The sequence below is a fragment of the Chiloscyllium plagiosum genome, chromosome 6 (assembly GCF_004010195.1).
Source record: "Chiloscyllium plagiosum isolate BGI_BamShark_2017 chromosome 6, ASM401019v2, whole genome shotgun sequence".
NCBI classification, from domain to species: domain Eukaryota; kingdom Metazoa; phylum Chordata; class Chondrichthyes; order Orectolobiformes; family Hemiscylliidae; genus Chiloscyllium; species Chiloscyllium plagiosum.
The window spans coordinates 63296317-63440495 of NC_057715.1; the positions used below are offsets into that span (position 1 = coordinate 63296317).

Sequence of the window (144179 nt, forward strand, 5' to 3'; positions counted from 1 at the left end):
CTTTCCCTCCCTGGACTTGCACGGGAAGAGACTATTTTCTATTCTCTCTTTCTGTGCAAGGAAAAATATTTTGGTAAACTGGGTGGCTGAGGACCCCCCTGGACTTTCAAATTGGCACAGATTAATTATGGAATGTATTCCCCTTGACTTCCTCACAAATATGGTGCACCGAAAGACCGAATTATTTTATAAAATATGGCAGCCCTTCTTGAATTACATAAACACAGATATTTCGGCTATCCTAACAAGGGCTTTTATATAATTGAGATTACGAACCTGGTTGGTCTGGGGCCCCTTAGGAGAGGAATCCCGCACGAATACGGGTTTTGTTACATTTGATGTTAACACATTCCGAGCATGTATCTCACTACTCAATTTCTATGTTATTTGTTGTTTTTCTGGAGGGTCTTTCTGGAACGCTGATAGGGGTGGGGACGGAAATATATCCCTGGTGGTGGGGTCTGTTTGGGATCTTCCGCAGCTACACTGGCACCACTCCCCCCCACCTTTTCCTCCACTACATCGATGATTGTATTGGCGCTACCTCGTGCTCCCACGAGGAGGTTGAACAGTTCATCCACTTTACTAACACCTTCCACCCCAAACACAAATTTACCTGGACCGTCTCAGACTCCTCCCGTTCCTAGGCCTCTCCATTTCTATCTCGGGTGATCGACTCAACACAGACATTTACTACAAATCGACCGACTCCCACAGCTACCTAGATTACACCTCCTTCCACCCTGCCCCCTGTAAAAACGCCATCCCATTCTCCCAATTCCTTCGCCTCCGCCGCATGCTCCCAGGAGGACCAATTCCACTACCGAACAACACAAATGGCCTCCTTCTTCAAAGACTGCAATTTCCCCTCCGATGTGGTCGACGATGCTCTCCACTGTATCTCCTCCACTTCCCGCACCTTCGCCCTTGAACCCTGCCCCTCCAGTCGCCACCAGGACAGAATCCCACTGTCCTCACCTTCCACCCCACCAACCTCCTGATACATCGTATCATCCTCCGCGACTCCCTTGTCAGGTCCACACACCCCCACCAACCCAACCTCCACTCAGCACCTTCCCCTGCAACCGCAAGAAGTGCAAAACCTGCGCCCACACCTCCCCCCTCACCTCCTTCCAAGGCCCCAGTAGATCCTTCCATATCCGTCACAAATTCACCTGCACCTCCAAACACATCATTTACTGTATCCGTTGCACCCGATGTGGTCTCCTCTACATTGGGGAGACAGGCTGCCTACTTGCGGAATGTTTCAGGGAACACCTCTGGGACACCCGCACCAACCAACCCAACCGCCCCGTGGCTGAACACTTTAACTCCCCCACCCACTCTGCCAAGGACATGCAGGTCCTTGGCCTCTCCATCACCAAACCCTGACCACACGACGTCTGGAGGAAGAGCGCCTCATCTTCCGCCTAGGAACCCTCCAACCACACGGGATGAATGTAGATTTCTCCAATGCCCGAAACGTCGATTCTCCTGCTCCTCGGATGCTGCCTGGCCTGCAGTGTTTTTCCAGCACCACATTTTTCAACTCTGGTCTCCAGCATCTGCAGTCCTCACTTTCTCTAGAGCATTATGCCCGGTTCTGGGCATCACATTTTACGAAGAATGTGAGGGTTCTTGAAGAACTGTACAACAGAATTCTTGGTTTAGTTCCAAGGAGTTGTTAGGGTTGTTCTCCTTGATGCAAAGTAGGCCGAAGAGATGTATAACATTATGTCAGGTGTAGATAAAATAGACAATGAAAAGCTATTGATTATCAGATGGTTAAAGAACTAGCAGACACATGTTTAAGATTTTGGGCAAAAGGCACAAGGGCATGTCAGGAAGAATGTTTTAATTCAGTGAGGGTTAATGACACATAGCACATTGCGTATAGAGGTGATTGAAGTGGAGACATAAATGTTTCATAATGAAATTGGACAGACACTGAAATATACATGCAGAGTTGCAGAGCTGGGGGATAAATGGAGGAAAGAGACTCCCTGGATTTTGTTTTCCCAGAGAGCTGATGATCTTGCTGGAATGAATGGTCCTCTTCTGTGACATAACAATGCTAAGTGATATTCTGGCACAATGAGACAGCTAAGAATGGAGCAAATGGTGGAAGTATCAGAGAGAGTTGAGGAGAAATCTTTGCACCCAGAGAATTATCGGGACTTGGAATTTATTGTCTGCAAGGTTGGTCAAACCAGAAACCCTTATTGTATAGACAATTCTTTTGGATATACAGCTGAAGTCTCATAACCCACAGGGCTATAGTCCAACAGCTGGACAATGACATTATCATTGAAATTATCATAGAATCATACAGCATAAAAATGCATTCAGCCATCATGCCATATGGGCTCTTTGTAAGGATTATCCAAAAGACTCACTACCCCTCCCTCACCTGGATCTTATCCTTTTCAACAATCTTTCCAATTCCCATTGAAAGTTACTAAGAGGACTATTTTATTTGCTAAATGCAGATTGTTTGCTGATTTTGCATGTCATTGGTGGCAGTCTTGGAAATAAATGTTGTTTGTAAGCTCATTGGTTATGTGTCAATCTTGGTACTAAAGCATTTCTCCTCAAGCCAAGGAAGATTATTCTGGACTTTCAACTGCAGCTCTTAATAAATATAATATCTGAGATACAGTATGTTACAACTACCTTTCGTGACCACTCCAGAACAGTTATTTCTCTATTATGGTAAGCAATGCTATTAGAAACCCCCAACAATTCTAATCTAAGGTACTCTAGTTGTTCAAGCAAAGTAAAAGTTGGAAACAGAATTATTGTAAATGGAAATTTTGTGATTTGATATCAGATTAAACAATGATGATTACTAAGCTACATGAATCAACAACAACTGTAATCTCACCATCCTGAGTCTAAAATTTTTCCTCAGTATCACAAGGTCAAAATCTTAAAACTGTCTTTGTAAGGACATTGTGGGCGTACCTATACCAAATAGACTACAACTGTTCAAGTAGGCAGCTCATGGGTAACTAGGGATGGGCAATAAATGAATGTCCAGCCAGAGATGTCCACATCTCACAAGTGAATTTAAAAGAACACCAAAAATGCAGATGAAACAATGTATTAAATTTTAAAACATTTGAAAATATTAATTTAAAATAAATACTATTCATCTTTAAGAATCTTACTACCACAGATGAAGCCATCCACAGAGTGTCAGTTTCAAACCAGCAAACTGGGCTGTTGGCAAGGAATGGGAACCAAGTTGCAAGATCCACAGAGGAATGATTTATTAAGACACAAGCGATCATACTGCTATTCTCTTTATCACAAAATTGTGTCTCTGTGAATGAGATACACAGGTCTGTACACCTAACCTCAAACCTGTGCTCTTGATCAACAAATTCAGTCTGCATCTCTTGGAAAACTACAGAAGGCTTACCTTGATGGGTCAAATTACATGTATTCTGTGGATCTGATAAACGTACCTGAGCTGAAGTTACACGCATACAAAATACAGTATGTAGTCAATTTGGGATGCCTGAAATTCAGAGGAATGTCTGTTTCTCCAACAAATGCTTGACAGCTGGAAGTATTTGAGATTTTGTACACCAAACTTCACAATTTGGAGCTGCTCAGAAAGGTTTGTTCCTCAGTGGTTAAGGGCACGGTGTAGGGGGATCGTGAATGAGTTAATCAAAACAGGGAGGCTACCGAGTGAAAAGCTGTTTAGGGGTTTCCTGTAGAGAATGGACCAAGATAAAACTGCCATAGCTAAACTGGGAGTGATTAACAGAACTTTGGTATATTTGCAACTCTCAGGGGACAAGAAGACATACAGATCCACACCTGACAATCCATTTCAAAAGCAGGCAATCAGTCCTGTTGCTTGTGTGCCACTTTTTTTTATGATAAAGGTAGAAGCCATATGATTAGCAGATCATATATAGGTCCAGCCCTTACACAGGTAAATTTGATCAGCAAAGGATTGTTTAGGAAAATGAACATTTATTTCTGTTTACGGCATTTCTCTTTTTTTTATCTCAAACATATTTTCATTTCTTAGAGTAGTGCACTGATTGTTTGATAATATTGAATGTTTCATAAGGAAATTCCTGAGGCAGTATCAATGGGTAAAACTTAATGTTACATAGTTAATGTTCAGTGGAAGATGTGAAAGTGGATGCCATTTCTACATGGGATGGGGTGGGAGGAGGATGACATTTCCCCCATGATCATGCAGTTGGCTGTCTGTTACGTGTATACACTCAGCAAATTGTGTGGAAAGTGAACATCGTTGCCTCATGAGGTGAATTGTTTTAGGACGTTATTTAGGACAGCCAATCATTCACTGTCAGGCAAGAGTATCACATCAGCTTTTGAGTTTGCCCCCACCTCACTGTCATAACACCCTACCCACTCCCCTTCACACACCCCATCCATCCAAAGCCTGATGGAGATGTCTCAGTCCAGATGAGACATGTTCAACACCTTACTGTGAGTTCGCTTCCAACCATCTCTATATCTCAAACACTCTTGTGTTAGAGAGGTCCACACTCTATTCACTCTCAGAATATAGAGGACTTACACAAATTGGTTGTTGTATTTATTGATGGCTGTATTAGATTTGACGCCCTTAGTTTTTGACTCCTGCACGTGCAAAAAAAAAGGATTGAATCATCCCAGGCCATGAACAATGTGGGCAATGATGAGTCAGCCAGAAAATATGACAAAATTGACACAAATGAGATCAATACACTGAGAAAAAGGATTCCGATTCTGCAATCAAGTTTTGAATGGTGAGTTTAGAACCTCACGAGTGAGCATTTTCATGCATTACTATTTAACTTTAGTGCACTGACAAGCATTTTCCTATTCCTTCATACGCCATATAGAAACTAGACAGTGACAACTCCCGACAGGAAAATCAGAGTGGGTACTTAGGCAAGTTTGTCGCTTGCTCCTCTAGGCGTCCATTATTGAACAGCAATCCCCAACACCTCAGGCTATGCTTCATGGGCACTGACCATGACATGGTAAGTTGGGAAGCGACACACTTATTAGTCATGGGCCTGTTAATTCATCAGACAGGTCTGCCTCTTGAAGTTAGTCATTGGACGGGCCATGGTCAGTCTTGAACATCTGTCCACTGAAAGTCAAGAGAAGTTATTGGGCTGCTGTGGTAGGGAAGCTGACAAACTTAATTGTAGGGATTGGAGGCTGCAGAGGGGCTAATAATTGTGAAGGGGACAGCTCAACATATAAGGAGTGGAGGCGATAGAATGTGGCATGACAATGGGAATTATGGGAGGGGGAATCATTGATGATGACCACCTAGCCTTGATGGGGGTCAATGTACTACTGCGTCAGGTATGATTATTGCGGCCGAATGAGCTGCCCAAAATGATAAAGTTTATGATGGATTTGGTGAAAGGACTAAAGCATGCTGGGAAATGAAAACCAGCCTTGACCAAAGTGACTATGCTAATCAACAGGCTGCAGCTACCAACAGACAGTTTGCAACAAACCTGGTAGCTGCAGACTCTACAAAACACATCTGAATTTTGGTTTGAATGGAGTCAATGAAATGTCATCCTCAGGGCGATTGGAAACATCAAGGTGCATACGACACATGGGTGCACCTCACACCTTTATTTGGAGGAGGCAACACGTGCTCAGCTCCCCCAGGAATGGAGGCCTAAGGACCACCCTGTCATCAACATGCCAACGCCTAGTTGGGTCTGATCAGTCAGGGTGATCAAGCCTGATTGAACCATTGGTGAATAGTGAAGACCCTCCCAAAAGGGCACGAAGACTTTGGAGTATAAGAATCATCACAGCTCCATGCTCAACGCGGTAACTTGAGCCCGGTAACATGATAGCAGTAACTGGAGAATAGCCACCAAGAAGAGAAGGCACCTCTGAGATCATTGGGAAAAGGCCAGACACCATCACCATGTGGAGCAAAGTCATGTTTTAGTGTGGTGGTATATGATCATCCAGAGTTAAATTAAAGCACAGATGGATTTGTAGAGTAAATTGTTAGTTTTTAGTATATTTTATTGTTATAATATTAATTGTGTTACATGAATAAATATTCTTGTTTATTATTATTAAGAATTGACTCAGTTATTTTGCTGGTATAGGAGTTAAAACACTCTGTGTGGGCAGGTGTAACACTAACAGTACACCTAGGGTTCAGAGGGTAAATTGGAGAAATGTACAATTAAATAAATGGATGGGAAGAAAGGGAAGATCAAAGCCGATGGGGTTGACAGTGAGGGCTTGTAAGAACAGCTTATGAAGATTTGGGGATCATCTCCTTAGTTGGTAGGATTAGGGAAAACCCTAAGGCTTTCTATAGGGCACGAAGACTTTGGAGTATAAGAATCATCACAGCTCCATGCTCAACGCGGTAACTTGAGCCCGGTAACATGATAGCAGTAACTGGAGAATGTCAGGAATGTCAGGAATAAAAGAATGACTAGGGTAGGAATAGGTCCAGTCAAGGATAGTAGTGGGAAGTTGCGTGTGGAGGCTGAAGAGATTGGGGAGACACTGAATGAATACTTTTCATCAGTATTCACTCAGGAACAGGACATTGTTGTCGATGTGAGTACCGAGTCACAATTAAGTAGAATGAATGGCTTTGAGGTATGTAGGGAAGAGGTGTTGAAAATTCTGGAAAGGGTGAAAATAGATAAGTCCCCTGGGCCTGATGGCATTTATCCTAGGATTCTCTGAGAAGCAAGGGAGGAGATTGCAGAGCCATTGGCCTTAATTTTTATGTCCTCGTTGTCTACAGGAATAGTGCCAGAAGACTGGAGGATAGCAAATGTCAGGAATAAAAGAATGACTAGGGTAGGAATAGGTCCAGTCAAGGATAGTAGTGGGAAGTTGCGTGTGGAGGCGGAAGAGATTGGGGAGACACTGAATGAATACTTTTCTTCAGTATTTACTCAGGAACAGGGCATTGTCGTCGATGTGAATACTGAGTCACAAATAAGTAGAATGGATGGCTGTGAGGTATGTAGAGAAGAGGTGTTGGAAATCCTGGAAAAGGTGAAAATAGATAAGTCCCCTGGGCCTGATGGCATTTATCCTAGGATTCTCTGGGAAGCAAGGGAGGAGATTGCAGAGCCATTGGCCTTGATATTTATGTCCTCTTTGTCTACAGGAGTAGTCCCAGAAGACTGGAGGATAGCAAATGTGGTACCCTTGTTCAAAAAGGGGAGTAGGGATAACCCTAGCAACTGAGTTTGCACATTCTCCCTGTGTCTGCATGGGTTTCCTCCCACAGTCCAAAGGTCAGGTGAATGGCCATGCTAAATTGCCCATAGTGATAGATGCATTCGTAGGGAGTAGGGGAATGGGTCTGGGTGGGTTGGAAAATTTGGTGTGGACTTGTTGGGCTGAAGGGCCTGTTTCCACACTGTAGGGAATCTAATCTAATCACACTGGCTTAAAATATCTACATTTTGGTCTGGAAGCCATAAACTTTCCAAGTTGTCAAGACTCCATAAACTAACAGATTTTCTCCTTCAAGTTCAAACCTGACTGAGAATAAACATTGATATCTTGTGATTTACAGGCTTGGAATGATGCTGCCGAAACACCCTGGCTGTGGAGGTGAGATGAGTCCATTGCTAACACATGCATGCTGTATTGTGCCCAATAAAAAAAAAATTGCATTTATGTAAAACCTTTCATGATCCCAGGAAATTCCAAAGCAATAGTGAATAAGGTGAAGTCATGGTAGTGTGGGAAATATGGTGGACAGATGTTAGGGGTAGATTCTTTACTCAGCGAGTCGTGAGTTCATGGAATGCCCTGCCAGTAGCAGTGGTGGACTCTCCTTCATTATGGGCATTTAAACGTGCATTGGATAGGCATATGGAGGATAGTGGGCTAGTGTAGGTTAGGTGGGCTTGGATCGGCGCAACATCGAGGGCCAAAGGGCCTGTACTGCGCTGTATTATTCTATGTTCTATCAATGTTCTATCTCGACTGACAGGCTAAGCATGCAATTCACTCCGTGAAGTATGACCTCTGATTCCTTCCAACTTCATCCAAATTGCAAGTCCTCAATGGAAGTGAAAATGGTTGCCAGTGCACCCAGAGGGGATGGAATAAGTGTTTTATTTTATGTGTGAGGGGTCTTTACTTTTTGCATGATGAGCTATAGCATTAAACAGACGCCCACACATTAGAGGTGAAAGACACCTGTTTTCACAAAATGCTGTGTGTTGACCTTGACCAACTAAATAACACGGCCCAAGTACCCTTGACCATATCATTTATTATTATTAATCAATCCTTCTAATGGCTGTGAGGCATAAGCAATGGTCTTGTGGCCTGGAAAGATCCACCCTAGTTGCCAAAATAGCAAGCATCTTCCAAGGTCTTCTAGGCCATTCTAGATGCAGGAACTGCTCACTTCACACCTTGGACTACAAAATGCCCATAGCTTTATTGGATATGCAGTGTTGTCTCTCTGGATACTGTGGGGATAGGGAGTAGCAATAGAAGTTTTCACTATGCCAATATATGTGTGCCAAAAGGTACATGTTTGAATCTGGGCAATAGTGTGCTGAATCAATGTCGAGGCATCCCTCTGTCTTCCTTGTTTGGGGCCTCCATGTTCTGAGAATGCTGTTAAAATATTATTTGTATGTAGTGCAATGATGGAATGATCACAATTGCTTTATTTCTGATGTTGTTCCCATGAATTGTCCTCAATGGATACAGGCACAGAAGCTGTGGTGGTCATTCCTGCAGCTGTTGCACTAAGAGCTGCTACCCAAATGGATGAGAAGTGTGATTCTATAGCCCACAACCATCATTACCCTCCAGCTAGTGTGGAACAAACACCTTCTACACAGCTTCCAGCTATAGACACTTTAATGGTGCAGTGAAATTGCAAGAAAGCCACACTCACTCATCATCCATAGAATGTTGTGCAGATAAGAGTGGGGCAGTGGCATTATACTCCATCCAGGGGTAGAGGTCAGAACACTGTGTAACTCTGTCCAGTGTTTCCTTTTCTATTGGAGTCATTGAAAGTCATAGGATAGTCCCTCCTCATCAAGTTTCCATGTAGCTCATGCTTGCACCTTTATACCAATACTATCCACGCAGAGGATGCAGCTTGATCAGCCAAATCTCTGCTCCCAACAACTGGAAGACGCAAGGGTATGGGATGGACACTAATGATTCGTGAGAGCTGCAATATTGTTCTGGGTAAGAAGATAAAGATGTTGTTCAGAGGGAACAGCACCTTCAGTATCCTACAGCACAGCAGAGCCAGCCAAAGCAGCACAGACAGCATTTCCTTGTGTACTTCATTCAATGGTACTGATATTTGTGAACTCATCTTTCAATAGCTACAAATGTTTGACGCCGCTGAGGCCAGCATCACCTGTTTAATCACGACTAAAGGTAAGCTTAATGCATTGATTTTTACACATATTCCTTGCTGTTTAATAAAAGTTAAGGTTGTAAAAGGATGGAAGGCTTCCCAACAGCTAATGCTCCCTCATTCAATCGTAACAAAGTTTCCTGTTGGTATGTGTACTATTGAAAGGATAACTGTCATTCAGACAGGGTTATAACACCAGCTAGTACTAACATTCACTCACATGGTTGATGATCAAAGGTGAATGTGTATTTTAAAATGTGATAATGTACTTACAATGCCATGCCACTTATATGCTCGCTTGTGCTTTGCCCTTTCCATCCTATAGGTGCCACCATGGCGTCCACCTATTGGCCCTGCTGACAAATGATTCAGGGGACAGATATGGAGAGAGAGCCCAAACGTGCTGAGTCCGTCCTCCCCAGGTGCAGGATCACACCCCCACTGCTCCAAACCCACACCTCTGCTTTAACTCCGAAAGGGTTGAGTGTGGCAGGCAGAGTGGAGATAGAGGGTCTGGTCACATCTGGACTGTCCTGAGAGGCGACCTCCAGTGCATCTGTATGTGACTACTCCTCCAGTTGGCTGCTTACTAGCACCACCCTCTCACCTTCTGAGGAACGGGCACCTGGGAGTGAGGTCAAGGACCCTGCCTCCCCAAGCAGAGCACCAATGACCACAGTGATGGAGTTCAGGTCTGTGCATATATCCAGCAGACACTGAATATGCTATACGCTAGCTCTCTAGGGCAGCTACCAATCTGAAACTTTATTGCTGGAACAGCACAGCAGGTCAGGCAGCATCCAGGGAACAGGAGATTCGACGTTTCGGGCACAGGCCCTTCCTGAAGAAGGGCCTGTGCCCGAAACGTCGAATCTCCTGTTCCCTGGATGCTGCCTGACCTGCTGTGCTGTTCCAGCAATAAAGTTTCAACTTTGATCTCCAGCATCTGCAGACCTCACTTTCTCCAGCTACCAATCTGGCCGTGGAGGCACCCAAGTAGTCACATGTTAAATACAGTATGGTACAAATACTTGGTGGAATCCTTCAATCATCAAGTCAACTTGCCCAGTGCCTTCCATAAATCTGCTTGCTGCTCCTGTGTCAGCTTGTGCATTATGAATTCACGATGAGGTCTCCTGAGGAAAGAGGATGGCCCCTCCTCTGTACCATCCTGTCTACCAAGACCTCTAGATATCTGCTGCTGTAGATTATTGTGTGCTGTAGATAAAGAGTAACCAGTGGATGTATTTTATTTAGATTTCCAGAAGGCATTTGATAAAGTGCCACAGCAAAGATTATTGTAGACAATAACAGCTCATGCTACAACGTGTTCAAATGTTCGGGGGGATAGCATATTGTTAGAGCTAGAACATTGGCTGGCTAACAGGAAGAAGAGAATAATAATAAATGGGTCTTTTCCAGGCTGGCAGGATGTTATGAGTGGTATACCACAGGGGTCAGTGCAGGAGTTTCAATTCTTTACAGTTTATATAAATGACCTGCATTAAGGGATTGAAAACGTCACAGCCAAATTTGCTCACACTACAAATTAGATAGGAAAGTGATCTGTGAAGAGAGCTTAAGCAGCCAATAAAAGGATATTGATAAGTGAAGTAAGTGAGTAAAGATCTCATAAAGGAGTAAGATGTTGGTAAATGTGTAATTGCCCATTTTGGCAATAAAAAATGTTATCTAAATGATGTGAGGTTACAGAGTTCTGAGAATGCAGAGAGATCTATGTGCCCTAGTGCCTGAATCACAGCTGGTTAGTATGCAGGTACAGCAAGTAATCAGGAAAGCTCATAGAATATTATGTTATATGGGGATCAGGCATTCTTCAATTATGCAGGGCATTGGTGAGACCACATCTGGAGTACTGTGTACAGTACTGGTCAGCGGACTTGTGGATGTTAATGCTTTGAAAGCTGTTCAGAGAAGGTTTACTAGACTAAGACCTCAAATCTTTGGATCACCTTTGGACAAAAGGCTAGAAATGAGTTTAGAAGAGTTGACAGTGACTTAATTATAACATATATGATTGAGGATACTTAATCAAGTCGATGTTGAAAGGATGTTCCCTCTGTGGAAGAATCTAGCACTAGGGGTCACAGTTTAAAAATAAGGGTGCGTCCACTTAGACAGAGATGAAGAAACATTTTTTTCTGTCAGAGGGTTATAAGTCTTTAGAATTCCTTTCCTAAAAGGACAGTAGCTGCAGAATTTTTAACTATTTTAAGGCAGAGGTAGATAGATTCTTGATTACCAAGCAGATAAAAGATCATTGAGAAATGTGCATGAATGTAGATTTGAGGTTAAAATTGGATCAGCCATGATCTTATTGAAGTGCGGAGCACGCTTGAAGGATCCAATGACCTACTCTTGTTCCTTGTTCATATATTCGTGAAACAGGGAGCTAACTTGCCTCTGTCAGCCACTTCTAGGGCAATTCTACACACAGGGAACTCCAGACTGATAGCATTCATTCTGGTGCATTAATATGTTTTAAATATGGTGCCAGTTCCAGGAATCCAGGAGGTCTTAGCAGTGACGAATGCTTTAATCTGTGGTGAGACGGAAGATATGACGAGCAGGATTCTGTAGAGGCATGGTGTGAAGGTAATAAGGCGAGTTTTGAAAAACAGCTCAAAAAGTTTTGTTAGGACAGAGAGAAACTCTCCTCAAAAACTCTCCAAAAATTGAAAATGAGCTTATTTCAAGTAAAATTCAGCTGTTTTCTCTAAATCTACCTGCCAACCCCTTTTATGATTCTAATGATCTCTATCAAAGTACAGGAAAAAGAGTGCTTAGCAGCTCAAATAAAACAATTTTATGCAATTTATTTAATTATATGAATAACTGGCAGTTGGTTGGAACTGAGCTGAAAATTAGATAAATGCATCAAATCCTAACATTTTTGGTGGGTCCCTAAACATTGTTTGTATCGAAATAAGCGTATCTCACCTTGTGAATCTATGATGCGCAATAAGCCTATTTTCTGACCAGTGTTCATCATTTATTCCTCTCCGTAATTGATGCAATAAAGTTGAATTTTTAAGTTAAATTTTTGCCACATGTTCAGATATGTAAAGAAAAAAAACAAGTAAATAAAGGATAACACTGAAATATATAGATACATTTTGATCAAAAATAGAGAAAATGTTATTCTCACTGTGCACAGAGGAAATTGTAGCAATTTGAAAATCCTATGTCCTTTCACTTTAAGTGTGGTTTTATCTCTCAGACTTATTGGTGAATGAGACTTCATGCATTCTCAGTGTGCGGCTAGCCACAAGCAGAAATCAGGTGGCTGCCATGAATACCAATCAGTTGTATTTGGACAGATGCATGTGGCCATTGTTCTAAGGTTGCCAATCTTCCAGAATTAGGCTGGAGTCTCCTAGAATTGAAGATGGATCTCTAATCTGCTGCGAGCAATTGTGAAAATGAATAAATTTAAGAACATCAAAAAGATTAAACTCTTCTGTATAGTCATAAAAATATTGAAGATGGAAAAGAGGCTGTTTGACCTACAGTCAGCATTCACCCAATTTGGACAATGGTGAGTATTGTTGCTTTCCATCTGGTGTGGGAAGGCAATGTGTCATAGGGATGGATCTTCTGGATAATCAATGGCAGCAATAACAATGATTGTTGGGGATATGGTGGGGAAAAGGTTGAGAGTTGTTAGGAAAAGGACTTTAACCTCACACCTTCAATGCATTTTCTGAGCTGACAAGGCACCTATTGTTAAAGTTCACTGGAGAATGTAACTTTAGAAAAAGTTCTGGGATTTATACATGAAAGAACTGAAACCAACATGGTCATTCTAAACGATGAGAGACTTAACAAACAATCCAGGTATTTTTCAATATATAATTTGAGTTGCATCACACTGATAACATTTGCTATAAATTCTGTGTCTTACGATCTTATACTCCATAACCACCTGATGAAGGAGCAGTGCTCCAAAAGCTCGTGCTTCCAATTAAACCTGTTGGACTATAACCTGATGTTGTGTGATATTTAACTTTGTACACCCCAGTCCAACACCGGCACCTCCAAATCATTCTGACAAAAGACAGACATTGGAACTCTCCAATTAGTATTTACTTTTTCATTTAAAGTGCTGTCATTAAAAGTTTTAAAAAACATCCAATTGAGCTCCATTAACATTAATGTGAACAAATCAAAAAGCAAGAATCTGCAAAAATTAAACTTGAAATGAAAATGCATTTTTTAAATTAATAATTGTAATTGTTTTGATCAGGCTATTGTAATATCTACATATTCATGTTCATGGTACTGTAAACTGATAATGAATTCCATTTAGTACACCTAAGAATTTACCTAAGAATTTGTATGATTCCTGAGAATTCATTCACATCTCCATGCCTGTCTATTATATTAATTATAGTAATTTAATTGACTTCATATATCTGCACATTTCATCTAGAAATATAAAATCACTGACAGAAGTGGTGAAAATATTAGATATGTATGCTAGACTGAAAAGTAAAATACTTTTATAAACAAGTTGAATGCACTACCATTAAACAACTTTATACTATATTCAATATTATTGTTTAAACAAATGATGAGCTCTGTAAGAAACAAATGCACTTAGGCTATGAAATATTTTTGATGAATGAGTAACAGTTCACTAGTAGATCACAAACATAAAGCAGAATAGGTGAAGCTTATTAACAAAGGAATAAAATGAATATTTTGTGTTGGGACAAAATAATACTGGATTAATAGTTACATTCTGGTTGAAAATAAATGTTCAGACCATTTTTTTACTGCAGATGCTAAAGATGTGAGAGCAGTTTACTAATTAATTTAATCCCATAAAGTCTATATTGGTAAGATATGATAAAATATCTTGGCATGGCATTAAGACAGAGAGGAAAAATAATCTTCAGATCAAATTTGAACAAATAATATTCTAAATGATAATTAGTTGTTATTGATATTTTTAAACTGTTGAAAACCTGTCCCAAAACCTGATCCACATTATCTTCTAGTTTAGATTAGATTACTTAATGTAGAAACAGGCCCTTCGGCCCAACAAGTCCACACCGACCCGCCGAAGCGCAACCCACCCAGACCCATTCCCCTACATTTACTCTTTCACCTAACACTACGGGCAATTTAGCATGGCCAATTCACCCAACCTGCACATTTTTGGACTGTGGGAGGAAACCGGAGCACCCGGAGGAAACCCATGCAGACATGGGGAGAATGTGCAAACTCCACACAGGCCTAAGGCGTCTCTGGCTCTGTGAGGCAGCAGTGCTAACCACTGTGCCACCGTGCCGCCCATAATTTACATAGTTTGCTGAAACTATTTTTTTTATCTGATGACATTTCATTTTGATCATGTAGAAAGATGATAGACAAACAAGTCACCAATGCAATATTACCATGTATTGTTATTCATTAAATTGGTGTTGAACTTAAAAAAGTAAATTGGAATGAGGAAACTTAGTATGAAAAGTATTTAGGAAACAAAATGAAGCAAACACTTTGTTTCTCTCTTAGAATTATCCTTTCTCACCGATGTTTTTGAGGTTAACTGTACAATAGAGACTTTCCTCCCTTATCCTAAACTGACAAGTTATTTCAATTTGCAGAAAAGATATTTCCTGTATACTCCTTCTTGAACAAAATACTGCTGGACTCAAGGGACACAATTCCCATAAGGATTCCTCAGTCACAGGTATGGCTTTTGCAGAAGGTCAGCGAAAATCCTGGCTTCCGTTAGGATTTCTGCTGACTTTTCCTTGAAGTCATAACACAAGTTCAGCCAAACCGCCACAGAAATCCCACATTCTGGTCAGCTGCAACTGCATTGAAAACTGAAAAATGGATCTTTTAGAATATTTCCATAATTCAGCTTGCCTATGGGGCATGTTCTTGCGATATGAAGTTTGTGGGAGACAAATATGGTTCTGAAAATAATTTCCAGAAGTTTTCACCTTACCCACAGAATGTCATCTTTCATTTTCTTTTTGAAATAGCACAATGTTACCAATAAAATGTTATAGCATGTAATGAAGCAGAATTTTAAATCAAAAATGACCATTTAAAATCTGCACCTTAGAAAACCCTTTTAACCATCATGAAGTAATCGTAACACACATTCATAATTACAACACATGCTCTGAGCAATATTTCTTAGACAGCTTTTATTTTTTCTAAGCAGGAATTTCATCTCTGTCATTATTGACACCATCAACAATCTTAACCTAAATGGTTGTCTGCTTCTGATTAACAGATACTTGTTATTTGTTATCATAAATTGCACTTACCCTTTTTACTTTTTCTTATAAAATATGAATACATAATATGATATTATTTCAGATTTTCTTTATAAGGTATCTTAAAAGGTAGAAACCTAAATGAGAAAGCAAATAAGGTTTGAAATACATGAGCAGTTGGCAGTGAAGACATATGAACAAGCAGGGTGAAAATAGATTCTTTTGTTGCACAAGTTTGTAATATTCAGAAGCTGGCAATTGGTACTTCTTGATGTGACAGCAGTGTCTGCTGAAAAGGGAAAACAAAAGGAAATAATGCTGAAAAAAATTGCACCAATGTTTCTTCAATCTCCTGACAAATTCATAGACTGAAGCCTTTAACATCAAAGAAGTATCGAATTTAAGATTTGAAATTCTGTGGCAAAAATTTCCTTCGATGTGTTCAGGAAACTTTCTGCATTAACTAGCAATTCAGCACTTTACAATTGAACGTACATGGAATGTGATCATTCAAAAAGAGCACTACAACATGTGATTACTGATTCGGATCCAATGCAGTCCTTGTTGAGTGTAACGAACAAGCTGTGTCATACTACTTTGTAGTGTTATAGGTCCCATCTGTGCATCAAGATCATGAAAGAATTCTAAGAAGAAAAAAAGTAAAGTTACTTTCTAAAACTTAAATTTAAAAGAAACACCATGTTAAATGTGTGAAGGTAAATAATAACACACATTTTACTCTTTTCAGTGGGTAAGCACAAATATTATAGCAGCAACATTGACTGGCAGGGTACTTGTGTGATATGTCATTTGTGTGTCATAAGTATGTGGAGTCAGTGAATCATGATGCCAAAGAGCCTCTAACGAATCTGTGACAGTTCAATTTGTGGCTAATGTGTAGCTCAATTTGTAGAACTTTTACCTATGCATCATAAGGTTCCAGATTCAAGATCCACTCCATACTTTCAGTATAGAATCAAAGCTGACACTCCAGTGTGGGAGAGAGGGAGTTGTTGTCTTTCAAATGAGATGCTGAACCAAGGCCCCGCTGGAACACCTAATATGGGGCTTTCAGAGCACATGCAAGTGTTTGATTATACTTTACATTATTGTGAATTCCGGTAACCTGATAAGACCATGTGCTGACCATGATGAAAACAATGAATTCTGTCCCTCTATACGAGGCCCCATTGATTTCTCAGTCACTGTAATGGAAAGGAAACTGTAGGATGTCACTGTGGGAAGGATCCATTGGGTTCAAAATTTAGATGCACGGCAATCTTGGCAGTCACCGACAGCACAGTCCACTCCACTTGTGTGGCTTCAGATTAGCTTGCAAGTTGAGCAACCAGCTTTGTTGAAACAGAGGTGCCTCTGACACTTCTGAAATGGAATTATGAGAAGTATTCCTGAGAAATCATTGGTGAGTAAGGAGAGCCCTTCTGCTCCCTCTGTACAAGGCACAAAAAATGCCAATATAAAGGGAAAACAACATTCATACTATTTAAGAGGACAGTGCAGATTGCTTGGTAGGCGGACTCTGATTAACAAAGGCATTGCACTAAGAAATTAACCTGAAAATGACCATCACCTACTTTGATGAGTTCAATAAGCACAGTGTGTAATCAAGTTATTTCCAGCTGTAAGATATCAAGCCTTGTGTATTAATATTTGTATGCAACTATAACACACTGTGGGCTTGACTGAAAATTCTAAATTAGTCATACTAAGAGGTTATTTAGCAAATTGGCTCATTTGCAGAAACACATCTAATGTTGCACACCGTGTTTTGAGTTTTGCAAGCAGGGGCTAACTGTATATGGAAAGTATTTTGCCTATTGTGAAGGGATATGCTATTGGATAAGGTCTTCCTGTCTTTGCATGTATACCCTCTGTATCAACACTGAAATTCAGATAACACATTACTCAGTGGTATTTTAGTTTTGGCCTAACTAAAGCACAGTAATTGGCGAACATCATTCACGTTGCTACTGAAAGATAATAGCATGAAATATCTAGCTTCTCCTGCTGCCAGGACAGAGGATATTTGTGGGAATGGCTCCGGGGATGAGAAGCTTCATTCATATAGTAAGATTGGAGGAATTGGTACTGATGTCCTTAGTGAAGAAAAGTTGAGTAGAGATTTGATAGAAGGATCAAAATTAAGGTTAAGATCTGAAATGTTGTACCTGAGAATATGGTGAAAGCTGCATCAATAGAGGCTTTCAAAAGGAAAAAGAATAACTATCTGTAATGGAATAATTTGACTCACATTTGCTGGTCCTCAGCAGCAAAGCAAGAGTACATTCTCCTGCTCTCTTCCCTTGTACCAAAAAGCTAAACAATAAATCATTTTTCCTTTAAGCCTTACGGAACTGGAAAAAACCTGCTGCACATCACTTTTAAATAATCGTGCATGAGGTGCTACAAGATTGTTTTGCAACACTGACTTTATTTTGAAGGTAGGACTTTACTGAAGCCTATTTCACTTTAATAAATATTGATGGATGGAAATGTGTTACAAGCTGTCATAATTTTCAATATACCATTGAGTTTATTGCTACATCACAACTTGCAAACAGTATATCACAATCTTCAATTTCACCTAATTACATCACTTTGCGTGCTTCCTGCTATTATTGGCTCCATAAAAATACTCCCCCCAACCCCACCCCCCCCCCTCCCCCCCCCCCCCACATTCCACCAATGATTTTATTAAGCAAGCATAAAACAGTCTTGAATTGTTATTTTGAGTCTGGATGAAGTTACTAGGAATTATCACCAGCATCTCCAGGTTGCAATCTGTAAGATGAGAAAGGGTGCATTACATATAGACTGCTTGGCAAATCTGTCTGAATTACTAGCAAATACATACATTTCACTCTGGAAATGGAGCTTGCTTAAAGTGCACTTTTGAAACAACTCCCAGAATAATGATGATACAAAACAGATATTAGTGGATTTGAGGGAAGCAAAAGTTCTTCACCATTCTGATGTTTTCATGTTTGACATTCACACTGTCTCTGAACCTCATTTTGTGCTCTTGTCAATTGTATCTCATTTTTACACATCAGACAGGCAAACAAAAAAGCAATTCATTACAGCAGTCAAACTATTATGTCTTATCTCCTGATTGAGCCAAAAGATATACCTTTGTTCTCCTTGGTCAACTTATCAGCCATTTCCCAGTAGTCATAGCTGTAGAGAATGCTGTTGGTGATGTTAACATGGTTAGCAGCCAACTGATGGATACGCTGTGGAATGTTAATGGTTGAAGAGGGGGATGATCCACGGTTACTGGAACTGCTCTCAAGCAATCCAGCTGAACTAACAAGGGAGGATGTAGATACCATTGGTGTAGATGTTCTTATAAACCTAAAATGGAAAATACAAATGTAACTGAAAAATATCCACCTGACTGATTCTCACCCATTCATTAACAAATCCCACCCACAATCAATGGATTCACTTACAATCATCTCCCCATCTGAAATGTCATCTTGCCTGTCAGACATTCACAACCCACATGGACTTTCACTCCTCACTTATTGGCCCCAGATGCATGAACTTTATTTCTGTCCTAGACGAAAGTGAGGACTGCAGATGCTGGAGATCAGAGTCAAGATTAGAGTGGTGCTGGAAGAGCACAGCAGGTCAGGTGGCATCTGAGGAGCAGGAAAGTCGACGTTTCGGGCAAAAGCCTTTTTCTGTCCTCCCCAAGGAAATGTCTTTGTGGAAGCCCAGTCTGGGTTGTACAGACTCACCAACATAGTTCTAAGCCTCAGGCTAAGTGAAACCAGTCATGGTTTGCTGTTTGCTGCTCCTTCACTCATAAACTGTTACTCTCCGCATTTGCAGATGATAAACTCACTATGTATGTTTTAGGATAATTTTCACACTGTTTCATTTTAGGTCAGAAGAAAGGAAAGTGTTCTTACTTGTCACTGGTTCCCCAAAGGTTTGAACTTTTAGCAGTTTCACCAGAGTCCTGCAATATTAAAATACAGGTATATCAGTTTTAGACAGATATTTTAAAACTTGTTGCATGTATGAAGTTTTTTATCAAATATTCTTACTTGTTCCCATACTTGTTAATATTCATTTTTCAAGTAGTTAATACCCAATTAAAATAACTAATGGACTAAATAAATTGTTTGTGATGGAGAATTCCACATTCCAACTACCCATTGTGTAAATTATGTGATGAGAGACACCAACTTGGTAAACTTTTCTGACGGGAACTAATGAGTAATCCCAGAATGTTATCAATTTAACTAAAAGCAATATCCTGATACAAATTACCTGAAATTCCTTCTAGGTCAAATTGTCAAAAATCCTAAACTGTGAAATAAGAAACAAAATTTGAACTAAATTTTAAATTGCAAGAAATATGGACATCATGTGCTCATGTTTTTTCCTTGATAATTTTATTTTGTTTTCGTTTTGTCCATTCTGGTCTTTTTCAAACTTTGTGACTTTTGATTTTTGATGTCTGAACAGAGATTTTCAGCAGTTTAGTGATGATCTACTTAAAATGATTCTGCGTGAACTACTGTTGTAATGTCATGTAGAAATACAGAACTTGTATATTGCTGGAAAAAGTCACATTTTATCAAAACCTTTCATCTGGCATTCATGATAACTTTTTTGCAAGAATACAGATTCAGGGGAAAAATTAACACTATAATGCATGAGGGGGGATGGTGACATTTTGGCAAGTGGACTCAAATTGTTAGAAGTATTGCCATGGAGGATGTAACTGTTAATGCTGATTGACAATTAACTGCCAGCCTTTGGTTAAATTTTGAACTAGGCAATTTGACTTTGATTCATCAAGGTAGTGCCCTGAGAAATGAACTAGTCAATGGCTATCACAAATTTTGTTGCATTGAAACAGGTGCAGTGCGTATACATGTTCTTTCCATCTGCAAAGAAACAGGGCCATATACATTATTATACATAGCTTCTAGTACATGCACATGTGTCATTCTGTGAGCCCAATTTATATTTGTAAATTTGTTGTCATTATCCAGTAAACATTGTCCAATTGCAGAATCACATCTTTACTTATATTAGAGTGTTGCAGGCTTTTCAAGTGTGAACTTGTTGGGTTCACAGCCAATGGGACATGCTGTTTGACATGAGGCACCAATTTTTGGGAAATATAACATTTATACCTGGCATCACTGCTACAATGAAGTTCATCTACCACATTACTCATTTATGTGATCGAAGAAATATCTTCTTGGCTCCACGGTGACATCCTGTTAGTGGTGAATATTGGTTTTCCCCTTGAAGTTGTATTCTTGCAAAATGACTTAATCAGTGCCAGATGAAAAGCTTCTAAAAGCGCAGTGATATTGTTCAATGATTAAGCGGCAACTGAATAATGCACAGGAAACAAAAGCCCCAGTGTTTGATACTATTTAGTTTTGAATAGATTCATTGCTCCCAAGTAGCTCACTCTCGTCAATAACATGACATCATCAATGACGGGCCAAATGATTTCCTTCCAATGGCTCTATGGGACGTATTTTACAATGGAGGCTGTGCTTGTCCTCCTGGTTGAAAGGTTGTGTGGAGCAGGCCAATTTTAAAAACAACTACTCAGTAGCCATAATATGCTGGAGTCTTAATAAGCCTTAAGTGGAATGTCTATACCTCAGGAACAGGCAGTCCCATTCCTGAAAGCTGCCAGCCAATTCAGTTGGAGTCTCAGCTGCACCAGAATTCAGCAATTCAGGCAGCAACCGAGGACAGGCAAAATCCGAAGACATCTCGTTTCCAGTATCTGCAGTCATTGTTTTTACCTCGTTGAAAAGATTTTGCCTGTCCTCGGATGCTGCCTGAATTGCTGTGCTCTTCCAGCACCACTAATCCAGAATCTGGTCTCCAGCATCTGCAGTCATTGTTTTTACCACTTTTCTACCAGAATTCAGTAGTGGCCAGTGCCATGATGAAAAGCATTCCTGAGGAGAAGTACCATGGATGCCATGCAAATTAAAGTTTTTATTCAGCAAGGGATCAGAGGTGTAAAGGGGATCAAGGAGTAAATGATAGAGGTTTTGGTGTAGATGAACATGGGATAGGTGCTCTAATATGCCCACAAATTAGGTATGCCATTTCCTTTCCACTTTTAGAACAGGTAAGAAAAGTAGCAGTTGGACTTCCTCCGTTCCACTTTCCGTCGTCATGTATTTTGCTGGTCGAGGTAGTAAAAGGGCCACAGTTAGTCAACAATTGGCTGGGGCCCGGGGGCGGGGAACGTGTGTGGAGGTTGTCTGCTGATTGTAGTATAGCTAGCTGAACTAACTCTACTTGCACAGTGAAATCGTGCCTAATTGACATCTTTCTTTGGAAGTTTGGTAACACCTAATAAAAACACACTGATTCAATGGCACAAAATTCTACAACTCAATTGCTGAAAAATCTACTTTAAATTTTATTTGTCGTAGAAATTAGTTTTGCTAAACATCAGTTAACAATGTAGCTTACAAAATCAATACCTGTTTTTTCCCAAAATTGCAGCAATGATGAGTACATTTGAGTTTAAGTGGACGACTGCAGTACTGATGTGCGCTCAATTCCTTCTGATGCACATTAGTATGTGCAATACCACTGGTTAGCACTTCTTTTCTGTTACACTAGAACAGAGAGCAAAGAAGAATAGTAAGCTTGGTTAAAGAGTCTTCTGTTAATGACTAAACAAAAAGATAATGAAATTTGCAGGCAACCCACAATTTTCAAATGAGCATGTTTGTGGGTAAAGCTAAGCTAACCTGTATTTGTGAAAAAAAATTCCTGCATATGAGATGTAAGTTAGGGGATAGAATCACACTTTTTTAATACCGAGTATGGGTATAAGTCCACTTTGGGCATGTCATGTTTTCTTGAGAAGTTGCATTCTTCTCAGATCATTGCATTTTCATATACGTAAAAAATGCCAAATTTTAAGGGTAGGTGAACGAGATGTTCTGCCCCTACCAAACTTTGCCATCTCCAAAACTTGGGAGCCATATTTAAGAGACATTCAGTGTGCACTTCATTCTCTGGAACCCAGGAGCAAATCTTAACCTTCACTGTCAACCACTCGTAGAAATGACACATACCAAAATTCAATGTTTTTTTTTCATGTCTCCCTAGAAGTTTCCCAGTTGTCCATTCAGGAGAGAAGGGAATTGACTTTCCAAAGGGATGGCAATGGTAGACCATAACGACAGACAAAGGCAGCCTGGACAGAGATTAATGCAGAGGTCAATATCCATGGCTGCCTCAGGAGAATCCAGGCTCCTGTGCTACAAGAAGGTGAATGAACTGCTGCGTTCCACCAAGGTATGTATCTTTGTCTACTCAATGCCTCATGCCCCTGTGAATGTGAGTTAACATTGTCAGGTTGCTGTCTTTGCACAGGAAGTTGGATGCCAAGTATCTCCATCAAGTGACTAGTGACAACTCTGTCACTTCATTGCAGCTACCAATGGAGCACTACTGGCACCACGGCAGTACAGCCTCACACACATCTGCCCAGGTTCACACTTAAAACATAAAAGGACCTACAACACTCAGTAGTTCATTCACTTCAGCTCACTGACCTTACTTCACAACTAGGAAAACAAGCACATCTGAGAGCTTCTAAACAAAGGCTTGCAGAGAACGAGGATATAACCATAAAAGATGGCATCAGGATGAACACTTCACGGCTCCTGACCCCCTTTGAAAAGGAGGTACTAAGCTGATAAGAGAGGAAGGGATGTTCAAAGACAGTTTACATATGTCGAGATGTCTAGTGAGAAGCCTCCAATCTGTTACTCCTATTTGCACATCAAGTCCCAACATCTTAATGAAATCTTGGGCCACTTGTTTGTATTTTTTGATGCACTCTCTGAAACCCAATCCTAAGCCATGATAATAAAAAAGAAGAACCTCATTACCACAGACCCATCTCCATCCACCCCTCGAACTACATCTCTAAGAAGAAATAGCCTCAGAGGATGCACCTTCAATACCTTCCTCCCATCCTCCATCAGTGCAGAGAATAACATTCATCTCAGTGGGTAATCTATCTAGGGTGTGCTCAGCTTCACATTCTGGAGATCACAGCTAGTAAAGGAAGCAATGACCAAAATCTCTGACACTCAGAAGATAGCTGGAGAACAGGGTACTGCTGCTTCCAGTACAGATGATGAGTCTCTGGACTTGGCCATTAATGATCTAACAGAGATGCACAAACAAGCAGGGGAATGTCTGGCAGAGGTGCCAGAGATAATGTGCAGACTGGAGCAAAATATGTCCACGTTGTGTCATAGCTCAACATGTGAGTTCAAGATGATCTCCATGGAATGGGTGGTTGTCATCATGGAGTGCCAGATCCTGCAGAAGAGTCAGTGTTTGCCAGAAATGTGCGGGGACCTTCACTCCATCACTGGGGCCATAGATGTGTTCATTCAGTGACTAGGCAAAGGAGGTTGGGGGTGGGGGGAGGTGGGGGGTGGGGGGAGTGGTGGTCTCCAAGGCATCTGGAATCTCTCTAGGTAATCCATTCCCTCAGAGGCTGTGGATGTCCAACTGCACACTGACAGCATCAGACAGGCACCCAGGGATTGCCATCTCAGGCCACTGAGGAGGTGCCCTCTTATACCACCTCCCTTTTGCCAGAGACCCAATCTCTCATCAGGTCAGACTGAGGAGATTGCACCTGCCCCTGTTCAGATTTCCCGTGCAATCTAGAGCCCTTTATGCCCTGGAACACCAGAGGACACCTGCCAAAGTCATTGAGGCAAGTCAGCAGGCTTCGTCAACTTCAACTGCAACCGCCAAGGTGGCACCAAGATGTAATAATAGGAAAAGAAACATTAATGGTGAAGTCACTTCGGGTACACACGTATCAACACTCTGTACATCCTGCCATAAGTATGGCACTTTGTACAAGAGTCGTGCAGTATCTTTCAATCTGTTAAGACTGCTGAATATTTATGTTTCCCCTGCAGACCACCTAGAGGGTTCCTAATGTCCATACACATTCACCAACACTTCATGGGACGCTATGCAAAGAGTGCGGACGCTGTTACACAGATTGTTCACACGTGCGTAAATCTTGCACCTTCTCAGCAAGATAATCTTGAGTTGGGGATTCCTCGTGTCACCATAGCAACCATCTTCCTGCACCTTTCCACCAGATTTCAGAGCAGATCACATGACCTCTTCGTTCTTCCATTTTATATTCAAGAGACAGTCTCAAAAAATAATAATGATATAAACTTTATTTTTGTAACCACTACAAACATATCTGTGACCCACCTCTCACTGTTTACTTGTTGAAAACATTCAGAATCACTAACAATCATATGAATAACTGCTTAATTTACAGAGCTTGAAAAGCGAGACATGCTTTGAAGCTTCATGTCTTACAGTCATCAGGATGGAAACTGTTTGTAGAGCTCATTAAGAAATTAATTTATTTCTATATCTGGAGAAATATCACATCTGAATTGAAATACAATTTAATAAAGTTGAAAACAAAATTGTCATTCAAGCTACATTCAATAACTCTGATTATATTTTCACAGTGGAGAGTCAGTTGGAGTTTATGAAGTGACACAAAACTTAGAAAATGTATCAAATGTTTACCTTGAAATAGTCGATCAGGGCTTTCGAATATTTAACTGCACTGTCCCTCTTAAGTCTGAACATCCTCCAGTAAAGAAGTGCCAAACAGCGGTAACTGCAGTGATCAAAAAGAAAAATCTTTGTAAACTGGACTCAGACTTAAAATCAGAATGTTCAACAGGATCAAACTAACACATCTATAAAAGGAAACACTTATATGAATTCAAAGCATCTCATCTCTAATCCAAAGCATTTTAAAATCATGACTATAGGTTCCTAAAGCTTGCATCTGTTGGACCAACAGTTGAATTTAAAAACTGTAATGTTTGCCTTTTGCTGTAACAATAACAGTGAGGCAATGAGCATTATTGACACTACAGGATAAACATAGCAACCATAGAACATAGAACATTACAGCGCAGTACAGGCCCTTCAGCCCTTAATGTTGCGCTGCCCTGTGAAACCAATCTGAAGCCCATCTAACCTACGCTATTCCATTCTCGTCCATATGTGTATCGAATGATGATTTAAATGACTGTAAAGCTGGTGAGTCTACAACTGTTGCAGGCAGTACGTTCCACCCGCCTACTACTCTCTGAGTAAAGAAACTACGTCTGATATCTGTCCTATATCTATCACCCCTCAATTTGAAGCTACGCCCCCTCATGCTAGCCATCAATATCTGAGACAAAAGGCTCTCCCTGTCTATCTGACCTAACTCTCTGATTATCTTATCTGCCTCAATTAAGTCACCTCTCAACCTTCTTCTTTCTAATGAAAACAGCCTCAAGTCCCTCAACCTTTCCTTGTAAGACCTTCCCTCTATACCAGGCAAAATCCTAGTAAATCTCCTCTCAACCCTTTCTAAAGCTTCCACATCCTCCCGATAATGTGGGTGACCAGAAGTGCACACAATACTCTGAAGTGTGGCCGCAACAGAGTTTTGTACAGCTGCAGCATGACCTCATGGTTCTGAAACCCGATCTCTCTACTAATAAAAGCTAACACACCATATGCCGCCTTAACAGCCCTATCAATCTAGATTAGATTGCCCACTGTGTGGAAATAGGCCCTTCGGCCCAACAAGTCAACACCGACCCTCCGAAGAGTAACCCACCCAGACCCTCTGACTAATGCACCTCTGACTATGGGCAATTTAGCATGGCCAATTCACCTGACCTGCAAAGTTTTGGACTGTGGGAGGAAACCGGAACACCCGGAGGAGATCTGCACAGACACGGGGAAAATGTGCAAACTCCACGCAGACAGTTGCCCGAGGCTGGAATTGAACCTGGGACCCTGCAGCAGTGTTAACCAATGAGCCACCATGTCACCCTCTGTAGAATTAAAAACTAGGTGGCAACTTTGAGGGATCAATGTACATGGACACCGAGATCTCTCTGCTCATCTCACTACCAAGAATCTTACCATTTGCCCAGTACTCTGCATTCCTGTTACTCCTTCCAAAGTGTATCACCTCACACTTTCCTCATTAAACTCCATTTGCCACCTCTCAGCTCAGGTCAACCCAGCCCATCCATGTCCCTCTGTAACTTACAACATCCTTTGGCATTAACCACAACTGTACTGACCTTAGTGTCATCCATAAATTTACTAACCCATCCTCCTACGCAGTCATCCAGATCATTTATAAAAATGACAAACGGCAGTGGACCCAAAACAGACCCTGCAGTACACCACTAGTAACTGTGAACTCCAGGATGAACATTTCCTGTCAACCAACACCCTCTATCTTCTTTCAGCTAATCAATTTCTAATCCAAACCGCTAAATTGCCCTCAATCCCATGCCTCCGTATTTTGAGTAGTAGCCTACCATGGGGAACCTTATCAAACGTCTTACTGAAATCCATATACATCACATCAACAGCTTTACCCTCATCCACCTGTTTGGTCACCTTCTCAAAGAACTCAATAAGGTTTGTGAGGCACGAACCCTTCACAAAACCATGTGGACTATCTCTCATCAACTTATTCCTTTCGAGATGATTTCAATCCTATCTCTTATAACCTTTTCCAACACTTTACCTACAACCAAAGTAAGGCTCACTGGTCTATAATTACCAGGGTTGTCTATACTCCCCTTCTTGAACAAGGGAACAACATTTGCTATCCTCCAGTCTTCTGGTACTATTCCTGCAGACACTGATGACATAAAGATGAAAGCCTCAGGCTTGTAATCTCCTCCCTGGCATCAAACATGGAAATACATGGAACACCAAATGCTTCTAACAGAGATATCCTGCTCTTCCACATGGGTATGTTATTGCAGTCCTTGATTATAGACTCAACAATAAAGTTATTGAAGCTAGTGTATTGATGTCATGGTGCTTCTGTCATAGTACTAGTAGCAAAAAATATTACCAAACAGAAGGAGGCCATTCAGCCAATTGCTGTTTATGCCAGGTGAATAAACTAGGTATGAAGTCATAGAGTTTTATACTTTGGAAAGAGGCCCTTTGGCCCATCTTTTCAGTGTTGGTCATAAAGCACATATCTATTCTAGTCCCATTTCTAGTACTTGGCCAGTAGCCTTGTATGCATTTCAAATGTTCAGCTAATACTTCTTAAATGTTGTGATGGTTCTCACCTCTACCTCTCTTTTCGACAGATTTCCAGATCCCCATCACTCTCTGAGTGAAAACAAATGTTTCTTAAATCTCCTTTAAACCTTTTGTCACTGACCTTAAATCTATCCCCTCGGTTATTGAACCCATTACCATGTGGAAAATTTTCTATATATCCACCTATGCCCCTTATAATTCTGTACAACTCAATCATGTCCCCTGTCAGCCTTCTCTGCTCTTAAGAAAACAACCTCAGTTTATCTAGTCTCTTTTCAGAGTTGAAATGCTCCAGCTCAGGCAACATCCATTGAATCTCCTCTGTACCGTCTTGAGGAAAATCATCCATTAAGTTCCCATTCCAAACCTACTAACCCGCAACTGGTCCTTAGCTTTGTGAGTTATAATGATTCAAGTGTAGATCCAAATACCTCTAAAATATGTTGAGGACTTCTCTTTCAAACTCCCAACTGTCAGTGAATTCCAGAATGAAAAATAAAATTGCCTCACTTCCCTTCTAATCCTTCTATCTCGCCATTCGGAGAAACAGGTCTTTGCTGTCCAATCTATTCAAGCTTTTCATTATTTTGTATTCTTCAATTAAGTCATCCCTGTGCCTCTTCTGTACTAAAGAGGATAACTGTAGTCTATTGAATCTTGCCTCATTTCCGCAATAACATGTAAATCATCTTGTCATTCATGTCAAGAATTGACACTTGTGAGGAAAGGGGTCATGGATAGTGGTTGAGAGTTGGCAATTTTAGTGACCGACCTGGAATAATGGAATTCAGAATCACTCCATGTGATTCAGATTGAAAAAAAAACTGCCAGAAAAGAACTTTTGAAGGTCAATTAGCTAGTTCTGTGAAGGCAGTGCTGTCCAGCAAGAGAAAACTCATTGAACATATTTTGACCTTGTCAAATCCAGAAAAATGATCAAAATCAGTTAAGTTGGTCCACTATCATAGATTAATGTGGTTTATTTATTTTTCTAAAGGAAGCGAAGTGAGTGCATTTTGATTATAACTTTCATGCTGTGCCTCTACTTGTTCTCTGCTTTGTTTCAATCTGCTACCGAAGAATTGGAGAAATACATCTGAAAGCACAGGATAAGGTTTGATTTTCAGTTCCGGTCATCAGGTGGTGCTTCTGTTTTGGAACAAGATTACACCATTGTATAATTAGATATTGGCCAGTAAAGGCTTAACCTTGAATGTAAAATACAAAGACTGCTTACAGGAGCAACCAGTATCCCTGAACTGGAGAGAAACTGTAACATATACTTAGCATCACAAAAGTCAAATAAACCAAAGCAAAATGCTAAATACGCAAAAGCATAAGAAAGACACTTTCAAGTACTTCCCCTTCTGCAAATAATTGCTTTATAATTTTGTTAGTTCTATTTCTGCACACTGAAAGATTTTTCATGTATTTTATTAACCTTATATATGTATACTATGTTAAAAATTAAGAACAGAAAGGACCTTAACTACTTATCGCAGACTCATCAAACAGCTAGCTCCTTTGTAGAAGAGAAAGAACCAATTCCAATCAGCTTCAATAAATCTCCCTCTGTCTCAGAATGCTTGTCTTAGGGATCTTTTATACCTCACTCCACTAGGTGATGCTGACAGTCTGTCTCAGGGTCCTCTAGCAAGGCTGGAGACAAGGAGTTCTACTGTAGCTTCCAGAGGGAGCAGATTTATCTGTGCATATGGCTATCATGCAAATAATCCTTCTTTTAGATATAGCATAGTGGCTAATGCTCTACCACTTCCCTACCACTGGTGGTGGTGGTGCGTGGGGTGGGGGTAGGGGAGCTTGGTGGTGGGTGATTCAAGTAGGACAATTGAAGCCATTCAGTATTTAATAACTCTCTATGCCCTAAAATGTTGTCTTGCTAAGCTACTTATTGAAAGGCAAACATATACAAAATAGAAACAACTGAATTTGGATTTTAAACAAAATACTTCTATACTTGCAGTAAGACACAAAATGCACATCCTCTAATCTCCAATACTTTATACTATCAAAACAATTTTATGTAATCGGATTTAATTTTTATCTCATAATTAAGAAACTCACCACAAAGCAGCTAGCTGCTTATCTGCTTGAGTGGCTGTTACATCTGAATGATTCTTCAGTCTCATGGCATATCTTTAAACAAAATCCAAATTAAAGCGATGGTATAAATAAAACATCAAAGTAAAATTATTTACATTTTACCAGATTCACTCCCAAGCTGAGGCAGTTGTTTAACTTACCTCCATTAACATGTTTTAATCCAATGTTAAATTAGACAATAACAGCAAATAAGCACTAAAGTATTAATCAGTTTTACTTCAATTATAGAGTCATAGAATCACAGAATTAAGCTGCAGTATTTCTAAATATGCTGAACAATCTGTCCTCTTAGTAATATTGTGTTATCCATGTAAAGGGACTTTGTGACATCTAAGCATGACTGAAAAGAATTCAACCAATTCCATTCTCTTTTCCTTTCCCTAGAGTTCCGAATATTTTCTGTTCAAGTATTTATCATTTTCCTTTTGAAAGTTACAGTTTGATCTGTTTCTACCATGTTCACAGGCTCTGCATTTCTGATCTTGAGAATTTTAAAATATTTTCTCACAACACCTCTGTTTCTTTTGCCAAACATCTTTAATCTATGTTCTCAAGTTAGCAATGCTTCTGTACTGGGGATTGTTCCTCCTTACTTTATCAACAATGGAAATCTCAGATGCAATGTGCATAACTCGAATGTTTATTCTAGGAGTTTGGTACTTGGCTCCTTAATTTTATGTGGCTAACCTCACTCAACCCAGAAGCACAATTTTAAATGTATTTTCAGAATATCAAATAGTTGAGATTCTGGTTTTATAATCATGGTATTATTTTCTTTAAATAATGCTGACCAATTGTAAAGAAATGAGTGATGTTCATTTCTCATGCTGCATTTTTTGTTTTACTTCATTTGTCAGCGCACCTGCCTGGATGACAGTTGCAATTCGGAAAATCATTTAGATCAGAAATGAAGTAAACTTGGATTTAGCCAGTGCAGATTAAGTACATCTTAGTTTCCTTGATTCAGGCGTTGACTCCAGGTTTCCAGTGCAAGTTTAATGTAATACTTATCCTAAATTGCTGAATTGCAATGCAAATTCATTCTAAATAAGTTCAAAGAAACTCTGAGTGGGGTGGAATGACAAAGTGAATTTTAAAGGGATCTGTTATATTCTGCTAATCAGATCATATTTGAAGGGTAGATGATCTCTGATAATATATAGTCAAATATGGCAACCTAAAAAGTTAGTCATTTGTCCTGGGATAGAATTTAAGTTGGAGATTATGCTGTACAATTCAAAGCCTTGCAGATAAGTGAGCTGAGAAAGTAGCTCTGCGATATCAAGGAAATGGGCAACATTCAACAAATAACTGAACTGTGAACCGTGAAATGCAAAATGTATTTTAACAATTCACAAGAGACCATCTGCCATTTGACTTAAACTTTATTCAAACTATCTGCTTTGGTCTTTAAGCCTCCAGGTTCAGATCTTCTATATTGGAGTCTTAAATATCCATATGGCTAGAATTTTACTGAATCAGAATGACTCATATTATGGACTAGGCCATACCCCCTCAAAACATTTCAAGAAAGTAGCCCAGACCCTAACTTTGCTCATTGCTTTAAGCAGGTGTAACATGGATATTCCAGGAGGCATGCAGCTGCTCAAACCATTTAGTTTTAAACAAAACAGAATTTATTTACAAGATTACCAAATGAAACACAAACAAAAGAGAACAGAATACAGAATAACGTAATCTATCTGAAAGCCCAACACATCATCCCAACTTAATGACACCGTTCCCAGTACTTGCAACTATCCCCATGAACATGTCTTGTGTTTGATTTTACCTTTTTCACAAGGTAGAGAAAGATGTCAGAGAGAGAGTATGAGCATGGGCCTACTTCTTTGGGTCCAGCAGCTTCAAAAATGCCTGACTGCTTTCCGTGAATAGCCAGTCTGGCAAAAAAAGCAAATTAAACCAGAGAAAAGCTGAGCCGGGAGAACCAGCCATTTCCCTTTCATTGTACAAGTGTTTTTTTTTAACTTAAAAGCCTTTTGCCTGAGGCAATATCAGTTAGCTTTAAAGAAATTGACCCTGAAACCCTTCAACTGAGACTTTTTGGAGTCTGTGTCTTTAACTACCTCCCTGAAAAAAAAGGATAACATAACCATGTTAAAGGGACAGCTTCGTCATACTCTGAACATTTTCAAATTGAGGGCATAATTCAATTCTGACATTCCTGACTGTTTGTGGATATCTTTTTAGAGTGCAGGCTGGTTCAGGTATCAAGCCCAATACCTGCCTCCATTGTGTTTTGCATGCTCTATACCTCCATAATTTTCATGGAGTCAGGTCAGCTCCTTTAAGATTCATGGTTCACAGCACCTCGGATGTGTTGCAAAACATTTTCTGCAAGAGGAAACTATTTGAAAGTTAAGTTCAAAAAGTCGTCTTCATAATCCCCATAACAAGTGATGTCCTCCACCCACCACCTATGGCCACTCACATCCGATGCCCGATTCTTTGAAGTATGAATAGCTGAAATTGCAATTACTGGAAACATCAACCTTGCGTAAACAAACATTATGAAATTGGCAGCAGAAACCAGAAAGCTAAAGCTGTCAATTGAGCAGTGGCACAGTTCCTTCAACTGAGTAATGAATGTCCTGACTCTCAGTCAAAGATACATAATGAGGCCAGACAAACATCTCAGCCCCTCCTTGATTGATATCTCTGGTTTTCTGATAAGTGCTTTCTTTTTTACAATGTTTATTTACACAAAGTTAAGAGATTCCACGTTCTTGCAGTTTCAGCTTTTTAGATTTTAAATGGACTGAATGAATGACACTTTTTTTGAAATTTATGAAATTAATCCTCTTTCATGAAGTGGAAATTTATCAATGAATGAGTGTTTCAAGGTTATCTAAGATTATAAAGGAATCTTGATCATTGGATCAATGGGCTGAGGAGTGGCAGATGGAATTTAATTTGGATAAATGTGAGGTATTGCATTGAGTGGCAGATGGAATTTAATTTGGATAAATGTGAGGTATTGCATTTTGGTAAAATAAACAAGGGCAGGACTTAAATAATTAATAGTAGGGCCCTAGGTAGCGTTATAGTCCAGAGAGACCTGGGGTTCAGGTATATAGTTCTTTGACATTTACATAACAGGTGGTAAGAAGACATTACGCATGCTCAGACCATTTAGTATATAAGTTGGGACGTCATGTTGAGGTTACACAGGATGATGGTGAGGCCTCTTCTGGAGTACTATGTACAATTCTGATCATCCTGCTGTAGTGATTGTAATGAGGTCAGCCAGGTGGATCTCATAGAATATGACCTTCCTGACTGGGGCTGTTAATCTGGTCCAATCAGGGAGCCCCGTCTGACAGATATAAACAGGAGTGTCACAGTTTCTGCTCAGCTGGCTCTGAGAGAGCTGAGTCAAGATTAGAGTGGTGCTGGCATGGCATGGCATGGCACGGCACGGAGCAGGAAAATTGATGTTTTGAGCAAAAGCCCTTCAGGAGAGGACTTGCCACATATAAATGAAGGGTGAGTTGGTGATGGAATACTGGCCTATGTGGAGTCATTTAAGGAAGGAAATTATTAAACTGGAGAGGGTTCAGAAATGATTTACCATAATGTTGCCAGGAATGGAGGCTTTGAGTTTTAAAAATCAGCTTGATAGGCTGGGACATTTTTCACTGGAGTGTTGCAAGTTGAGTGGTGGCCTTATAAAGGTTTCTAAAAATTATTAGGGGCAAAAAAGATGATTAGCAATTTCCAAAGTTGAGATTAGAGTGGTGCTAGAAAAGCCCAGCAGGTCAGGCAGCAACTGAGGAGCAGGAAAAGTGATATCTTGGGCAGGGGCCCTTCATCAGTTAGATTGTTCAAAACTGGGGAACATATTTTTAAGGTAAGAGGAAAAAGATTTAAAGAGGACATGAGGGACAACCTCTTTACACAGAGTGGTTTGTTTGTGGAATGAACTGCCAGAGGGAGTGGTGGATGGAGGTACAGTTCAACATTTAAAAGACATTTTGATAAATACAAGAATAGGACAGGTTTGGAGGGACATGGAGCAAACGCAGGCAAGTGGGACTAGTTTGGCTTGGAACATGGTCCACATGGACTAGTTGGACTGAAGGGTCTGTATCCATGCTGTATGACTTTATGATCTCTGACTGTCATTATGATGTTTTCTATAAATGCATGCTTGGTGAATTGGTGGGGAAATAACACAGCCTGGAATGGTGATATGAGACCATAATGTGTAGTTGGGGCTGCAGACTGGCTAATAGAGCATGAGTGGCTTTTGGGGTTGGGTGCATAACATGGCATGAGCAAATATGTATACATATAAGAAATACATAGGTGTGAAGGAGTATAAGCATTGAAACAGGCCTTTCGAACAACCTGCCTTCACATCCAGCACTCCATGGCCACCTCTAAACATTTCCCAAGTTGGCTGGCCAGACTACAACTTTCATCCATCTCCCAGTTGTGAAAATCCTCTCATCACAAGCACTTTCTCCTTCGATAAGTGGGCTGAGCAAGGAATTTAACTTTCCATAATTGCCTCAAGTACGAAAATCCAGACCTAAATCAGGAAACTGCATACCATTAATCTCTTATTTTCCATCCTTTACAATGAACAGTCAGAACCGTAGACTAAAGTTGTACAATTTGGTTCCTATGAAGCACTTAACTGGAAAATCCTGAACTAATATTTAATTATCAATTATATTTCTGACCACTAGATGGCAACATATAACTTGACACACCTGATTACAACTCTGCTTTTTTGATAATAAATTCAAAATCCAAATAAATTTGCAACTTTGGCACATATTATGTTATCTATCACATGGTGCCAAATAGAGTAATCGAGATGTACAGCATCTTAGGTATTTTTGAAAATTTCAAGATAGCTTGTTGTTACTTTGCTCTGTTGTATGGGCAGATACCAGCCTAGCCCACTGTGAGATCTCTCTCATTCATTCTTAAAGCTGTAGAAGAAATGCCTTAATAGCTGCCTTAAACAGCTCTCAAAATGTAATCAATATGACTAAATGACAGTAAAATTAGTATAACTTGTACCTGTGAAGGCTTAATACAAACAAAACATGCCTTTGAGGCAAGCTTACAAGAATGCAAGTCAGTAGATGGGTCATTCAGCATGCCCTGCCAGTTATGGACCTATGTGAGATTGTGACTTCTTCCCAGGTAGCTGAACAGCCTGGGCCTGAGAACAAGATACAGAGAAGGTATCAGACCTCCAGCAAAGAAGCTCTCTCTGTTCTTTGCAGTAAAAGTCAAAGCTAAGCCTGAAGAAAAATAAGTTATCTTTCCTTGAGCAGTTGCTATAGACTGACTTTTAATTGATAAGCCAGACATTTTCTAACTGAAAAAGCCACCTTGTCCCTCTTGCAAACCAATGGAAGCATCCAGAGAAGGATGACTAAGAAGCAGCAAAAGAACTGTAAGAATCATCTCAGTAACCATTTTGAACAGGAATCACTGACCTCCCTTCCCAGTCTTTCCCTCTGTCCATAAGCATCACTGTTTTTCCCTGTCTGTTAGTCTGTGTGTGCATAAGGGGAACATATTCAGGGATATAGTCCTAATTAGTAGAGATATATGCTGATGGTTCATAGTTATTTACCTGTACCTAGATCTAATTACCTGTGATAAATAGTAATCATTGTTAGTAAAGAAATCTGTTCCATGTTTTCTGCCAATCTGGGTTTGAAAGTCTTGTAAAATTGGAGAATAGTGTGTACTTTTTAGTATCTTTTACCTTTGTGACAACTCTGGGAATAGTCGGCTTGATTTTCAGATTGTTACTCCAGTGAAGTTTAATGAAATCTGTTAGTTCTGCCACAATCTGCTCAAAATGTGAAGTAATTGATCAATTCAGGCTGGGGAAGTAATAAGGGAGATCCAGGAAATGACAGACAAACTGAGTAAATAGGTTGCATCTGTCTTCATAGAAAATATGAATAACATTTCCAAAATACTAAATTATCAAGGAGCAAAGAGAAAGAGGAAATAAACGCAATAAATATCACCAACGAAAGAAATACTGGGGTATAAATGGGGCTAAAGGCTAATCAGTCCCTGGACCTGAGGAGTTGAATCTTAGGATATTAAAGTGAGTAGCTATAGAAATAGTGGATGCACTGATATTAAGCATGGCTTAATAAAAGCTTGAACAGGAATCCATACCTGACAAATTCATTAGAATTATTTGAGACGGTAACATGCAGGATATATAAATGAGAACTAATAGATACAATATATTTGGATTTTCAAATAAGTCTCACATAAAAGGCAACTGCTAAGTGGGGGTAGTATTTTCACATACATTGAGGCATGGCTAACCAAAAGAACACAATCGGTTCAGATAAGAAGGTCATTTTGTGTGTGTGTTGGGACCACAATTATTTACAATTTTATTAACGGAAGTGAATATACTATTGCCAAGTTTGTCGATGTTGCAAAAATAGGAAAGAAGATAGGAAGATGAGTGAGGATGTAACAAAGGCTACAGAGAGATGTAGACAAGTGACTAGGCAAAATCTGGGCAGATGTAACTTCATTTTCCCAAATTATGTTATGTCCTTGGAGCAAGAAAGGAGGAGCTGAATATTATTTAGATGGAGAATTATTGTGGAAAGCTGCAGCACAGTGGGAATTGAGGAATGTCATGCACCAAAAGCTAGCATAGGACTTCAGCAGTTATAAGAAAGGCAAATAGAATGCTGGCCTTGATTTCAAAGAATGGAATATAAAAATAGGGATGTCTTGCTTAAACTATACAATGCTAAACCATGCAATTAGTTGGATCACTAATATGAACAGTTTTGGTGTTCTTATCGCTATTGTAACCCCCTTGTCCAAGAAAGGATCAAGACAAAAGATGGAAAATTAAAGGTCAATTAGCCTAACCTCAGTGTAGGTAAAATTCTGGAATTCATCGTTAAGGATGAAATTTCTAAATTCTTGGAAGTGCCGGGTCGGATTAGAACAAGTCAGCATGGATTCAGTAAGGGGAGGTCGTGCCTGACAAACTTGTTAGAATTCTTTTGAAGAGGAAACAAGTAGGTTAGACCAGGGAAACCCAGTGGATTTCATCTATCTAGACTTCCAAAAGGCCTTTGACAAGATGCTGAGTAAGGTGAAGGCCCTGACATGGATTAGGGATTGGCTATCTGACAGAAGGCAGAAACTTGGGATAAAAAGTTCTTTTTCAAATGGCAGCTAGTGACCAGTGGGGTCCCGCAGGATTCAGTTTTGGGGCCACAGCTGTTCATATTATATATTAATGGTCTGGATGAAGGGACGGGGGCATTCTGGAAAAGTTCACCAAAGATACGAAGTTAGGCAGACAGGCAGGTAGTACTGAGGAGGATGCAGAAAAATTTCGACAGTTTAGGAGAGTGGTCCAAGAAATGGCTGAAATTCAATGTGAGCAAGTGTGACGTCTTGCCCTTTGAAAAAAAGAATACAGGCATGGACTATCTTTTAAATGGTGAGATAATTTATGAAGCCAAAGTACAAAGGGATCTGGATTGATTTGCAGGTTGAGTCCATGATTAAGAAAGCAAATCTAAGGTTGTCATTTATCTCAAGAGGGTTGGAATATAAAAACAGCTTTGTGCTCCTGAGATTTTATAAAGCTCTAGGTGGGCCCCATTTTAGAATACGGTGTCCAATTGTGGGCCTCACACCTCAGGAAGGACATACTGACACCGGAGTGTGTCCAGCGGAGATTCACACGGTTGATCCCTGGAGTGGTAGGCCTAACATATGATGATTGGCTGAGGATCCTAGGATTGTATTCATTACAGTTTAGAAGGTTGAGGGGAGATCTAATAGAAACTTACAAGAGAATGCATGGCTTAGAAAGGGTAGACACTGTGACGTTGCTCCCATTAGGCGGGGAGACTAGGACCCGTGGGCATGGCCTTAAAATTAGAGGGGGTCAATTTAGAACGGAAATGAGGAGACATTTCTTTAGCCAGAGAGTGGTGGGCCTGTGGAATTCACTACCATGGAGCGCAGTGGAGGCTGGGTGTCTTCAAGGTAGAGATTGATAAATTCTTGATCTTGCAAGGAATTAAGGGCTATGGGGAGAGTGTGGGTAAGTGGAATTGAAACATCCATTAGCTATGATTAAATGGTGGAGTGGACTCAATGGGCCGAATGGCCTTGCTTCCACTCCTGTGTCTTATGGTCTAATCTGAGGAAAGAAGTATTGGCACTGAGGGTAGTCCAGAAGTGTTTCACTGGAGTGATATGGAGAGATTTTCTTATGAGGAGAGGTTGAGTCAACTGGACCTATACTCATTGGAGTTTAGAAGAGTCAGTGGTGACCTTACTGAAACATAGAAGATTCATATGGGGATGACTGGGTAGATGCTAAGAGGTTGTTTCCCTTTGTGGGAAAGTCTGGAACCTGGCAGTATTATCTCAGAAAAAAAAAATGCCCATTAAAGCAGAGATAAAGATGAAATTATTCTCTGAGGGCAGTGAATCTGTGGAGTTCTTTACCAGAGACATCTACAGAGGCTGGAATATTAAATATATTCAAGGCTGTCTAGACAGATTTTTAATCATTAAGTGAATCAAGAAGTTTTGACAGAAGGCAGAAAGTGAAATTGAGGATTATCCGATTAGCCAATCTCATTGAATGATGGAGCAAATTCATTGGGCCAAATGGTCGACATCTGCTCCTACATTTTATGGGTCCAGCTGGCATTGCAGTGAAGTGGTCATATCGATAAGGTCAAATTCCAAATTCAGCTTCTACCTTAAAATTCATTAAAACTGAATTCAATAAATCTGTTAATTTGTCGCTGGCACCAAATTAAAGGAAAGTTATGGCTGTGAAAACCAGCCTGTGGTTGACTTTTACATTCTTTGAAATGGTTGAGTAAGCCTCTCAATTATACAAACAATCATTTAAGTGGGCTTACTGTTTTCACAGGAATGCGTATGATCAATAAATATATTGCCATTCCTGAAACCAAATAAGAAAATAGGGTACAAGAACATGGTAATTTCAGGATTCTTTTTCAGTTAATCTAGGAAATTCCAATAATTTTGTATCTCGGGATCAATTTCAAAGGCTGGATTTCATGGCCTCAGTCAGGAGCTGGTTTTGGCAAGGGGTGCACATAAAATATATAAATAGCTTGCACAATACCACCTCTTCAGTATCGACCAACATGTTGAGGAAATCAGCAGCCTGCCTGCCATCTGAAAAAAAATGGGCAACTGACTCTATTAAGAAGCTAATTCAGCCAAATAACACACTGTTCTTGCCTTAAAACAATTTATGTGGGCAGGCAAGAAATGGATGTGCATTTTTTGGCAGGAACCTATGTGCACACTGGGGACAATTCCCAATGTTATTCCCCACTTAGTTCCTCCCTGCATCAAATTCACCCATGCTCCCTTAAACCTCTATCTTGATTCACAGATATCTTGCAACCCTAACTGCCTGGGCATAGTCCTGATTCTACAAGAATCATTACTCTTCCCTCTGGTCCTCCATCCACATTCAGCTGCTGTTTCTGGTCAATCAGTTTAGCTCGCAGCTTGAGGATGAGTCATCCTCCCACTGAGGAATGGCAAGTCCTACCTCATTCCTTAAAGCCACCCCAGTGTTATCGCTGCAGGCCAGACATTTTATGTAGTGGACAATCTCGACCCTACTTTTCCTTTTGGTGGTTGTGTAGGTGGAAGGCAAAACAATGTGCATCTCACCACAATATTAAAATTCAACCCTGGGATCCTTGAAACATTGGATATCTCTACTTTTGTAATGATTGGTCCCTCCTAGCTTCTGTTACTATTTTAACTATCCTTATTTTTGAATTCAAGAAACAAGACAGCAGCCTTCATTATTTGATTACCTTTATTAACAGTTTCACATAGGTAATCTCAACTCAGTCCTTTTCTCTTGGAATCTATGTTTTATGTTACTGGCTTCTTTAAATTTGAATTAATCTTGTGTTTCTTGTTGCTGGATTTTTCCCAGCGTTTGACCAGATTTCCATTTGTTTCTTCCTCAACTGATTATATCATACAGAATAAGTGCCACCCTTCAAAGTCATCCAGGATTTGTGACATCAAAGTTGAAAGGTCAATAGAGTTGAAGTGATTGTAAAATGCATTCAAATACACCGGTATCTACTAAAAGGACTATCAATTAACCATAACTTTAATTTAATCCCATTTAATTGTAATCGTTAGTTTCCACAATTCACATTTGAAATTCCTGACATCATTTTCTTTATTGGTCTGTATTGGATAAAATTCTTTCTACAGGTTAATTTTAGAGAGGAAGATTGGAGTCTTGTGAAGTTAAGATCCAATTGAAAATGATGGGTGATTCCAGGATTCCCATCCCTGATTTCTTGCGCCCCCACCTTTCACTGGAATGGAACGAGGGTACGGGTTAGCCTGCCCTGTCAACCTGACTAACTTCACTTTGAGCTGGGGCTTCTGCTAACACACAGCACTTTTTGTGGAGTTACCACATGTACTCGTGTAAAAGTTGAATTTTTTAGACTATTTTTAAAGGTTCAATTTATAGAGTTGACTATTACACGGGCACGAGTTTTGAGGGGCTGAAATTCAAAATACCGGATTATTAGCAGAAGTCAATTTGATTGTTCAACTAATCCCAGGTAAAGAAGAAAAACACAATGAATTACAGTAAAGGTACCAGATAAAAGCAAGAGAAACAAGAATGAATTACTGGTAGTAAATTTTATTTATACGTACCAGTATAAAAATTTAACATGTCAATGATTCAATACAATCCTGCAAAATCGGTGTTCAACATTGTCCTGGCCTGGTATAATGGCACACTTAAAATTAAACATTTATTAAATTCTGAATGTGTAAGCAAGTTGAACTTTCCTGCCAAATTTTTCCATTTCCCTTCCATTTACTCTTGTTTGTAATGAACCTCAGCAACATTAACACATGTCAAAGAATTAAAGATATATGTAGATAATATATCTCTTTTATTCATATATAATAGCACAATTAAAATTATTAACTTTAACGGTATTAACTTTTGAATGTATAGTGAACAAAGTGTGATAAGTACCAATAGACTTAGTACCGGTCTGAATGAATGAATCAAAACGTGCTGTAATAAACCAAGTGGCTAAGTAGAGTAATGAATGGAGACGCAATATAATTAACAAAGAGCGATGAGTAGAGTTACCAGTATGAATGAATGTGATTTTGTTTAAGTGGGTTAATGGGAACATACAGTTTCCTTTGTAAGAGGTTTATAATGCGATATAGTAGTATGGAAAATACAAGATTTTTGGCCAAAATCAGGGGTCAACTTTTACATGAGATCAACTTTTACATTAGTATATACAGTAGTTGAGTTTTCAGTGACTTGTGGTTCATAAATCTCAGGAGTTGAGTATTTGCCTGGATTTGAAGGACAAGTTCAAAAGTTAATGCTCATGCACCTTGCCCTCAGCAGTACAACCACCACCCCCCCATACCTCACTAACTGCCCCATCAGTACTAACACATCCACATCCAACCTCCTTCATGATCACTTACAGCCCCATTCCAACTCCTTATTCCACTAATCCCAGAAGTCTCTCATACCCTCCAAACTCAACCTACTCTGTTACACGATCAATTAATTAGAACTGCTTTGGAAAAAACACATTCATAATTAAAAGTATTGTTCCTCCTACAATGCTATAGAAGTGTTAATCTATGAACTGACAGCCCATAGACATAAAAGGATTGAGTGGAAGGTTACTTAAACAGCTTGAGAGAACTGTGAATTTTATTCATTGACATCTTTATGTGATTAGAATAAATTATTTTTACTGTTATCTTTTTTGTCATTATCTCAATGTTTATTTGCTCTGGATTATGAGATCTGAAGTGCTTAAAGATTTTGTTACTGATAGTTTAAATGTCCATTTGATGGACACTTTGTTAGGGCTGTGGGAACACCATTTTTTAAAGAAATATGAATGGGTGTTTTCTTTTTCTAAGTAGTTTCATATATGCCATTGTTATCATAGGGTTAGTGTAGTATTCTGGCTGAATGGACATTTAAGGACTGCGACGTGGCATGGAGAGTATAAGGGTCATGGATGGGGTTGGGATAGTATGGAGACCATAGTTATGACACTGGAAATGTGTGGGGAAGGGGCTGATGGGGTGTGAGGGATAAATATAGCCATGTCCCAGAGAAGTGAGATGGTATTTTTATGCAGCCCACCTTGGGCTTCAGTGGCCTTTGTGGCTGCTTCTGATCTTATCAGAGTGGCAGGTGCCAATACTTTCCTGCACCTACTATGACCCCAAAACCCCCTCCCCTACCTCCAATGCCAAGAGAAGATCAGTTCACTTAGACTTTCCATCAAAATGGTGGTTGCGAATGGGAAATTTCCCAACTCGAACTACCTACTATGGTAGTGAAAATCCAAGCCAGATATATTCAGAGTTGTTCACTGCTTGGTTTAATGACTCATACTGCTGATGAATAAATTCAGTTCTTTAATTTTATTACCTCAAGTTTGTCCATTCTCTCCAGCTCATCACATATTATCTCAGATTTCAACTGGAACTTTCCCTGCTAGATGTCTGGCTGTGGAAATATGCTGTGCCTTTCTGCCACAAAATCTAAATGATTGCATAAGTGAGCAAACTTCTCTAACACTGCATTTACTGTTAGTGTTTATATCTACTGTTTTTATGTATTCTAAATGGTAGAATACTTGTGGTCTATTTGATGTTCCTGTGTTTAGTCTTTAGTATTTGTTTTTGGATCCACCTACCACATCATAGTTTCCTACGCCTGGATGTTCTGGACAGAGTACATCGCTACCTTTGATTCAACTTGCTCAATTTTCTACTTAAAAGTCTGTAAAATGACTGACGTGATGCTAAATTGAGTTTTCTAGCAAAACTTCTAATTCTCGGTCTACCATTTTTCTTGAAGTTGTACATTTAACACTATCTCCTGTCTGTGTTTCATCCATAAAACAAATCGTTCTCACTCTATCTTAGATTATTCTTCCTTTTGTGAAATTTCCTTCTTTATATGATCAAGATGCTCTTGCTTTGGTTTTGAACACTTTTTTTTCAAAATGGTTTTGTTTTTCATTCTGCACTGACACTTGGTCAACACTGGGTATCTCTTTTTCATTTTGGAATTTACCACTAATTATCAAGATAAGCTACATATTCTTTTCTTCTCAAGCTGTTCAAAGCAATATCTCAGCTCCATTTGCATTATTTCTACAAGTGTGATTACTACAAAAATGTTTTAACTACATTTTTGCTGACTGCTCCTGCTGTATAAATATCAACAACTATTTAATTCTAAACCTTTACTTTAGTTACCTGGCTCCTACTTGATCATCTTTAATGGCTAGAAAACAGTTTCCAATGAAGGATCCAGAGTGACAAGATGTATATTCATATGTAAAGATTGTTCAATCTCTCTCCATAACATCAGAAGATCAGCAGGAAATGGTGTAAATGCTATGTATAGTGTTCCTCTGGGATTTGTACTAACCTTCCATTTGGCATCCTGAGTACCTCTGTAGAAACTAATGGCATACTGACCAAAGATTTCTTCATGCACTTGAAGATCATATTAAAGGTGCTTTACATGAATAAGATTCTTGAGGTGTGAAATATTCCTCAACTTTAGCTACTAGTAGATTTATTTTTCCCTTTCCATAAAGAGAATTAAGACCCCTCTTCTTTCTTAGGCATTACATACATTAAAATTCAAGTATGCATTTGTCTATTCTCTCTTGTATATTAATTACAGTTGCAATACTTCTAAAGCATTGTTTTAAATGGCCCCATTCTTCATGACTGCTGCTGAAAATGTGTTGCTGGAAAAGCGCAGCAGGTCAGACAGCATCCAAGGAGCAGGAGAATCGACGTTTCAGGCATGAGCCCTTCGCTCATGCCCAAAACATCGATTCTCCTGCTCCTTGGATGCTGCCTGACCTGCTGTGCTTTTCCAGCAACACATTTTCAGCTCTGATCTCCAGCATCTGCAGTCCTCACTTTTCCCCATTCTTCATGATGTTTTGTTCCAGTGTGATACAATATGGAATTTTAAAATTTTAATTTCTATCATAGTCTAAAACCATGTGTGCTAACTATTTGAATATCAGCTCTTAGGTGACTGAATAAAGTTTGATATTGTAGACAAAGCACCTCTTTACTTTAAGTATGATGTCATAGTTTCCACTTTATTGCAGCAAATGGCTGCACTGAAAAAAAATCATCTGCAATGTTTTCATCCTCATTCCAACTTCTCTTATGGGGTGTAATGATGCATCATCGATTTTTACGTATGAAGACAGATTTCACATTCCTACATTCCCAGCAGGAAGAGAAACTCACTTCAACTGTACCATGTGAAATCAAATGCATACACCCTGCAATTTTCTGTCCACTGTTGTGAATGCTTGTGATCTAGTTCTATTGTCAATTGTCATGAAACCTATCTGGCTCACTAATATCCTTAGGGGACGGAATTCTGCCATGCTTATCTGGCATACTCTACACATGATTCCAGATCCACAGTAATATGATTGGCTCTTAATTACCCTCTGAAATGACCTAGCAAGCCACTTGGTGCAAGGGCAATTGGAGATGGGTGACAAATGCTGGTCTTGCCAATACTACCCAGAATCCAGGGAAGCATAAAGGGTCCCTGTGTGTGCTACCTCTTGTTGTGAGGAAAACTGGAAAAAATGTTTGCATAGAATTGAAATAAATATTTTAAACATTTGGATAAGTTTATCAAGATGAAGAATGTTATTGATGAGGAGTGAAAGCATTTCCTATTTCAATATCAAACCAGTTGAGAATAGGATAGCAACTGTAAAATAAAACTCACTTAAATATAACCAAACATGAACCTTGGTCCAGTCTCTCAATAGTAATCTCTACTGGACTTGTGATATTTTAGTTTAGTTTCAGTAATTGCTTTCAGCCTTACATAAGGCTGTAAAATATCAGTAACGTCGTCAGTAAAATGGGTAAGTAGAGGTAGACAATTGAATTGAAATAGTTGGACAATCTGTCTTAAGTGGACTTATGATGTAATATGCTCTAAAAATAAGGAAAATCAGTTAAATAACATATTTCTCATTATTTGTACCACAGAACTAACTTTGGCTTTTGAAAGACAGGGATATTAAGTGCTTCAAGGAGAATTTTGAAGGCTGGCTTCCGGAAAGAATTGGGAGGAGGTGATGGAGTGGCAATGTCACTAGACTAATAATCCAAAATCACAGGCTAAGATTTTATGGACTAGGTTCAAATATTACCATGGCAGGAGGTAAAATTTGAAATCAATAAAGCCTGAATTTAGCCTAATGGCAGCCATGTAACCACACAACTGTTATTTTAAAACATTAGCTCATTAATGTCCTTTGTAGAAGGGAATCTAGCATCCTTCCTTAGTTCTGCCAACATGTTGTCCACATCAACAGAAATGTAATTAACACTCAAATGCCCGCTGAAATGTTCTAGCAGCCATTTGTTGTAACAAGAAACCAGGTGGACAATGGCATCCACCAGGTACACAAAGTAATAACGGCAAACCCAGCCCTGTTGAGACTGAAAAGTCCTCCTTACCAGCATCTGGGAACTTGTGCAAAAGCTGTTCCATAGATTAGTCAAGCAACAGCCTTACATAGTCACACTCATGGAATCATAGCTTGCAGACATCCCAACCCTGAGGTGGTAGCAGCCTCATATATAGTCAGTAAGGAATTGCACTGGAAATCCTCAACAATGACTCTGGATCACATGAAGTCTTATAGGATCAGGCCAAATATGGGTAAGAATAACTCTTCCTATGTATCATACTCCCTAAGCTAATAAATCCATTCTCCTCCATGCTGAGCACCATTTGGAGAAAGCACAAAGAGTGGCAAAGGCATCGAGTGTTTTCTAGTTCGCAATGGACTACAATTTCCATCACCAAGAATGGTTTAGCAGCGTTACTACTTTCTGAGCAGGCCAAGTCATAAAGGATATAACTTTACAGTCAGTCTGTGGCATGGAGTGAGGGAACTGGCAAAAGGGAAAAATCAACTTCCTCACCAATTTACCTGTCACAGTTGCATTTGTTCAGGTTGAAATCAGCATGAGTGACAACTGCACAGTCCTTAAGGACGTCATGCCCTGTCTTCACATACAGGATACATTCATCTATTTTTGTGGCACTATCACTGTGTTAAATAGATTAGATGTCAAATAGATCCAGCAACTTAAAATTGAGCATCCATGAGACACTGTATATCATCAGCCTCAGAATTGGACAATAATCTCAGAATTCCTATTGTATGGAAGCAGGCCATTCATCCCATTGAGTCCACAACAACCATCCAAAGAGCATCCCGCCCAGACCTACCCGCTATTCTATCTCATCATTTCCCATGGCTAAACCACCTAGCCTTCACATCCCTGCACACTATGGACAATTTAGCATAACCAATCCACCTAACCTGCACATCTTTGAACTTTGGGGGAAACTGGAGCACCCAGAGGAAACCCACGCAGACACCATGAGAATGTGCAAACTCCACACAGACAGTTGCCTGAGAGTGGAATCGAACCTGGGTCCCTGGTGCTGTGAGGCAGCAGTGCTAACCACTGAGCCGCCATGCTGCCTTTGTAACCTCATGGCCCAGCATTTCCCCATGGGGATCAATTATGATTCAATTAAGATTACAGGAGGTCATGGCAGAAGCAGCACCAGGGTGCAATTATGACACAGGACTATTTACATGCTAAACAGTAGGGTAAGTAAGCAACTGACAGAGCTAAGCAATCATATAGCCATTGGATCAGGCCTAAAATGTGCAGTCCTGCCACAACTGTGAAAAAGTGGCAGATAATTAACAACAGAAGATGAAGGGTCCATGAATATCCCTATCCTCAATGATGGGGGAACCCAGTACATTAGTGCAAAAGACAAAGATAAAGCATTTGCACCAATCTTCAGTCAGATCCATCTCAGTCTCCTCCAGAGGTCCGTAAAATCACAGATACTGGTGTTTAAACAATTTGATTCACTCCACGTGATATCAAGAAACAACTGAAGATACTGGATACTGCAGAGAAAATTATGCCCTGACAAGTTTCTGACAATACTTGTGCTCCAGAATTAGCCACACCCCCCCAGGCAAGCTGTTCAATTGGTGATACAACCTTGGCAGTACCTGACAATGTGGAAATTTGCCCAGGTAGTTGATACGCACACAAAGCAGGACAGATCCCACCTAGTCAATTGTCGCCCTGGATTATCATGCCAGACCATCAATAAAGTGATAGAAGAGGTCATTGACAAAACTTTATGCAGCATTTGGAAAACAATAACCTGCTCACTGAGGCTCAGTTGGGTCCTGCCAGGGGCACTCATCTCATCACAATGTTGGTCCAAATGTGGACAAAAAGAGATGAATTCTAGAGAGTGCCTGCCCTTGATAATAAGGCTGCATTTAGCAGAGTGTAGTATCAAAGAACCCTAGCAAAACTGAAGTCAATGGAAATCGGGGAATACATTCCTCTGGTTGAAATCGTACGCGGTTCAAAGGAACATGGCTGTGGTTGTTGGAGACCAATCATCTCACCTCCAGGACATTTCTGCAGAGTTCATCTGGGTTGGGTCCTAGACAGCATTGACTTGAATTGCCTTACCTGCAAGACCCATTTGTGGCAGCGACTTCCGGAATGGGAAGTCAATGCCATGACTGGCATGCCGATGCCGATTGCTGCGTGTGGAACATAAGAGCAGTTACATGTCTGTGCATCCTCACAGATTAGAATGAATATTGGTCCTGGGCCCAACCATCTTCAGCTGCTTTAGCAATGACTATTTTTATATCAAAAGGTCAGAAGTGGGGATATTTACTGATGATTGCACAAACTTCAGATACTGAGGTAGTCCAGATCCAAATAAACAAGACCTGGATAATGTCCAGGCTGGGACTGACAAGCAGCAAGTAACATTTGCACCTCACAAATGCAGGAATGACCATCTCCAAGAATGGAGATGGCACGGTGGCTCAGTGGTTAGGGCACTGCTGCCTCATAATGCCAGGAACCCAGGTTCGATTCCAGCTTTGGTTGACTGTGTGGAGTTTGCACATTCGCTCTGTGTCTGTGTGGGTTTTCTCCCACAAATTGCCCCATAGTGTTCAGGGATGTGCAGGTTAGGTAAATTGGGCAAACTAAATTGTCAACAGTGTTCAGTGATGTGTAGGCTAGGTGCATTACTCAGGGTAAATGTAGAGGAATGGGTCTAGGTGGGTTTCTCTTCAGAGTGTCAGTGTGGACTCGTTGGGCCGAAAGACCTGTTTCCACACTGTAGGGATTCTGTAGAGATTTTTACCACTGTTCCTTGATATTTAATGACATTACCATCATTGAATTCCATATTTTTAATGGCTAACCATTGACTAGATACTGAACTGGACTGGCCCTACCTGTGGCTTCAAGAGCAGGTCCAAAGCTAGAAGTTTGCAGCACGCAATTCACATTCTGACTCCCTAAAACCTGCCTACATCTACAAGGCATCTCAACACCATCCAATACAAAACAGGCCTCTTGATTGCTACATTATCCACCACCTTCCACGTTCACTCCCTTTACCAGTGTGACAGCAGTGTGTACCATCAACCAAATGAACAGCGGTAACTCATTTTGGTTGCTTAAATAGCACCTTTCAAACCTGCAAACTATACCACCCAGGAGTACAAGGAGTAGATATTTGGGAACATCACCACCTGCAAATTCCACTCAAAGCCACAGACTGGTCCTGCCTTGGAACCATATTGCTGTTCCTTCAGCACACTGGGTCTAAATCCTGGAGCTCCTTGCCTTATATCACTGAGATTGTCCCTCCTTTCCAAGGACTGCAGCACTTTAAGAAGGAAACTCACCAGTATCTTCTCCAGGGCAGTTATATTGGGCAATAAATGCTGAAGTAGACAGAAATGACTACACCACATGAATGAATATATATTTTTTAATTTGCCTGGTTTTTAGATTAGATTACCTGCAGTGTGGAAACAGGCCCTTCGGCCCAACAAGTCCATACTGACCCTCTGAAGAGTAACCCACGCAGACCCATTTCCCTTTGACTAATGCACCTAACTCGATGGGCAATTTAGCATAGCCAATTCACCCGACCTGCACATGTTTGGATTGTGGGAGGAAACTGGAGCACCCGGAGGAAACCTACGCAGACATGGAGAGAATGTGCAAACTCCACACAGACAGTCACCTGAGGCTGGAATTGAACCTGGTATCCTGGTGCTGTGAGGCAACAGTGCTTAAAAAAATTGAAACAAAATTCAAAATATTGAAGGCATTTTAAACATGTTGAGCAAGGACTGCTGATCTTCATAGCTACAACAACTAAATTATTTCCCCTGTCCAAGACTGAAGCCTATTTAGCACTGTAAGTGACATAGATTTCTTGCCTGTGATATACAAATGACCCTTCTTTCAGTTAGGAGTTGGGCCAGGGATGCAGCAACTCCAAACAGGCTTTCCATGGAATCTCTGAGTCAATATCCTTGCTCATCTATATGCAGTGTTTTATTACACTTAATAGTCTTTTAATTGAGTCCTTGCATTAACTATGTAGACTATTATCTATTTAACTGGATCAATAATCTTACAATTTGTAACATACCTGATGAGTTCCACTGTTTCAGAATACATCATGTATGGAGATTTGGCTTCAAGTGGTCCACGTTCCATTTCATTGCCACATTCAATAAAAGATAATGCTGCATCTATATAATTCGCCGCCTTTCCAAACTTATCCACCTAAACCAAACAAAAATAGTCTCAAAATGAAATTTTCTGGCAAGGATATATTAAAATGTATAATTTTTCAAAAAGTTAATAGATTCAAATATAAACCTAAACATACCATGGCATCAGCTTTGTGCTTCTTTCTCTTTGCCTCCTGCATGTAGTAGTCAGCATTATGCTGCCTGCTTAAATATAAATTTAAAAATCCCAAAGTGGTGAATATTTTGAAGGCAGATTAACTACAAAAGTGATATGAATCAATCTAAAATGTCAGAAGTTACAACGGTGTATAGTGCTGATCTTTTTAAAGAGTTTAACTTAACACTAAATTTTCAGTGCCTTACTCACTTGTCATCAAAAACAAGCCGAGGTCTGCAGGACTCATTTTGCCATTTTGATGTCGCACGCCATGAATTTTCTTGAGGTGTTTGAAATAATTGACTATTGCAAAGTTGATTGCTGTTGGAGTTAATGTGGAGATCTTTCTGCAATACAAGTATAACTTTTTTTTTGCACAGACTATTCCAAAGTAGATCAGAATAACAAATGTGATAATAACATTAGTCACAAAGGCAGTTTTTAAAGGTTTGGTACTATGACAGATCATAGTTACACTGTGCTCATTAGCAATAGTCGAACATTGCAGTATAATAATTTCATTGAATCGTGTCAACTCTTTTGGTTCATTGTTAAACTATTTTGTCCACCTAAGAGGCTACTTCCAACCATGCTAATGACTTCTACAAGTTTGATTATATATGTGCCTTCCAATATCATTATCCGGAAAACATAATTATTAATGGCATTTGACTAGAGGTGAGTTCAAGTACAATAATGAGTACTGGCAGAATTCCTGACAGTTGTGAGTCAGAACCAGAAAGAGTGTTAAGAAGGAACAAGTCACTGAAGAAATGAGTGACATTAGCTTTGAATCAGAATGAATCACTTAATACACAAGAAAAACTGCCAACCAGCCGCTGTTACATGTATGATTTAATTTATGCAGATACTAAAGGAAAAAAATGTACCATCATACTCTCCCAGTTGATGGAAAATGGCTGGTACAGAATAGTCTGCCAAGTAAGAAAATGTAATAGAACTAGAAAGGAGCAAATGCATTCTTTATCTTCTAAAATAAAATATAATATTATCCTTGCTTTCTGAAAATAGCACAACCTGTGCTTCTTCGCAAAATCAGAGTCATTCACTGTACAGAAGGAGGCCATTTAGCCCATTGTATCCAAAACAAACCAGTCAGCCCCGCCACTTTACTCAATCTCCATTGCACTACAGGCTAATTTCTTTCAAGTGCCCATCCAATGTATTTTTGAATTTTGGATTAGTGGTGCTGGAAGACCACAGCAGCTCAGCACCACTAATTCAAAATCTGGTTTCCAGCATCTGCAGTCATTGTTTTTACCTAATGTATTTTTGAAATCTGTTTCTACCTCCACTACATTGATTTCTGCCTTCATTCGCTGCAGTGAGTTCCATGTCATTATCAGTTGCTGTGCAATTCTTCCTCACATTCCCCTTACCCAAGATCTTAAGTTGGATCCTAAATTGTGCTGGCTTATCCATGTCCTGTTGCATGTTATAGATCATTTCACAATTGATCAGACAACAGTTTTAAGTTTAGACATTAAATCCCAGCCAATGAGTAGTCATTAAATGATTCAGCTGATATTAGTAGCATGTCCCTGAGTGATTCAAACCAACTGAGTGAATGCACAACTCTTTGTGTCACAACTGGTGTGAAATTTGCTGACCTCAGAGTGAGAGGAAAAAAAATCAAATAATCCTGTTGCTGCTATATACTGTGGTAGTACTGCTGTGTGGGCATGTCAAAGTGGTTGATCTATATTGCCTCTGACTGTTGGCCAACATTTTGTTTGAATTCCATATGAAAAACAGCTTCTTGAACAAGATCATGGAAACTGCTTAACTTGCACAAAATGAAACCACAGTAAAAGTCAGTGCCTTCAGAAGAGCAGGGAAAGCTTAACTTTTAAAGTTACATATGGTCAACCTTTTAATCTATTGATAAATTAACAATATGCATGTACTGAGAATAAAACAAAAGAGTAAAACACTATGCTAGATACTGTGGGTACTGAAATTATTGAAGTGAGTGAGCTTTGTTTATCACAATACATTTAAATGTGCTCTCATTCTATAATCTTTGAGGAGAAAGTGAGGTCTGCAGATGCTGGAGATCAGAGCTGAAAATGTGTTGCTGGAAAAGCGCAGCAGGTCAGGCAGCATCCAGGGAACAGGAGAATCGACGTTTCGGGCATAAGCCCGAAGAAGGCTGAAGAAGGGCTTATGCCCGAAACGTCGATTCTCCTGTTCCCTGGATGCTGCCTGACCTGCTGCGCTTTTCCAGCAACACATTTTCAGCTCTCATTCTATAATGCCACTTGTAGTTTTTTTGTGCTGGAAAGGCTGAAAGAATTATAGCAAATATGAAGCAGCTAAAATTGTAGACTAAATTCTTTGTTCAGTTACATCAATTCCAAGGTGTGCCTTGCAATCCTGAAGCATGAAAATTATTTAAATCAACCTGTTGTGACATAGCTTCATGATAGGTGGACTTGAATGCAGACTTTCTACCCAGAATTAGGAACACTCCCACTGTACCACACAGCTGTTGCCTTGAAGTGTGTAACTGTACAAATTGGCCGAGACTAATTCTGGGCTCCGGAACAAAAGAACAAGTTGGCAATTTTACTTGCTTCTCAGTTGCCAACAGATCTGGGACTGCAAGAATTGTACACACTTGCAGCATAACACTCAGCCGATACACAGCTGTAGAAGACTCTGGAGCTGGATTTTCCAGGCATGTTGTCAGCAGGGCAGGGATCACTTAAAATACAAGAGATGCCCCACCTACCACATTGTTGCACCTTTCCCCATCCTGCCAAGCTGTCTCTATACTGTAATAAGGTAGATGGGTGGGTGCCAAAATTGTAAACAAACAATTGAAGTCAAATGAGTTTCTTACCAAGCTGATTGACTGGGATAATAGACTAAGAGAAAGTGAGGACTGCAGGTGCTGGAGATCAGAGTCGAAAAATGTGGTGCTGGAAAAGCACAGCCAGTCAGGCAGCATCCGAGGAACAGGAGAATTGATGTTTTAAGCATAAGCTGTTTATCAGGAATCACATATGATTCTCACCCTGAAGAAGTTGAGGGGTTTGGATATGGCAGAGTCAAAGATGTTGACAGGTCAGAGGTGAGAAGACTGTGGACTTAATTAAAAGGTTGGAGACATTGAGGGGCCAGAGATGTTGGGGGGTGGCGCTTTTAGGTTCACATGGTCAAAGGTCATGGCAGATAGGAAGTTTATTGGATCAGCAGGTAAATGCCTTTCCACCTGCATCTTGGATTCAGCAATCCTCACCTTCATAGAAGCATGGGGTTTTGTGATGCCAAGAATGTCCAGCATTACATTTGAAATGGAGATTAAAACCTGAACATGAAGTCTGAAAATATTTACGTGACCTGCCTATCTCTTAAGAATGGTTCTCTGCTTCCTCTTTCTCTTCCATTCTAACTGTCAGAGGCCAGGTTAGTGGCAGCTTGAGGCTGGGTATGAGATTTCTAACATTTTATGTTTCATCTGATGCAAATCTATATCCTGTTTGGGGGTTTAAATTTCACCCATTGTTCTCTTCATTTATTGGCTCTGAGTCTGCAGCAAAAAAAAGATCTGTATTTGTACAGCAACGTTTCAGGTACATCAGATATCACAAAGCACTTAATAGTCAACTAAGTGCTTTTGAAATGGAGTCATTGTTATATAGATAACACAGCAGTCAATTTCCACACAGCAAGCTCCAACAAACTGCGGTGATAATGATCAGATAATCTATTGAGCAACAAATATTAACCAGAGGTAACTCCCCTCCTCTCTTTTGAAACAGTGCCATGGATTATGTTATGTCCATCTAAGATGGTAGACAATGTTTAATGTCATACCATGGGACTAAAATAACAACCTTCTGACTCAGATTACCTACCCAGGACCAACACCTACAAAACCATCCCCATAAGTAAACAAAACTGCCTGTGTACCTACAGCAATAAACCAGTTCTTGGCTTTCAGAAAATCAAATCTCCAAGGATCTACAGATTTTATAATCAAAGGAAGCAGCCCTTCCTCCCACTGCCAATCAGGCTCGAAACAATGAAGAGTCAGGTTCTGGGCCTTCAAAGTTATATTTGGAATGAACTGAACAATACAAATGGAATGAACATAGCTAGGAACATTCAGAATGAATACAGCCCGGTGTCATTTGTTCATTAAATGTAAGGCAGAGTGAGATCTGAGTGTCAGCTACAAATATCTGAAAGATCATAACACTTGATGACTGACCATTTGATAACTGAAGTTATAGGAAGGTAGTTAAACCAAACAGGACCTTCATAGGAAATGATAAGGTTAGCTCCCATAGTCAGAAAATATTATTGTAAAGAAAAGAACTTTCTTTAGATGCATCTAAAAATGAATAATAAGCATTAATGTAGATCCTGACAATAATTTGTAACAGTCAAAAAGTGTGGTGCTGGAAAAGCACAACCAGTCAGCCAGCATCTGAGGAACAGGACAGTTGACGTTTCGGGCATAAGCCCTTCATCAAGAATGCCCGAAATGTCAACTCTCCTGCTCCTCAGATGCTGCCTAACCTGCTGTGTTTTTCCAGTGCCTCACGTTTTGACTCTGACTCTCCAGCATTTGCAGTCCTACTTTTTCCTAATCATTTGTAACATGCTTTCCTCTGCTGCAAATGCTGCCTGACCCGCTAAGTAGTGACAGCATTTTCTGTTTCCCTCTTAGATTTCTTTCATCCCCAGGATGAAACAAATCAGCCAGGCTCCAACTTTGATCATCTGTTTCCTTCTTACATGATATAAATGACCAAAGGCAGTCAATGGATAATAGAATAACAAGACCAAATATACCCATTCACAGGAAAAGGATCATAAACAAAATCAGCATTGTTCTCACTGCATGTTCTATAGTACAAATCATATGAGGGTAAAATGTTATCATGCTTCTTTTGTTTATTATGCCCACTCAATTTGCTATTGAAAGAAAGCAATTAACTTGTTTCATCAAGTTGTCAGTGCCTGGAATTTTGAGGTATAATGTTACAAGTGCCAATATTTCTCTCCATATCTGCTAACCAGATAATAATTACAGTGTATTTATAGAATGCACTGGATTAGTCTGTAACCCAAACATTGAAAATTTAATAAATGAAGTTTTTTGTTACAGACTAACCTAATTTAATCTTATTTATTCTCATGATCTCACATCAATCATGTCATTGTGGTTTTGAATCTCACCACTGCTTGTGCACAGCTGCTGATTGCAATGAAATTGAAATTTACCAGTTCTGCAAATAAATATTTTACTGAGCAAATTCAGATTAAAAATGCTTCATTCTGTAAACATGAAAAAGAACATCAGAATAAAATATTAACCAGGATATTTTTTGAAGGCTGCTGTAACCTCAGTGGAAGCTTGGCAAAAATGCATATAGTCCATCTGCAATTTCCACCAAAGTTAGAACACCGATTGGTAGAATCCTTGTGGAACCTGCTTATGTTTGTCTCTGCAGTTGGCAGAAAGTTAGTACCTTACAGCATGCATTATGTTCAGGCTGATAAATGCAAATAGACTAAAGCATAATAGATTCAAATAACTGTTATATTTCTGGACCAATAAACTCAACTTAAGTAACAATGTTAAAAATAATTTTGTTACGATAAAGGTAGCGCACGAATACCAGGAGTAGGATTACTTCAGTGATATTAACCCTAAATTAATTAAATAAATCAGCACGTCAAAAGTTAGTTTTAATATCAATTGAATTCAATAATGGGTCCCTGATAGTAAGGCAGGGAATGTAGCTAGAAATTCTTCTGCAGCTCAGTGTATCATCTATTGCCAGGTGCATGTGTTTTTAAGGGCTCTTAAAGAGTGAGCACACTTTCTGGTGTTTTAGGTATCTGCATTTAGAGAAGAGAGTTGCATTGTGTACTACTATGCCATTAAACTACAATCTAAATTTCACTTCTCTATAATATCATTTCACTTAAAACATCAGATCTTTTTCTATTTTACTTTGCCTGCAGTTCATAGTATAATAGCGGTATGCTGGGGAATGTTATGGAATTTTTCATATCTTTTAAATGTCGTAAATTCTGTGCCTCCAGAATGCACAGCTCATCTAACGCTCTCACTCCTTCATTCTTTTTCATTGTGGTTAGTATGGATGTACTTTAACAGAACAGCCAGTAAAATTCTCGAAGATTACTCCTTTTCTGTCAGAGAATATTTGCAATCAGTTTCATGGCCTGCAATGAGTATGAGGAATTCTGTGATTAAATTACTTAGAGTTAAATTAACTTTACAGTGGAGAAGCAGGCCATTTGGCTGGGCAAGTGCATTTTTCCACGTGAGCCTCTTCCTATTGAAGCTAACCCAATCAACATTTCTTTCTACTGTTCTTGCACTCATGCGCTTGTCTTTCTGGAATATACCTATGAATGAATTCCTTCATGTATGATTATCCTGATTCTAAAGAGCTTCTGTAGATATGATAGCAATATCTATTTTATATTCCCACAGTATAATCTACACAGTCTCTTGCGCCACATCAGATATTAGTTTGGTGTGTTAGATCTCGAATACATCAATAGAAAAGGGACTATTTTTGTTACTTCAATAAGTTTCACGTGCTGTGGTACTACATTTTTAGCTAATCAGAACCATTCAACTCTCCCATCACTATACAGATAGTTGGGTAATTTGAACTGGTAAACTAAAAGGACTCAGCGATCTTCACAATGATGAAGCAAAATGCAAAATGCGCAGTATGTTACACAATTATATGTTATGCAGAGTTTGGATTTTTTGTTTACTTACATTGGAGGCTTGAGTGCAACTCTGTAGTTTAGACTCAGATTTCCAATTTAAGGAAGGTAAGGGTAACGAGGATTTGCTCGGTGAAACAGTATCATTGCCTCCTCTAGCAGTGATGTTGTTTTCATCAGGGTACTTCTGATTAGAGATGCCAGGTAATGGTGAAATAAAGGGATGAATTATTTTTTCTGTCCCATTTGTTTGTTTGGATAACCTATATTAGGATAATAACAAAAGGAAAAAGTGAATCACAATACCGGCGTATAAGACAACAATAATATTAAAGAACTATTTGTTGTTTTTCCTATCTACCTAGTTTTTGCTTTTTGTGAACTAGATATTAAGGGTAAGAATTCCATTGAGTTTGGAGTGCAAAAGTGCTGCACTTGTATACACTTAGCGTGTATTGGGCCATTTTCTGACAGTTTCTGAGGAGGAAAGAGTGGGAAATCTATTGCAAGCGCTTAAACCTATTGGTACAGCTTATGAAAGTATATTTTGTTCTTCTCTTTACGAAAATGTTAGTATTTTTTATTTCTGCACATTTCATACAAGGAGTGAGGACACGCTGGGAGGAGAGAGGCGATTATGCTTCTTCAGAAACAATACTGAAAATTATTCTCAGAGAAGTGTTGTCAGGGGCAGATAACATTTTTAGTTTGAGGAGCACTGCTTCCTCACTCTATAAAGAACTCATCAGTCAGGGTTGCATTGAGAGATGGGAGAGATGAAGTTTCTATTGGTTGAGGTCTTCCTCTCAAATGAATGGAAATAACAATGAGAATATTTACTGGAATATAATAAAGGTATTGCAGAAACCTCCAAGATAGCTTGCATGGGACCCATAGGGGTTGGAACGACATGGGCTATGGATAGAATTGCAGGAGAAATGCACAAGGCGGCTAGCAAGGCCTATTTTGACATCTGGAGCAACCACTGCATCTTTTATACATTTGCCAGTTATGTAAAGAGTATCTCACTAGGCAGCAGGGAGTTGCCAATTCAGGGAGATTATTCATGAAACATCCTGTTAATACCACAATTTACCTTATTAGTATTCAGAATATTAATATTAGAATTGGATGTGAGGGCCCCGTAGGGTGGGATAGATGGTTAATGATGCATGTTTGGTAAGAGACGATAAGAAAATTTGCTGAGCCTTGTGAGGATTTTAAGAACTTGATGCAATTTGTACATAGCCATAAAATTGTATGGTTCAGACCTTAGAATGTAATATCATATTGTAGTTATGATGACCACCAAAAAAACTGTAAGCTGAAGGAATGCTGTCCAATTCTGTTCATAAATCTATCGCTGTGATCTCGTTATAGACCAGTTTCATTTTGTCTTAAATTCGAGATCTCAGATATTTACTAATGGATTGAGGCTCCAAAGTTCATGAATTAAATGAAAATAATTTTACTATTCAAACATCAAATATCATGAACACTAATAACTACCAATTTTATTGGTAGTTGTGTAAAAGATATTAAAAATACCACTTCAACGAATGGAGATACTTAGACTGTAAGCTGAATGTCCTCGCTCAATTTTCATTCCACACCCATTTCGACAATATTCATTGCTGACTGGGAAATGAACAATAGATTTGGGCCATCAAGAAGTTAATTGTACGGGGATGTAGATTGTATGTCTGATTCGATTTCAAAAGCTTTTTAAAATTTAGAATATCCTGGTTGCAAAATCAAGAACAATGCTTTCAACCAGAGCTTGTTTGAAATTCTGTGGGTTGACAAAAGAAAATTTAAATCTCTTCTTAACTGCAGGAATCCAAGTGAGCTGAACTTCTCAGGATTTGGAGATGCCGGTGTTGGACTAGGGGTGTACAAAGTTAAAAATCACACAACACCAGTTTATAGTCCAACAGATTTGCCTAGCTGATAGCCTAGCTGAGAATATCTGACCATATTTGACTCACTGCCCCAGCAGGTTTAGAATGTGTCAGAAATTTGACGATTAACCAATTGGTCTGAGTACTGAGTCAAAGATTTATGTAAGGGTCGAGAACTCTTGGGCCTTCTGCTTATTTCTGGCAAGATTCTCCCTTAAAATCTTCTCTAACATTCCATGGTTACAGACACGAAGAAGGGCTTATGCCCGAATCATCGATTCTCCTGTTCCCTGGATGCTGCCTGACCTGCTGCGCTTTTTCAGCAACACATTTTCAGCTCTGATCTCCAGCATCTGCAGACCTCACTTTCTCCTCGTGGTTACAGACATCTCACTTAACATAGGCATCATTAGTGTTTAAGTGTAGCCACTTTAAGTGAAAACACTCCTAGCTCTCGTATTCTTTATCTCTGGAATTTTGTGTCTAAAACTCTCTCTCTTTTTCTTCTCACCTTGTCTATCCATAGAAGTTCTGTTTACTGTTAGGAGTCATTCAGTTAATATAGGTTTTAACTCTTGATGCCTTTACCCAGAATTTCAAATGAAATATGAAAGCGATTTTTCTTATTCTGCACCCAGATTATTCTAAACTCAATATTACCTGCTTGAAACAGATCACACACATTCAGTCTACCTCTCCCTTTGATTAACTTGCAGAGCCTTTTTCAATTGTTTATCTCCTAGGCAACAATGAATTGTTGATTGCTTTTCTGGGAGCATAGGTACACTGTATTTTAATTATTTCCACTGTGGATGTCCAACATTATTTCCTCAGAAAAGTCAAGGAATTTTAGTATGCAGGATTTTCCCTTAATCAAATATTACCTCTGTTGAGAATTAAGAATAGTTGGCTCCTGTTTAACAATATAAATGATGATAAGGTCACATAACAACACCTACTCATTGATAACAATAGCTTTTTGATTTGATGCAGAATAGTTGTCAGTAGAGGGTAGTCCCATAATAAAATGTTTGTTGTTAAAATGGTTCTTTTTACTTTTCTTGTCAGCATTTCTGTTTTCACACTGCAAAAATACACAATGGAAGAAGTTATTACAGAAGCTTGTAATTAAATACCAAATATTTCATTACTACTTCACAGAGAAAATACTGAAGTACCAAAATGGAGGACATAACCCATCCAGTCTCTTCAGGTTTTTATTTCCATTTGGACAATCTGGTCTAACTGATTGGCCTGATAATTCCATACATTTTAATATTCTGCACCTTTAAGAAACTTATTGAATGAATCACTAATAAAAAAAAGGATTCTCCTTTAACAAGCAATTTTGTGGTGGAAATAAATTATTTTGGTAATGTATGAGACATATATGCTTTGAAGCTCAGCTCTGCATCAAAAAGAACAGTTAAGGTTGGGCACAATCAAGTCAAACAAGAGCAAGTAGTCAGAGAGGGTGAGAGAATTAATGGCATGATGTGCAACATTTTGACAGAGGTTGCAAAACATTATTTAGATCTTCTTAATCCTCAGGTGGAGGAAATGTTAACTCATCCAACACTTGATAACAGGCAGATAGCTTAACAGTCTGGATGTCAAATGCAGTTCTATCTAATCACTTATCACCTCATTCTCAGATATTTGTCCTTTTCTCAGCTCCATTGCCACAGTTGTCCCCAATCCTTCCTTTAATTCCAATTGACCTGAAGACCATATTTGGTCTCAACTCTGTATGCAATACTATGGGCAATGGACTGGTAATATAAATTGAAACTGAAGACAACTGTCAGGTAAATGGTGCAGAAGAAGGAGTTGGGAATGCCATTCTTGGGGGAGACCATTAATGCATGCAGAGCACCAGCCCAGGAGCCCCCCTTCACACCCCCCCCCTCCCCCAACTTCTGCCTTTGTTCAGGTAGATCCTTGAAAGTGGTCTGTCCATTTGTATCTAATTGTCCATGCCAGCCATTCTTTGGCATGGGCAATGAGCTATTGGGGTAAATTGAGGTTTTAACAATGAGCCTTTAAATGATGTACTTAGATGTTGGTTGCTAATTTCAACACCTGTCAACCCACTGGATCATGGGAGTTAGCTTGGAGGTGACTAGGAAAATGGTAGCCTAGTCAGCTATGTTATTCCATGTGCTCCCAGACTGGGAACATATCCATCGAGGGCATGAAATATCAGCCTTATATCTTACTTGAGTCTTTGTACTGTAGGAAAAAGTGAGGACTGCAGATACTGGAGAAACATCTCTGGAACACATGCTCAAACAACCCCACCACCCTGTGGCCAACCAACTACTTCAACTCCCTCTCCGCCAAAGACATGCAAGTCCTGGGCCTCCACCACCGCCAAATCCAAACCACCCGACGCCTGGAGGAAGAACTCCTCATCTTCTGCCTTGAGACCCTCCAACCACACAGCATCAATGTTGATTTCACCACTTTCCTCATGTCACTTCCCCCCACCTCATCCCATATCCAACTCTCCAACTCGGCACCACCCTCTTGAACTGTCCTACCTGTCCATCTTCCTTCCACCTATCTGCTCCACCCTCCCTTCTGATCTATCACTATCATCCCCCACCCAAATCTGCCTATTGCCTTCCCAGCTACCTCCCCCCAGCCCCACTCCCACCTCCCTATTTATCTCTTAGTGCCTCCCCACCATCCCCCACTTTCCTGATAAAGGACTTATGCTCGAAACATCGATTCTCCTTCTCCTTGGATGCTGCCTGACCTGCTGTGCTTTTCCAGCACCACACTTTTCGACTCCTTGTCGTATAGATATGGACAATGAGCAAATTTTGACCCAGTGGCTATTTCACGTACAGGTCCTTGGGGGTATGATGTCCAACATTCTGATGAACATGGTCAAACTTTTGCTGACATTGTTGGCTCATAGTGGTGAGTGTGCTGATAGAAGTAGCATACTTCAGGACATTGGAACTGACGACCTTATATTGCCAAGATATACCAAAGGTGTAACTGAGACACCAAAACTGGAAACTGTTCATCTTTTCTCCTGCCTTGAAAATGTTGTCCAGGTCTTGCTATCGCAGCAGACTGCACAAAGGTCCCAGACGTGGTAGAATCACGGTTTGGAGTCTTTGGTCAGGTTGTTGTTGTGCCACAGTCTCTGACTCAGCTTATACATGACTCTTGCAGCTTTTCAAATGCACTAATTGATTTCAGCATCAGATAATAGATTGCTGGTGATTGTGGAACCTAGATTTGTGAAGCTATCAATAACCAATGATATTATGTTGTCAATGCTGGTTGATGGGGTCCTAGCAACATCATGGATCAACGATGCATCTAAGACACCAAAGCTGGAAAATGTTCACCTTAAAATCAGTCTTACCACAATTAAGAACTCTTAATTACAGTCCATCTTGTCCCTATTGCCTTAAACCTTCCAGAATTATTGTAATTATTGTCAAAATGCTCCCCCTCTGTCACATTCTCCATTGCTTCATTAGCTTCATTCTCAAAAATTATGTCCAGTACCTGACCCTGTTTTCTAGGATGTATGGTGGGAGGTGATAGTTTAGTGGCATTATTGCTAGACTGTTAATCCAGGTAACATTCTGGGGATCTGAACTCAAATCCCACAATGGCAGATGGTAGAATTTGAATTCAGTAAAAATCTGGAATTAAGAATCTAGTGATGACCATAAATACATTGCTGATTGTCAGAAAAACCCATCTGGTTCATTAATGTCCTTCAGGGAAGGAAACTGCCATCCTTACCTGGTCTAGCCTACATTTGACTCCAGACCCAAAGCAATGTAGTTGATTCTTAACACCAGATTCTGGATCAGTGGTGCTGGAAGAGCACAGCAGTTCAGGCAGCATCTGAGGCCCACCCTCCTATAGCTTATCTCTCCACGCTTCAGGCTCTCTGCCTTTATTCCTGATGAAGGGCTTTTGCCCGAAACGTCGATTTTGCCTGTCCTCGGATTTTGCCTGTCCTCGGATGCTGCCTGAACTGCTGTGCTCTTCCAGCACCACTGATCCAGAATCTGGTTTCCAGCATCTGCAGTCATTGTTTTTACCTCGTTGATTCTTGACACCAGTCTAGGCAATTAGGGATGGGCAATAAATGCTACCTAGCCAGTGACACCCTCATCCCGTGAATGAATAAAGTAAAAAAAAATTATGAACCTGCTTAAAAAGCTGTCCTGGACACATTTGAATAATTCTGCTCCTTTTAAGACATTCACACATTGTCAAATTATCACACATTCATCTAGCACTCAAGAGGTATTGCCTGACATTCACAAACTGCACCTCACTTTCACACACCTTCCAAAGATGTCACCTGAAACCCAATGCTGCAACCTCTACATGTCTCCAGCTACTTGCCTATGGCAAGCATATCAGCCAAACAAAATGTAACATCGTCATTGGCATTCTGGCCTTTCCCCTGAAGAATGTAGTGACTCATCATGGTAGGGATCAAAATAAAACCAGATGGCGCAGTCACATTTTCATCCATTAAACCTGACAGAGAAGGTGATGCTCCAAATCATGGCGCTGTCAATGACAGAACTTGAAGCATCTTACAGAAATATTCAAACATTGTTCCTCATTTTGGTGCGTAATTGTTGGCAAAAGCCCTGTGCTTTATAACTCTCATCCCAAGAACTCTCTTTATAAATCTCCCCAAAACATATGTTTTCAACTAAGCTATAAGTCACCCCTCCTTAGCTTCTCCTTATATCTTGTTATATATAGACTTACTGGATTAGCCATTCAGAGGCTGGGACTAACGATCCAGTAGAACAATAGTTTAAATGCCACTGTGGCAAATTTTTTAAAAAATTAAAAATTGGTATTTGTAAAAATGACCATGAAACTGTCAAAATGTGAGAAATATATAAATGGTTTGCTGATGTCTTTCATCAGAAAATGTGATATTCTTACCTGCTCTACCCTCCGTTTGACTGTCATCTCACAATAAAAGTTGCACAATCATATCAAATCAACGTCTAAAGACAAGTGCCAACATTGCCAATGATAAAAAAGAACTCTTTATAAAAGTTTTAAAATAGATATATGATTTATTGTATTACCTGCTATCCTGACTCAAGAACTTTATTTTATTTAACGGCGCCCAGTACTCTGTCTGAATTAGGTAAACTATGTGGAAGTCAAAGTATATCCAGAGGGCTATGTTGATAAATGGAACTAAGGCAAGTAAACAATAGGACAATGATTGTTATATCAATTAAGAGGAAAACTGATTATATTATTTTCCTAAAATAAACACATCCTGCAAGTTTGCTGAGCACTCCGTCCAAATATAGTTCCATGCATCAGAGTGAGTTATTGGGGAAAGAAGCATTCTGGATAACTTACGATTTGCTGCATAGTTGGTTAATTGAGTGAAATGAGCCTCCTTGTTGTTGTAAGTAAATTACTTTGAAAGGGGGCTCATAGGAATTTCTGAAATTTTCTATTTTGACTGTTTTGTGTTGAGAAAGATGGGCTTCACACCATTTCTGCCTCCTTTATCCACTAGCAGATTACAAGCTACACATCAAATGATTTTTTTTTTCTCTCATTTATAAATAATTAGGCATGGACATACCTTGCGTTTTCTTACTGATCTTGTTGATAGTTTCTCCCTTGAAGAACTACTACCTTTATTGACACTGATGTTGCAAATTCCCTCAGCAACATTTTTTTGGGTTAGCGACTCTTTGGATAACTGTCCAGGAATTCTTGATAAAAGTTTCAAGTCTATTTTTACCCAGAGAGACTTGAGTTCCTCATTGTCTCCATTGTCTTTTAAAGATGAAAGTTGTTCATTTCGACCAAAAGGAACTAAAGCAAACAATTGCCCTTCTGAGTCATTGTTTGATTCATTAATAGTCCCAGTAACAGAGTTGACAGCACTACAGCTCCTGACTCGGCTGAGAGTGTTGCTGCAATCATGAACTTTGTGGTTGTCTTGTGAAGCAGGAGTTGGTGGATATTTGGTTTGAAGACACACTTTATTGTCAGAATCCAGTCTTGAGTCTGATGAGGTTGAGGATGATAAACATTCAGCGCCAACAAATTCTGTAGATTTAGATACATTTTTATCAAGTTCCCTGTGCTTCATTGTCTCCAGTTCTCTTTTTGACCCTGTTTTGTTGGAAGTGGGTTTGATTTTGTCCTGTTTAAATGTACTTAAGTCTTGGCTTCCTCCTTCATTACACATCATTCTTTGGTTCTCTGAGTTCAGCAAACTGAGATCATCTTCAATTGACATTTTCACTATCTTCTTGGACTGCTCTTTGCCCAATACCTTTCTTTCAGAGGCAGATTCATTATCAGTCAATAACATTTGTTCACCACGTACAGTTTTGTGAGCCATTCTAGGCCTTTGTTTTTTTCCATTAAGAGTTTGATTTTCTTGGTCTTTGAAATCTGTTTGACAGAGTAAAGGAGTTTTCACCCTGTTTTGGTTCTCATTCTGTTGCAACTGATAGTTGCTGAGCCCATACTTGCCATTTTTGCTCACAGTGGTGGTGTCATTTTTCTCTGTGTTCACTTTGTTTAACCATTTGTTAAGTTGCCACTTGCTATTTGAGGTCTGGCCCAACTGGAAACAAGAGCAAATTTAATACAATCTTTCAAAACAATAAATTCTTTATGTAAGTTAATTATTGTTGTGAGATTGAGCCTATAATTAACTGAAAGTATTACATAATAGTATTGGTTAGGAAAACTTGTATAAATGAATTGTTCGATCTTAACACTGTGATAATCAGCATAGTTAGGTAAAATCTCTAAAATTAGCTTGGAACAAATTCCCAATGGCAATGTACATTACGATAATTCAACTACAATACCAGTATGAAATAAATCATTTAATGCACTTTAGCCATTCTATAAGATTAGATCAACTGCCTGTTGTTATACACTATTGCTGAATGCAAGTTTGGTAAATAAAGATATGGGAATATATTGTAATGGTTAATTATAGAGTAATAGAGTCATACAGCATGGAAACAGACCCTTCAGTCCAAACCATGCTGACCATAATCCCAAACTAAGCTAGTCCCACCTACCTGCGCTTGTTCCATATTGCCCCAAACATTTTTTATTTATGCACTTATTTAAATGTCTTCATTTTTCTAACTGTACCTGCATTCACCACTTCCTCTGGAAGCTTGTTCCGCACATGAACCACTCTGTGTAAAAAAAATTGCCCCCACGACCTTTATAAATCTTTCTCTTCTCACCTTAAAAACATGCCCCCTCGTCTTGAAATCCTCTACCCTAGGGAAAAGACACCTGCCATCCACTTATCTAAACCCCTCATGATTTTATAAACCTCTGAAAGGTTAATTGGGTTTAAATATCTCATTGCATTGACAGTAACTGAAATATATTTTTAGTTTAAAGAAAAAAATGGTGTAGCACTTGTCACTCTTTTGATCCTATGGTATTATTTGTTGCCTTTCACACCATATGGTATTTAGAAATATTTTCCTACCTCAGAAGTAGTGACATGTGAAGGTATTGTGCTACTGGTGTCATTTGAGCAAATTCCAACCTCAGAGTCAGATTCTGAACTGCTTTCTGACTCACTGGAACTGTTTGCTTCATCACTGTAATGACCTAAAGCTGTGCCTTGAGTCTGTTGCATTGGATTACTGTAAGAAAGCATAGGTTACAAATTAAGCCTTATCTCCTTCCAACAGTTGTATCCAGCTGGGATTGTTATTACTTTTGTAATGCTGAGGATTAGTTTCAATTTCATAGAAACCATATAAGGTCAAAATTCTGATTCTAGTACTTCTGGAGGATACCATCTATTTGAGTTTGACACTTAGTCCAAGGGTGTTTAGAAGGTTATTGGAATGGGAATAGAATTTAATGAACTGCTTGAGTAGCAGAGCATTCTCATTGCAGGGTAGCACAATGGCACAGCGGTTAGCACTGCTACCTCACAGCACCAGGGCCCCAGGTTCAATTCCAGCCTCAGGTGACTATCTGTGTGGAGTTTGTACATTGTGGGTTTCTTCAGGTGCTCCGGTTTCCTCCCATACTTCAAAGATGTGCAGGCCAGGTGAATTGGCCATGTTAAATTGCTCACAGGGTTAGGTGCATTAATCAGAGGGAAATGGGTCTCTGTGGGTTACCCTTTGGAGGGTTGGTTTGGGCTGAAGGGCCTGTTTCCACACTGTAGGTAATCTAAGATAAAAGTTCTCAAAATATTTTATGGTTACAATCTGGGAATGGAATTCCACTGAAAGGTCTTAATACACAAGCAAACATCCAGCAGCCAGGCCCTCAAATGAAGTTTACTAGTTACTAGACACTATAAATTAATTCTGTTGACAATATAACTGAGGTTGGTAACGGTGAATGGCCTTTTTCCAAACAGTAGGGAGTCTATGAAAGTTAACATAAATCCTTGGTTTTGAAAAATATATCATATTTTTAAAAAGATAAAAAAACCTTCACAATTACATTAAATACATTAGAAATCGAAAATGAATCTTTTTGTAATTGCATTCAGATTTCAGAATGGTTCAGGATAGTTAAGAAGTAGAAGCAGAAAATGCTGGAAATACTCAACAGACCAGGCATCACTTCGGGACAGAGAAACAATATGAACCAAGTTAATGACAATCCATCAGATGAAACTCAAGGCAGAATTTTCCCAGTGTCTGAGCAATGTGGCATTCTTGCGGTCAAGAAAAAAAAAGTCAGATTCCCCCCTTAAGATTTCATGGGCTAGATGAGAATCTCACTAGTGAGCAGTGGGGAGCCAATTTGCAGCCATTAACACCTCATTATTACCAAACTCATCTTATTTATATGCAGATTGCTATTTTCCAAGATATTGGCAAGATATTTCCAAGATTCCAAGGGCGGCACGGTGGCACAGTGGTTAGCACTGCTGCCTCACAGCGCCTGAACTCGGGTTCAATTCCCACCTCAGGCGACTGACTGTGTGGAGTTTGCACATTCTCCCTGTGTCTGCGTGGGTTTCCTCCGGGTGCTCCGGTTTCCTCCCAAAGTCCAAAGATGTGCAGGTTAGGTGAATTGGCCATGCTAAATTGTCCGTAGTGTTAGGTAAGGGGTAATTGTAGGGGTATGGGTGGGTTGTGCTTCGGCGGGTCGGTGTGGACTTGTTGGGCTGAAGAGCCTGTTTCCACACTATAAAATAATCTAATCTAATTGGGTATACGCCACCAATTCCTGACTTGAATGTCAGAGAGGCTGCAGCTCGATGACATTTCCTATGGGTTTCATTCCTGATCAGCATTGCTCAGTATCTCAGGCACACTACATGGATAACAACCACCTGCCTCTCTATTCATAGAAGCTGGCACCAGCTTCAACAAGCATCATCATACATCTCAGATTAATTTGTAATACAGCTTAGAACTTCTTAGAAGTTCAGCACTTTGGTGTTCACCAACACCTTGCATTGCCATATTGCTATCAGGCAACTTTGCACAAAGGGACAGTCATACATCAGAATATGGTGCATTCCTAAGTTATTTCTTAAAGCTCACTCACTTTTGTGCGTACTTGAATGCTCGCAGCATCTCTGCCTTGTCTTTTAGTGCATTACTACTTCACTCAGAACTTGAAGGCTCACAGTAGATCTGTCTTGTCTTGCCTTGCCTTTCAGAACTGGGACACAGCCAGATAGAGTACAGTTTACCAGCATTGACCAGTCAAGGGAGTAGCGCTTTGATATGCAGCACCATAATATATCAGCATTTGGCTGCAAACACATTGTATATGCTTCAACCAAATGGCCAATTCTGCAAATCAAAGGGGAGTGGTTTTGAGTTCAATTAATAAAGATTATGGCCATTCAATGGGTCCTGCCATAGTTCACCATGTTCTGATCTCAATTAACACTAATCAGTCAGGAAGCTGTACAGATACCAATCAGGGATCTGGCCTATCCTCAGATGGGTTGTTCTTCTAAGTCAATTTGTATGTGGGCCATGGAGAGTCCTAAGAGCTTATCTTCTAAACATTAACAAGGGTTATCAAAGACAGTGCTGTGTTGGGGAAGTCAAGTGTGGGATTTTGAGCTAATATGCTGGATTACAGAGTGGTGGCACAGTCTCATTGGTTAGCACAGCTGCTTCACAGTGCCAACGATCTCGGTTTGAAACTACAGTCAGGCGACTGTCTCTGTGGAGTTTGCATATTCTCCCCATGTTTGTGTGGGCATCCTCTGGGTGCTTCAGTTTCTTTCCACAATCCAAAGATATGCAAGTTAAGTAGATTGGCCATGGTAAATTGCCCATAGTGTCCAGGCATCTGCAGTCTGGGTGGATTAGCCATGGGAAATCCTGTGTTACAGGGATTGGGAAGTAGGAATGGGACTGAGTGGGATGCCGTTGGTGTGGACTTGATGGATTAAATGGCCCGCTTCCACATTGTCGGGATTCTATATTAATCACCGAAAGCAGGGTCAATTCTAGATAAAGAAAGCCAATAAGGCATAGGGTAATTTAGGAAGGATATCATTCATATTCACCACCATCTTGGCTTCAATGGGGGAGACAGAAGATCACATTATTATACAGTAGGCCTGGGGCTCAGTGGGTAAATGAGGAGATGAATTGTTAAATAATAGAGTTGTGTTGGAGCATGGGAAGACACAAATCTGCTAGGGACACGTAGCTCATCTAGACTAACAGACAGAGTCTGCAAATCACTCTCCCAAACGCAAACTAGAAAGCCTTCCATTTTCACCTGATTCTTCACTGAACAAGAAGAGAGAAACGATAGTTGTTAGCAGAGCCAGAGTGGGCAGAGAAACTTTGTTTTGCTTTACCTATGGTGGCAGGCTGTAGTTGAGGGCAATATAAAGCCCTTGAAAGGATAATTGTATTAATCAGGCATGTACAGAGTTGAGAATACAGACATCCACAATCACAAAATTCTGCATGTGCAGCACATGCACTGATCAACAATATAGATTATAAAAACCTGGCCATCAGCAATCCTGACACTGTCATTGATCATGATAAATTAACCCTCATCATCTCTGTGAAGCAAAAGTGATCATGGGCAACTTTTAAATTTTCACCTGAGGTTGACAATTCCCAAACACATTCCAAGGTTTCAATGACTGTACAAAGGCACAACCTCTTACAATCAACTGTAAATTGATTAGAACATGCTGTTATAATCAAATAGCCTTTCTTGGACAATGTAGTGGTTGGGGGAAAGGTATCAATAATCCCACCACATTTATAATCTCATCCTATATTTATGCAAATTGGCTTGTGGTGCACACATCTCGACAATGTCCATTATGTACACGCTTTCCATGGCTCTCCTGTTGAGGGCCTCCAGGCCCTATTATGTTGAGAACTCTGATAAATGCTCATGTCTGTGAATGCTGTGACTGCTGCTTGTTTACATTACTTAGGATCTGTTTTGTTTCTAATATCCCCCACAGAGAGTCATTGAAGCCAACCCCAATGGAACCAACCACAGCAGATGGTCAGTGATTATCATCACTGTGGTCACAGTTCAGTAAAGGCCCACAGAAACTAAGGAGGAACAAAGGATTCAGCAAGCCCAGAACCAGCCGTAACTCCAGCCAAAAGGCTGTCACAGGAAGAAGTCCCAGCAGAAGGTTTCCTCAGGATGCAGAGTAGGTTCAGGAGGGAAGCAGAAGGAGGCTGTAGAGGGTGACAGTTTACAGAGGTACCTCCTCAAACATGGTTGTTGACTCTGTTAACCACCTCCTAATGGAGGCCAAGTGTAGATACAATGCAACACATTCTTACCCCATTTTGGACATGGCAATAGATCACCTCAGGATGATTTTCTGATGCTTTGATCTGTCTGGAGGGCCTTGCAGTACACTCCAGACATATAGAGTTTCCTGCATTATCCTTGCATGCAGTGCTCTGAACACAGGAGCAGGCAAAAGAGATGTGATGAATCCTGAAAGCTCAGAGATCAAGAAAAAGGATGAAGACATTGCTTGGAAGAAATATTGCCTTTGCCAATGATACAGTAGTGTAAAATTGACAGCCACTTACAATAAATCTGAATTGCTTAAAGGCATTAACTGACTATAAAGTTGTTGATGTTTAAACAGCCTCTGTTTCATCCCAAAATGATGTGCAATTTTGTAAGTTTGCTCTTTCTTTGTCTTTCCTCTTATTTAATAAAGGTTGACATGTTCTACTGATTGAAAGCTTGCAAATATCCGATGCTCCTACATTCAACAATGGCAACATGCAATATCAAAATGGACCTCAGGGAAAGAGTAGCAATTCTTCTGATAGGGTTGTAACCTTGTATGGTGCTTAGTAAAGGTAGCTTCTGAACTTTCTGTCTTGTAGCTCCAGATAAAATGACAGTCGATCAGACAGGTGATGATTGAAAGTGTCAATGTACTTGCAAGTGTAACCTTCTATGTGCAATGAAGTTTCATCTGTAACAGCTGTGTGCCTCTGAATGTTCCCTTTCACCTTTCCCTTCCCTTGGCATCTGCAGCTGGGGTGGAAGACATCTGTGCTATAGTAGGTAGGTAGGTGGACAACCCTAGGGATATTTGTAGCTAAAGGGCCCCAACAATCTGAGGACATCCTGGCCAGATGCAGGATCACCACAGAATTGGGGGTCACAGGCAAGATTGAGGGGCTGAGCACCTTTGTAACATCCTGACAGTAAACCTCTGGATGTATGTACGTGGGGATACCACATACTGGTCCTACTTTGTCTCCTTAAGAGGAAAGAGCTCCTGAAATTATGTTGAGGTCCTTAGTCCTCCTGCTGCCTCATGACTGATGCTGAGCACACAGTTAAAGGCTTGGAGTACATCTCTGGCAATGACATAATTCTGCTGCCAACCTGCCCCTGGAGACAGCCATACACACCAGGCTAGAGCCAGCATGGCATTAAGACTCCCAAGAGTCTTCGAGAAACCTGCCTACTGCTCCTGTGTCTCTTTGTACATTGTACTTTGTACATTGTCACAATATTGGCCAATACCATGTGGTCCTCATCAGCTTGGCATTGAGCAAATGCTTGGTCTCCAACAGTTTTCCTTGGCCAGCTGTGGAGATGTGGCAGTGGTGTACTCAGCTACATGTGCTACCAACTCTAAGGAAGATATGGATAGATTCTTGTTTAACAAAAGGATGAAAAGGTTTCAGGGGTTGACAGGAATGTCGGTTTAAGACTACAATCAGATCAGCTATGATTTTATTGAATGACAGAGCTGGCTCAAGGGCCTACTCCTGCCTACTCCTGCCCAGCACATGTTTACATGTTTGTGTGATAGTTATGGCCTTGTTTTTGAGACTTCATCTGGTCTACTTATAAAAGGATATTTCTGCTACACTTATTTAGTCCTGTAAGTTAAGGCTAAATTGAGCTAAATGCAACAATTTAAATATAATATATTTGCAGATTTAGGGGAATGAGATTTATTAGCCTGGCTTCAAATACAGGTCAGGATCCAAAATAACTCCTGATGTCACTTTGATCCTTATTTAGTTTCAGCTCATAAATCTTATATTGCAACTGAAAACTCAACAGCTCAGTTGTTGATACTACGAATATGAAAAGTATTGGTAAATGTGACAATAGTGTTGTATTTGGATGTAAAGAAAATTTGCAGAATGGTGCTTGGAATGGGGAATGTCAGCCCTCAGACAAGATTTCATGAGCTGGGTTGTTTTCAAAGAACAGAGGAGGCTGAGGGAATTGTACAGGGTAAAAGATTCTCAGCGTTTGGTCAGAATGGATATAAAGGACTTATTTCCATCAGCAGACAGATCAATAATCAAGGAAACAATACACTGCTTGTCAGAAAATGGTCATAATCATGGGAGATTTTAATCTATATAATTGATTTAAAAAGAAAAGAGGTGCATGGATAGCCTAGAACACAGGTTCATAGAAGCAAACTACTACGGGAATGAATAAAGTCAGGATAAGCACTGCCAAGGGAAGGAGGACGATGGGGAATGGACATGTAGCATGGTTGCACATCCATGGTGAGGAGAGGAGAAGGAAAATGAAAAGTGTGGAACCAAGGTTAAGCATCTGAAGAATAGTGCAAGTGGAAAGAGACTGGACAAGGGAAGAGAAAAATAGAGTCAGACCAGGAAGAAGTTAAGTTGAATGTGGCAGGAATGGGCTGAAATGCTGATTCTGTCAGGATAGTCCTGTTTGTGGATTTTGGGAAGGTAGAAGAGAGCAAAGTGGGATCAGGAGATTATGAGGAAGGAATCTGGGGAGGGAAGATCTCCACAAGAGAATATACAGTCATAATCCTGGAAATAACAGCTTGATCATTGGTGGGGCCATGGTACAGGAGAAGATAGAATGAAGTGTATGGAAGTCAGCCCTCAGACTTTGGAAGCAAGATACTCCTTGAGATTTTACGGATAGTTTCTTATAACAGCAGGCTCTGGACATGAGAAGCATATACTAGGCCTCATATCGTGCAACAAGATATAATTAATTAGTTGTCTCACAGGAAAGGTCCCTAGATAGCAGCAGTTCTAATAGGATTGAATATTGTATTCACTTCAAGGGAGAGAGGAATTAGTCCAAGATGTTTTTTTACATTTAATATGGGCAGTTATGAGGGCATGAAAGCAGAGCTGGCTAAAGTGAATTAGCAAATTAGGTTAAAGAAAAGGTCAGTGGAAATGGCAGACATTTAAGGAGATATTTCAAGATACATAGAGTAGATATCGTACATACTTGAATAATAGTTGAATTTTTTGTCTACTTTTTAAGGTTAAATTTATGGGGTCAACTGTTACATGGATACTATTTTTGAGAGGCTGAATTCATGCCCTTCAAAATTCGTACTGTATCATTAGCAGAAGCCCAATTTATCTCTAAATGAGTAAGGGAAAAAAAATGATGGTAATTCTGAAAACCCAGAGCAGAATACAACAACCAGTGGACTGGAAGACCAGGAGCAGAGCGGAACAATCAGCAGATGGGAAAGCTGGAGCAGCACGTGACCAACCAGCACACTGACTCATAAACGTTGATCTGTTATATGTGAAGAACTATTGTCGACTTTTACACAAGATATATGGAAAATTCCAGGTTATATAGTTAAAAATAGGGGGTTGACTTTTGCATGAGATTGACTATTGCTTGAGTATATACGGTACATGTCAAACAGCAAGAAAAATTCTAATGGAAAGAACCATTATCTAGATGTAGGTTTGCTTGCTGAGCTGGAAGGTTCATTTTCAAATGTTTCATCAGCATTATAGGTAACATCATCAGTGATCCTCCGGATGAAGCGTTGGCGGCATGGCCCGGAAGCTCAGCGAGCAAACCTACATTCAGAACCTCAACCTAAGCTACAAATCTTCTCAAAACTCACTAACACCCATTATCTGTGCTTAACTAGAAATGTTAAAGATGGTACCAAACTGAAAGACAAAGAATATACTTGTGTAAAGACAGGCTGCAAATCAGAAGATTGGATAGAAGATAAAAAAAAGTTTAAAAATTATCAAAATATTAATAAGGAGGGGAAATTCGAGTAGGAGAGAAAGCTAGCCAGAATCACAAACCAGATAATAGGAGTTCACATAAGTATTTAAAAAGTAAAAGCATTAATGAAGGTGTATGGTCATCCTATAGAAAATGAATTTGGAGAATTATTAATGAAAATATGAGGTAGCAGATGAATTTAACAGATATTTTGTATAGTCTTCACTATAAAGGATATTATTTGCATCCAAGAAGCAGGAGTTAGTCGGGTAGGGATGGAGAAACTCAGAAAAATCATCATTACTAGAGAAACAATGCAAAGTAAATGGTTGGAGTTGTAAGCTGACAAGCGCTTGGGTCCTGATGGATTTCATCCTGGGATCTTAAAAGAAATGGTGGTGAGGTACTTTTGTTTTGGTATTAATTTTTCAAATTTCCCTTGATTCAGGAAATGCCCAATTAGATCAGAAGATAGCAATGTAACACTTTTATTCCAAAACTAAGGGAAACAGAAAGCAAGAAACTATCGGCCAATTTTCTTAACATCTGTCATAGGGAAAATTTGATTATTAGATTAGATTGGGGTAATCAAGTATAGTCAACATTGGTTTATGAAGCACAACATGTTTGATCAATCTATTAAAGTTCTTTAAAGAGGTAACATATGATATGGATAAAGGGGAAACAGTGGATTGTACTGTTCTTTCCAGAAATCATTTAATAAAGTGAACTCTCTAAGATTACTGCAGCAAACAAAGCTCATTATGTAGAGGTAGCATATTGCCAACTATAGAGATTGGCTGTCTAACAGAAAGTAGGCATAAAGTAGGCTAGAAACTCAATTGTTTATAGTTGACTTAAATGACTTTGATAAAGGCAGTGAAAGGATGGTTACCAAATTTATTGACAACTGAAAGAAATGTAGAAAAATAGGTTCTCAAGAAGTTACAAGGAGGCTACAAGAAGGTACAATTTCTTAAGTAAGCAGGCAAAGGTCTGGCAAATTTATGAACGTATTATGGGAAAGTGTGAAATTGTTCATTTTTGGCAGGAAGAGCTGTGATATTATAATCTTCAGAACTTCAATAACTGTTTATGGATTTACTGAATTAACTAAAGATAAAGTGTTACACAGGGGGAAAGAATAGCAATAACTGTTTTGAATAAGTTAAAAAGACAAGGACAAACATAAACAGGAATTGAAAACAATTAACCATGTCTGGCAAAACAGGAGTGGAGATTACAATGACAGCTGCATGGTAAACTGGATGCTTTATTCCCACAAAGGACAAGGATTATCTTGCAGAATTTAAGGAGTTAATCGCAGGAAAGCTGTGCCTTCAAACAGATAGTTAAGGCCAAAAGTAACAGGGAACATAGAAAGGACTTTAAGAATCATCAATATATTTCCTCATAGACCTGAGAAATGAAAATTTGTGTAAGAATCAACACCAGAACTCCCTGTTTAGCAGAACTCTAGAGAACAACTTTGCATACTCTAGAGAACAACCCTGGATACATCAGAAGACAGATCACTGTTGGTGGAAGTTCCACCATTTATTGGGTAATAGCCAAATTGCTGTTTGCAATGGAAAATTAACAGAATTAACATTTACTGTGAAATCTGAAAGAGAATGCTTCGCTAAATCTAATGCTTTGCTGAATTCTGCAGTCGAGGAGACAGCTTGTCTTTGCTGAACTTTGTAAACAGGGAGAAAGTGAGGACTGCAGATGCTGGAGTACCAGAGTTGAAAAATGTGGTGCTGGAAAAACACAGCAGGCCAGGCAGCATCCGAGGAGCAGGAGATTCGACGTTTCGGGCATAAGCCCTTCTTCAGGAAATTCCTGAAGAAGGGCTTATGCCCGAAACGTCAATTCTCCTGCTCCTTGGATGCTGCCTGGCCTGCTGTGTTTTTCCAGCACCACATTTTTTAACTCTGAACTTTGTAAACATTCATCCTGGCCTTGCGAGCAGTCGAATTCAGCAAAGAAGCTAAGGAAAACATAAAGACAGTTATGTCCATGGCAAGGAAATGAAAAAATAAGAACTCTATTGTTTTCTAGCCCTTGTCCTTGAGGGTGTGATAAGAATGGTATAAAAGGAATATGTGAATTTTATTCATTGCCCTTACATGAGGCATTTTTGCCAAATGTATTGGTTCCTTATGCAACGGGTTAAATGTAAAATTTTTTCTTTGCTCTTGCTAGCAGTTGAATCGAGTCAATTTAATTTCCACGACAGTAAACTTGGGGGCTCATCCAGGATAGGTGAAGAACCAGTCAGCAAAGCAAAAGAGAGCAGAAGTGAATAGAAAGCACGGAAAGCAATGTCAAAACTAGGGCTTCTCCAGGTTACTGGGATAACCAGAGCCACAATAAGAAAATCTAAAAACATTTTGTTTGTCATCACAAACCAGATGTCTTCAAAAGTCCGGCATCAGATAACTATATTGTTTTTGGCGAAGTGAAGATTCATGATTTATCTCAGCAAGCTCAAATGGCTGCTGCAGAGAAATTCAAGGTACAGGTAAGCCTCTTTCCATTATGCTTGGCAACGAAGACTTGCTTATGCTAATCTCTTCTACTAACCTTACAGGCACTGAAAAAAGTCCCACCCCCATATTGAGCACTAAGATTGCGAAATGTGGACTATATATTCAATATAACAATGATGCATATAAGCCGATGCCTACCTCTATGTTATATGAAGGTACACCAGTTACCTTTTTGGTAGATACAGGGACAACATATTCAGCCCTTAAATTAAGCCAGTTTAGACAATCAACGCCAATAAAGATGAGTGGAAGGTTCCTGAACACAATGGGTGCATCAGGAGTCGTGGTATGAGAGAGATTTTCCGCACCCCTATTGTGTGAAACTAGTAATGGGGAGACATTCCAATTCTCATTCATGCTATCGGAATTCTGTTCTTTAAATCTGATGGGTCGGGATCTCATAGGGAGACTTGGGTTGGATTTGCTCAGTACCCCGACCAGCTTGCAGGTAATTCAAAGGGAAGATTTACCAGTGCAGGCTATAAAATACAACCCACAACCCCTAATGTATGTCTATGAGTGGCGATTAAGCCAGAGAGCGATAAGTTCAGTGTGCGATTCACTCACCCTGGAAGCAAGTAACCATTCAAAATTTGGGAGAAGATTTGTAGCTTGGGTGCTCATTGTTGTGGTTCTGTTCGCCGAGCTGGGAATTTGTGTTGCAGACGTTTCGTCCCCTGTCTAGGTGACATCCTCAGTGCTTGGGAGCCTCCTGTGAAGCGCTTCTGTGATGTTTCCTCCGGCATTTATAGTGATTTGTATCTGCCGCTTCCGGTTGTCAGTTCCAGCTGTCCACAAATTCAATCAATAAGCACATCGACCTGGACCCAATATACCGGCCACTGCAGCGGACAGCTGGAATTGACGACCAGAAGCGGCAGGTACAAATCACTATAAATGCCGGAGGAAAGATCACAGAAGCGCTTCACAGGAGGCTCCCAAGCACTGAGGATGTCACCTAGACAGGAGACGAAATGTCTGCAACACAAATTCCCAGCTCGGCGAACAGAACCACAACAGCAAGTAACCATGTTAATCCTATTAACACCGATTTTCTTGCTGTGGACATGCTGCACTGCACAGCACACATACACCGCGATGACCCTGACGAATCATATGAGAATGATTGGTTCAGGAGATTGGTTAAACCAGATCAGTTGTTATTGTGCGAATTCTATTGGAGTGATCACAGATGTGCAGTCAGTGTGAACTTATCTAAAGTATCTGTGGCGGCAAGTAGACCCTATCTTTTTGATGTGGAAAGCTCTTTTCCTCACATGTCACTGGCGAAGGTGTCCAGCGACAGGTTTCTCTGTTGTGGATTTAGCAAATGCCTTCCTTAGTGTACCGGTACACCCAGATATCAATTCTGGTTCGCTATTTCATTCAAAGGGAAACCATATACCTTCACACGACTTTGTCAAGGTTACTGTGTGTCCCCCACCATATATAATGAGGCTCTACGCAGGAGTCTGGAGCTTCTGCAGTATGTAGATGATTGCTTAATAGCAGCATTGACAGAGGAACAATGTGAGAATGATACCCTTGCGTTGCTCTGCCATTTAGTGAGGGAAGGGCACAAAGCTAGTCTCGCAAAGCTACAATTTGTGCAACAACAGGTGAAGTTCTTAGGACACTTAATAGTTGAACAAGGGAAGGCCATTGGTCAAAACAGAGTTCAAGTAATCCAGCAAATTCCAAAGCTTCACATGAAGAAACGAACACTATCCTTTTTTGGGCATGTGCTCTTACTGTAGAATTTTTATCCCACATAACGCAACCATTGAGGCGCCCCTAAGTGACATAGCCCATGGCAAAGGGTTGCAGAACCAGAGTCCTTTGCAGTGGATCCCAGAGGCCGAGAGTGCCTTTGATGAATTTAAAAAGGCGCTCCAAACTACACCTACACTGTGGATTCTGAATCCAAACAAGCCTTTTGTACAAATGGTAGATGAGAAGTGTGGCTGCATGACATCTGTGCTGTTACAGGATCATGGGGGAAAGTTGAGGCCAGTAGCATATTTTTCGGCTAAACTAGACCCCGTAGCGGCAGGATTGCCTAAAAGTCTGTGAGCCGTGGCTGCAGCTGAAAAGGCTGTTGTAGCATCCAGGGATATAGTTGGCTGTGGTGAATTAACCCTACTGGTCCCACATGCAGTATCCTTACTGCTTTCAGAGCAAAAGACCGCACACATGTCAGCAGGGTGTTGGCTCAGATATAATACTGTGCTCTTGGAGATGCCTAACATTACAATAAAGTGATGTAACGTCCTTAACCCTGCTAGCCTTCTCCCCACAGAAGGAGATGGAGACCCACATGACTGTGTTGCTGTAACTAATGAAATTTGCAGCCCTAGACCAGATTTGCAGGATTCACCACTTCAGCAATCCAGATATGGAGTTTTTTGTGGATGGTCAGCATTCAGGAGCAAGGAGACAGGCTAGAATTGTGTTGGGTATGCTGTAGTGACTACCGACGAGATAGTCAAAGTGGGATCACTCCCTTCTCATCTGTCAGCACAAGCAGCGGAGCTGATTGCCTTGACTGAGGCCTGTAAATTGGCTGAGGGAAAGACAGTGAATATTTACACCAATAGCAGATACGCATTCGGGGTTGTACATGATTTTGGAACCCTGTGGAAATGCAGGGGCTTCTTGACCTCCACCGGAAAGCCCATCCCACACCGTGGCTTGATTTCTGACCTCCTGGAAGCGGCCCTATTGCCTAAATCAATCGCTGTGTGTAAGTGTGAAGCCCACACAAAAAATAATGATTCTATTTCTCGAGGTAATGCAAGGGCAGACTCAGTGGCAAGGACGGCAGCTCAGCAGCCAATAAGTGATCAGTTTGACATGTACATGACAAAAAATTGTACTCCAACAGCAGATATACGGGAGTTACAGTCACAGACCACACAGGAAGAAAAGCGTGAGTGGATGAAAGCAGGATGCAGTGTGAGGGAAGGAGTATGGTGTGGCCCCAATGGTAAACCCTGTCTACCACCATCATTATTTCCATTCTATGCCAATTCTAAGGACTATGTGTCAAAAGGGGGATACATGACAGTAGTCCAGCACATTGGTACACTAAGGGATTTACTCATTACTCCCAGAAATATTGTGAACAATGTGTTATCTGTGCGACTAATAATGTGGAGAGGGGAATACAGATGAGTCAGGCAGCACATCCCCAACCCCAAAGACCCTTTGAACAATTACAAATGGATTTTATTGAACTAACGCCCAGCGAAGGGAAAAGGTATTATCTGGTAATAGTTGATATGTTTTCCAAATGGGTGGAAGCGTTCCCCACATCTAAACAAGATGCCAGTGCAGTAGCCAAGGCTTTGCTAACTGAAATAATTCCGAGATGGGGCATCCCTGAAAGGCTTAGTGGTGACAATGGGACACCATTTATTAATAATGCCTTACAGCAGATCAGTGATTATTTGGGAATAAACATGAGACAACACTGTGCCTACCACCCAGCGAGCGGTGGGGCAGTGGAGAGAGAAAATGCTCTGCTAAAAAATAAATTGACAAAGTGTTGTGAGGAATTAGGGGTGACATGGACAAAGGCACTTGCGATTGTGCTAATGTATATGAGATCTTGGAGGAGAGGAAGAAGTAATCTTAGCCCATTTGAAATTTTGTTCGGTAAGTCGCCCAACACAGGAATTAGACCAAGACCTAAGGTAAGACAGATAAGAGGCCATTGTGAGCATGAAATGTTGTGTTACTGTATAAAACTCTCTACACTTTTATCTCAAATACAGAATCAAGTGAAAGCAGCACTACCCCAACCAGCCGAAGGGAAGCTGCACGATCTAGAACCTAGAGACTGGATGGTGGTGAAAAACTTCAGGAGGAAAAACTGGAAGGCGAAGAGGTGGCTGGGACCATTTCAAGTGCTCCTTACAACACAGACAGCTGTTAAGATCTCTGAAAGAGCCACATGGATACACGTCAGTCATTGCAAACGTGTATCTGGGCCTAAGGAGACATCAGACAACACTGGAACCAATTAAGTGCAAGTAGTTGTTAGAAGCCACATACAAATATGGGGCTGCCCCAGCCCACACTGATAGCAAGCACCCTGGTAGGACTATTCATAAGGGCAGGGGCGTCTGGGATACAGCCCCAGACGGTAATCTTAACAGTGGGTGCTAAGGGGACCATCACATGCAACCCATGGCTGTTTAGAAACCAGGATGACTATAAATGGGATAATAAATATTCATGCAGGGATCCTTGCAGTGCCGGTGACTGGCACTTAGTAGTAGCCACCACTGCTAAAGGGACACCTGACACGGGAAATAGATATTCTATGATCAAGGTAGGAGGTACAAGGGCATGGGTGATAATATCCAAGACTTAGAAGAGCGATGAGGGAGTCTGGTGGTGTGGAATAGATAGACCCTTCTCCGACATCTATAGGCAGGTGAATATAGTAGTACAGTCGCCCCCCCCCCCGCCCACCCCCCCCCCACCCCCCACCCCGAGATGCAGTGCAGAACGTCTTACAGAAGATAGTAGCACCGGGGACTGGCAACCAACCAAACCAGATCATGGACCTAACCCCAAGCAGAGCAGAGGGCATTAATGTCACGCCCGAACCCAAAGGAAGTCAGCCGGGGCTAGACAGTGAGTCTAACTCGGTAGTGGAATTGGCCACTATCGGGAGATAAATGGCGTAAATGCGATTCCTGTAGGTTGGGAGGTGCGAAGGGCCATTGCTAGATGTGAAGGGAACAGAGCATGTGCTTTGGCCCTAATACAACACCGGAGATTAGACGTTGGTTACCCTTTGCACACAGCCCAACAGTGGACTACCGAACCAATTAGAGAGAGCCTGGCGAGAAATGCTAGCTTTTGGATTAGTGGTGCTGGAAGAGCGCAGCAGTTCAGGCAGCATCCGAGGAGCAGCAAAATCGACGTTTCGGGCAAAAGCCCTTCATCAGGAATGCTAGCTGCTTGCTTCCGCGGGTGGCGACTACCCTGACCCTGATAGGGGGAGCAATTAGGGCAAATCTCGCGCCACCACCCGAACTCAAGGATAACTGCAGTCCCAAGGCTGACACGCTCCCGACCACAGCCTTCCACATAATGGAAGGCAGGGTAGAACCGTGTATTTGTAACAATTGGGAAAACTCCATTTGGGGATCTCCCAGTGTACTACGACGCTGTACTTGAACAATGACTCTTGCTCAGCAATCTATGCAAATGGTACGATCATAAACATTGCTTGTTCCTTTATCAATAATCAGACCATGATGGCGGGTATAATATGGGCCTGTGGAGAGAAAGGGTACCACCACCTTCCCCTGGGATGGAAGGGGTGCTGTTACCCCGCGATACTGTCCACTGGCACAACAGTGTTTGTCCCAAGGGCCGATAACAGACACACCCGAAGGGACATCTCACGGCACTGGAATGGGTACACACTCGCAGTCCCCTAGACTACACCAGGAGTGAACATTGGGTGGTCTATTCTCTTGGGAGCAGGGACAACAGTAGCAATAAACAAGATTAATGGCCTCACATACAGTGTATTACTGTTAGCAAATGAGACGGAGGAAGGCCTAGCATTCATTAACACTGAGTTAACGGTGGTAAGGGAAGCAGTGATACAAAATCGATTAGTACTTGACGTACGGACGGTTGAAAGAGGGGGTGTCTGCAAAATGTTAGGTACCTCATGCTGTTTTAATATTCCTGATGAGTCCCAAAATATCACTAGTGTAATAAATCATATGAAGGCAGCGATACGATCGCTTCCCCCAGCAGATGACTCCTGGTTCCAATGGCTCACCTCCCTTTGGGGAGAATGGGGGTATTGGATCCTACATGTTCTACTAGTTGTAGGACTGCTCTTACTCATAGTGCTTTGTATAGGACCCTGCTTGTGTACCTGCGTATGCCGCTTCCGTATGAGTGCAGTAGGATACCAAATGGTAAAACTATTAGTGGCCCCACGGCAGGAAGATCTGATTGCATGGACCCCATCCTACCATGACATTGACGAGTGAGACGTGTGAACATGGGATGTGTACACGGCATACCAGAGCAAGTGACGATACCACCACAAAGCTGTGTCACAGGTAGGTGATGTCTGAGGAAAGGCCTGGTGTTCCCTAAGCATTTTTGATATATAGCTTTTCTGGCTCTGCATATTTTTTGGTTGTTGTCTTTGCAGTCATAAAATGACAAAAAGGGGAGAAATGTAATGGAAAATTAACAGAATTAACATTTACTGTGAAATCTGAAAGAGAATGCTTTGCTAAATCTAATACTTTTCTGAACTTTGTAAACACTTTGCTGAATTCTGCAGTCAAGGAGACAGATTGTCTTTGCTGAACTTTGTAAACGTTCAACCTGGCCTTGTGAGCAGTCAAATTCAGCAAAGAAGCTAAGGAAAACATAAAGACAGTTATGTCCACGACAAGGGGATAAGAAAATAAGAACTCTGTTTTTCAGCCCTTGTCCTTGAGAGTGTGATAAGAATGGTATAAAGGAATATGTGAATTTTGTTCATCATCCTTACATGAGGCATTTTTGCCAAGTGTACTGGTCCTGCGTGCAGAGGGTTAAAAATAAAGCTTTTACTTTGCTCTTGCTAGCAGTTGAGTCGAGTCAATTTAATTTCCATGACACTGTTGTGAGACCTAACTTGCTTACTTGAGGGGTTTTATTTGGTTGCTCCATGCAATAATGTTTAAATCATTGTTTCAGTACTTGATTGTCTATGAGATTTCTTAATGTAGTAAAGTCAATCATAGAATCCCTGCAACGTGGAAACAGGCCATTTGGCCCGACAAGTCCACACTGACCCTCCGAGGAGTAACCCACCCAGACCCATTCCCCTATTACTCTACATTTACCCCTGACTAATGCACCTAACCTACACATCCCTACACATTTAACATGGCCAATTCACCTAGCCTGCACATCTTCGGATTGTGGGAGGAAACTGAAGCTGTCGGAGGAAACCCACGCAGACACAGGAAAAATGTGTAAACTCCACGTAGACAGTCATCCGAGGCTGGAATCGAACCCAGGTCCCTGGTGCTGTGAGGCAGCAGTGCTAATCACTGAGTCACTGTGCTACCCCAAAGATGACGTGTGCTGATTTACTACCTACGAGCAAAAAAGAAGCATGTTATCTAAATGGCGAGAGACTGCAGAGCTCGGAGTTGCAGATAGCTAAGTGCTCCCCCGCCCCAACCTTCTACCTTAAGTTTCCCCACTTCCCAATTTTCGTCCCCTCTGCTGCATGCTGCCTTCAATTCCCAGAATTGTGTTACCCAAATTTCCGATCAGTACTGTCACCCATGAAAACCCCACTTAACTTTTATTGATCTGGCCACTGGAACTGTCTGTCGCCTATCATACTGACCATTTAGACTGAGAGCTATGATTGATGTGTGACTGGACCCGTCACTGATCTGTTTCCAGATCCCAAATTGACTTAGCTAAAACTGCTCAGACTGATTGCAGAACCTACCATGGCCCACTCCTCAGACTATAGAGATACAGACTCCTGACCCTCCCTGTCCCAAGTGGCCAACTAACATCATAAGATGTAAGAGCAGGCGTAAGCCATTCAGCCCGTTGAGTCTGCTCCACCATTCAATGAGATCATGACTGATCTGATAATCTTCAACTCCATTTTCACGCATTTTTCCCCTTTAACTCTTTGATTCCCTTACTGATTAAAAATTTATGTTAATATACTTTCTCATCTAGCCACATCAGCTTTTTGGTATTCCTGAAGAAGGGCTCATGCCCGAAACGTTGATTCTCCTGCTCCTTGGATGCTGCCTGACCTGCTGCGCTTTTCCAGCAACACATTTTCAGCTCTGATCTCCAGCATCTGCAGTCCTCGCTTTCTCCTCTATGATTGAATATTGTCCACTTAGCTGCATGGGTTCAGCTGTAATAACACTCATGGAGCTTGACACCATCCAGGACAATGCAGCTTACCTCATTCCAAACCTACTTTTCATCTTAACCATTTACTCCCTTCATCACTGGTGAAAGTGGAAACTAGTGTGTACCAGAAACAAGATACCCTACAGCCAATGAGTCCTTCAATTGTCAAACATGTGGCCTCTATCAAATAAAAGGACTAGGGCAACACCATCAGCTGGAACTTTCCCTCCCAGCCACACACTTCCCTGAGTTAGAACTTTATCACCAATTCTTCACAATCACTGGGTTTTTCTTCCAAGCAGCACAACAGGTGAACCTACACAAAATGGAATGTGGTGGTTCAAAAAGGCATCTCACTGTCACCTTTCCAAGGACATTTAGGTATGAGCAATAAGTTCTGACCTCGCTAATAATGCTCACAACCATGAAAGAATTCTTAGCCCCTTGTCTCTGATGTTTCTATTTCATTACTTTTGTGCCGATCCATGTGACTTTGTAGAGATCAGGAAGTATAACTGTTATAACATATCTTCTTCTGTTCTATGTTGTAGTGGTTGTGCACCACGAGAGCCAACTTATACATTTAATGAGTCAAACATCTCAGGCACCTGTATTCTCTAACTAAAAAAAATTATCAACTCTTTTTCCCTTGTGGATTAATAGATTTGCTAACTTTAGGCTACACTTGGTTAGCATATTAGTACTATTAGGAGGTGAAGAAATCCAAACAAAATACCTCTTGGAATTAGTCCTAGGAACAAACTTCTGTGGTACCTGCTGGAAGAGAAAGAGATGATCTTTATTGCAGCACTACATTGCATAACATATAATGACAGTAATCTGAATTTAATAAGTGTATTTGATTAGCTACACATATCAAAAATCATTAACAAGAAGAGATTGATCATAGGATTCCTCCTAACATAACTGTATATGCTCGAGGATAAATGAATCATTTTCTTTCTATTCGTAATCCAGAGACCCAGGTAATTTTCTGAGGACCTGAGTTCAAATCCTATCATGGTAGATGGGGATATTTGAATTCAATAAAAACCTGAAATTAAGTCTAATAATGACCAGAAGACCATGGTTAATTGTTGGGAGAAACTTCATCTGACTTTACTAATGTCCTTTGGGGAAGGAAATGGCCTACATGTGAATCCAGTCCCATAGCAATCTGGTTAATTCCTAACTCTCCTCTGGGCAATAAGTGCTGGCCTAACCAGTGACACCCGCATCCCATGGATGAATTAAAAACACATGCAAATATTAGCTTCAAAATTAACAACATATTAACTTATTTTGAAAATAATTATACTGGCAAATGAAAAGGTAAATTTGCCATGATTTCTGCAATGCAAAATTTGAATCTAGTTGTTAATTGAAAGAAATTTTACCAGATTAAAGTTTTAATTTAAATATTATCTCTATAGATATTGCTTTAAATACAAGTTGAATATGTAGTCATCATATTGGTCCCATAAAAAGCAATCCAGGTATATTAAAATAATAATGAAGCAGTTAAATTAAGATTGGCATCCCAGGATTCACTCTACCTTTTGAGAAATTACAAAGGCATTTCATAGCCTAATACATTAATACCTGAGAGACAACACATTGTAAATCATTTAAATTGTTCAATTTCACGATCTCCAGAGTGATACACAAAAGGCACCCAACTTGTCTCTGCCGAAACGGTTTAAGGATACCTTTACAGCCAAGTTCATTGATCTGCATACAATTCATTTATCATTCATGAACAATTCCAGCTATAGCCCAGTCTATTAGATGAAACAAATTGCATTGCCTGCCAACTGCAATCATTTGTCAACTTCCCACTCCCAGGAGATTACATTTACTATGCTGTCCCTATTTCAGCAAGATTACTTCGCAACACAATCAGCAGGCTTTTCAGGTTTCAAAGTGCTAAATGAATGGTCCAAGTTAGTCTATGCCATATATTTTTCAGTGCTTTAAGACCATGCCATCTGTTTTTGAGGCCAAAAGCAAGAGATAATGGATATTTTATTTAGGAACATAATTTCACAAATACAACTGCACTTGCTCTGTGCCTTTTTCTTCTTTTAGTGGTATCTCAAATGCAAGCTTTTGAGGGTGTGCATGTGTGTGTCTGATTAATTTACGTCATTTCTATTCCACCAGAGAGTTTGAAAATACAACACATACAGTATCAAATGTTGCTTCACAGACAATTTAAAAAAGATCTGAAATGAGCACACTTGACAACTGATGTGGCTCTCTTAAAGAGTGTAGTTTATTTAACCATTGCTTTTTAATTTACTTTCTGTAAATCTAACATGTTCCTACCATGTATTATAACTAGATAATACATGAGACTTGGTTGTAGAGCAAAACATATTTAATGGTATTAAAGGATTTAAATTTTACATTTACCCAGTATGATTCTTGGCAGCAATCCTGAGCCCTGTCAACACAGATGTAAATACTAAGGAAACAGAGTGCAGGTGAAAGGGAGCTTTTGTGAATTCTGCACCTCTTTGATCCACCAGATTGAGCTCCAGAATAACTTGAGACAATAGGTCCACTGTTCAAAATGATTACATTCTGAACCATATGTTTGAGACAAAGGTAATTTGATGTATTTCGTGCCCAGCTGGACCAACGTTCTGAATATGTCGCTTTCAAGGACAGCAACAACAAATAATGATGTTTAGATGTTAGCCACAAATATCTACACTTGAATAAGTTTTGTGCATTATCCCCCCAATTAATGTTCTTAATTGTACATTATGATGCCTTGCATCTTACACAAAACCTATCTTACATGTGCAAGCAACATGTTTCATGATGGTGGAAAAATGGTTGGGGTCAATCAGAGAATCACAGGGGGCTTCCGAACCTCAGGATAAGGGGGTGAGGATAGTTTGTGGCTTTGGTGATGGGGTTTGGTGGTCTGATTGGCAATTAGAGATTGAGACTTCTGAAGGGCAGGTTGGCATTTTGGAATGTAATTTGAGGTCAGGCCTTGAGAGATCAGGAGCTGGGATGTGAGATCCAGGGCCTTGGAGAAGAGTAGACACTGGATACAGGAGTTAATGGACCACTTCATGAGGGAGGTTCAAAAAAGATACACATTTGAGGGGTTGCTTAAGTGCATAAAGGGACCAGATCCACTGAATCCTCACCAGAATATAACTGTCAGGTTTACCACATGTTGACAAATTCATCTCCTTGGAATGGAGTGGTATCTCCCACACATTCCTACCTCATTTAAAGGCAAAGGTGAGTGGGTTGGGGATGGGTTTGGTTTGTGAATTTGATTTTTAAGATTCTCTTCACTCCACTTCTCAACCCCATACATCTGACCCAACCCATCTGTTCTTGTGCTTTGATTAAAACTTGCCAAAAAAGTGCAAAGTGAAATGTTCCAATCAGAAAGACATTCAAGAAGGATAGCAGTAGTCTACTTTATAAATTAATGGCTCTGAAAGTGTTACTGTTGAATTTGCATTAGTTCCATCCAACTTGATAATGTCATACAACCTTTGGGTTTGAGGCACTGAGTTCTACACTAGCTTTCACGGACAGCAAATATGTTCTGTACACCTCCCAATGGTCCTCAGTAATTAAGCCAGATTCATTATTTAAGTTGTAATTATTGAGATTATGCAATAAACCATCTCATTAACAAAGACAAGTGCCTCTTCTTTTTGGACTCACAAGTGTTCTATCCTCTACCATTGACATGTAGACAGATCCTGACACAATATAGACAAAGGAGCAGCACTGTGGTGCAGTTGGACCATAGAATCCCATGGAAACAAGCTATTTGGCCCAGCAAGTCCACACCGACACTCTGAAGAGTATCTCACCCAGACCCATTCCCCTACCCCTATTACTCTACATTTCTCCTGACTAATGCACCTAGCCTACACATCCTTGAACACTATGGCAATTTAGCAAGGCCAATTTACATAACCTGCACATCTTTGGACTGTGGGAGGAAGCAGGAGCACCCAGAGGAAATCCATGCAGACATGGAGAGAATGTGCAAATTCCACACAGTTGCCCGAGGCTGGAATCAAACATGGGTCCCTGGTGCTGTGAGGCAGCAGTGCTAACCACTGGGCCACCGTGCCACCCTACCTGTGAACAAAACAGCCTTGATTCAGGTTTTACTGCTTCAGGGGTATTTAATAGCGTCTTTGTATGGATTGATTAAAAATACCGAGAAAACTGAGGATTCTCTTTATCCTATGCCACGTACTGATACAGGTAGCCAATGTCCGCAGCACTAATCAGGGTAAATACCACAGTAGTTTTGTTAGATTGTTGAGATAGATAGTATTAATTGAATTAAGTAAATGTAATTACAATTATTGCTTTATATGTAAATCTTATTGTGGACTAAGGCGACTTAATGATTTAGAGTCATAGAGTCAGAGATGTACAGTATGGAAACAGACCCTTCGGTCCATGCCGACCAGATGTCCCAATCCAATCTAGTCCCACCTGCCAGCACCCAGTCCATATCCCTCCAAACCCTTCCTATTCATATACCCATCCAAATGCCTCTTAAATGTTGCAATTGTACCAGCCTCCACCACTTCCTCTGGCAGCTCATTCCATACACATACCACCCTTTTGTACTAAGACATTTCTTATCTACTGTCAACCAAGTGAATAATGAAAAGTTACAGCACAGTAAGACATCATTCAACCCAATGTGTCTGTGCCCACTGAAAGCAAAACTAGATGTCCATTTTGATCCCACTTTCTAGCACCTGGTCCATAGCCATGCAGGTTACACAGCTTCAGGTACGGACTCAGATTCCCTTTAAATAAGTTGGGGGTTTTTGTTTCTATCACCAAATTGGGCAGTGAATTCCAGACACCCATCATTCTCTGGGTATAAATGATTTTCCTCATGTTCCCTCTAATCCTTCAACCAATTATCTTAAATCTGTGCAACCTGTTAATTCATTTCTACATTAAGGGAAACAACTCTTTCTTGTCTACACTACCCTCATGGTTTTGTATACTTAATTCACCACCTTCTCTTTCTAAGGAAACACGCTTTGCCTATCTAATCTTTCCTTATGCTACAATTTTCAAATGTTAGCTTTGCATTATCCTTCTCATGTACTTTAGAAACCTCCATGAAAAAACATATTGTTAATTCAAACAGCTTCACTTCTGCAAAATTACAGCATGAATAGCCTTTAAGATGTCATAAATGGAACATTAATTCGGAACTGAGGAAAACTTTGGAAAAATTCCATCTCCTTATTTTTATAACCTATTATCAAAAAATATCCTGCTCACTTATTTTACAAATACTGTTATTAGAATCTCCAACAAAGTACAATAAATGGAAACATAATGAAACTCTGCTTTCTATTATCACAATTAACCCAAAGTATCTGTTCTCTTACTAAACACTTTATAATTAGTTCATGCAAGAATGCTGTGTAAATGTGTCCTTTTCAAACATTACAAACTATTATAGGAATGCAGCCACACATACTAAGAAGCCAACAGTTATAAATCCCAAAGGATGTGGAAGTGCCTTGAGTTGCTAAACTAAAGGAACAAATTACAGATGAACACAATGGATCTATTTAGCCAAGAGTTGGCAGTCTGGATGTAGACTTACTCTGTAGGTAATAAATTTTCACATCCACCAAACATCAACAGCCGAAGGTTCAAGAGTCACAAAAAGAACCTTGTAGTAAAATAGGTTTTTGTTGGACAAATAATTCAAATTTCATTTCATTTGTTACAATAAATTGTTTATTTAGTTATCTTAAATGACACCATTTATACATTAAGTCTGACTGATCAAAACGCGATTTTCTTGTATGAGCACATAATTCATAGAACAGTGAATTTTACTAGTTAAAGATAAGGAGGATCAAATCTCTCCCTTAGATTTTTCTACAACGCTTATTAAGAAAATGTACACAAAGTTGCAGAAATATTAACTTTGAAATCATTTTAGTCCAGAAAGTTTCATCACTTCAGTATCTAATTTCATAGTTCGGTTTTAATATGTCAAAATAAACTTGTTGAACGAAAATCAACCAATACCAAATCATTCAAAACATATTTAGCGTGAATTATATAGTTTTCCTTTCATAAATTATTTTTACATGTAACATTAGTAATATTTTTCATAGTTAAAATAGATGGTAAATGTTGTGCTGACAGTACAGTAGTCACTTATAGGTCTCAGAAGGCACCTATAAGGTTGTTCTGTACAGCTAATGACCTGAATAAGTCAATGGCCTTGTGCTTTCTGGCTGCCCAATATTCTCACACACATTCTCTTTATTTTACTTATGTTATGTCTAATGATAAACTTTCAATATTCACTCATGTTTACATCATCCAGGAATTACACAGTCAAATCTCATTGATGATTTACTTACATAGTTCATGGCTATCAAATATGCCTGATATAACATTTGACATTTCTTAATTTTGAATGATGGTTAGATCATGAACAGTTATTATTTTATTGTGGAGAAAGTGAGGACTGCAGATGCTGGAGATCAGAGCTGAAAATGTGTTGCTGGAAAAGCACAGCGGTCAGGCAGCATCCAAGGAACAGGAGAATCGACGTTTCGGGCATGAGCCCTTCTTCAAAAATGAGGAAAGTGTGTCCAGCAGGCTAAGATAAAAGGTAGGGAGGAGGGACTTGGGGGAGGGGAATTGGAAATGTGATAGGTGGAAGGAGGTTAAGGTGAGGGTGATAGGCTGGAGTGGGGGTGGGCGCGGAGAGGTCAGGTGCATCTGCTGCACCCAACGTGGCCTCCTCTACATTGGGGAGTCAGGCCGCCTACTTGCGGAACGTTTCAGAGAACACCTCTGGGACACCCGGACCAACCAAGCCAACCACCCCATGGCTCAACACTTCAACTCCCCCTCCCACTCCACCAAGGACATGCAGGTCCTTGGACTCCTCCATCGCCAGACCATAGCAACACGACGGCTGGAGGAAGAGCGCCTCATCTTCCGCCTAAACCTCTGCCCTCTAGTCCTGGACTTCCCCACCCCAGGGAAAAGACCTTGTCTATTTACCCTGTCCATGCCCCTCATGATGTTATAGACCTCTATAAGGTCACCCCTCAGCCTCCGACACTCCAGGAAAAACAGCCCCAGCCTATTCAGCCTCTCCCTATAGCTCAAGTCCTCCAACCCTGGCAGCATCTTTGTAAGTCTTTTCTGAACCTTTTCAGGTTTCACAACATCCTTCCGATAAGAAAGGAGACTAGAATTGCACACAATATTTCAAAAGTGGCCTAAACAATGTCCTGTACAGCCGCAACATGAACTCCCAACTCCTATACTCAATGCTTTGACCAATAAAGGAAAACATACCTTCTTCACTATGCCTTGTTCACTATGCTATCTACCTGCGACTCTACTTGCAAGGAGCTATGAACCTATGCTCCAAGGTCTCTTTGTTCAGCAACACTCGCCAGGACCTTACCAGTAAGTGTATAAGTCCTGCTCTGATTTGCCTTTCGAAAATGTAGCACCTCATATTTGCCTAAATTAAACTCCATCTGCCACTCCTCAGCCCATTGGCCCATCTGATCAAGATCCCATTATACACTGTGGTAACTTTTTTCGCTGTCCACTACACCTCCCGTTTTGGTGTCATCTGCAAACTTACTAACTATACCTCCTATGTTCACATCCAAATCATTTATAAAAATACAAAAAGTCGTGGACCCAGCACTGATCCTTGTGGCACACCACTGGTCATAGTCTGAAAGGCAATCTCCACCACCACTCTGTCTTCTAACTTCAAGCCAGTTCTGTATCCAAATAACTAGTTCTCCCTGTACTCCATGAGATCTAACTTTGCTAGCCAGTCTACCATGAGGAACCTTGTCAAACGCCTTACTGAAGTCCACATAGATGACGTCCACCGCTCGCCCTCATCAATCCTCTTCGTTACTTCTTCAAAAGACTCAATCAAGTTTGTGAGACATGATTTACCACACACAAAACTGGCACGATCCTTAATCAGTCCTTGCCTTTCCAAATACATGTAAATCCTGTCTCTTAGGATTCCATCAAACAACTGCCCATTACCGATATGGGAGGAAACCGAAGCACCTGAAAGAAACCCATGCAGACAGGGGTGAGACTTTTGCAGATTTCACACAGGCAGCCACCCGAGGCTGTATGGGTTTAGGAGTCTTTAGCCAGTCATTGAGTACCACCACAGTCATTCAAGAGGCTCAGGTATTGCAGTGGGACCACAATCAGTCAGGTGCTTGTTCTGACCAGAGTCCAGGCATCACCAGACCAGGAATTTATTTATGCTCAGTCCTGCAGATCTAGTGTAACCATTCAAGGGATCAGAAGTACATCAGCCATCTGGGGGCTGGGCATCCTCAGTTGGGGCTGTCTGTCTGCTGTTATGTCTTAGAGCTTTGTGTATTAATGCTCAAGGGCTCATCAATGGGTAGCCTGTGTAGTCCTGGAGAAAGTGGATACACAGGTTTGTGGAGACAAATCAGAGCTGATGATTTGAGTCCAGTGACCCTTCTACAGAAGCTGCCAGACCTGCTGGGTTTCTACAGCAATTTCCATTATTGTTTATTTCAGATCTCCTGCATCTACAATTTTTTGTTTTATTACCCCAGACCTGTGCATCCACTTTCTCCAGGACTACACAGATTACCCATTGATGAGCTGAGTTGCAGCTCCACCCAAGACCAACAATGATTCCCCCAACCCCAACTCTTCCTGTTATCTTTTGTGCTGCTGACCCTGTGTCCCTGATTACTTCTCAGCTTCTCGCTGTTTCCATTCAGCCCTTTTTTATAATGGTTAATGTTTCCAATTTACTCCCTAAAATCATGGCTTTGTGAACTGGCCGTTCACCCTCTTGTATTGAGTCTAGTAAAGCTGCAGTAATTGTATATTGTAAATCACCCACATAATCAGCTCCTAATCAAAATCTCACTCCTCGATCTGGAATTTTCCTCTTTCACCATCATCCTTCTCCCAGTGACCAGTCTATTAAACCCCAACCCCAAACTTGAGGAACTGAATATAGAAATTGCTGGAGAAACTCAGCTGATCTGGCAGGTTCTGTAGAAGGGTCAGTGGATTCAAAACGTCAACTCTAATTTCTCTCCACATTGTTGATCTCAGATGGAGCTGCAATTCAGTCATAAGGACATAAAGTTCAAGCCTAGACACCTTTGCATCAAATACAACTAGTAAACAGATAAAATGGCTGCTACCGTATGCACAGTGATAGGGTAAATTATTAATTTCTCTTCAGGAACCAAATCCAATGATTTGCATCTGAAGCTTGGCTAGCGGCAATTGTACAAATCATGTATCTGTTGATTCTGTAATGCCACCCATCTGCCATCAAACTGGATTCTATTGAAAGGTCATTCTCTTATGAAATTATGGTCTCAAGCAATCATATTTTGCATCGATTGGTCCCTTGTCATGCCAGATATGCAAAGCTAAGTAGATGCAGACTTAAAAATGTTCAGACTTGACAATGGAAAACAACAATTTGGAGCTGCAGCTTTCCACATGATCTGTGGAGACAGAAACAGAGTTAACATTTTGAGGCTGGTATGACTCTTCTTCAGCAAGAGTTCAGGGTGCATTTGACTATTAGGAAGAAGAATCATATTGGACTCAAAATATTAATTCGGTTTCTCTCTCCATAGATGCTGCCAGCGCTGCTGAGATTCTCCAGCATTCTCCGTTTGTTTTGATCCAAAACATGATGTAGTACGAATTCACCTTCTCTGAGCATAACAGGCTATGACACACCATAGACAGTCAGTAGTGTGTTGGATGGGCTGGGCACCTCTGGAGTGACCTGAGAGGTATCTTCTGGAGGTCCTGTATGTGGCTTCTCCTCCTTATGCATCCGTGCTGGCAATACCTGTCTCACTGAGAGGAAGGGTAACCTGGAGTGAGGCTGTGGTTTCTTATCCTCTTTTTGCCTTGCAATGGAGTGCAGGTCAGTGTGCATATTCTCCAAACTCTGAATGTATTAGACGTGGGTCTCTGTGGCAATAGCAATTCTGTGCATGCAGGAGTCAGCACAGAACTGATAACCTCTAACCTTTCTTCTAGTTTACTGCTTGCCTCTGACAAAGCTGTACACTGTTGCTAAGCCACTATGTTCATTTTAAAGTCTCAAATGGCCAACACCATGAGATTGTCAAATAAAAAGTGAAAGAACTGTGGATTCTGTAATGCTCAACCCAAAACATTAACTCTGATTTCTCTCCCTAGATGTTGCCAGAGTTACTGAGCTTTTCCAGCAATTTCTGTTTTTGACCATGGAATTATCTTCTAGTTGGGTCTGAGCAGAACACCTGGTCTACATGGTGCTCTGAGTGTGAGAGACCTGATAAGTTTCTTCCTCGACCTGTTGTGAAGATGTGTCAGTGATGTGCTCACCCAAATTGTGCCCCCATGTCTAATCTGGAAAGAGAACCTATCAATGTGGAAGTTTCTGAGCTACTGGAGGATGTGGATGAAAACCTTGCCTGTGCTTCTTCTGAGGATTGAGTGGCTTCCTCCTCAGAAATGGAGGTGGATCTCAACATGGACAGCATTGGACTCTCTGTTGTTTCAGGCTGTTCAGTCTCATGTGTGATAAGAGGGAAGTAGTTGTGAAAAGAAGGACAAAAACATGTTCAAAATAAGAATGAGTGAGGACTGATGTTACTGAGAGGGGAGTGCATCACAGCATGGCACAATATAATTTGTATGAAAAGGTAATCATTGTTATTTTATTGGGAGGAAGTAATACACTTTTAAGTATTGATCAAGTTTTTATACTGCCCTCTCTGTTGGGAGATAGAAATAAAGTATGCCACATTACAGCCATGAGACTCCGTGGGAGTTATTTCCAGTCTAAAACACCACATAAGGAATTACAGTTAAATAGTTTATTTGTTTTGAATGTATGGCAAATGTATAATTAGTATTATATTTGAGTTTAATGTTTATGTAACTCAGATCTAGAGAGATAAAAATTAAAATGACTAAAAAAAGGTTCCAGATTCAAATCTGCCACACATTAAATAGAATAAGTAATAAAAATAGTAAGTAATAAAACAAAGGAGCTGAACAAAGTGCAGAGTGATATATTAGGAATTAAAACAGTGCAGGTGAGCTTGACTATTAATTTAATGTTACTTAAATAATTCCAATAACATCATACAGAAATGCAAGTTTTGGTGGCGTGCCACAACAGCTGGGCTCATGAGTCTATGGCAAATATATTGTTTTCATTGGATGAGTGTGTCGCTGGTCAGGCCTGCATTTATTGCCCATCCCTATTTGCCCAGAGGGCAGTTAAGAGTCAACCATATTGCTGTTGGTCTGGAGTCACATGTAGACCAGACCAGAGAATGATGGCAGTTTCTGTCTCTAAAGGACATTACATGTGGTTTATGACTATTGATAATGGCTCCATGGTCATCATTAGACTCTTAATTCCAGATTTTTGTTGAATTCAAATTCCACTATCTGCTGTGCTAGAATTTGAGCCTCAGTCCCGAGAACATTACCTGGGTCTCTAGATTAACAGTTTTGTAATAATACTACCAGGTTATTGCCTCTCCAGTTGTGATTTAAAATAATCATATCTGCATTTACTCTCTGTGTTTTAAGGAACTTCAGTTCAGAGTTATTAATTTGGGGCATACGTCTGGGCATCAGGAAAGAGTTGCCCAGATATCTTGTTCCAGGAAGCAGTTGCCCACTTGCACTGAGTAGTGGTGCAGGTCTAGTTCACAGTAAAGGAGAAGGGCAAAATGCAACAGGTACTATGGAACTGAATTTCATGGTGACTGTCTGCTGTTAGTTTAAGGTCACTGGGAACCTGTTTAAATATTTGAGTTAGTACAGAGATGTAAGTATTATTGATCAGAATAGTCAGTCTTAGAACCAAAGGGTCTGCGTTGTGCTGTATTTTCACCATTGCTTGGTTTACGCATGGATCTACATTTTCTCATTAATAGCCATGCTGTGGTTTGGGAAGTGTTGGCACTAGGGAAGGTGAGTAATTTATTATCCTCTTTTACCTGCTATAGCCTGCATTGCACATGAGTTTAATTTGTCCATTTTCCTCATTTATTCAGCAGGCTTGTTGTACAATTTTGGTCAGCTTCTGCCTTTTTTTTGCACTTTGTTACTTCATTGTCATTACACTTTTGGATTGCACCATGTTATTCTTACAATAAGTAAAACATTGATTGCAATTTATATGATTCTGTTTTTTTTAAGAAAAGGCAAAAGTCTGAAGTAAAAAGTTAGAAGAGAGAGTAGATTTTAATACATGTATCTTTTCCACTAAGCCACCCATAAATATTCCCTTGGAGAGCTCCCTAAATCCTAGGGTCAGAATATATACATAATATGGATATGCATCATGTTACTGGATCGTCTACCTCCATGGAATAGGGTGCGAGGATATTTCACTGTAGCATGGGGAGGTATCTCCTTAACTGATACTGACTCCCACTACTAAAGAATGAAGTTCTGGCATGAAAATGAAAGTACTGGAAGTAGAACTGGCAAAATTCTTGATTACTTAGATCATCCCATAAAATGCAACTCTGGTGCTGAAATCCATATAAAGGGGAGCAATGTGGGGACACAAGAAGTGCCTGTTCCCACTTGTAGCGGGATCTTAAAACAGTAAAAATAAGTAACTGAGAGCTGTGGTTACAAAATCCTGCCTCAAATTCCCCATCTGCTAGCCCAGATATTCTATTCCTTTTGCTTTTTGATACTGAGTAGCATAAATACCATTGCAAAGAACTGTTCTTATTTTATGTGATGTTATCTTGTGTCTGAAGTGTTCATACAATATGTTATATTTAAGTTGATTTCTTGCAGCATTAGTCATGGTGAAAAAGTATATATATGGTTTTATAATGACAAGGAAGTTATACCACATAATGTGTACAACTTGTTACTGTACAATTAAGTTTTGTTTTTGTGGCTTGTAACATCAATAGGACTCCCTGAAGGATAAACTGATTTTTATTCTTGGATGGTCAATCTTACCTGTCCACTTTCTTCATTACTATTGATTTTAAGATTGTTTTCTAACATTCTGTGGATAGAGAATAAATAGAAAAATCATAAACTCAAAATACAATTTTATGAGCACAATTTTATTCACTTTCAAGAGACTAAATGACAGCAGAATGTCAAAAATGTTTTAAGAAATGTATAGCATAAAACTTTCTTAATATATTATCCATTGTCAATTTGGAGTATGATAATTGCCAGAACATAATAAAGGAACATTCAGACAAAGAATACACAGTGGAATTCCTTTATAGTGTTGTTCAATATACCACATCATCACTTATAGTGCAAGGTCTCATGATTCCCAAAAGAGTTAAGTCTTCATATAAATCTTCCCTGTGCTAGTTAAAGGTTAAGAGGTTTAGGAGAAAATTAGGAGGTTTCTATTAACAAAGTCCAGCTATAATGTGATTTCACAGTTTCAATTCCAACATCTGCAATTTGATGAATTTTCACTTTAAAAATTCTTTTTATGATGTTTCCCATTATTTGTCATTGCCTCCAGAATTAATGGAATTTTAGACATGAGAATATTACTTTAATATGTGTACTTTTTGCAAGTCTTTCAAGCTTTTTATGAAAAATGGTTAAACATTTGAAGCTGGTACATAAATTTCATGAATACACTCGGCTTAACTGATCTTTTGCATATCTTGATTGTACGTCAACACCTTGCTTATATCATTTACTCTTAAAAGAAACATTAAACACTTTACTAGCCAACATGGCTGTTTGTGTGTTGATTTAAATAATATGATAAAATCATAAGAGAGGAATAAGAGGATGATCAGAGGAGGGTCGCGCTGATCAGGGATAGTGGGGGGAACTTGTGCGTGGAGTCTGAAGAGGTAGGGGAGACCATAAATGAGTGTTTTACTTCAGTATTCACTAATGAGAGGGACCTTGTTGATAGTGAGAACACCGTGGACCAGGTTAATAGGCTTGAACAGATGGATATTAAGGAAGTGGATGTGCTGGAAATTCTGGGAAGCCTCAAGATAGATAAGTCCCCAGGGCTGGATCAGATATATTCAAGGTTACAATGGGAAGAGAGGAATGAGACTGCTGATCCTCTGGCGATGATCTCTGCACCCTCACTCTCCATGGGAGTAGTACCGGATAATTCAAGGGAGGCGAATATTGTTCCTCTGTTCAAGAAAGGTAATAGGGAAATCCCTGGGAATTACAGACCAGCCAGTCTTATGTCTGTGGTAAGCAAGGTACTGGAAAGGATTCTAAAGTGGGATTTATGGCTATTTGGAAAAACATTGTTTGATTAAAGATAGTTAGCATGGCTTTGAAAGGGGCAGGTCATGCCTCACAAGCCTTATAGAGTTCTTTGAGGGTGTGACGAGACAAGTTGACGAAGGCTGAACAGTGGATGTGGTGTATATGGATTTCAGCAAGGCATTTGATAAGGTTCCCCACTGTAGGCTCATTCAGAAAGTTCGGAGGTATGGGATACAGGGAAATTTGGCCGTCTGGATACAGGATTGGTTGGCTGAAAGAAGATAGGACGTTGTAGTGGATGGAAATTATTCTGCCTGGAGGTCGGTGACCAGTGGTGTCCCACAGGGATGTGTTCTTGGGCTTCTAAATGCTGAACTGTATTAGAGTTACATGGTGGCTCAGTGGTTAGCACTGCTGCCTCACAATGCCAGGGATCTGTGTTCGATTCCAGCCTCTGGTGACTGTCTGTGTGGAGTTTGCACATTCTCCTCATGTCAGTGTGGGTTTCCTCCCACAGTCCAAAAGATGTGCAGGTCAGGTGAATTGGCTATGCTAAATTGCCCAGAGTGTTAGGTGCATTAGTCAGAGGTAAATATAGGGTAGGGGAATGGGTCTGGGTCGGTTACTTTTCGGAGGGTTGGTGTGGACTTGTTGAGCTGAAGGGCCTGTTTTCATTACTGTATGTAATTTAATCTAATCTTAATCCTTTGCAATTCCAAATCAATAAAACTGAACTGTTGTGTCTCACTGTCAATGTATTCTAAGAAATATAGGGCTGTATTTTACCAAAAATCAGCAAAGTGCCAACTTCAGAGAGTTTCATGGAGAGTTTCTGCTGAGTGAGTCTTCATGTAGTTCTCCACTGCTCATCTCATTAAGAATGCAGCATGTCTGCATGGCGCTTTTTTTCTCAGTCAGCAATGGCAGGACCTCACAGTGTTCGTGCTATGGGTGCCATATTTAAACCCAGCTGTGTACTATGTCAGTTGCTGGTCTGAAGTATGCTGTCCATGGTCTGGAGAAATGCCATACCACAAGAAGGTTAATGATCTCCTGTACTCTGTCAGGGTAAGAGCCACCATCTCCTCTCTGCTACCTCACATCCACTCTAACTCTGTCACTGCACCCATCCTCCACAAAGGCTCATGGTCTATCACTCTCAATGCTGCATGAAGCATCTTCTCTCAATGGCTCTCACCCAGCCCATTCCCTCAATATACTAAAAGTTACTGCCCTTTGTACTTGCTACTCAGTTGGATCACCACATCATCTTTCCTGACTGAGGAAGGACTAGGAGGCTGACTAACATAGTCCCCTTTGACAGTTCATTGCAGCCAAACGAGACAAGCTACCTGGCTATCTGTCTGCACTAAAAAGCAAGGCAAGCAGAGATACTCTGAGCAACCAAGCAAGCACAGAGTGGATGAATGCTCACACAGCAAGATAAGAGCCCGGAGATATACCCTGTACTGATGCATGAGATGGTTGTGTGACCTTGTATGCAAAGTGGCTTGGCAGGAGCATTGCAAGGTAAGGTGTTAGTGAGCTCCAAAGTGCAGTATTGAAATGCTGAACTGTATTAGTCCCAAATAGGTCATGGTGATATGGTGAGGCTGGTACTTTGCCAATGCCAACCTCCATGCTCACAGTTGAGCATCTCAATGGTGAGCCGAGAGAGGCCTGTTTGCATGCCTTTATGTGCCATTCATGTCCAGTCTCACCTCATTGATATGCATTTCCTATTCTACCATGTGCCAAAGAGAAAACTAAATGGCACAATTCCAAAGTGAAGGTCAAAGCAGGTACCAAGTAACTGCAGCACACCAATTGCTGCTCTGGGCCATATCTTGGACAGCAGGCACCACATTGTAGGGCACACACCATAGGCTACCACGCCCCATGTCAATGGAGATTGGTATCAGAAATGTACCAACTTCACTGAAGCAACGTGGCATATCTCCTATTCCTTTTACAATATAGATCTTCACTTCAATACTGCACTTTGAAGTGTACTGTCACCTTTCACTCTAACATTGCTGCCATTGTGCACAGGGACAGATTCCCAAATCATGCATCAGAATTAAGATCAGTTAGCCATAATTGTAATCCAGCTCAGGAGTCTTTGCCTCTATAATCTATGGAGTGGACCATTGTCAGTCCCGCTCAGGTTTATAAATTCATGAGGGGCATGGATAGGGTAAATAGATAAGGTCTTTTCCCTGAGTTGGGGAAGTCCGGAACTAGAGGGCTTAAGTTTAGGGTCAGAGGGGAAAGATTTAAAAGACGTTTGTGTGATTTGAGACTCTTTAAAGAGCAATTGCAGTTAACCAACAGCCACACAGTACAGGTAAAATATAAAATACTGTAAGTGCAGTTTACAGATTAACCTATTATGTCAATTAAACGTTCTGGTCCCAAGCACTCTTGACCAAATCATTCAACATTATGAATCAATTGTACTAATGGCTGTGAGGCACAACAGCATTTTTAGGATCCGGAAAGATTCAACCTCGTTGCCAAAGTAGCAATCACCTTCCAAGATTCTATGGCCTGCATAAGGTGCCGAAGCTGCTCACTTTTTGTCATTCACTTTTTATCTGGTTCTGCAGTTTGATTATTTTTCTACATTAAAGGCATAATATAAATGCAAATTGTTTAACGTATCAAACTGAATGATTTAGATCTTGTTCTTATTGTTCCTTAATATGTTAGTTACCGATCCACCCACGATGAGTCAAAAGGTCAAAATTTGAAACATGAAGTGGACTTCTTTAAGGCAGGTTGTGGAGTGAGGCAGAATTTCCATCTAAGTGATTCTCACATCAGGGGTATTTGGATAATATGAGTAGGCTCCTGTGCAATTTACAGCACTGAGGAGAAACTCACCTTAACATTATTCGTACAGTTCTTGGACCAAGGGGATTTAGAATAGGGATCAATCCTGTCTTTAATTCATTTTGGCCTATTAACATTAACCAATTTCTAGGCAATATGTTTAAGTCAAAATTATCCATACATGTACACATTGGGAATAAGTGAATTGTTCACTAACCCTGAAATGAATCACTTCGATCTATTTTCTATTCAAAGCAATACCTTAATAGCCTAACCTTTTGTTCCCTATCATTTCGGGGAGAAAGTGAGGACTGCAGATGCTGGAGATCAGAGCTGAAAATGTGTTGCTGGAAAAGCCCAGCAGATCAGGCAGCATCCAAGGAGCAGGAGAATCGACGTTTCGGGCATGAGCCCTTCTTCAGGAACGGCTCATGAAGAAGGGCTCATGCCCGAAACGTCGATTCTCCTGCTCCTTGGATGTTGCCTGACCTGCTGCACTTTCCCTATCATTTCCCCAATATCAAATCCAAGCTATATTTCCCCATAGGCCATATGACCGAATTTTTCAGACGAGTGTTTTGTGGGCCACCATACTTAACAATGTTTTAACAATTCCTTTTGCAAACCTTGAATGTTCTAACAATCTAGAGGTATCCTTACCTGTCTGGCCTACGTGTGATTCCAGACCCACAGCCAGGTCCTCATCTCTACTGGAGTTCCATAGCCCTCTGTCCCCTGTCCTCTGTCCTCTGTCCAACCAGCTTCAGCAATGACCTTTCCTCAATTGTAAGGTCGGAAATGGAGATGCTCACTGTTATGATAGCTCTGCACAATGTCTAGCAGCATTTGCAACTCCTCAGATACTGAAGTCGCCCATGTAGAAATGCAGAAAGACCTGGACAATACCCATATATGGGTTGACAAGTGGCAAGTAAAAGTTGTGCCACACAAGTATCAATAACCACTTCTAACAAGACAGAATCTAATTATTATCCTTTGACATTGAATGGCATTACCATTACTGAACAGATCTTTTTGAGGTTTACCATTAATCAGAAACTGTATTGAACTAGCCAGATAAAGATGTGGCTTCAAGGCCAGATTGAAGACTAGGAATCCTGTAGCAATTAACTAACATCCTGACTCTCCAAAGCCTAACCACAGTTTACAAGGCACAAGTCAAGAGATGTGTGCAGCTTTAACAGCACTCAAGGAGCTTGACATCATCCAGAACAAAACAGCCCACTTAAATGGACAACAACCATAAATATTTATTCCCACCCTCATTGACACTCTACACCAGCAGTGTGTGTACCATGTGCAAGAAGCAACACAGAAATTTACCAAGGCTCCTTAGACAACATCCTCCAAACACACGAGCACTATCACCTAGAAAAACAAGGGGAAAAGATACATGGGAAAATACCACCTGCAAGTTCACCTCCAAGCCACTCATCATCCAGACTTGGAAATATATTTTCAGTAAATTCTTCACAGGAACTACCCATGCCAGGTTAATTGTTAATTTACAACTTGGTTGGTCTGCTAGGATCTTAAGGATCTGATCCATTATAATCAGATTTCTTTTACATTTTCCTTATTAAAGAATGTTCTGTACATTATCACAATGTTTATATTTTTACACATATCGTTTCACTCATAATTAACAAATACCACCCTTTCTACATCGTAAGTTAGGAATTTATCTATTAACCAAGTCTGGTTTCTATCCTTTCTCATTTTCTCGCACACTATTACTTTTTCCCTTTGTTATATTATTGTAGATTGACTAAGTCAAGTTGTCATGTCTTTGAAGTACAGAATGAAAATGTTTTCTTCTTTATCACATACCTTCAATTGCATTGCTTCAGCCTTGTTACTCTCTTGTTAATAAAAGACTCACTATGGTCATGATGGTGTCCTTCTACTCTTTTTACATATATCACATTTATTACCAATCTCTTCTATTAGCTTGGTGCACTCATTGCCCCTTCCACTTCATCTTTTAATAGGACTTTTAACCAGCAATCCTTTCAATACAATATAATCCTATTTTCTTTTAATTTTCTATGTCTTGATGCCAATGACACCAACTTAATATTTTGATTTGAGTGATTATGTCTTATTAAATGAATACAATCAGGATTGTGTAAACTGTAGATTCAGTGGCTTCCCAAAAATCACTTGTCGTGATTGTCGTATTTGCCTTGTCGTATTTTACTTCCAGTTTGAGCCATTTTCATAGACAACCTACTCAACAATATATGCATTTCACTTGACACTACTTCAGTCCCGATAAAGTGGTGCAACCTATTTAAGTGACAGAGAACTTCCTTTAGTGATTGCAGCTTGTTTTTATTGTTAAACCTAAAGCGCACAGAACTCTTAAATTCCTTAACTTTGATCCGTATCTTTGCATAATTGAGGACCATACACTCTGTATTCCTGGGGATGACTCTTCTGTTATAGTTTTCTATTGCTTATTTTAATTGTCAAGTGTATGTCTATACTCACTCCTTTTTAGCCATGTTTCTTCTTTTGTTTTTATGCTTTCAACCTGTGCCTGGTCAGTCTTGCATTGCCACTACCATCAAATTCTCCATCTTTGTGTTACGGCTGAATGGAGTCATAGAGATCTACAACATGGAAAAAGGCCCTTCAATCCTTTGCATCTTACTGGTCAAAAACAGCCACCGAATTATTCTAATCTCATTTCCAGAGCTTCGCTCACGGCCTTGTAAGCCTTGGCATTGCAAGTGCACATCTAAATACTTCTCAAGTGTTATGAAGTTTTCTGCCTCCACCAGCCTTACAGGAAGTGAGTTCTGAATTCCTACCACTCTCTGGATGAAAAAGCTTTTCCTCACATCTCTAAACCTCCTGTCCCTTATCTTAAAATGTCCAGTTGAGGTCATCTTTCTTATGAATTTTGCCCATAAAGTTTAATAACATTGCTGAAACTTCAAAGTTTGTGAGAAGATTTGTAGCTCGGGTGCTCGTTGCTGTGGTTCTGTTCGCCGAGCTGGAAGTTTTTGTTGCAAACGTTTCGTCCTAGACCCAATATACCGGCCACTACAGCGGACAGCTGAAACTGACAACCAGAAGGGGCAGGGACAGGCCACTATAAATGCCGGAGGAAACACCACAGAAGCGCTTCACAGGAGGCTCCCAAGCACTGAGGATGTCACCTAGACAGGGGACGAAACGTTTGCAACAAAAACTTCCAGCTCGGCAAACAGAACCACAACAGCATTGCTGAAACTTCTTCAGTGTCCAGTTATTGAATCTTTAGCTGGTTGAGAATACTTCACACCTGATCTTGCTTTTAGTAGGAAGCAACCATGCCAAGGCTTACATTATTTTTTTCATAATAAAGGCTTAACCTATATCTGCAGTTCCACTTCATTTTCGCATTGTTCAAAAGGTTCAGGTGCACAAACTGTCAGTGGGAAGTCATACTCCAAATCTTTGCAGCCATTCTTCTAAATAGTAACTCCAGTTGCAATCTTCTGTCTCTTTGTTTCCACCTTTTGACAACTATCCTCTGCTGTCAATGTCAATTTGGATCCAAGTCAGTTGGTGAGTCAGAAACCAAGGTGCCTTTCTTTGTGGATCATGTTTTATCAACTAATTTGTCTTACATCTCCTTCCACACAACAGTTCTACTTTTTTCCTCTTTTCCTTTCTGTTTTTCTGTTTCATCATATCCAGACGTCCTCTTACACACAACTGAACATTTTCTCCCCTTACCAAATCAGCTATGGTTTTTTTTCCATCTATTGATCACCGTCAGTAAAACACCAATGTTTTACAATCAACTAACTTACATGTTGTTTCCTCTTTATATCTACACAATCAGTTAGTTAACCTATTAACTCCAATCACCTGCTTAACTACTTGCTACATTAACAAGGAGTCCGCCAGATCTTTGGTCCAAACATTATCACCTCATCCATTATAAGGTCAGCAATGGGATTACTTATCATTGAGATACACCTTTTCAAACAAGACTTGCATTTATATATTATTCTTTGCAATTACCAGACACACCAATGCAGTACTTTTGAAGTGCAGTTACAGTTGCAGTATTGGAAACACAGTAGCTAGTTTGTGCCCACCAAATTCCAACAAATGACAATTGATAACAGCTGAATAGCCTGCTTTATGGAGTGTTGATTGAGCAATAACTATTGGTCAGGGCATTGATGATACAAAAGCAAAATGCTGAAAATCTGAAATTAAAACAGAAAATTATGGAAATAGTGGCTGGCAGCACTTTCTTGCTCAGCGTCTAAAACCCAGTCAATGGCTGAATGGCGAGTAATTTGTTGCCAATAGATCCAATGGGTTTCAGATTCTAACAAGACATGCTTTCCCTCTGCTCATCTCTTTCGTTTTGGATTTAGTCTGAAAGTGGAAAGATTCCACCTGTAGGTTTAATTCCTTGCAAACATGGAGGAGCAACCATCAGACCGTCTTCTGCTACTGCATAATATCATAAAACAAATGTGAGTGAGAGTTTTATACCAGTATGGTGGATTATCAGGTTTTGCAGTAACTAAGTTATTTGAGATGCTCAAGTATCTCAATTAGCTTGATGGCTAATGCATGGTTTAGAATAACACTAACAGTCTATGTTCAATTCCCATTGTAGCTGAAATAGACTTGGCATCTGTGTCCTTACTAGAGCCCTGACAGTGGAAGGGAATGGCAAACCATCACTAACAAAAATTGAGAAGAAAATTGTTCAGGTTGAAGAATTATGAAGAATGAGGCAAGGCCCTGCCTTCAGGCAAAGCAGAAATGGAATAGAAAGTTATTCAAAATGAATGATCACATACTTTTCCCATCTTATGCATCCATTTAAACATCAAGCCTTTTTGATGTACTGTATTCGAAAGTAAATAAATATCTTCTAGATTGAAGTTTGCAAAATATTTACGGGTCTAACATTTACAAACATTTTTGAGTTTTGTGTTTTTAAAGAACTGATTTAAAGTTAACATACCTCAAAGATGATTGACTCCAGTTTTGGCTAAGCAGGTCAAGCACTGGTAAATGTGCTTCTAGCAGCATTCTAACAGATCCAGAATATTTTCTTTTAGCAGATGTCAAGTCAAAAATAGTCCCATGTGTCGAGAACAAGGTTAATGAACAGGCTTCTTCAGGTAATGTATCTGTACAGACTATAAATATATTTTACTTAATTCATTAATGGAAATACTTTCTAGGTATAGTAACAGACACAGAAGACAACTTTTAAGATCTTTTCCAAACCAGCAGTCGACTTATTTCCAGTTCTGTTCGATGATCAGTAGTATTCAACAATAGCTATTAGAGCAGAAGAGAACATTTTCTTCACCACTGTGCTTTAAAAATATCATTATAAATATTTCAGGTACTGTAACCATTCTTCGGGTCAATGTTACAAATAGCACCTTAAGAAACAGCTTTTCTCAGAAGAAATCTGAAATGCATACAATCATCTTCTTAGTAACAATCATGTCCATTGCGCATGTATAAAATTGGAAAAGGAAAATCCAAAAAGCACAGATAACAGACGATTGCTATTCATATGAAGTTTTCTCTCATAAGGCTAATAAAATGATCGTGTCGCAGAACTGGCCAACATTCAGGCTAAAGAGACTGTGAAACAGACTGTTTCCGCCCTATGGCCTCACTCCTCAGTTTTCTTCCATACAAAATGCTAGCTATTTTGCTTGGCTCTTTGCCAGTTTTGAATATCTCGCTGTGTGCAGTATTGAATTAGCATAATGTCTAGTTAGCCCTTTGCTAAATGGTGAACTATAATTGAAACAGTACATATCACCATCAAAAATAATTTATCGTGATCTCGTAGTTTTAATTTTTTTCTTATTGTCTAGCTGACAGTCCAGGTTGTGTCAATTAGTGATTCTTCAGTCTGGACACTATAAGCCACTAGCTGTAGCTTAGTGCAACAACACAGAGTTTCAAATTTCAGCCAGCTTATTTTCTGAACATGCTGTTTCTAAAATAAGCTGTCACCTTAGCAACAGGGAATCTTAACCCAACAGACAAGTAAGAACTTTGATCCCAATCTATCAGTCACAGTGAGACAGTGTTATACAATTAAGAATTATAAAGTAGTTAAGGGGCAACAGTTTTGATATAGCCTTGAAATATAAGCCTATTACTTGCAAGTTATTAAAAGCTAAAATAAGAAAATAATTTTATTTTCTGTAAAAAAATTATAAACTTGTAAATACTTACAAATTATTAACTTCTGCAACTCCAACTGTATTTGTCCCGACTAGCTAAAGGCTAATTGTCTAATCAAAAAGACTGACAAACTTGAGCTGTCAAATTTTCACACCATCAAAAACTTTCAATATAGCTCATGTTCCACCCTGAATTCAGAGTGGCTAATAATACTTTGAAGATTCATTAATTACATTTATTAGTTTAATTTAATTTAATTATTTCTATTGTGTATTTAATCTTGTGTTGTTTAATAAAAACTAAATTGCAAGTTTTGTTCTGAGTAACAAAGTCGTTCAATTTCCTTTATAAGCAATACCTTTCATTATTCTTCTATGGTAGAGTAACACTGAACTGCATAATTGAACTTTATGTTCCCAAGCTATGGACAGGGTAAAAAAAGGTTGGGATTCTTGATCTTGATTGATAATCAGTGGCCCCATTGTAACATATGCATGTGTGTGTGGAGACGTCTGATGAAGACATGATGAGACTTGGCAATGATATGCTCCATAATTTAATAGTCTGCATACATTCACTGTCTTGTCTCATACTTGAAGAATGGCCATTTGGGTAAGGTTACTGGAGTCAAGCCAGCATTTTGGAATCATGAGTCACCAGCTTCATATGAGGAAAAATTGGAAAGAAATAAAAATGATAGGTTTTAGTTTTTAAAAGTCCTATGAAAATTTATTTTGGTTAGTTTAATTTTGGCGTATTTTAATGTCCATTTGTGTCCTGAAAGAAGGTTGATACCAATCGTAAATTGTTCAGCTATGTATATTTGGCTTTAATTAATCTTTTTGCTCCATGTATTTCTGTACCTTGGAAGCTGCAAACAATAAAAGATTGCCTGAAAAATATTAAAAACAAATGGCTATCCAAGAATTGAGATTAGCATGACTTTAGTGGTAGCTACTGTGGGTGCAGACTCGATAAGCTAAGTATGACTCTATGACTCTAATTGTTTTCCATCTTCGGGTTGAATGGAATTCAAAGAATGAACATACTATGAGACGGTGCCATTAACTAAAAAACATATGACATTTAAGCTTTAAGTTAATTATTGTGATTGAGCACCCACTTTTTACATTTTTACAATTCCTTGGGAAGAATAACACTCAAATTGATCATGAAGTGAATAGGGTTACTCAGTTTATGGCATTAGTGCAATGCACCAAATATTACCTCTTTTAAAATTAGTTATTAATATGATGTTAGGTCATGGACATATACTACAGAGAGCCAGGATGTTATTAAAGTAGGTACTTATAAATTTATTAACAACTCCATACACTAATACTTCAGTCACCTCAGACTCACATGGACAATGTGGGTTATATACTTACTTAGATTGCTCTAATGTTATATACATTGACTGGCCAACTGACTGATTAGCTGGATGACTGTTGACTGAATGAATGGTGAGTAAGACACAGGCCTCTTAAACTACAGCTCACATGTTGTAATGTCATTTAGCTATCTTAAAGGTATTCTTTCTGAGATCTGTTCAACAATATATGTTAGCATAAATTTCGCAGTCCCGACATCAGTCCTTGGTAGCTTTTATCTTTTGAGTGGAATGCAGTACTCTTTGTGAAGTTCTATTAAAAATTGCTCCTGTGGTTTTAGATGAAAATTGTCAACTGGAGGTAAGCTTAGAATCTACTATAATGCCTTGAACACTTTAGTGGAGAAACTTAAGAGAAAGCATTCTATTTCTACAACCATCAGGTAGAAGAAGACTGCCTTAGTATACTACCAGAACAGCATTAAATGGCTTATGTTTATCCCCCAGGAACTGACAACAGTGTAGAATGAAGTTCAAAGATCTGACCCAGGATGTTTCTCATTCAATCGCATTGAAAGATTTAGTGCCTTACTCTTGATGTCAGTTCCAAAACTCTGCCACTAATCTCAATGCTCACACTCTCACCTCCACAAAACTGATGTTTTTTTGTTACATCAGGAAATCATATTCCCATACGTTACATCACTTTAGTGTATCAGTCCAAACTCGCTATCTGCAATTTGCCCTGGAGCAGTTTAGGCTGGATATTAACGGAGTAGGGGAGACAGTGAGGAAAAGGCAACCAAGATCCACTTCTGGGAATCTTGATGTTATTTGCAATGCCTGCAATTTTCACCACTGCAAGTTAAAGGTGTGAGATGGTTGTGAGCCAGTCAGGTATGGGTGTGGCTCTGCAGTGGTGAAAGTCCCTGACTCCACGAATATCCAGACTGTGCTGCTCCATAGTGATTTGCAGATAAATAGTTCAGACCAAACACTCATTGATTGTGATCTGCCCTCTTATATTTTTGTTTCTCTGGTGGTGTAGCTCTGTAGATTCTAATCTTCCTTTCTTCCTCTTCTTCTAGCTACAATAACAGTGCAAGCACCAAATCCATTGGGATGAATCAGAAATTTTCCAGAAGTGCCTGAATAAGACCTCTCTTTTGACTCGACAAATTACTTTCTCAAAGGATTGTCTTCAGTTACTGCTGTCAAAACTCCTAACAGTCACAAAAGCAGCAAACAAACAGTTCAAATATATTAACTAGCAATTTATTTAAAGGGAGCTGGTGATCACTTTAAAATGACATCCTACAGCCTATTCTTCCTTCTGATTGCTCTGACTGGCAGCTGGATAGACACAACAGTTGAAAAGTACATTTCGATCCAAAACAGTCATAACCTGAATTAACATGTTCAACTAGATGACCCTTTTGCACAGGAATGTTGGATGCCTAAAATAAATTTCAAATCAAAGTGACAATGAGAAAGTTAAGTACATGAAATAGTGCCAAAAATCTGACCTCCTGTGTCTGAATGCTCGTATTCTGGAGTTAAAACCAATGTCTCCAGGTTAAGAATTTTCTTCTGCAAACAATCTAAGGATACAAAGGAAGATTGGATTTTCTGTTTTATTCCTTCGAAACACTTGCATTTGAAACAATAAAATAGTGTCATGACAAAAAATGATTTAGCTTTCAATTTGTCACTGAGTTTGTCAAACTATAGAGATCGGTAATGATATTAGTCTAGTAAATTAGCAGGATTTTATTGTACCAAATAAACAGGTAAATCATATATGATATCAGTAAATCAAATACTGTTTTGGTATCATTTTATTGAGAGGCTATTTTCCAAATATTTTTGCTGAGTTCAACATTTGTATAGTTTAACATTTGAAACTTGTAGTGGAGCAAAATTATAAAATTTGATGAAAGTCTTTAATAATTTTCTGAAAAAAATATGAGTGACAGCAACATTCTGTTCTAGTCCATTCTCGACACATCTAGATTTTAAAAATGCCAAAATCAAATCTAGACAGAGATTAATTTTCTATGCAATTATAAAGAAAATCTACAAACATTTACAGATCAAAAACGGATCAAGAACATAAATGTTCAGTAAGCATGCCAGCACCAGGCTGATATCTTCTAGAACTCTGAAATGTCATAACATGATTGTAATGCAAATAAAATTTCAAAGTGAATTATGTTTTACTGGATCAAAGGAGATTTTAAATTAAATTGCCACTCATAACCAATGGCTAAATATTATTTGTGCTATATATTACATTGGAACCATATTTGTAACTTATATCTTATATATTGTATTAGTACTACCATTTTCAGATATCAAAGTAAAATGCAAATAAAAGCAGGAAGTAAGTAAGACACTCAAAGTGGTATTGCATGTCATTGTTAGATTTAGAACTGTTACTATCTGAGGTATGATAAAATGATTAATATATATTTTGAGGGAAAACCCAGTCACCCCGAAGCCAGATACATAAATTAAAACCAGATGTAAACACTATCTATATTACTTATAGATAGACTGGAATGCAATTCATGTTCTATGTTTGAGATCACTGACTGGAAACAGCAAGCAGGTTGATTATGTATGACACAGATTGGGCAGTTTTTAAAAATTCTCATATTTCTGGCTCAGCCACAAACACAAGGTTTGCATCTGCAGCAAACTCCATTCCGAGCGTCAGTAAGACCAAATTGCTTCAAACCATATGTCAAAACAATGAAAAATGATATTCGGCTCACCTTAATATTTGGGATTCACAGAAGATATTCTCTCCTTATGATGGTATCCTCGTCTTCTAGAACCTTCTGCAATACAAATATGCAAAAATATTGGCGTAAAGTAAAACAATTTGGCTTACTTTTGTGTATTCTTATTTACCATAATTGGATCTGTAAGACTATCAACTGTACTTGAAGGTATTTATCATTCCTTGAGCACTAACAATGCAGCAGACGCGGCTTTATAAAGGACAGCCTGCTGCGTGTCCAAAGATTCTCAGTTTGAACACAAAACAACACAGGGGATCCCCAATTTCCCGACATCCAACTTATGAACAAGATCCCATAGTACTCTTAACTTTAAGCATCCAATATGTGAACATTCACTCATACTTACAAACGGATATCTCATATTGTACTGTATCATGTTCCACCTTGCAGGCAAATCGACTTATGAACATATTCTGAAATGCAACCTGTTCATAATCCAGGGACTGCCTGTAGGTCCTTTCAACTATGGAAATCAAAGTCCCTTGATGTCAACAGAACCTCAGTTACCATTTTGGGTGGTGATGGTGTGTTGGAGGTGGTTGTAATCAGTTCCTTCAATAGAAAAGAAGATAACTTGTGTACTGGCATCGGGACTCTGGAGCAGCCTTACACATCAACGGTGTCGATGGAGATAGGATATTCTTCAATGAGGCAGAGTTTTGAGAGTATATGGATATGAACACAGAAAAAAAGATAGATTTCTCATAACCTAATGTAAGCATAGATCAGAATCTTCTACATATTTAGTATCAATGTATAATATATAGTGTTAGTTTGAAGTCTAAGCCTGAAGACAGTTCTTGACTTCACTTTCTTCTTGGCCAGTCTCTCATGAGCCCACTCATAACATGGCATTAATCCACAAGATAAAAGGGGTAGATATGGCAGGATGCACTGCCTAGAAAATCTTAGCAGTTATGACCAAGAAACAGATCAGAAATTGGCTAGAGAAAAGGATTTTTAAAAAATCATCACTTTAACAAATGGCTGCTATCACTTTCAGACCAGCCAGCAGCTGCAGAGAAAAAAAGCCATAGAGCTGAACAACAGCAGTGAAGGAAACATCTCTGAACAGAAATCTCCTCTGGAGAAACTATCAGAACACTGTCTCAAACAAAACTTTAGACAACAATATAGGGAAGAAGCGTACAAGAATATAGCGAGAACAGTAAAAGCCCACTAGCAGCTCAGAAAGCTCTTTTTGGATCAGGTACCCATGAAAATAACCCGATTATAGGACACCCAAAGCTGATTCAATTTCTTGAGGAAAGGAATTTGGTGCAAAATTACATCGGACATATAAAAGTTCAGCATCAACGATATAATGACGGTGAAATAACTGCACAGAGGCCAGTATCCTGTGACCAGGAAAGTCACTGTTTATTTACATGTGTACAGTACATGGGCTACTCAGCCAGCTCAGAGCCAGTCCCTACAATGAGAAGACTCAATTAATCTTTTATTTATATCTATCAGCTAGGGCTCCCTGGTTGGCCCAGGCTAACAACCCCAGTCAAGGATCTCATAGTCAATGAGATCCACCTGGCCCTCATTCCAATCACTAAAGCCGTCTGCTAACACTTGCTCAGTGAAGTCATTTTGAAAAGCTTTACCATTAGGATAATGAAGAGCTACTTTGGTAAAGGAAACCCCAAACTTTCATTGAAAACAATGTTTAAAACAATAGACACTTCAACTGCTTTTAGTTTTAGTATCACAACAACAATCTTAACAACTGTTGGGGCCGCCATGGTTGAAAGCTGCACAAGATGTCTGGTAATAGTTTTTTAAAATTTTTTTTATTGAGCAAGATTTTTATGCTTTAAAAATTACAAAAAAAAGTCTGAGAGTATAATAACTACTCTACTTTACAAAACAAATAATAAAAAACTACCCATACTACAATTCAATAAATAACTAAACAAAATAAATTAAATTAAATTAAATTACATCACTCAGCACAACCCAACCAAAGCTCCCCATCATCAGGACATTCAGTTAGCATACCAGTGTTTATTTGGGATTCTTCCTCTCAGGGGACCCAGCCCATCGGACCCAGGCCTCGTGGGTATAGCTGACAAGTATAGCTGACAAATCTACTTCTATACAGTTCAGAAATGGCCACCACATCTTATAAAAAAGTTCTGATTTCTGATGCACCATACCTGTGGGGAAGTCTAGGGGGAAATGTTCCAGAACTAACCTATGCCATACCGATAGGGACCTTCCAAGATCCAACTCATCAGAATGTTCTTCCTCCACAATATGTAAGAATACTAAACAGCTTCTTTCCATGCTCATCTAAAGAAGGCAAATTTGGCAGGCCCAAGAGAAGAGACCCATTCCTGATGAAAGGCTTTTGCCCAAAATATTGATTTTCCTGCTCCTCGGATGCTGCCTGAACTGCTGTGCTTTTCCAGCACCACACTCTCGACCTCAAGAGAAGAGATACCAGACCTACCTTGACTTCAGTTGCCCAGGATCCCCTCCAAGTTACTTGCTATAGCGCCCCAGCATTTGCAAAGCTTGTGGCATGACCACAAACAATGGGTAAGAGTGCCAATACCTATTTTGCACTGAGGGCACATTGGAGATCCTCCCTTTTTAAATTTTGTAAACTGTTATGGGGCCAAATGGACCTTGTGATGAACCTGTGTTATATTAAAATCGAGATCTTTCTCACGTTCTCCCAAATATCCTCCTATACCTCTGAAGAGGTCTCCACTCCCAATTCTTGCGCCCAGACCCCGCAGAGCTGTTCAATATCTTTTGAGGCACCACCTCAATGATAGATGGTGTTAATCAAGAGAATACCTGTAGTCTGAAGCACTCTCCTTTCCACATCAGACTTATAAGGGTCAACCAACAGTGTGATATTTTTCTGGATAAAGTCCCTGATCTGAAAATAACATAGGAGGTCCCACCTGAGCATTTCATATTTACGGCTCAACTGATCAAAGAACATCATAACCTCCCCCTCAAATAAGTTTCCCAGACAAGAGACTCCTCTGGACGCCCATAACCTAAAACCAGAATCCATCGACCCTGGCCAAAATCCTGGCATTCCTACTCATGGGGGTGAAAAAGGAGGTTTTATATAAACTGCCCTCGCTTTGTCACATCATTCTCCACGTTTTAACCATGTTAATGACAATCGGGTTCTGACAATACTCCGTGACTGCCCTCATCTTATCCATAAATAACAAATTAATAAGGGGATATTTTACTTGGGAGGCCTCAATATCCAGCCATATTAACTTTGGATCCTGACAAGCCTCGTCATTCACAAAGGATAATAGGGAGCCCATTTGATATCACTTAAAATCTGGAAAGTCTAACACCCCCATTCCCAGGAGAAGCTGCAATTTGGCAAGCTTAATGAGAGGCCACCTGCAATGCCAAATAAAAGAAGCAAGCCAACTGTTAAGTCTCTCCAACGTTTGCTTAGGTAATAACAGAGGGAGCAATTACAATGGAAATAATAAGCGAGGAGGGAAAGTCATTTTAACAAGAATGGTGAGAGGGGCATCCTTGTCAGCTGCATGTACCAATACTGAAATTATCAGACCTTATGCCATTGGTAAGGACTGCTGCCATAGGATCGCTTTATAGCACTTTCATCCATCTGGCAAAGACCCCATCAAGACCAAAATGCCCCAGAACATTAAAAAGATATGGTTATTCCACCCAGTCAAATGCCTTCTCAGCAGTTAGGGAGACTACCAAGCTCAGAATCAACCTCTGCTGGCACATCTGAACCATGTTCCGTACTCTTCTAATGTTATTAGAGGTCCTATGACCCTTAATAAAACATGTCTGATCCTCCTTTACAATAGAAGGCAACACCTTCTCCAACCTCAGCGCTAGTGTCTTAGATAGAATTTTAAAATCTGAGTTTAGCAGCGAGGTGGGCTTGTATGAAGCACAGTCCTCCAGGGCTTTCCCTCTCTTGAGAATGAGACAATATTAGTTTCTCTCAAAGAGGGCAGGAGGTAGTCCTGACTCTATGAATAATTGTGCATTTCCAACATTGGTTCAGCCAACATATTCATAAATTCCTTATAAAACTCACACGGAAAGCCATCTGGGCCGGGTTCCTTACCACTTTGGAGCTGCTTTGCCACCTCCTGTACCTCTTGCACTGTCAAGGGAGCATTTAAAAAGGGTTCCAGCTCCAGAGTCACACCTGGGAGGTCCAGGTTCTTAAAGAAGGACTTCATCTTCGCCAACTTGTCCTCGCAGCCTTCTGACCGATAAAGCTTGGAGTAAAATTTCCTAATCACTGCGTTGATCTTTTTGGAATCACAAATAAGAATACTAGTACCCTCTCTAATAGGTGTAATAGATTTGGGGGTGGGGGGGGGAAGCAAGGTGCTCTTCTTCCTAGCCAAATATGCCAGGTATTTACCCGGCTTATTGCCGTACTCAAATAACCTTTGCTTCACCAAAGACATCTCTCTCTTTGCTGTCACAGTAACCACAGAGTTCAGAGCAGCCCAAAGAGCTGAGATCCACTGTAACTTCATCACAGATTGCCCGTCAAAGTACGCAGTCTCGGCTACCTTCAGCTGGGCCTCAAGCATACGCTGCTGCTCTCCCCTCTGTCATTTCTGCCTCGCTGAGAAAGAGATAATTATACCCCTTGCATAGGCCTTGGCAGTCTCCCAGAGCACCAACGGGTTACTGGCTGTACCCAAATTGATATCCAAGAACGTTTTAAACTCCCATGAAAAGTACTGGATAAACGTACGGTCCGTCAGGAGAAAAGGGTCCATGCGCCAATGCCACAAACGTACTCCATTACCCCTGGCCCTAATCTCCAAATACAATGCTGCGTGATCAGAAATGGCTATGTTCCCAATTTTACAAGACACCACTGAATCCAAAAAAAATAATGGAGCAAGAAAGAAATCAATCCTTGTGTAACACTTGTGCGGATTGGAGAAAAAGATAAAGTCCCTAAATGCTGGGTGAAGGCATCTCCATATATCCACCAATCCCAACTCCCCACATAAGTCCCCCAATTGTTTAGATTGTGGGGAGGTGCCCGGGAGACCCCTGGGTATCCTGTCCACTGTGGGATCCATGAGATGATTAAAGTCTCCCCCTATAATCATACGGCGCACTCCAAGGCCACCAACCTGGAAAGTGCATCTGTTAACAATTTAAGGGGATGTGCCAGGAGGCAGTAAACACTCAGAATACCGTACATTCACCATGTATTAAAGCTTTGAGGATCTACCAAAACAGCTAGTAAGGGGAGGGTAAAAGCACCACTTTGCCTGATTTGTGGTGCAGAGCTCAGCAAGGCAGACCTGTTAGATCATCGCCATCTTGAATCACCCAAAAGTAGTTTTCAGTTAATTTAGAATAGCTTGTTTGGTGTAGTTTGTTTTGAAGTAAATCAGAAGTTAGAACAATTGTAGCTCCATAGACAGAATATATCCAAGGGTTAAGATACTACACATAGACAGACATGCAACTGCAGTCGTTTATGTAGGAAAAACTAGATAAGAGTACCCTGTATGCCGATAGAAAAATTATATACTTAATTAATTTTGAGTCTTGAATGTATCACAACGAGATTTACTTTAGTTAAGATTTCTCGATAATCATAGTTATAGACTTAGAAATTGTTACAGATTTTGACATATAACTTTAAAAAAAGCCACAATAAGGATTCAACAGATTCCACCAGAAATCATATGAACAAAATAGCTTTAGACAGCAAGGGAGGGTGACCCCTTACTGCTGGCAGAGAGGATCAAATTACAGGTACAGAAATTGGCTGTATTGGAATGTGGTTAAATACAGCATGCATTGTGAAAAGCCTCAAGGAGAGAAATAAGAGTATCTGGGAAACATCACGAGATCATGGAAGACCAAGGGTTATCCAGAAACCTTATCCAGAAACCTGTCCATCAGTTGGCTGTGGCAGCGAAGTAGGCAGCTTCCAGGTTCCTGTACATGGGCTCATCCGCTTCATTTGCTTTTTTCTCTTTCCGTCTTTCCCAAACTTAACCGATAAAAAGAGGTCAGTGTTAGAAAGGCAGCTTCATTGGGCTCCGAAACAGTGGCGGTGTCTTCGGAGGCAGCATGGCTACAGAGTTGGCTGGCTTGTGAAGCCTGGAGTGGAAATCTCGCTTCCATGTGGAATGCACTCCTGGCAGCGGCATGGTGTGGGCTGGTGTAGTTCAGACTGGGACTCTGGCTGTGGCATGGCATGGGCTGGTGGTGGCATGGTGTGGGCTGGGAAGTCCAGAGCTGGATTTTCGCTTGGTGGCATGGTTTGGGCTGGCGTAGCTCAGAGCAGGACTCTAATGGTGGCATGGCATGGTCTGGGAAGCCCGGAGGGGGCCTGTAGCAGTGGAGAAGGAAAAGTTGGAATGTCTTTAAGTTATTTTTCTTTATTTTTTAGTTTATTATAAGTTACTGTGAATGGCACCTACAATGACAACAGCACATTTTTCACTGTATTTTTTATTGAATACATGTGACAATAAATGATTCAATTCATTCACTGATAATGCAGTCACATGATTAACCTGATTGGATGCGTATGTAATCAATTAATAATATGATTGATCTGTAATTGCTAAAGGTGAGCTGAAAACAATGTATAAAAATATATGTCTATGCTCACTGAAGAAGATTGAAGAGGTTTCTTCCCACCAGAGTAATTTCAATAAACTCTTTAATGCCAGAAGTGGTTGAGTGATTTATTTGGTCATTCTACCCCAATATTCAACAACTTAAATCAACAAAGAATAAAGCAAGGCAACAAAATGAGGTAGTGCAAGGGGATCAAAGTCACATCAGTATTCTTTCAAATCAAGATAATAATCAAAACTTCAAGTGTCTATCAACAATCAGCCAATGTTACAAAATTCACTGGTATAATTCCTTCCACTAGAAAAAATTAAGCTTACAGATCCACTTTATTGACCAGCAAGCTGGCAGACAGAAAAATCACAATTCCAAAGATTTCAAACAGCTTCCACATTGGACACCAAATCAAATGTAGTCCAGATGAGCACATCTCTTTTCCACACACGGACAATATCAGATCATGTCTTCATTCAACAACAGATCAATGAGAATCAGATGTTATATTTGACAACCTCATAACAGCTTTAGATCACTATTTCACATCAAGATTACGTTAGTAGTGTAAGGTTTACAAATATCTCCAAATCAGATAATTAAGGTTTAATTGTTAAGAGTTAATTGGATATGGCAATAAGAAATCGAAATTGAAGGAAAATACATGGAAAACAGGCTTTGTGTAAAAACAACAGCTGGAGGGTAGCTCCAATGACCTTGGCTCAGAATTGGGAGCAGACTGTTGTGCGAAGACACAGAGGCACCTGGAACTGTTTTGGCACAAAGGAATACAAAGATGGCAATACAGCACATGTTATCAGATTCAGAACAGGATAAATACTGGGGACTTTTCCCTGCTCAGGAGACCTTTCACCATCGGACTGGGATTTGCGACATCGAGGCCATGAGAGCAGAGATTGATCTCCCAGTGCCAGCTGCTACCCACGTGGTCCCAACAGGCAGAAGGCAGTTAGATTCACTTGTTAAATATGTCTAAAGTTAGGGGGGAGGCAATAACCTAGTGGTATTATCACTAGAAAATTAATCCAGTTTATGTAAGTAATATCCTGGGGACCAATGTTCAAATCCCACCAAGGCAATTAGGGGAATTTGAATCTAATAAAAACCTGGAAGAAAGAGTCTAAGGATGAGCATGAAACCATTGCCAATTGTCAGAAAAACCCAGTAATGTCCTTTTGGGAAGGAAGCTGCCATCCTTACCTGGTCTGGCCTTCATGTGACTCCAGACCATAGCAATGTGGTTGACTTTTAACTCGGCAATTAGGGATGGGCAATAAATGCTGGTCTCGCCAGTGCTTCCATGTCTTGTGAATGAATTTTGAAAATGTAGGCTAAGCTAATAGATTCACTCATTGGTTTGCATATCTCTAAATTAGATGGAGCTAATAAATTTGTTTCCTATTGAAGCATTTTGATCAGACCTTAAAGAACCCATTAGGCACTTCCACCCAAATAATACACCTCATGCCAAAAAAAACTTAAAAACTTATTCAGATTGACAAATGAGATTGAAAAGTAATTAGCCAGTTCACCCTTTCTCAGCCAGCTATGACAACCAATACAAATTTTAAGGCCTGAGGCAGGAGTAATGTTGACAAGTTCATAACAAATGTTAATACTCAATAAACAGGGCTGGACTGATTTCTTTCCTTGTCTCACTCCTACACTGGCCACAAAAATAGTTTGAATTAAAAATGATGATAATTCCAATTTTACATATATAACATAGACACAATATATACATATTATATATATAGAAATGTATATAGTTCAGTATCAGAAACAAGTCAGCCAGGTGCTGTAAATGAACAAATAAGGAACTAGTTCATTGCAAACAAAGCTTACTCATGTAAAGTTGCAAGTTTGGGGGGAAAATCTGCATATTTAATTGAAAAGGACAAGCACTCAATGTTGCAGGCTGTAAAATCTGCCACAGCACAAGAAACGGATGCTGACTGAAGTAGAATCTTGATTATCCGAATGAGACGGGCGCGGAGTATATTGTTCGGATAATTGATCATTTGGATAACTGGAAACAAGTGGCAATTTATGAGTGCCGGTCACCTGAACATTTCTCAGTTATCCAGAAATGCATGCCATAATGCTGTTTAACCGATAACTGATCTATCATAAACAAGTGGTAATTTGAGTGCCAGTTATCAAAGATTTCTCAGTTATCTGGCAATGCACGCCATAATGGTGTTTAACTGATAACTAACTGCTGAGTTGCCGAAAGCCATTTTTATGAGACATTGAGATCTTGTTCGGATAATCCGAAATTTGGATAATTGATGGTCGGATAATCAAGGTTCTACTGTATACAAACAGCTCAGTTCAAGATTGTAACAGGACTTCCAGCACCAGGTAGTGATGATGATGGAGAACACTGAACAACGGAGAGAAACAATTTGCCGGGACTGGCTCCAGTGGCAATGATGAGGGATTGCAGCTGGAGCAGATAAACATTTTCTCACTGGAAGAAAGCATTTCTTTGGTGGAAAGAATGCTGACATGAAGTGGGAACAGACAGACAAAGAGTAGCCAAATGTAATTAGTTCCTTGTTTATCCTTAATTTCCTTTCCTGCTTGTAATGACCTGCTGTTTTTGAAATAAAGAACCCCTGCTTCATGACCTTTGGCACTTCACGTGTCCAAATCCCATTTCACAAAATGAGAGAACATAATGGCAGTGGGATTAATGCAGTGAAACATCTCAAAAAAACTGACACAAGACTAATTGAGAAAAGTGTAATAGCTGTGGGATGACCACATGAGAGAGGGAAATGTCCTGCACACAGAACAACTTACAGAGCTTGTGGAAAGTCAAATCACTGGGAAAAGATATGCAAAATGTGAGACTATAGAAAAGCTGGTAAATGAGCTATTAGAGACAGAACAACAGACAAATGAGAAGAACAAAGAAACAAAATATTTGTACCCTGGAAGATTATGTTGATTTGGAGGACCCAATACATAAAGGAATCATGTAACCCAATGAGTGGTTGGATGTGATGGTTCCTAAAGAAAAGAAAAATTTCACACAATCATTCAGATCAGGAAGAAGGTAAGAGATAAACCTATAACCATAAATCTGAAGCTGAAGCACTGAGTAACATCATTCTGCTCAAATCATACGAGAAAATGTTGCCAGAAATTTTTATCAAAAGTGGTTATACAAGGAAAGATGTGCTGACACTGATCAAGGTCATGCTATCAGCATGCAAAGTAACTGAGATTTAACAGCTGGGAATAATCTAAATCAAAGGCACATAAACAAGAGGATAAGAAAAATAGATTAACTGTATGTTCTACATCACTGAAACGGATGATCTTAATATCCTGGGATTGAGCAGTTGTAAAGAGCTGCATCAGGGCTCAGGAAACATGAGATTAAAAATCTAAGTATAAAGATCTGCACAACTTGTGAGCAAAATTATACACCATAGAAAGCCAGTGAAGTAAAACTATAAAAACTGGATGAAATTAGAGATGAGTTCCACAAAGATGAAGACTCAGCAAGTGATCTGGGATGTTCTAATCAGCTACTGAAGCACAGCCAGGAATGCATCATTACTGGTTAATGATGGATGACAACTTATTAGATGATGATATTTTGCTAGCCGCATTCAGAATAATGATAGTGAAAATGATGCAGGGAGAATTTCTCAAAAAAAATGAAGGCAATGGGAAGAGTAAGCTCTGAGGCAGAGCAGTTGTGTGCTGGATAGATATCATTATAGCCTATCAAAAGAATGGTGTCTACATAAAACCTCTGCCAGGATTACAAAAATATACAACTGAAAGAGAAGATGATAGTTACTGAACTATCTTCCAGACGAGAATTAAGCTTTGCACAGTCAGGAAGAAGAGATCACATCCAGAATGAGGCACAGAACAAGTGAATATATATTTCAGGGATTTTGGATCAGCGGGGGAATAGAACTGGTAAATCCTTCCTTTTGTCTTTTTAGAAGTTTAAAGTTCAGAAGTCTAGTTAAAAGTTGGTGCATTAGCAGATTCATCTAACTGAGAACTAATTATTAGTCAATTACCTGAAGCTTAGAATTAGAATTAGGTTTATTGTCGCAAAGTATAGAGGTACAGTGAAATGTCTACAAAGTCACCATGCCCCAGTGCCATCCTAGGTACAAAAACCCAAATTTAAAGAAAAACAATTATCTTAGATACAGAAACCAAAACACTCATCTAAGACACAAAAGCCAGAATAAAAAAAACAAAAGCAGAAATACAAAAAATGGGCGGGCTTCAGTAGGTTTTTAAAACTATTGAAACTTAACTAGTATGAGCCTTCTCAGCGCAACTCAGTTCTAGTTAAGAGAGGGCCTGTTGAAAGCACATGATCAGTAAGCTTCACGTGGTCAGGAAGGAGATATCACATCCAGACCGAGACACAGCCCAAGTGAGTATGAAAGATGCCTAATAGACTTCAAAGGGGCAAGCTTTGCATTGAACCAGAAGACATGAGTGAGGTTAAATTAATATTTCTTGTCTATATTCACAAAGGAGAAAGACATTAGAGATGGCAATTTCATTTGGGATGGACAGATTTCAGAGCAAGATAAAATTAATAAGGAGGAGGTATTAGATGTTTATTGCAGGCATACAGGCCTATAAATCTGCAGGGTTTGATGAGATGCTATGGGAGACAAGGAAGAAAATTGCTTCCTTGCCGGAGATATTTAATACTTCGCTGGCCACAGGTGAATTCCAGATGGCTGAAGAATAGCTAATGTAGGTCCTTTGTTCAAAAAGGAGGGATAGACCAGGTAATTACAGACCAGTTGGTCTGATGTCACTGGAAAATTATTGGTAAAATTTCTGAGGGACAAGATTAATCAACATTTCGAAAGACAGGGACTAATCAGGGATAGTCAGCATGGATTTTATGGAGGGAGAAGCTGTCTAATTCATTTTAATTCAGCTTTCTGAAAAGGTGACTAAATGTATTAGGGACAACATGATTAGTACAGCTGCCTCACAGCACCAAGGACACAAGTTTGATTCCAGCCTTGGGCAACTGTCTGTATAGAGTTTGCACATTCTCTTCATATCTATGTGGATTTCCTCCAGCTGCTCTAGTTTCCCCCCACTGACCAAATTTGTGCAGGTTAGATGGATTGGCCATGCTAAATTGCCCATGGTGTCCAGTGATGTGCAGGCTAAGTGGATTAGCCATGGGAAATTCAGGATTATGGGGATAAAGTAGGAGATGGATCGAGGTAGAATGCTCCTTGGGGGGTTGGTGTGGACTCAATGGGCCAAATGGCCTGCTTCTACACTAAGGGATTCTATGATTCTGATATTGATGAGGATAGTGCAGTTGATGTGGTTTCCATTCACTTTCGTAAGACCTTTGACAAGATCCAACATGGAAGACTGGTAAAAGAAAACGAAGAGCCCATGGAATCCAAGACAAGTTGACAGACTGGATGGCTTGCAAATAAGAGGGAAAGGGTGATGGTGGAAGGTTGTTTTTGTGACTGGAAGCCTGTGACCAGTGGTGTACCACAGGGTTCGTTGCTGGGACCCTTGCTATTTGCTATGTACATTAATGGCTGGATGCAAATGTAGAAAGTGTAATTGGTAAGTTTGCAGATGACACAAAAGTGGTGGAGTTGTTATAGTGAAGACGATGGTCTCAGATTACACTCTAATATTGATCAGTTTGTAAATTGGACAGAGCAATAGCAGGTAGAATTTAATTTAATGCGTATAGAAGTGACACGTTTTGGGAGATCTTAGAAAGGATAAGCACAATGAATTGGTAAAGTCCTTAGGGAGTACTGAGGAACAAAGGGACTATGGTGTACAAGTGCATAGATCCTTGGAGATTAAGTGGTGAAGAAGGCATACACAATGTTTGTCTTCATTAACCGGGGCATAGGATATAGGAGCAGAGAGGTCTTGTTGCCACTTAATAAAACATTGGTTAGGCCATAGATGGAATACTGCGTGCAGTGTGGTCGAAACACTATCGGAAGGATGTGATTGCACTGTAGAGGGTGCAGAGGAGATTCAATACGATGTTGCATGTGATGGAAGATCTCAGTTATGTAGAGAGATTGGATAAACCAGGTTTGTTTTCCCTGGAGCTGAGGAAGTTAAGGGATATCTGATTAGGGTGATCAAAATTATGGGAAGCATAGACAGGGTAAACTATGAGAACCTTTTCCCATGGCAAATGTGTCAAAGATCAGACAGCATATGTTTAAGGTGAAGAGTAAGTGGTTGAGAGGAGGTCTGAGGAAAACATTTTTCACTCAGAAGGTGGTAGTAATATAGGGGGTGCCCGAGAAGGTGGTGGAGGTATTTAAGAAGCATCTGGGTTAGTATATAAAATACCAGGGAGTAAACTATGGACCAAGTGCAGATGAATAGGATTAGTGTAGTTTAGTGTTTGTTGGTTGGCATAGACATGTTAAGCTAAAGGCCTAGTTCCTATGCTGTATGACTGTATGACTCTGACTCTGGTATACTGTGACGGCCAGTTTATCCACACAAAATCATGTCTGAATGGTATCTTGTAGTTGTAGACTGTTCCTCAAAATTCACTTTTATCCAGAAGATGAAAATTTTGAGAAATACAACAATCATGACAGCAGTATAAGGTCTGTTCAGTGAGCAAGAGATTTTGGCTCCACTAATTCAGAAGGAAGTGAAATGAAATGTTCTTCTTTAATATTCGGTTCTACATGTGTTTCTTCAAAAGTCTGCTTCTGTTCCCGTTGTGTCTCTGATATCTAATTGAGTCCATAGATTGTGATTACTGTGAGGTCACAGAAAACTGGTACAGCTGCAATTGCTAGTCCAGCAGTATCAATCTAGAACACAAATGACAGCCAAGTGGGATTGAATGTAGTTGCACTGCAGCACTACTGATCCTGCACATGGACTTGCTGAACTATCATATGCTGAAAATTTTACATTGGTATGTTTTATCAAGGCTTTCTACATCTGTGGGTACATGTATAAATCGATACTTATCCCTGTGTCAATCTTATGCAATAACAAATAATCGCCGGCTTTCTGCAGACAGATAATTTGAAATTTCATAAGCATGCAAGATAATGATGTTTTGACTGATGGTCTGATACATGTGTTCTGAAACTATTCTTTGCTTCAGATGCTGATATAGTTTATGTCCGTATATAGCAAGAACTGGGCAGCATTTAAATTTGGGCTGAAAAATAACATTTGAATCACATAAGACCGAGGCATTAACTATTGTCCCTTGACATTCCATTACTTAATTATCACTGCATTCCCCCACCATTAACATATTGGATGTTACCATTGATCAGAAATTTAATGTGAAAGACAAACATAACTACTATCACTACAAGAGCAGACCAGAAGATGGGAAATCTGTGGAAAGTAGCTAACCACTTGACTCCCCAAAGAATGTCACCACCCCCAAGATATTACTCAGGAATGTTTGCATGGTCCAGCTCACCACAAGAATGGTTCTTGTTTTTTTATACTATAATAGAAATTAATATCCAGTAGTATGGATGGTGATGAGACTTATGATGTCAGCTGTTATCTTCACACTGTGTAAGACATTACATGCCTTTGGGCGGCATGGTGGCACATGGGTGGCATGGTGACACAGTGGTTAGCACTGCTGCCTCACAGCGCCAGAGACCCGGATTCAATTTCCACCTCAGGCGACTGTCTGTGTGGAGTTTGCACTTTCTCCCCGTGTCTACGTGGGTTTCCTCCGGGTGCTCTGGTTTCCTCCCACAATCCAAAAATGTGCCGGTCAGGTGAATTGGCCATGCTAAATTGCCCGTAGTGTTAGGTAAGGGGTAAACATAGGGGAATGGGTCTGGGTGGGTGCGCTTCAGCAGGTCGGTGTGGACTTATTGGGCTGAATAGCCTGTTTCCACACTGTAGGTAATTTAATCTAAAGATTGGCAAAGAAAACAAATGATGCTGAAGCTTTACAAATCAAATTAGTCAATGGTAGACTACAGCCTTGGAAATTTATGAACATTATGAACAGAATGTTATGGTAACATATGTGTGTATGTTTACTTTGTGTTACACTGCTCTTTATAGCATGTGAAGAACTACTAGTGATTGTGCCCAAGTATTGGAGATTCAAATCTATCTTGTCAGTGAACAATCAGCCAATGGGCTTTTGCCCAAAATGTCGATTTTCCTGCTCCTCAGATGCTGCCTGACCTGCTGTGCTTTTCCAGCACCATTCTAATCGAGACAATATTCCTCAAAGGCAGGGGAAACAGAAGTCAACATCAAAGGCATGTAGGATTACTTTGGGATCAAGGTAGCTTCAAAATAGCTGAGGAAAAAATTAGCATATATCTCTGCTATACAGACTTACTTTGATTCCATGAGACAGACAATGCCGATGGCTTGTGTCTTAGTGGTCCACATGTCAAGCTCATCGATATTATTATTATGTAACAGCACTTGAAGCATTGCTAACTGTAGTGATTATACATGGTCAGCTAGGTGGACTCATAGAATATGAATTCCCTGATTGAGGCTGCTAATCTGGCCCAGTCAGAGACCCCTGGCTGACCTATGAAAAGGGAATGTCAGAGAATATGACATGCTGAGAACTGACTCTGAAGAGGCTGTACAAAGTCAAGGACTGATCATGTGTAAATGAAGGGTAACTTGGTGACAGGATACTGGCCTCTGTGGAGTTATTTCACATTTGCCAAAACATTCTGCCAGCATATTTAATACAAAAGGTTGGATTTTCTGACCAATGGCAATCTCTCTTCAGATTGCCACTCTGCTCCTTTATCATACCTCTTATTTGTCCTGACTGGAGCTGAGATAATTGCAGTCTGGGCAGGAACAGCTCCTGAGCAGTCCTTCAGTGGTTCCTAACTAACCCTCTCTAAGTGCCTCAATTGGTAGCAGGCAGGAAAGAATTTAGGTGGAGGTGGGAAGGAGGCAAGGTTCTGGAAGACCACAATTTCTCCAAATTATGTTGCCTTCCTGCCTACAGGTCTGCCTCCTCTGGCATCAAAAGATTCTGCCCGATGTGCCACATACATTTGTGATGCATGCTGTAAGATTTAAGCTCTATTTCGTTACAAATTAAATTTCTTTCTTACAACCTTGTGATTACTTGTCAATAAAAAGAACAAGGAAGAATTTATCATTACTACTTAAACATATTATAGAGTACTTAACATGCAGTCCAAGTCTAAAGTCAATTCTGGTGACAGTAATTGACAGAGTAATCACATTAAACAGAGTGCAGACTGCAAGCCCCAGACCACTGTGAGGAGCGAGCCCTGGTACAGTGTATGGGCTGCAAGCCCCAGAACAGCACTTGGGCTATGAGCCCTGGAACAGCACAAGCAGCAAGCCCTGGTGCAGCGTGTGGGCTACAAACCCCAGGGAAGTGTGTGGGGAAGCAGCCCCAGAGCATCCCACAATCAGCGAGTCCTGGGCAGAGACCAGCGTGGGGGAGGCAGTCCTGCCACATACCTTGGAGCAGCTGAATGCAGGTATAGAGCAGTCTGGGGCTTGGAGTGGAGCAGGGACGGCTGTTGGACTGGGGTCTGGCACGGGTAGTCAGACCACATATGGAGAACCTGCGCTGATCTGCTACACTGTAATGTCTATTTGAAATTTCCCACCTTACTGTAATGTCAATCATTTAATGTTGTCCTATTTTAAATTTATTTTTCAACTCTAAGTAATGCAATTACTTATTCCTTTGTTGTATCCAAGAATTGTACCTAGGTACTTGTACCTACAATGTTGCCATAAGAAGGCAGATGTTGTAAAGGTTTTTCACTGTACTCCTACGATGGAGTACATGTGACAATAAAAGGATTTAGTATATTGTACTCCGTATAAGAGGATATTGCTTGGGTTTGGGATTTGTATTCACTAAACAAATTAAAGTACTTGTTCAAAGAACTTAATATTTTAATAATACTCTTTTATTAGAAATAATTTAAACGTTAATAAATATCATTTCTTTTATCTGTTGTGTTGTTTTTTGACATGTACCTCTGAAATAGCTTCAAATCAGCTGAACCAAGCTCACCACTGGGGTCATTAGGGGAATAGCTAGTATCCTTTGTGAGCAGGATAGAGAGTCCTGCATGGAACGTTGCCTGCCCAGTGCCAGGGTGCAGGACATCTCTGACCAGCTTCAAAGGATATTGGAACAGGACAGGGAGGATTCAGTTGTTGTGGTCCATATCAGGACAAATAACACGAGCAAGACTAGGAAAGACAACCTGTTTAGGGTCTATCAGGAACCAGGAATTAAATTAAAGAACAGATCCTCAAGGGTTATGATCTCCAGATTACTGCCTGAGCCATGTGCAAATTAGCATAAGGATGTCAGAATAAGGGAAGTAAACACTTGACTAAAAGAGTGGTGCAAGAAAGAGGGGGTTCCTTTTCATGCGGCACTGCCATCAGTATTGGAACAGGTGGGATCTGTACTGTTGGGGGGTCTCCACCTGAACCAAGCTGGGACCAGTGTTCGAGAGATAAGGGCAAATTGGATGGTCAGCATGACTTTAAACTAGAAAGTGGGGGATGAGGGAAGGGTAAAACTCCAAGAAGTATATGAGCTTGTGATGCAGATTGAAATTGGCAGGTGTGGTGGACATCATGGAGACGTGGCTGCAAGGGGATCAGGACTGGGAACCAAATATCCAAGGATATACATCCTATTGAAAAGACAGGCAGGTGGGCAGACGGGTGGGGTTGCCTTGTTAGTAAGAAAGGAAATTAAATCAAAAGTAATGAACAAAGTAGGGTCAGATGATGTAGAATCTGTGTGGGTGCTGTTGAGGAACTGCAAAGGTTTTAAAAAAACATAATGGAGAGTTATCTACAGGCCTCCAAACAGTAGTCAGGATTTGGGCACAAGATGCACCAAGAAATAGGAAAGGTATATAAGAAAGGCAAGGTTACAGTGATCATGGGGGATGTCAATATGCAGATGGATTGAGAAAATCAGGTCGGTAGTGAATTGCAAGAAAAGGAGTCGGTGCAATGGCATGAATTTCTTGGGAGTAACTCAGGAGACACAGCAAAAGATTCAGTAGTTAAAAACTACTGGACTTCACCAGTTTCCTCATTTCCCCTTCCCCCACCTCACCCCAGTTCCAAAACTCCAGCTCAGCACTGTCCCCATGACTTGTCCTACCTGCCTATCTTCCTTTCCACCTATCCACTCCACCCTCCTCTCTGACCTATCACCTTCATTCCCCCTGATGAAGGGCTTTTGCCAAAAGCGTCGATTTTTTTTTCCCTGCTCCTCAGATGCTGCCTGAACTGCTGTGCTTTTCCAGCACCACTCTAATCTAGAACCACAGCAAACATTCATCCAGAGGAAAAAGAAGCATACTAAAGGGAGGAGGAGGAGGCTACCATGGTTGACCAGTGAAGTCAGATACAGCATAAAAGCAAAAGAGAAAGCATATAATGTGGTGAAGGACATGGAAAGTCATGGGATTGGGAAGCTTACAAAGACAAATAGAGGACAACAAAGAAAGAAGTGAGGAGGTTGAAGATTAAATATGAGGGTAAGCCAGCCAGTAATATAAAGTAAGACTGTAAGAGTTTCTTGAGATACATAAAGGACAAAAGAAAGGCAAAAGCGAACATTGGCCACTAGAAAATGATGCTGAAGAAATAGTAATGGGGAACAAAGAAATGGCTGAGGAACTGAATAAGTACTTTGCGTCAGTCTTCAAAGTGGAAGACACGATTAATACCCCAAAAGTTCGAGAGAGTTGGAGGGGGGGGGGGGGCACAGAGATGAATATGGTGGCCATCACCAAGGAGAAGGTCCTAGAGAAAATGAATGGCCTAGGATGAAATGAAGGCAAGTAGCCAGCGTAAAGAAAGGGCAGCTGGAAGTGCTCCAAGATTCACTCTTCAGATCTGAAAGGAACATGCTGAGGCCGAAGGTGAAAATCAACGCGCTAAATCTTTCCGTTGTAATCAAGTACGACACCTTCATTCAGGAAGCTGTGAGGGAAGGCATTGGGACTTTGTTTGGAGTTACAAAAGTGGTATGCCAAGGGAACTCAAAAGGAACATACCATGGATCAAATTGTAGCTTTGACTACAACCTGGAAACCAGGAAGGTAAAAATTGACATGAGTGTAGGTGAAGTGAACGGGGTAGCAGAGGGATGTAAAGGAGTTTTTAATCAAAAGAAAAACTTTTATTTTCTTAAAATGATACTGCTAAATGTATAAATGTATTAAGGGACACAGGAGCTATTCAGATTTTTGCAGGAGAAGAATACAGTTTTCCCTTCAGAGAGTGAAATGTAAGTCAAACTGCTAATAAATGGATCAATGCATTGTATGCAGTAAAATTAGAATGTGACTTTTGTCCAGACCAGTGGTGTTAGGAATTGTTAAGAAATTACCCATAGATGGAGTTGACTTTGCCCTGGAGAATGATTTGGCTGGAGTAAAGGTTATCCTTAACCCACAAGCACAAAAAGTCTGAATAAGGTTAAAGAGACAACAGTTACAGGAACAAGTTCCAGATTTTTTTCATTGTGTATGGTGACAGAACAATGGCAAAAGAAAGTCTTCATCACCAGACGTCAAATAACACCATAAACAAATTTTAGAGGAACCAAAATTTTGTTTAAGGATGGGGATAATCCAAAAGAAGTGTTTGGTATGTCTTCATTAATTGAGGCTCAGGAAGAAGATCTGGTGTTGAGTAGATTAGCAGCTCTCACTGAAGGTGAGGCTGAAGGAGATCTGGAGTGTTATTGTACCAAAGTTGGAATTCTGATGAGGAAGTTGATATGTTCTAATAGACCAGTGGATGAGAAATGGATAGTTTGTTCACCAAATTGTACTACTGCCCAAATACTGTTCAGAAATATTGTGAATACCATATGAAATTGCTCTGGCAGAAAAGAAAGGTTTTACAGGAAAAGCTGAATCCTCAATTTTGGATACAATTCCATGTTTCTTGAGTGGAAAATAGAAGTGTAAAGTAGAAGTGTAAAGTAGCATTTGAAAACTTTATAAGCAAAAATGAAAGAGTGGGCACACAGGCCTGTTATCGCTAGAACATTCAAACAGGAGATGAAGTGTTGGTATGATTCTTTTGCAAGGTGAACCTCTGAAAACATGATTAAATGATCTATAGAAGTAGAGAGGAGGGTTAGAAAAGTGACTTATTTGATGGATGCTTCTGATCAGTTATGTCAAATGAATGTGCTAAAACAATATCACAGGGAAGAAGATAAAAAATAAGCATGTGTATCAGGTGGTAACAGTGATGGTGGATGATAAGGACAGTAAGAGTGAATTAGAACGCAAGGTAGACAGTTCACAAGGTGAACGCTTACAATCTGACTAGCCAATACTGTAATACTCAGTTAGGTAATATGTTATCATATTTTCAGAAAGGACAAGAAGAAGATGTGGTAAGATTACTTGGGAAATTCAAGAAATCTAATGAAGGCTGAATATCTGTATCTAAAACGTGTGATCCTTTTCAACTTCTGGCACAGGCTTACTCTCCACCAATGTTTCCTTGAACATTTTCAGTCCTTTTACAGCTGAATTTTGTTATGCGCACAAATATCAAATCAATGTTCAAAGTTTGTGTAAAGATTTGTAGCTCAGGTGCCAGTTGACGTGGTTGTGGGTGTGCTCGCCGAGCTGGGAAGTTGTTTTGCAGATGTTTCGTCCCCTGTCTGGTGACATCTTCAGTGCTTTGAAGCCTTCCGTGAAGCGCTGCTATACTGTGTCTTCTGGAATTTATTTGGTTCTGTTTCTGTTGCTTTTGGTTGCCAGTTCCAGTTGTTTGGTGTAGTGGCCGGTATATTGGCTAATGTGCTTATTGATGGAGTCCATGGCTGACTACCATGCTTCTAGGAATTCTCTTGCTGTCCTATGTTTAGCTTGTCCTGTGATCGTTGTGTTGTCCCAGTCAAATCTGTGATCCTTGTCATCTGTGCGTATGGTTACTAGGGACAGCTGGTTATGGTGTTTAGTGGCTAATTGGTGTTCGTAGATCTGATCCTTGTGAGTATCGTGTTGATAATCTGGTGTGTGTTCTCGATTTCTGTTTTCTTAATAATAACAAAAGTGTTGTCTATGTATCTGGTTTAGAGTTTGGGTTTGATTTGTAATAGGGCTGTTTGTTCCAATCTTTGCATCACTGAAGAGACACAGCAAGCAGGCAGACAAACCATTGTACCCTTACTAACAAAAAAAAAAGACAAACGAACAACCTCAACACCAAAGAGAGAGAAGCCCTAAAAACACTCAAAAATTACAAGAACATAATCATAGTACCAGCAGACAAGGGCAGAATGACAGTTATCATGGACAAGACCAAATATATTCAGAAAGCAGAGAAACTACTTGCAGATACCGACACCTACCTACAGAGGGAATGTGACCCCACACCACAGCTTACCAATACAATAAACAACACACTATGGAACCTTTAAAAAAAGGGACAAATAATCAGGATTGACCTACAAAGGATGAAACTAGAAAGAAACAATACCACAACATTTTACGGGTTACCCAAAGTACACCAACCAGACCTACCACTTAGATCCATTTTGGCACTCCCGAGAACGCCACTGCATAAACTGGCAAAAGAACATCAACAAAAACAACAACATCTTATTAGTGGATCCAAATACTCCATACAATCATCACAAGAATTCCTGGACAACATCAAGAACACAAACATAGACAGGACGAAGCAATGATCTCACTCGATGTAATGGCACTGTTCACTTCAATTTGACAAAACTCTAGCCAGACAGACAATAGCCAACTTCCTAGCAGAACAGACAACACGATGGAGTACCTATCAACAAGGACTGCACACTCAAACTACTAGACCTGTGCTTCACAACACACTTCACATTCTACACCCAAATATATGAACACATCAATGGAACACGCATGGGCTCACCCATCTCTGGGCTCATAGCAGAAGCAGTGATCCAAAGATTGGAACAAAAAGCCCTCCCACAAATCCAACCCAAACTCTGGATCAGATATGCAGACAACAATTTTGTTATCATTAAGAGAACAGAAATCGAGAACACACACTGGATTATCAACACCATGCTCAGAAAAATCATATTTAAGAGTCAGGAGGAAACCAACAATCAGCTCCCATCCCTAGATGTGATGGTACAAAGAACACTGAATGGTGAATGCACCACAAAAGTGTACAAGAAAGCCACACACTGATCGTGTCCTGAATTACAACTGCAACTACTCAAACCCACACAAGAGAAGCTGCGTTAGGACCCTGTTCAAAAGGGCTACAACACACTGCGACACTCCCGACATATGAAGGGACGAAGAAGAGCATCTCTACAGAGTATTTGCCAAGAACGGATATTCTCGCAACTTCATCCGCAGATGCCTAACAGACAAACAACATGGCGAGGACATGCTACGACCTAACTCACTAGCCACACTACCTTACATTAAAAAAAAAGTCTCGGAACTGACAGCAAGACCTCTCTGACCACTCGGGTTCATGACAGTCCATAAACCAACAGCCACACTCAGACAACAACTCACCAGGACAAAAGACCCGATACCCATCAGTGCAAAACTAACATAATTTACAGGATTCCATGCAAAGACTGCACAAAACATTATATAGGCAAACAGGCAGACCACTAGCAATCTGCATTCATGAATACCAACTAGAGAATAAACACCATGACCAGCTGTCCCTAGTAGCCATATACACAGATGACAAGGACTACAAGTTTGACTGGGACAACACAATGATCATAGGCCAAGCTAAACATAGGACAGCCAGAGAATTTCTAGAAGCATGGCACTCAGTCACAGACTCCATCAACAAGCACATTGACCGAGACCCAATATACCGGTAGCTACAATAAACAACTGGAACCAGCAACCGGAAACAGCAGAACAGAACCAAATAAGTTCCAGAAGACACAGTACAGCAGTGCTTTACAGAGGCTCCAAAGCACTGAAGATGTCACCTCGACAGGAGACAAAACGTCTACAAATCAACTTCCCAGCTTAGCGAACATACCCGCAACCACATCAAATGAATGTGTGAAAGATGTCACAAAATTACAATTGTATTAAAATAACAGATACTTAATAAGATGCATGACCTAGACAGAGAACGAAACGTCTGCATCACAAATTCCCAGCTCGGTGAACAGAACCACAACAAAGATGCATGACTGTTTTATTTAAGATAAAATCCAATAAAAAAGAAGATTCACACTGCAAAAGTTTAAGTAATCCTTTGTAATCTTACATGTGTTTAATCATGCTTCCTTTGTGCTTGAAGCAAAAGATTATTGAACCCTAATCACAGTGATTGGAATAAGACACTGAGCCAGATACTTCTTGCATGTTTGCACGTTCGCCCTATGTCTGCATGGGTTTCCTCTAGATGCTCTAGTTTCCTCCTACAGAACAAAGATGTGCAGGTTAGGTGGATTGGCCATGCTAACTTGCTCCATAGTGTCCAGGGATGGGCAAGTTAGGCGGATTAGCCATAGGAAACATAGGTTTACAGTGGTTCACAATGAAAGTCCTCCATCATGGTATCTTGTAACAAGGAGTTCAATCAATGTAGTCAACTATAGCTCAAAGCTTTTCTAAAATGTGCAATTAGTTTGCGAATGTTTCTCAGTGCCAAATTTAAAACAAATTTACTGTGGTGAAAGTGAGGCATAGTTAAAGCCTCCCATTCATTAAATTCTTTTTCTGGAAATGTTTTATCCACACAATCATGCAATTAGTTTTTTCATGAGGCTGCTTCAAGAAATCGCTTCTCCAACATACTGTTCTTTCATCTTGGGAATCTTGATTCTTGCTCACTATACAGTTTCAAGCATTGTCAAAGCTCTTCCATTGTCCAAGTCCAAGTGATACCATTGTATTGTTCCTTAATGTTTTCCTTAGCATTAACTGTTTTGGCCTTTATGAACACATTTATCCATAGCAGGGTGGAGAATACACCAGTTGTATGGCGTAGCAGCTTTTACTGGGAGTAGGAAGAGAGGGGATGTTGTGTGTCCCAGTCAATCTCCTCTCTCGCAGCCTTCCAACCTTGCCACCACATCCTCCTCAGCCCCTTGTGGGAGTATGCAAGGTAGGCCCCAGTGTTATCCTAAACTCACTTTGAAATCTGTCTCCATAACCTTCCTTTGTTTAGAATCAGCAACTCTACAAGGTGGAACTTCTCTTTAAATGGGAGCTGATGTCTTACCCTGAGACAATTAATGTCTTTCTGAGAGCAAAATGACTGCAGGGCATATATCAATTTAGTGAGCAGGCTTCCGGCCAAACTTTTAATTGGGGGGGGAGAATTTGAGGAATAAAGCAGCTTACAAAATCCAGCACAAAGTAATTCTGGAAGATTCAGGCCAATTCATTGAGTGTACCGCAAATACCCTTTTTAAAACTCAGGGAAGCAGGTTATCATATTCGGAGATTCGTCCCATTAATTTTTCCAGTGCTTTACCTGATATCAATATCTTTTAATTTTATCATGCTCACCAAACTACTGATTTTTTTCACTATTTCCTGAATATGTTTGTATGCTCTACAATGAAGCCAGGTATCGAGACAAAATCTCCCATTCCCTGAGGAGGGATCAAGAATAATAACAAGTGTGATGATCTCACTGGACAAAGTATTCTGGGTAATCCAAGATGGAGAATGGGAAAAAAAATTTGCCTGTAACAGCTGCTTCTTTTTGAGGTATTTTCAGTGTTGGAGTTGATTTCTTCAAATTGTTGGAGCAGTAATTACTGTTTTATAAGCTGTTGCATTGTTTTGGAACTTTGAAAAAAAAATCAAAAGAACAGCATTTTAAAAAAGGAGGATGAGAGACAACGTAGATACCATGTGAGTGGTGAAGAAATGGAGAAGTAAACCTGCACAGCTGTGTGACCAGGCTGTGAACCTTCACTGCTGACTGTCTCTCCTGTTTAGTTTCAATATATCTGGACATCAGAGTTCATTCTCAGAAAAATAAACAAACAGGGAGATTCACAGCTGACGTTGGAGAAACCTGTGTGGGGAGTTCACACCAGTGGAATAGCTAAGTGGCTTATTTTTTTAAATGTAACTTATTGTTTTTGTAAATCTAAAATAATGAGTTATGTAGAGTTTTTTTGTTGTGGATTATATGTTTTATTGATATCTGTCTCTTGATTAAATTTTAAAAGTATAAAATGTAGACACTAAGTTATCCTGGAGCAGTATTTTTTTAAGCAGTAAGACTGTGTTCTTTTCTGGGTCTGTAGATTGTTAAGTTGCAAAGGTGGTAGTTAGTACAATGATGTGCTCTTCTCGTTGGGTGTGGGAGATTAGGGAGAATTTCAATGTTACTGATGATGTTTGTAGGAAGTGTGTTTGGTTGCAAATCCTATTGGCTCTTACAGATGTTTGGAGCAGCAGTTAGAACCAATGAGCAATTTACAGGAGCTAGGGGGTGTGATAGATGGCAGTTTCAGGAAGGAAACAAAAACTGCAGATACAGTCCGGTAGATGGGTTAATTCTAGGAAAGATAGGTGTAGGCAGGTAATGTAGGAGTCTCCTGTGGCTATCCCCATCTCAAAGAAGTATGCTGTTTTGGAAAGATATAGGGGGTAATTGACTCTCAGAAGAATGTAGCACCAACAGCCAAGTTCCTGGTACTGAGAATGGCTCTAAAGTAATGAGGGGTTCATCAGGTTCCAAGTGATCAATTGTGACAGGGGGATCTCCAATCAGAGGCACAGACAGATGTTTCGGAATGGTGTGGTGCTTCTCTGGTACAATCAAGGCTATCTTGGAAGGGGTGCAGAATATTCTCAAAGGGAAGAGGAATCAGGGAGATCGTTCTATACATTGGAACTAATGACATTGGATGAGAAAAGGATGAGATTCTGAGGAGAGAATTTAGGAAATTAGACAGGAATTTTAAAAAGTGGTTCTCAAGGTTAGTAATATCTGGATTATTCCCAGTGCCATGAGCTAGTGAGAGTAGGAATAGGAGGATAGAGCAGGTGAATGCGTGTCTGAGGAGCTGGTATAGGAGAGAAGGAATCACATTTTTAGGCCATTGGAATTTCTTTTGGGGTAGAAGTGACCTGTATTAGAAGGACGGTTTGCATCTGAGTTGGAAGGGGATTAATATACTGGCAGGGAGGTTTGCTAGAGCTGCTCGGGAGGATTTAATAAGCTGTGAGGAGGGAGTCCAGGGTAATAGTGAAGAAAGAGATCAGTTTGGATGAGGAGACAGTCAAACAATCAAGGCAGGCAGGAACAAATCAGAGAATGAGGTAGTACCAATAAATTAAACTGCATTTATTTCGATGTGAGAGGCCTGACAGAAAATGAAGATGAACTTAGGGCCTGGTTGGGAATATGGGACTGGGATACAACAGTAATTCCAGAGATGTGGCTCAGGGATGGTTAGAACTGGCTGCTTAATGTTCCAATGTATAGATGCTATAGGAAGGATGGAAAAGGGGGGGTGCAAGAGAGTAGGGGTAGTGACAATTTTGATTAGGGATAACATTATGGCTCTACTTCAGGAGAATATTCCTGGCAGTACATCCAGGGAAGCTATTTGGGTGTAACTGAGATATAAGAAAGGGATGATTACCATATTAAGATTGTACTATAGACCCCCCCAGTAGTCAGTGGGAAATTGAGAAGCAAATTTGTAAGGAGATCTTAGTTATCTGTAAGAATAATAGGGTGGTAATTGTAGGTGATTTTAATTTTCCAAACATAGACTGGGACTGCCATAAGTGTTAAGGGCTGGCATGAAGAGGAATTTAAGTGTGTCCAACAAAATGTTATGATTCAGTATGTGCATATACTTACTAGGGAAGGATGGGGTGGGGGAAGAAGAGGAGAGAAGAGAAGAGGAGGTTGGCCAGGGATACAGAGGAGCAGTGATTCAGGACCACAGACCATCATCAATGAAGATGACAGCAGAGGGAGAGCTCCCTAGTTTTGGACTCTCCCACCCTAGGAAAAAAACCCTTGCCAATTATCTTATCTATGCCTGTCATGATTTTATAAACTTCCCTAAGGTCATCCCTCCACCTCCTGTGTCCCAGAGAAAAAAGTCCAAGCCTATCCAGCCAATTTTTATAATTCAAACACTCCAGTCCCAGCAAAATGCTTGTAAATCTTTTCTGAACCCTTCCAATTTCATTATATTCTTTCTATAACAAAGCAACCAGAACTGCACACAGTACTCCAGAAGAGGCCAATGTCCTTTACAATCGTAACATGACATCCCAGTATGCTCAAAAAGTCTGAGCAATGAAGGCAAGAGGGCTAAATACCTTCTTGACCACCCTATCTATCTGGGGTGCAAACTTCAAGGAGTTATGTACCTGAACTCCCAGGTGTCTCTGGTCTACAATAGTACCCAGGCCCTATCGTTAACTGTATAAGTCCTGCCCTTATTTGTTTTACCAAAATACAATACCTCTCATTAACCAAATTAAACTCCATCTGCTTCTCAGCCCACTGAACCATTTGATCAAGATCTCTTTGTAATCTTAAATAACCTTCTACACTGTCCATTATAGCACCAATTGTGATGTCATCCACAACCATACTAACAATGCCTCCTCCTCTTGTCTTTATGTCTTATTCATTAGGCTGCAAACTACATCTATAAAATTGTATGGCATGGCATCACAATGCTGTTCAAAGCACATCCTGCTCCATATGGGACATGTCCTGCTCCGGGTTCTTAGAGGAGTTTTGGAATTTCATGGTTGGCATCAATGTGGTATATCTGTGTTGTTGAGTCTTTTCTGATTAGTTTCTCCTGCAGGTACTGTTTCACAGCTTAAAGTCATGCAGGTAAAGGGGGTTGGATAACCAACAGACAAACAAGTGGGACTGGGCTGATAATGCAGGAATCTCCAGAGTGCATCTCACTTTCCAGTGCATTTTCCCCTCTGGTAATAGTGCCTTTGGAGAATAAGTTGAAAGCAGATCCATGTCACCATGGATGGCCCAGTTGTACAGGGGGGAACAGGAGGAAGCTTGGAAAATCAATAATGACAGGGGATTCTTCAGACAGCTGTTTCCCCAGCCACAAACATGATTTGAAAATGTTAGTTGTCTATCAGGTGCCAGAGTCAAAGAACAGAACTCTCTCAGAAGGAAGAATGAATAGCCATAGAAGAAACACAGCAGAAGAGAGGATTTTAGATTTCTGGTTATTGGGACTCCTTCTAGGGGAATAGAACCCACAGAGACTGAACATGCTGCACTAAATAAAACTGGGACAAATGTTTTTTGTGGGCTGTTTAGTTAGTGCTCTTGGGAAGGTTTGAAATTGCTTCATTTTGAGTTGGGGGCGACCATATGTAACAGTAAAAAGGATTCACATTGTGTACAAAGGATTGGGAGAAGTAGATGGCACCATAATAAGAAATAATAAGCTGTGGTCAAAATGAAAGGTAATGTAATAGTTTATCATATATGAAGTATGGCAAATAAGGTTGGTGAGCTGCAAGTGGATTGGTATTTTCGAATATCATTGGTGATAACATAGATCCTCTCAAAAAAGGGACTGATGGGACTTAATAACCCTGAATATACTTTTTCAGGAAATATAATGAAAGAATGGAGATGGTTTAATTTTAATTATTAAGGTCACATTATAGCGCTGAAAAGAAAGTTTTGGAGGGATCAAAGAGAGAACTATTTGGTTAGGGTTAAGATGATGGAGGTGTAAATATATTATTGGGTGTATTCTACAGGCCACTAACTAGTGGGAAAGATACAGAAGAATAATGTTTCAGGAAAAATTACAGATAGCTTACGATGACCAGTGGAGGCTGACTGACTAGCAAGACTGTAGGAGACTAGAGAAAATTGAAAGCTCAGTTGGACAATGAGACAGCCCATTGAAAATAAGCACCAGTAATCCCTACACCTTCTCAGTCCATAGTTTACATCTGCAGTAACTGCCACATCAGAGTGGGACCCCTGAGCCACACCAATCCAGAATGTGACCATCGCAGCACAAAGCATGGTCTTACAAGCTGGAAAGCTGTTGCATTATACTGAGGATCATTACTTATCTAATAATTTTTTAAATTCATTCACAAGATGAGGACATTGCTGGCTAGGCCAGATTTATTGCCCTCCTCTAATTGCCGAGAGGGCAGTTGAAAACTGAATCACATTGTTGTGGGTTTGAAGTCACATGTAGGTTAGATGAGATAAGTAAGGCAGTTTCCTTCCCTAAAGGACATTAGATGAGCTTTTCCTGACAATCGAGAATGGATTCACAGTCATCATTAGACTCTTGATTCCAGGTTTTTTTTTATTGAATTCAAACTCTACTATTTGCCATATTGGTATTTGAACCCAGATTCCCAGGACATTGCCAAGGTCGCTGGGTTAATAGTTTAGTTATAATATCAATCAGCCATTGCCTCCTCATGCTAGTATAATAATGTAGAAGGTAGAGAAGAGAGAGAGAGAGTTTCTTAAGTGTGGTCAGGAGAGTTTTCACATTCAGCATGTTTCCACCACAACACAGAAAGAAGCAGTGCTGGAGAATGTGGTCAGTCCAGGGGGGTGTCAGCTTTTTAGGAAATATTGATGATAGAATCATTAGCTTTAGGTGAATCGTGGAAAATTACAAAGTGTAATCTAAAGTAAAAATACTGGATTGGAGCAGAACTAATTTCTGTGCTGTGAGAACACATCTATTTCTAGGTAGAATCTAATCTAAAGATTGGAAAGCAAAATTATAATGAAACAATGGGCTGCCTTTAAAGGTGAGATAGCGTGGGACTAATCAAGATGCTTTCCTCTGAAAGGACAAGCAAGCTTCTTGTCCACCTTAATGCATTTGAAGACACCCAACACTTCCTTGTTTGCTATGGTGAGCTGCCTGAAAGTATTCAAACCTTTCTCTAATTTCAACATCCCTCCTCTCCCTCTCTGGTGAATACCAATGTAAATTACTCATTAAGGATCTCAACCCATTTCCCCTAGCTCTACACATAAATTCCCTTCTTTATTCTTGAGTGGGTCTACTCTTTCCATAGCTATCCTCTTGCTCTTAATATATGTATAAAATGCCTTGGGATTTTCCTTCACCAAGGACATTTCATTGCCTCTTTTAGCCATCCTGATACCCTAAACTTCCTACTTTCTCTATACTCTTAAGGACTTCATCTGTTTTTAGTTGCTGTGTACTTAGGTATGCTTTTTTTGTTTTTGACTCAGCTGATAATTTCCCTGTCATCCAGTGTTGTGACTCCTGCCATTCCTGTCTTCCATTTTCACAGGAACATGAATTTCCTGCATTCTAATCAACTGGTCTTTAAAAGACTCCCATGTGTCTGATGTGGATTTACCTTCAAACCATATTAAATCCATATTCTTCAATTCTTGCCTAATTCGGTTGTTGTTGGCCTTCCCCCAATTTAACACCTTCATCTGAGGTGCGCTCTTGTCCTTATCCATAAGTATCTAAAAGCATATGGAATTATAGTCACGATTCCCAGAATACTCCCCCAATGAAACTTTGATCACCTGGCCAGGCTCATTTCCCAATACTAGGTCCAGTATGGCCCCCTCTCTCATTGGTCAAAACACACATCATGTGTCACATGAAAACTTTACTGGTTTTCCTTTCGGGTCACAGTATGAACATTTGCACTGAATGTGGAATATGATTCAGGTTAAGTCCTGCCTCTCACAGAACATCTGACAGACTTCCAATTGCACTGGCTCCTGCTTTCCATACTTTGGAATGACTTTGAGAGTCTTTTTGGGCATGTACACTCTTTGTGTCACACAGCAATGGCATTGGCAGCATTTGCAGCCATGACACTTATACTAATACATGACAGGAATGCAGAGTCAGTTTGGGAAATAAGTCATGAAAACCAATATGGAGGGCAAAGATAAACTATAAAATTAAATCAAGTAACATACAATAATAAAATAATTTACAAGCACATCAATAAAGAAAGCAAGACTGTGCTGTGAATCGGATACTTAAGGGATAGACAGGTTAGTATGACAGATAACAAGCAAGAAAATGACGGCAATAAGGAAAATTACTTTGCTTCAGTAGGAAGATAGAAGTGAGAAATGACATTGAATGATGAGATAAGTGCACTTAACATAAAAGAAGGTCATGACTAAACAAACTAATTAATCTATTTTAGAAGAATCTAAGCAAGAGATTGGAATTATTACATTGTTATATTACTACATACAAAAGATATGATTGGCAATATGACAGAACATAATGGCTGACAACTGATGGACAGTTAATGTAATTCTTACTTTAAATAGGGGGACAGAACATGTCCAGGAAACTATAGGTCAGTTACTTTAACATCACGGATAGGAAAAATAATCGTAGAATCCCTACAGTGTGCAAGCAGGCCATTTGGCTCTGAAGAGCATCCAACCCAAATCCACCCCCCTACCCTATCTTTGTAACTCTGCACTTCCCATGGCTAATCCACCTAGCCTGTACATCCCTGGATACTATGGGCAATTTACCATGGCCAATCCACTTAGGCTGCACATGTTTGGACTGTGGGAGGAACCTCACGCAGACACTTGGAAATGTACAAACTCCATAGAGATAGTCACCCGAGGCTGGGATCGAACCTGCGTTCCTAGTGCTGCAAGGCAGCAATGCTAACCATTGAGCATAGACGAACACTAAAACTTAGAAAGTTAATAATGAATACTCACCATGGATCTGAAAAAAGAAAAAGAAAATCTTGTTTGATTTATCTTCTCAAACTTTTCTGAGGAGATAAGGATTGACAATACTAATTCAGTAGGTGTAATTTATTTGGATTTTAAAAATATGATTGATAAGGTGCTCCAAAATAATCAAATGATAAGGTCACAGAATAAATGTCAGAGGACATGTGGCAGAATGAATTGTTGGCTGGGTTTAAGACATAAATAATTGAAAGAGAATAAAGGATAGTAATTCACAGCAGCAAAAGTTGGGAAGTACTTTTCTGCACTTATCAGTGCTGGAAAAAATATTGTTCACACTTTGTATGAATGGTTTGGACTTTGGACTTAAAAGCACAATTCCTAAACTTGTGGATGAGACCACAAGGGTTCGTGGTGATGCTGGAATGGTTGATGTAGAGGAGATTGTGAAAATAAAATTACAGAAGTACTTGCAAATTGAATAAATAATTGGCAAATTAAATTCAAAGGAGATCAATGAAAGGAGTACATTTTAGTAGGAAGATTGGGCGGTCACTTACTGTAAGGGGCAAATCAAGGTTGGACAGAAGACACTCAGAAGAAACATGACCATGGAAAAGCAAATGAAGCCTTAGGTTTTATTTCCAAAGGCATAATAGGAAACTTATACTTAAACTGGTATCAAACCGTGGTTAGCCCTAAAGTACTGCATGCACAGCTCTTTGTTATATTCTAGAAAGGATGTAGACATACTGGAGTG

The 144179-nt window shown here is 40.0% G+C and overlaps 1 protein-coding gene across 3 annotated transcripts; it reads right to left on the reverse strand.

Annotated features, from left to right (window-relative positions):
- Nucleotides 1–15502: 15502 nt before the first annotated feature.
- Nucleotides 15503–111001, reverse strand: aff3 (AF4/FMR2 family, member 3). 3 transcript variants are annotated; one of them, XM_043691690.1, is made up of 17 exons: nucleotides 110783–111001; nucleotides 106734–106911; nucleotides 97634–97682; nucleotides 85305–85345; nucleotides 66100–66259; nucleotides 64204–65202; nucleotides 59546–59670; nucleotides 56738–56948; nucleotides 50149–50285; nucleotides 49919–49982; nucleotides 49676–49812; nucleotides 29935–30006; nucleotides 25288–25381; nucleotides 22167–22304; nucleotides 19599–19648; nucleotides 18812–19035; nucleotides 15503–16304 (listed from the first exon to the last, which is right to left on the reverse strand). In XM_043691690.1, the coding sequence occupies exons 1-17, from the start codon at nucleotides 110934–110936 to the stop codon at nucleotides 16183–16185; spliced, it is 2955 nt and encodes a 984-aa protein (XP_043547625.1). In that variant the 5' UTR covers nucleotides 110937–111001; the 3' UTR covers nucleotides 15503–16182. The 3 variants fall into 3 exon arrangements, with proteins under 3 accessions (XP_043547625.1, XP_043547624.1, XP_043547627.1); XM_043691689.1 differs by having other exon boundaries at nucleotides 15504–16304; nucleotides 49919–49985; XM_043691692.1 differs by lacking the exon at nucleotides 110783–111001 and having other exon boundaries at nucleotides 15509–16304; nucleotides 49919–49985; nucleotides 106734–107632.
- Between the last annotated feature and the right edge of the window lie 33178 nt (nucleotides 111002–144179).

What these genes read in the sequence shown, in the direction of transcription:
- aff3 (XM_043691689.1), bottom strand. Translation starts at nt 110,936, where the DNA reads ATGACACTATTTTATTGTTTCAAATGCAAGTGTTTCGAAGGAATAAAA. An exon ending in AGCACAAAGCTGATGCCATG is followed by an intron (nt 49,813 to 49,918) that starts GTATGTTTAGGT and finishes TGTTTGGTTTAG; the next exon opens with GTGGATAAGTTTGGAAAGGC. An exon ending in GTTGACCAAGGAGAACAAAG is followed by an intron (nt 16,305 to 18,811) that starts GTATATCTTTTG and finishes TTTTCTTCTTAG; the next exon opens with AATTCTTTCATGATCTTGAT.